Source organism: Prosopis cineraria, unplaced genomic scaffold (assembly GCF_029017545.1).
Source record: "Prosopis cineraria cultivar Desert tree isolate PC_DT_omini unplaced genomic scaffold, ASM2901754v1 PC3, whole genome shotgun sequence".
In the NCBI taxonomy this organism is placed as follows: Eukaryota; Viridiplantae; Streptophyta; class Magnoliopsida; order Fabales; family Fabaceae; genus Prosopis; species Prosopis cineraria.
The window spans coordinates 4,591,174-4,735,352 of NW_026555334.1; the positions used below are offsets into that span (position 1 = coordinate 4,591,174).

General features: G+C 31.3%; 8 protein-coding genes, 1 non-coding gene and 2 pseudogenes across 10 annotated transcripts; 5 read left to right on the forward strand and 6 right to left on the reverse strand.

The window, feature by feature from the left end:
- Positions 1-14,924: 14,924 nt before the first annotated feature.
- Positions 14,925-20,287, forward strand: LOC129306757 (serine/threonine-protein kinase D6PKL2-like; annotated as a pseudogene).
- Positions 20,288-49,781: 29,494 nt separating this feature from the next.
- Positions 49,782-55,600, forward strand: LOC129304580 (phosphatidylinositol/phosphatidylcholine transfer protein SFH2-like). 2 transcript variants are annotated; one of them, XM_054944287.1, is made up of 11 exons: positions 49,783-50,110; positions 50,227-50,255; positions 51,185-51,268; positions 52,391-52,444; positions 53,102-53,179; positions 53,362-53,415; positions 53,530-53,589; positions 53,682-53,777; positions 54,114-54,215; positions 54,312-54,392; positions 55,040-55,600. In XM_054944287.1, the coding sequence occupies exons 1-11, from the start codon at positions 50,056-50,058 to the stop codon at positions 55,355-55,357; spliced, it is 1,011 nt and encodes a 336-aa protein (XP_054800262.1). In that variant the 5' UTR covers positions 49,783-50,055; the 3' UTR covers positions 55,358-55,600. The 2 variants fall into 2 exon arrangements, with proteins under 2 accessions (XP_054800263.1, XP_054800262.1); XM_054944288.1 differs by lacking the exon at positions 52,391-52,444 and having other exon boundaries at positions 49,782-50,110.
- A 4,492-nt stretch (positions 55,601-60,092) lies between these two features.
- On the reverse strand, positions 60,093-65,331 carry LOC129307496 (acetyl-CoA acetyltransferase, cytosolic 1-like). The gene is made up of 14 exons (XM_054948476.1): positions 65,174-65,331; positions 64,807-64,905; positions 64,206-64,379; positions 64,000-64,105; positions 63,497-63,635; positions 63,031-63,108; positions 62,868-62,933; positions 62,274-62,359; positions 61,912-62,011; positions 61,713-61,823; positions 61,601-61,642; positions 61,363-61,449; positions 61,012-61,097; positions 60,093-60,271 (listed from the first exon to the last, which is right to left on the reverse strand). The coding sequence occupies exons 1-14, from the start codon at positions 65,205-65,207 to the stop codon at positions 60,238-60,240; spliced, it is 1,242 nt and encodes a 413-aa protein (XP_054804451.1). The 5' UTR covers positions 65,208-65,331; the 3' UTR covers positions 60,093-60,237.
- A 3,904-nt stretch (positions 65,332-69,235) lies between these two features.
- On the reverse strand, positions 69,236-73,175 carry LOC129304892 (protein C2-DOMAIN ABA-RELATED 11-like). The gene is made up of 4 exons (XM_054944728.1): positions 73,040-73,175; positions 72,136-72,255; positions 71,933-72,028; positions 69,236-69,897 (listed from the first exon to the last, which is right to left on the reverse strand). The coding sequence occupies exons 1-4, from the start codon at positions 73,082-73,084 to the stop codon at positions 69,604-69,606; spliced, it is 555 nt and encodes a 184-aa protein (XP_054800703.1). The 5' UTR covers positions 73,085-73,175; the 3' UTR covers positions 69,236-69,603.
- A 10,825-nt stretch (positions 73,176-84,000) lies between these two features.
- Positions 84,001-87,207, forward strand: LOC129307167 (uncharacterized). The gene is made up of 3 exons (XM_054948049.1): positions 84,001-84,467; positions 85,744-86,103; positions 86,562-87,207. The coding sequence occupies exons 1-3, from the start codon at positions 84,012-84,014 to the stop codon at positions 86,697-86,699; spliced, it is 954 nt and encodes a 317-aa protein (XP_054804024.1). The 5' UTR covers positions 84,001-84,011; the 3' UTR covers positions 86,700-87,207.
- A 1,827-nt stretch (positions 87,208-89,034) lies between these two features.
- On the forward strand, positions 89,035-89,106 carry TRNAT-CGU (transfer RNA threonine (anticodon CGU)). Its single transcript has one exon. It is a non-coding gene; the product is annotated as a tRNA-Thr (tRNA).
- Positions 89,107-89,494: 388 nt separating this feature from the next.
- LOC129304594 (nuclear transcription factor Y subunit B-6-like) lies at positions 89,495-92,414 on the reverse strand (annotated as a pseudogene).
- A 20,066-nt stretch (positions 92,415-112,480) lies between these two features.
- On the reverse strand, positions 112,481-112,921 carry LOC129304430 (14 kDa proline-rich protein DC2.15-like). Its single transcript, XM_054944079.1, has one exon. It carries the CDS (start codon positions 112,919-112,921, stop codon positions 112,481-112,483), a length of 441 nt encoding a protein of 146 aa, XP_054800054.1.
- A 9,370-nt stretch (positions 112,922-122,291) lies between these two features.
- LOC129306933 (14 kDa proline-rich protein DC2.15-like) lies at positions 122,292-122,974 on the reverse strand. The gene has a single exon (XM_054947755.1). It carries the CDS (start codon positions 122,887-122,889, stop codon positions 122,506-122,508), a length of 384 nt encoding a protein of 127 aa, XP_054803730.1. The 5' UTR covers positions 122,890-122,974; the 3' UTR covers positions 122,292-122,505.
- A 2,332-nt stretch (positions 122,975-125,306) lies between these two features.
- Positions 125,307-125,965, forward strand: LOC129307031 (14 kDa proline-rich protein DC2.15-like). Its single transcript, XM_054947885.1, has one exon. The coding sequence runs from the start codon at positions 125,390-125,392 to the stop codon at positions 125,771-125,773; it is 384 nt and encodes a 127-aa protein (XP_054803860.1). The 5' UTR covers positions 125,307-125,389; the 3' UTR covers positions 125,774-125,965.
- Positions 125,966-137,122: 11,157 nt separating this feature from the next.
- On the reverse strand, positions 137,123-141,611 carry LOC129304883 (coatomer subunit epsilon-1-like). Its single transcript, XM_054944719.1, has 7 exons — positions 141,343-141,611; positions 141,161-141,250; positions 140,894-141,045; positions 139,682-139,817; positions 139,397-139,552; positions 138,983-139,062; positions 137,123-137,438 (listed from the first exon to the last, which is right to left on the reverse strand). Exons 1-7 carry the CDS (start codon positions 141,502-141,504, stop codon positions 137,345-137,347), a joined length of 870 nt encoding a protein of 289 aa, XP_054800694.1. The 5' UTR covers positions 141,505-141,611; the 3' UTR covers positions 137,123-137,344.
- Between the last annotated feature and the right edge of the window lie 2,568 nt (positions 141,612-144,179).

Below are 144,179 nucleotides of genomic sequence, written 5' to 3' on the forward strand. Positions count from 1 at the left end.
GTTAATACTAAATTTTACTTATTTAACCTTATTAAATCTCCTTAAACCAAGGATTAAAATCCAAAATTTTACACAGTACTTGGAATACATAACCAAAAGGGTAGTGAAAGTCTAAGATAGACTAGAGAGAGAGAGAGAGAGAGATTACAACTGTGTGAACATATACTACAAAGAGTTGTTCCATGCATTGTGGGTCTGTTTATACTTAAAATTCAATAGTGAGTTTTGACGAAAGCTATCTCATCTTCACCAACTAGTCTTAGTATAAAGCCACCACCTAAGTGTTATGTTGTGATGCCACATTATTAATTATGTTGTTAGCAAGGATGAGGACTTGTTTGTTTGAGGGAGATGGAGCTGGGGCTATCGACCAACCACTTCCAAGAAGAATTTGTTCAGGTCAACTCCATCCCTCAATTGTAATGCATCCATCATTAGTTGGAGATGAGAGATGTAGAGAGAAAGGGGAAGGAGAGGGCTATTATAACATCCTAAACTTTTAATCTGAAAGCTAATTACTAATTAAAGGTAAATTAATAAATTAGTGAATTAATTGAATAATTGTTGTTTTGGAGCGTGAATTGACTTTTTGAGTTGATGATTAATTAGATAAATAGGATTGAGTGAGAGAATGACACTTTAGAGCAAAGCATATAGGTTGTAGTGAGATCTTGCTTATTATGCCACGTGTTGCGGCATATGGTGCACAATTTTGAATCTAAATACATGATTAAACATGAAATATCAAAAGGAAGGAAGGGTTGGAACACCAAAGAGAAGGAGAAGGAGAAAGGCTCTGTTAGGGCAGGAAGTTTTGAAGTCTTAAGAGTTAGTTTCAACCTATCGCTTACCAGATAAGTTTCATACTGCCCTACTCTCCTTTTTTATCCTAATTTCTCTTAATTTGGGATAAGTGAAACTAGATTAAGGAATTTTAAGGGGATGTCTTCTTAACCTATAGTAATAAAAAGATTCTTTAAAGTTAAACTAAAGTTTTGTAACTAGTTTGGAGATTAACGACTAAGCTTTGAATCTTTATGCTCAATTTAGCCTAAATTGTGAAGTTTAAAAGGGTGAAAATGCTTGTTTGGATTGTATAAAGATTAATGAAAGTGGTAAAAGGCTTAGGGGAATGGTTATGACCTAAGATGGTTAACTGAAAGTGATTAATTGTGATTAATTATATTAATTAATACTTGTGGTCAATTTGGTAATTGACAAATAGTGCTAAATTTTGTAGATTAATGTGTTTGCATGTTTGACTTGAGCAAGTGGAAGGTAATATGTTGAAAAGTACCATGGATAACCCTTTCTAGAAATAGTAGGATTAAAATAACCAGATAATTTATTTTATCTTTTAGCTAGTTTAACCATTTATAAGTAAATCTGTTAATACGATACATGATTTTTATGCATTGGCATGCTTTGAAACTTGCATGATTTTGATTTGAAAAGAGATTGGATTTATAAAGTAAATTGTCATAAGACGTTGTTTTAAAAGCAAAGTGAACTATGTTATATACATATATGAATGTATAATTATATAATGTGCGAAAAGACATGATCATAATAGGGGGTAGGAATAGGTAGAATAGTATTAAAAATCATGTGGCATTTATTTTTCTTAGTGCCTGATGTTACGACTGGGGTAGACAAGTAAGATTACCCTTATTGATCCACCCCAATCTCCTAAATCCACGATAACTACCAAGTTTGTAAAAATATCCCAAGTGGAGATCTCAAATTTTAATAATGTAAACTACTCCCATAAACTTTCAACATTTGCAAATCAAATATTAGAAAATGTTTAGAAGCATGAGAATCCAATGAGGATCAAAGCATTTGGCAAAGAAATAAAAAAACCTTAATTTTCCCAAAACAGTATGATATGCTGCAGCTCACTGTAAATGCACCGTGGCTTATCATCCTTTGTGCCATGTGTCACGATACATTGCATAAATTTGATAGCAATTTTACTGTCAAATGACAGTACTTGGGATGAATTTTCAATGCATCCCATTTCTCTATTTGATATCTAATTGAGGTGATCTACGTGTTTATAGAAAGCTTTCTCCTAACTCTAGATAATGATACAAATTATTTTTCTATCAAAAGTTGGACACGCTTTATAAAATTCACTCTTTTTTCATATTAGCTCATAACTAGGGTGCCTAAACCACGACAAATGTGCTAAAAGCTTACACCAATCTTTTGACCACATTCAATGGACCATTTAGAACTCGTGCAATACACCACATCCAATCTAACACACATATATCATAAATTCAACACTCAACCCTTCGATTTACAAAAATAAAAAAGGAAGATAACTTTGCATAAAATCATTAATATTTATCCAATGACAATCAAATACACTTTACCTTACTTATACTAGTGTTTTGGCCTATATAAAGTTTTACAATCACATACAGCTAGTTTAGGGCACAAAATACACAAGATATTCTCAACTATAATATAAGTATCAACAAAAATGAGTTGTTTGATGTCCTACTTAGCAAATAACTTCAAAATACACATAAATGCATTTAAGAGGCCTACAAGTAGGATTTACTCATAATCCTATACCTTTAATCATTTTCCCCGATTTTGATCCGATAAGCTAGGCCTTAAAATATTGAATGAGAGGTGAATATGATCACTCAGTAATGAAGGTCAACCTAGCCTAGACAATTACATATCAATTAATTATTGATGCAAATGGCATATAGCAATAATTATATGCACATATATCAAAATATAGTCTTGGCCACAAAAATAACAACCATATAACTGGGCGTATAACATATGTCATCAAACATATCTCAATTATACACATCATGGGGTCATAAAATAATAACCATATACCCCTAATTAAAATGCCAGACCACAATAATAACAAGTATAAGGCTAGAAATAAAATGCATGATTAATGTCAATATTATACCTTCCTGTTACCTCTGACATGAAACCAGTGGCTATCCTGTGACTACATTCATAACTCAGACTAACTCAGCCTTTCACTTGTGAGGAGCTACCAAGCCAGGGTTAACTTACTCATTTATGTACCATGATTTTCTCCAACACTAACAACCTTGGGGTGTTATATTCCCAATCTAGCTTCCTTATAAACTATTGGAAGCTAATTAAGCTCAAGTTGAGGACAGTTCCAAATCAATTATAGGATAATGGCTACCTTCTAATTCCAACTGTCGATGCCAAAGCAAGCTTTCGATTCCAATGGTAAACCGCCAACACCATGTGGATTTACATATCTACTTCTCTCCCTAAGTGAAACTCACGCCAATGATCATGTTATGCACATATTAATACTTAATATGTCATTTTTAATATAATTCATCACGTCATACCAATTCATACAATTTTTTCTTCATACTAATCTATATATCAAAAATCATGTATTCATCACACTCCACGTGCCAAATACCACACATTTATTATTTTCATAATAACATGCTGTTAATCATCATTACTAATCACACACACACACACACATATAACATGCATATGGTTCTCCATAATCCAAGACAATTCCACACACATAATTCATCACATTTCCAAAATTTGCATAAATGGTTTTCAAACACCAAACAAGTTCCAAATCATTAAATTTAACAAATAATTATTTAATAAACAACTATACAAACTAGATTTTTCTTTCGGTTACTTCAAACCTTTGAAAGGTAAAATGTTTAACCCTCAAAACACAAACTTTCAAAGCTTCCCAAATAGCTTGAATAGTGCCAAAACTGTTAGTCTACAATGAAATCACAAAGATATTCATTATTTCCTTATATTTGGGCAATTTCCAACATTCTAACTCCACATTCTCCCTTTTGTCAAAATCATAAACTCACTCTCAATCATACCCAATAAACTTACTAGGTTCCAATACCCACATTATCGTTAATGAGTCAACAATCACTATTAATAGGCATTAAACACTCCTAACAACCCTCGTAAATACACATTTGGGATATTAATGTCCCTCAACAACCAACAACTCAAAACTATTAATGTAGGGTTTAAATACTTTAAACAACTCCCATTATATCTATTTTAGCTAATGGGTTTGGACCCATAACTCATATAGATCAAAAATCACTTTTCTAACTTAAAATCTAACTTTAATTTTCATGAAAATGGAAGGAAAAGGGAGAAGAAAGCACATTGATCTTACCTTAAGAGTAAGATCACTTAGAATTGCTCCGAAACCTTCAATAAAGCCAGCCTTAGTAGAGGTTTTTGCTCTCACTTCATTTTCTAATACTCCCTCTTCTAATTTTCAATTCTGAACACGATTTTTATTGTAGATTTTTACTACACGCTGTGACAGAGGCATCACATGTCACGACATATGGCACAGAGAAGTCGATCCTTCGTTGGTTGCCTCCATGTGCTGCTGTAGATAAGCTAAATGTTGTGATATGTGGTACAAAAGCTCCTTCCTTAGCCCTTCTCACATTTTGATGCTTGAATGGCCCGATTTCACTTCAAACCCAAATTTAAAGTTGAAATCACAATCAAACACACTTATTAGACTCATCTGGCTACACATCACATCAACAAACTTATTTACCCTCATTAAGCTTAGTTAATCGAATTTAAATTTCTAAGATGTTACACCCAACATTTTACGATGTTAGATAATTTCTCTCCTTAGTGCTCAGACGAGTGTAGTGTTAGAGATTACGCTCCTTAGCATCTTAGGATGCAGTGTTAGAGTGATAACACCTTGATTGAGTGTATGATAAGGAGAATCTATAGTATAAAAGTGGGATATAACACCTATAACAGTGTTGGCCACCCATCTAGCCACGACCAGCATTGGAACCAACCATATCACTATAACAGAAGCTAGTTTTTCCCAAGATAGTACTCAACTTTGTTAAGGTGGGAGAGATCGCAGATTGAGTCTCAAAAGGTTTCAAAAGACTCTCATAAGGGTGGGGTAAGGGATAGCCCAAGTACTACCTTGGGAAAAGCTAGTTTGGGCTCTGTGAGGAGTATAAGCCCAATACTGGTCATGGCCTACTAGACGGGTGGCCAGTAATATTACAGTCATCCTCCTTAAGATAAGAAAGGAAAAAGAGAAAGTTAAGGTTATGCAATAAATCATAAAGAAGATGAGAAACTAACTTATAATCAACTAAAGGAGCAAATTTATCAAATCTAAAGGCTCATTCATATCTATAGACTATGAACAACCTCATTGAGTAAGCATTACCACTGGTTTAATTGCCACCAAATCAGATATGATTTCAGTTGCTTTACCTTTTATTCAACATTTAAATCAGTGGATAGTGGATTCAGGTGCAACAAACCATATGACTGGGGATCGATCATTATTTAAAGAACTTAAACCCTGTATAGAAAGATGGATAGTAAAAATTGTTGATGATTCATGTGTAGATGTTACACATATTAGCACTATTGTATTGTCAAACAATGCTGTGCTAAAAAATGTCTTATTTGTCCTTAAATTGGCATGTAATTTTGATTTTTATTGGAAGGCTTACTACACACAGCAAGTGTGAGGTTAACTTTCAATCAAGTGATTGTATTTTTTAGGATGTGAGGCTCGGGAGGATTCTTGGTTGGTATGAAATACTTGGATATCTTTACTACTTTCAGAAGCCAGTTGTTGCAAAGGTGTGTATGGCTAGTATTTCATTTTTCCATAATTCTATTGCCTTAGTTTTAGAGTCTAGTTTGCTTGAAATAAAATTGTTACATGAATGTTTTGGGCATCCTAGCATTGAGTACTTCTAAAAATTGTATCCTCAATTTTCAAATAAAAGGTTATCTTTCTTTCATTATGAGACTCATTCTTTGGCTAAACATATGCATAACAATTATCCTTCCTACTCTTACAAGCCTACCCAACCTTTCAACCTTATTCATAGTGATACTAAGGACCCTCATGAGTTATTAGCACTAATAGGGCACGATGGTTTGTCACATTTATTAATGATCACACACATTTGACTTGGGTTTATCTCTTGAAAGAAAAGCATAAAGTTCCACTTGTTTTTCAAAAAATTCCATCCCATGATTAAAAATCAATTTCAAACCAAAATCAAAATTCTCTAAATTTGCATGGTATACATCACCAAAGCTTCTATCCCAACACACCACAACAAAATGGCAATTCTGAGAGGAAAAATAGACAGATCCTTAACATAACTTGTTCTATTGTTATTGCTTTTAATGCACCTAATTGATGTTGGGGGGATGCTATTTTAACATCTACATACCTTCTTAATTGATCACCTTTTAAACCCCTTGGTTTTTACACACCTCATCAAATTTTTCTTAAACATATCCTTTATCCAAGTTGATGCAGTCATTTTTACTCAAAATTTTTAGTTGCATAGCTTTTGTTCATGCTTTCCAAGGGTTCAAATTCAATGCCCAAGCTACTAGATGCATGTTTGATGGGTATTCTCACATACAAAAAAGTTACAAATGCTATCACCCACTTACCCAAAGGTACATTATTTCTAATGATGTTACTTTTCTTGAAACTCAACCTTATCACCCCCAAAATGTCCATTTAAGGGGAGAGTAGTAGTTAGAATTGGCCATTTTTAGATTCTTAAAATAATTGTCCAATTATGACACCAAACTTTAGTTAACCCTCCTAATTTTAACCCTTAACTAAACCTAAAACTACCTATAACCAACCCCAACAAGAATATGATATTGTGCACAAATAGCAAAATCTAAATTTTAGGATAATGAATTTGTCCAAAATAATGATAGTGCTGAACAATAGCAAATGCAGGCTTCAATACAACAATCTCATATAGATAGTCATAATATATCATACTCAACATCTCTTCCATCCTCAAACCCATAATCAGATGATCTTGGTTGGCCTATTGCTCTACAAAATGGGGTAAGATCTTGTACTACTAAGTATCCAATTAGTAATTTTGTCTCATACGAGAGGTTGTCTCCTTCTATGAAAGCTTTTACAGCTAGTGTATCATCAAAAACTATACCAAAAGATGTGTATGAGGCATTACAGATTCCTGCTTAGAGAAATGCTATTTATGAAGAGATGGAGGCTTTAAAGAAAAATAAGACTTGGGAGTTGACAAAGCTACCTAAAAGTAAAACTACAATTGGTTGTAGGTGGGTTCTCACAAATAAATATAATCCAGATAGGAGTTTAAACAAGCATAAGGTTCAACTGGTGGCTAGGAGTTTTACTTAGACCTATGGCATTGATTATTAAGAAACCTTTACTCTAGTAAAAATGTTCAATACTATCAAGGTACTTCTTTCTTTAGCTGCAAATCTTGATCGGCCTCTAAGTCAATTAGATGTACAAATGCCTTTTTAAATGGCAACTTAAAAAAAGAAGTTCACATGAAGATTTTAGAAAAAGAAGTTCACATGGAGATTCCTCCTAGTTTCAAGACTAATAGAAATAGAGGAAAAGTGTGAAAGTTGAAAAATTCATTATATGGCTTGAAACAATCTCCACGAGCATAGTTTGAATGCTTTACTAAAGCCGTTAAAAAGAGTGGACAACCTCAGTGTCAATCAAATCATATACTATTTATAAAGCTTAGAGATGGAAAGAAAGCTATTCTTATTGTCTATGTGGATGATATTATCCTTACTGGTGACAACACATATGAGATAGAAAGTCTTAAGAAAATGTTGGCAATAGAATTTGAAGTGAAGTACCTAGGGGGAGACATTGAGATATTCACTAGGCATAGAAGTACCCAAATCAAAAAATGGAATTGTAGTTTCACAAAGAAAGTATACTCTTGATTTCTTAAAAGAAACAAGTATGCTTAGATGTAAACCATGTGCCATACCTATAGAATTAAACCATAAACTTGGTTTAAATGTTAAGTGTCCTTTAGTTGATCAAGGGAGATATCAATGATTAGTTGGCAAACTTATATATATTTCCCATATAAGACTTGATATAGCTTGGGTAGTGAGTATGGTGAGTCAATTCTTTATCCAACGTAATAAAGAACATATGATAGCTATGTTCAGAATTTTAAGATATTTGAAGTTCGCACCAAGGAAAAGGCTTTATTTCAAAAGGGGGTCCATAAGGGAATTGAAATCTATACAGACGTTGACTAGGCTAGTTCTATCACTAATAGAAGGTCCACAATAGGTTATTGCACATGCATTTGGGGAAATTTGGTGACTTAGAGGAGCAAAAAACAATCGATATCTCTTGAAGTAGTGCAAAAGTAGAACTTAAAGCTTTAGCTCTTAGTTTGTGTGAAGGGTTATGGTTTGATAAGCTCTTTAAGGAGCTAAGGATGTGTTACGATGAAGGATGTGTTACGATGGTCCAATGAAGGTTTTGTGTAATAATATGGCAATGATCAAGATTGTCAAAAATCCTATTCACCATAATAGAACCAAGCATGTACAGATTGATCGTCATTTTATTAATGAAAAATAGAAGGCAAGATAGTAAAAGTGAGTTATACTCCTACAAGACAACAAGTGGCAGATATACTCACTAAATCAATTGCCTAGCCTAAGTTTGAAGAATTAGCTGGCAAGCTAGGAATGAAGAATATCCATTCTCTAGCTTGAGGAGGAGTGTTAAAGGGCTTTGGGCCTAGGCCTAACATATAAGCTTATTAATTGAGCATTATCTATTTAATATCTATTTTTATGCTCTTTCAATTGTATTATTTATTCTCTTGATTTTTAGTATCAGAAACTGATTTTGAATATCAAATCAGATTTTATTCTATTTTTCATTTATGGTTGTAACCTTAATCTGCCCTGTATGTACCTCGTGATCTAATTAATCAAAGTATGGGCTGAGATAACATTTTTCCTCAGCAAACTTCATGGACATTTAATTCATAATTAACAGCAAGGACAAAATTGCCCAAATTTAATTGTTCAGGATTTAAAATATACCAATTACAAGTGTATGGTTTAAATCGTCTTTGGACCTACAGTTCAGAGTTCAAATTACTTATTAACCCTTATATGTATTTATTTGTGTAGTATTTCTATAAGTTTTGCATTACACATGTGCATATATTGGTCCTTGCGCACACCCACATATGTACATACATATATACATACATTTATATAATTTGTAATTTGGATGAGGTTTAAAATATCCAAACATAAAAAAAAATAATATAGCCAATCCCAACCTTAACACAGGTTTTCTATTTTTGTTTTATTTTTTTGGCCAATTTTAATTTTTATCTTAAAAAATTAAGATTTTAAATTTTTGTTAATAATAAAAAAATTTTGAGTATTCATGCTAAGTTAGTTCAAGTTTGACTTGGCTCAAATTTTTTTGAACTTATTTAAGTGGCTTGAATAAACTTGAAGTAATAAAATTTTTAAAACTCTCAAACCTAGTCATATTTTTCAAGCTTATTTGAATTTATCCCAAGTTACCGTCTCTATATATTATATCGGTAAATGATAATAAGTAAATTTTTTTTAATGTTTGAAAGTAATAAATAGATTGTAAAACTTATGAAAAAACTAGATTGTGAAATGTCTTTTTTCTTTTTTTGCACCCACATCAATTATACGTCTTAATATTTCAAATCTATAATATAGTATTATGACATAAACATATTTTTTTAATCTTTTGATTTTATGTTTAGTAATTTAATTGGAGGTGGGATTTGGCTAATTGTTTAGAATATTGATTAGAGTTGAATTTTGTGATTTGGCTAAGTTGGGTTGTTAATATTGAAGAAGAGAATAGTAACAACAAGATGATGAAAACTTTGCATTAATACACCCAACTAGGTTGATATACAAACCCCAACTTTGAAGTGAAACAATGTGATGAGGTTTTTTGTTAACCTCCTTGAGATAGGATACAACTCCCTAACCTCTAATGAAATGTGATGTACAAATAAGTCATTAACGCTAATTATTCTAACCAATCCTAACATTTCAACAGTTGTGAATTGGGGATCTTAGGAAAATGAAGGATGGAAGCACAATTTTATGATTTTGGTAGGGTAATGTGGCCATGAATTGATAGGAATTGATACATAAGAAGTTAGTTAAACTAACCTTAGAGCTTGGTTGGAGGAAATTGAGAATCAAGAATAGCTTTTGATTTAAATGAATTGCTTGAGAACTTGTATTAATATGAATCGCTATTATGTCTTGTGACATGACTTGACTTTATTATATTTTAGTATCTAAACTCTGATTTTTATGATTTAAACTATAAATGGATTTTGAGAACGTTAATGATACTATGGATTTGAAATGGGCTGAGCCCTATAATTTGTAGGACCATGGTATTTTATATTAGGTTAATATTCATTTTCACCCTCTAACGTTTGGGGGTAGTGTTTGCAGATGTTTTAAACTTGATTTTAGACATTTTTATCCTTAAACATTTAAAATCCAAAACCTCATTGTTCCGACATAAGATAGAAAAATTGGATTAAATTATCTTTGTAATTAATGAAATAAATTTGTCTAGTGAAAATAAATATTAACTTTATGAGTGATAGTTTGGAAAAAATATAATAAATATTTTTTGAAATTTGTAATTTTATTTATAAATAAAAATGAAGAAAAAGTTTATCTTTATATTCAAAAATAGAGTAGTATGTGGCATTCAATAAAAGTTAATAATAATTTTATAAATTTTTATCCATTTATTATTATTATTATTATTATTTATATCAAATGCCATGTAAATTTTTATGTGTCTTTTCTCATCATGACATGACAATTTTTGTTAATCAGATAACTAAAAAATAATAATAGGAGAGTCTATGATAAAATTAAAATAAAAAGTTTGACAAATTAGGTTTAAATTTTTAATAATTGAGAGAGTTATGTGCAACTGTTTCAAAGTTAATGAGAGTTTTATATATTTTAACTTAATATTATTAACAAATTTGAATGGTTTGATAGTTTATCTTAAACCTCTACCACCATTCCATCCTATTCTTACTGTTTGAAATAATATTAGACTCAGTTAACTTAAAAAAAAAGAAAAAAAATATTTAGAGGAGTTCCAATTTTCAAAAATATGTGAACTTGAATACATTGGCCAGTGGAAACTGTTCTGGTTATAATAAATAAAAATCTAAAGAACTATATATTGTTTTTGGGTGTATCTAATGACCTATCTTTTTTTGGGTAAAATCTAAAGAACTATATTATTTGTATATTGAGATATACAATAATTAAATAATTAGTATATAATCTGATCAAAATTATATTGTTTACAATAACTAAAAAAAACTATTTCATTTCTAATATTGATATGAAAGTATTCGTGCTGGTTTTAGTACCTCAATTACTCATTTTTTAGTACCTCAATTACTCATTTTTTTTAAATCAATAAAGCATGAAACTTTATTCAAAAATATGGTATCCAAAAAAAATTATTATTAACCCTGAAAAGTTACTTTGACCCCTCATGTTTCAAATTTTATATTCTCTTTATTAAAAAATGTAAAATATTTTTTGTGAGTTTAGATGTTAAAAAATATAAAAATTTTTAATATTTTAATGTGTAATCATTATATTTTTTTAAAAGTTCTCCTATTAAATTATCACTTTATATTTATTTTAGAGTGAAACACCATATTATATAAAAGTAAATATAGAAAGATATATTAGTTTGAAATAAATAACTATTTTATTAAAGTGAGATTCCGATTAAAAATACTTTAGATTTTTTTTAATACCGGGATTATAATTCTTTTTTCTCAGAGTTGAAGCCACACATAACCTAGAATATATTTGAAAAATAATTAAAAAATGAGATGCTCATGAAAAGAAAATAAATTTTTGCATAAATCAAATTCATTTATACTCCATTCTTCAAAAATATAAGGCATTTTTTAAAAAGTTAGATGTTTAAAAATGTAAGGCATTTTAAATTTTTTGAGGTGTAATCATATCCTTTTTTTAAAAAAAATGCCCCTATTGATAATGACTTTATATTTATTGTAGAGTGTTTAATAGGTAGGGAAAATATGAAAAGATAGAGTTAGTTAGAAAGTAGGTAACTACTTTATTGGAATAAAATTTAATTAAAAATATCTTATCTTTTTTAATGGAGGAAGTATTCTTTTTACTCTCTCCATTCAAAATGTAAGGTATTTTTTAGTCTTTTATGTGTACTATTGCCTTTTTTTTTAAAAAGTGTCCCTATTAATAGTGACTTTATATTTATTATAGGGTATTTAATATAGATAAATATGAAAAGATATGATTAATTTAAAAGTAGATAAATTATTTTTATTGAGAGATGAGTTTGATTAAAAATGATTTACATAATGAAAGAATATCAATTAAGGTCGTTAATATTTTTTTAATAATAAATATTACATTATTTATAGTGGTTTTATTCTCGTCACCCATTTTAGGCAACAAAAATCTTGATGTCGGGAGCATGATTAAAGCAACATAATCATAGCCACAATTGGTCTTTTTCTCTATACCCGAAACCATTCATTTTTCATTTTTTTGAAAAATATTTTACATCTTTCTTCTCTACAAAACTTTTAATTGTCCTGTATTCTGCACACATATAATAAGTGAATTATATGTAATAAGTGAATTTTTATTTGAAAAAATATGTCAAAAAATATATCCCACATTCTCTACTAAAGTTTGACTCGAATTTTGATGAGTTTGTAGAGAATTGCCGTTACGTGCTCATTACAGCAATCCTTTTGGGTGATCATGGCCCTTAATTTTATCTTTAAATAATTTATACTGTTCATTTAAATTAATTTTTTAATATTTTTAATATTATATTTGTGAAAATAAAATTTATAAAAGTTATAAAAAATTAATATTAAATCTAAACTATTCAAAATATATCTAGATAGTCCATTTCTAAAAATTATAAAAATATAAAATTAAATTATTTTGTCCCAAATTATATTCTACAGTCCAAAGTACAATTGGATAGTTAATTTCTAAATTATAAAAAATATATTAAATTAGATTATTTAGATTAAATCTATATTAGATAGATTGAAAATGAATAGATTTATTAAACAATTTATACTTTTTTATTTTTTTGATAAATATAAAATAAAAATAAAAATTTAAATATGGACTATATAAATCTGCTAGGATGATAAGTATCATGGTGCTCATCCTTTAATTAGCATCGAAAATAGTCTAAATTTAATATTAATTTTTTATATTTTTATTTACACAAATATAATATTAAAAATATTAAAAAATCAATTTAAATTGAACGGTAGGGCTCCTTTGAAGATAAAATGAAGGGTTATGATCACCTAAAGGGTGATGAACACGAAATGCGCACCCGAGTTTGTAGTTAAGGATACCAACGGCTTGTTAAGAAAAAATCCTTCATTTTTTTTTTGCCAACTAAAAAAATTCCTTTAGTAGCTGTAGATATAAGTTTAGAGGCGGGTGGAGGGATACTTATACCAACAAGCAACAACGTTCTTTTGACTTATTATATATAATTCAAAGGCAATTTAAATTTTAAATAATAAAATTAGAGTAATTTTACTCTCACCGTTAAATCTAAACAAACGTTTATCAACATGAAGTTAATGTGAGATTTTCATCAAATGAAGGTAAGAAAGAGAGGAAGAGTGTAATTTGGGTAAAAATCACACGTTAAGTTTCAATTTTTAAAAAAAACTAAAGGACGTTAGTTGAAATTTAATGATGAAGGTGAAATCACTCCAACTTTAATTGTTTAGAATTTAAATATATTTTTTAAAAATTTAAAATTTAAATTGCATATTAACCCTAAAATATTTTAAAGGATTTATATTATATTTTCGTTTTAAGTAAAAATATTTTTCTTTGTATCATCAATTTGTAAGAAATAAATATGCAACATGATTTTTTCAAATAAAATTTTAATTAATCAAATCAAATATGAATAATTCAAATACATGCATTATAAATTTAACTAAACTCGAAACAAGTGGAAAAAAACGAAAGATTAAAAGCATTTTCTAGGAAGCATGCATGGTGAGATCAAGGATTTCTCTTTTTAACTAACTTCCTATTTCTCTCCTTTTTCCATTTACCCGTGAAATTAGAACTTTTCGGTGATTCTGATTTAATTTTTGATAAAATATTTTGACATAAAAATATATACTAGATTCAAGATCTCGGAATTGTTTGGTGATTTGGTTCTCGGACACCACCCTCTCTCCTATTTTTTTAAATAATTTTTGTAATATTTTATATTTATCTTATTTCATAATAATATTTTAAATTTTTATTATCTTTTTAGCAGGAACACATTTTTTTCACATCTGGATCTTAATGATTTAATAATTAATTGTAAACATATTTATTTAAAGTATAAAACATATTTCAACCTAAGCAAAAATTAGTATAGACAAAAAGTATTAATTTTGTGCCAAAAAGGTATTAAATATAAAATATTCCTGATAGAAATTATTATGGTGAATCTGATTTTTCAAACAGTAAAATTTGCCCAGTTTAAATAACTAATTAATTGCTAATTAACTATAATTTATGCAATAAATTGAAAAATATGAATTTAAATGTTAATATAATATAATTAATATCAATTAACATGAATAATAATATATATTATAGTGAATCTGATTTTTTTCGAAACAGTCAAATTTGCCCAGTTATAACAATTAATTGATAGTTTGGGCCAAATAAAAAACCATTAATTGATAGTTAACTATAATTTATGAGATAAAATTGCTGACAAGAAAGGTAAATTTAAATGTTAATATAAATATCATTAGTATCGATTACATGAATAATAATGTATCATGTATATTTTTTTACGGTGCAATTACCATTTGTCCACTTTAATTAAGTATATTTCATATTAAAATTATGACAAAAAAATAAAGAGAATTTCCTTTTATGCTTTGGTTGGCCCCTCCCTCGCCTTCTCTCTCTTTGTCTGCCTAATTGTCCACCAGAGGAGAGGGGCGCTCGCAGTCTAATCGATTTATCATCTTCCCTTTCATCTCTCTCTCCAGACTGGACGTCGAGGAGCTTTCTCTCTCCTTTGTGTTTTCTGACTTTTCTCTTTTTTTCTCCCACCGGCTAAAGCAACATCTTCTGAGTTTTGAGTCTTGAAATTAGGTACTCTTTTGGGGTTTCCTCACTTCCCCTTTTTTTTATCTTTCGTTTCTACCCCTTCTTCTAGTTTTGCTTTCTTAGCATCTTCCCCTCTATTTTGCTCCGGATCTACTTCAGATTTGACTCTAATTCATGTTCCTCGATCAAGATCGAGGTTTGTTTAATCCCCCCATCTTCATTTTTCTGTACTCGGTTTGCTAATTTTAGTCCCATCTGTCCAAAAATAATGCTTCATCTGCTCGATTGACTAATTTGACCGGCTACCTTACTTTTTTGATCCACCAAGCCCTATCCTGTTGTATTTTTAATCTATTGGAATGGTTTGGATTTCGGATTGTTATTACTTAACATTTAAGGGTAAGGGTGTTTGGGAAATGGGAAGGAATTGCATGGTTTTGTTGGTTTATTTATTGCTGTTAATCTTTACTGATTTCATCACAGCATACATGCAGCTTCGCATCTTAAGTTTTTGGTTGTTACGAATTAATTCACTTCATTTACTAATTGGGTTTTATGTTTTCTTACTTTTTCCCAAAGAATACTACCATATATTCATCCAGCAGGAGTGTGAGGTTCCCGTAGGCTAATTTCTTTTATACTTAATTTCTGATCGGATTTTTTTGTGATATATTCGGCTAGCAGAACTATTTTACTGATCAAAGGACCCATTTTGTTTATATTAAATGTAGGCTAATTAAGTTATGATTCCTTAATTTCTGAAATTTTGTTTGTTCATATATTAGTGTAAATTTAGTATGATTTCTGATACTTACCGCGGCAAACTGACTGACAAATTCCTAATGCTTTCTTGGACAGTTCTTTCTTTCTTATTATTGAAGAAATTACCTGTTAAGTTACACTCGTGTTCTGAACAAAGACAAGATGCTATTAAATATGAGTTCTAAGTTATGTATTCGGTCGATTGATATCAATTCAATCGGTTATCATTTCTGATGGACACAAAAACTAGTGCAAGAGCTCCCTCCGGACAGCATCAGAAGATAGCTGCTGAACAAACCGTAGAGGCAAAGACATCCAACCTTCTCCATCTCTGGTTTCAAAATCAGGTAAACTTGAACTGCCTACTCCTGAAAGTTCATCAAAATCTGTGCAAAGCACATCAAAGAAGAATACGGTAGTAACTTCTGAAAGCAAGAAGACAGGAATTTTAAACCAAAAGGGGCTTGCTGATTCCTCGAATAATAAAAGCGGTCTTGTTGCTTCCTCGTCTGTTCCTGAGCAGGCATGTGGAGGACCTGACCATGTTATTAATGAAAATAGGGGTTCGCAGGATAGTTCTATTGATCAAGAAAAGAAAACATCAGAGTATGGAAGTGTGAAGAACAGTTCAGTTTCAGCTAAAGTTAGTGAATGGGCAAGCAGTTTTGGAAAAACCAGTGTTAGTGCCAAAGTCAGTGATCGAGCTGATTATGTTGGGAGTGGTAAGAGCAGTATCTGCAGAGGAAGCACAAGTAGTGATGTCAGTGATGAGAGTACTTGTAGCAGCTTTAGTAGTGGCATAAACAAACCTCACAAGGCAAATGACATGAGATGGGAAGCCATCCAAGCTGTTCGAGCTAGAGATGGGGTACTGGGCTTAGGTCACTTTAGACACTGAAGAGGTTGGGTTGTGGGATATTGGGAGTGTGTACCTCTCAGAGTTGAGTGGAACTAAATGCTATTTTGCAATGAAGGTAAGGGACAAAGCATTACTAGCTAGTCGTAAGAAGTTGCTTCGTGCTCAGACTGAAAGGGAAATACTGCAGTCGCTGGACCATCCTTTTTCTTCCAACATTGTATACCCATTTTGAGACAGAGAAGTTCTCCGTGCTTGGTAATGGAATTCTGCCCTGGTGGAGACTTGCATACACCTGAGGCAGAAACAATCAGGGAAGCATTTCACTGAGCAAGCAGTAAAGTACGTATAAGTTTGGAATCAAATTTTGTTTGATCTTTGTATAAAACATCAGGTTCTTGTTTTGCCCTGTGATTGCTTGTATGTGGTTTAGTTCTCTGTCATACTATAGTGCTTGGTTGCTGCTTTTTTTTATCTTAAATCCATACGTTTTCTCTGTTTAAGCATGCAGTATGCTGAAATTGGAAAGATTTATAATTCAAAATAATAAAAATGAAATAGCTAGAGAATATCCAAGTTCTCCCATCTGAAGGCTTTATCCCGCTTCAACAGTTGTTTCAGGAATAGCACCAACTACCTTCAATTATTCCATAGAAGGAGGGATGTTGTCTCTCTTCTTTTTTAACAAGATGAGATTACAACGGGAATCAGACGTTATTTTGCATGGTAGCTTATTCATTATAGGTGGTTTGTTTTCATCTGCAAAGTTATAATAGATTGAGGTATTATTGTTTCCCATCATAATTGAGAAAAGGGCTTTGTCCCAAAGTATATGGTCATTTTTGTGTGTGGGTGTGCGCACATTTGCTGGCCACGTGTGTGTATGTACATGTGTGCATTTGTGTGCTGTGCACCTGTGTGTGTGTTTTTTTGCATGCATGTTCCTCTCGTGGTGTTGTGATGTGGTAGCATATGCCAACGATATGCTTGTTAAAAGGACCAAGGGCCTGTGTTGTCTGAGAGTAAAAATAAGTGATTTTAGTTGTTTAGAGATTTTATAAAAAGCAGTATTGTTTTATGATTGGTTACAATAATACAAAGAGACTATTATTTAATTATTTTTTGATTTTATGATATTTCTATGATTCTTATATATATATATATAATGATTTATTATTTAATTATTTTAAATTTTATTATATCTTCATGTATCTCTGCATTTTTATGGCATTCTCTCTCATCTACTATATTAAATTATTTTCATAAGGTATTTAAAATAATCAAAAAATCTGTTTTCATTTTTGTTTTTTCCAGATTCTGAATGTTTTGAGAAGTTTAAAACAACATCATAAATCTCATAGCAGATTTTTTTTTTTTTCATGAAAATAGCTTAAACAAACAGGCCCCAAGTTTTGGATACGGAAGCACTTAGCTTTAGAAGCTGTCTAGTATTCAAGTTGAAGTTAGATTTTGAGTGGCTAGATGTCTTGGCTTGAAACAGGATTGATGCATTATTGAAGGATGGGTAACTTAAATAGGGAAATTCAATTCACTATCATATGATGCATTTCTCTCTTTGTCCTTGGTAGATTCTTGTATTCTAATGCATGCACTTGCTGGTGCTGCGCTCTGTCCTTTCTTGTATTGCGGTTTGGTTATGTCATAGAGGAAACCAAGACTAATTAAAGAACATTTTACTTTAATTTACTCCTTCAGGTCATATTGAGAATATAGAGAGGTTGTGATCTTATTTTTGAGTCCTAAAATTTGTATGCATGTTACTGATTTTACTTTTTATAGCACATGGCTGCTTTTATGTTAGTCTATATAAAGTTTGGTCATGTAATCCAGAATATTTTGGATACCAGATTTGTGGATGATTTTACCTTCTTTTATGTGATGTTTCCAACAAATAAGTAAGCTTGGACTATGCTGGGAACTTGAGTGTGGTTTGGTTGCTTTATAGAGTATTCAAGTGTGTAATGTGTTGGTTGTCCCACCTCAATAGGTAGTTTTGGGGGAAGATCCCCAGTCCACCCGTGGAAGTAAAAGACAGCATTCAACTTTAAAGTCTTGGATGATTCCTATAATTGCAGGAGTGGACTAAATATCTGACAGCCAGGATTACAAGATTGGATTGGAACATAAAAAGCCATTATTGCATCCAAAATTTTCACATAACCACTTGTACCATGTAGAATATTTTTATGTATTGATTAGTGATCAATCAAATTGATATATTTATGTATCTATGTTAATAGCTCATTACTATTCAGTGATTGTTCTGCTTCATTTACGTTGATAATATACTCTAACTTTGACTTGGGAGTGTACTCTGATTTCTTGATGTCTTTTTTGGAGTGTAACAACATTTGCTCACTAGAAATCAGACGATGATACTCTTAAAGCCTGGTTTGGGTTGATGTTGAGGGGTAAATAAATTGCCTGATCTAGCCACGTGCGTTAGAGTTGATAGTAACATTTTTTTTTTTTTTTGGGGTAAAAGATGATAGTAACATTTAGTTTCTTGTCAACTTGCAGATTTTATGTAGCTGAAGTCTTGCTTGCTTTGGAATACCCTCCACATGCTTGGCATTGTCTATCGTGACCTCAAGCCAGAAAATGTCCTTGTGAGAGATGATGGACATATTATGCTCTCTGACTTTGATCTTTCTCTCCGCTGTGCTGTCAGTCCAACTCTTGTTAAAACCTCTTCAACGGAATTGGAGCCTTTAAGAAAGAATCCTGTTATTGTGTCCAGCCGGCTTGTATTGAGCCACCTTCCTGCATCCAGCCATCTTGTGTTGCTCCTACAACATGCTTTTCACCCCGGCTCTTCTCTAGCAAATCAAAGAAGGATAGGAAACCTAAGACTGAAATTGGAAACCAAGTGACTCCATTACCTGAGCTCATTGCAGAGCCTACCGATGCTCGTTCTATGTCATTTGTTGGGACCCATGAGTATTTGGCACCTGAGATTATCAAGGGTGAAGGTCATGGGAGTGCAGTTGATTGGTGGACTTTTGGAATCTTCTATTCGAACTGTTGTTTGGTAAAACTCCTTTTAGGGATCTGGGAACCGAGCTACATTGTTTAATGTTGTAGGCCAGCCTCTCCGATTTCCGGACTCACCTGTTGTGAGTTTGGAGCCAGGGATCTTATAAGGGGTTTGCTTGTAAAAGAACCACAGCACAGACTGGCATATAAGCGCGGGGCCACCGAGATAAAGCAACATCCCTTTTCGAGGGTGTGAACTGGGCATTGATCCGATGTGCTACCCACCAGAGATACCCAAGCTGTAGAGTATGAGAAGATACCTTCCCCAGCATCTTCAGGCAGTGAAAAGGTGGTCCCCACATGTCGATTCCTGATAAAGGTTCTGATAAATATCTTGAATTTGATTTCTTCTAGTTAATAGATGGTATTTTTTCCCCCCTTTGATACCCTGAAAACTAGGCGGTGTTGATTGCAAATGGGTTCTGATGAAAGGGAGGGACTGTTTTTCCAGTGTTTTAGGAACAGATGGTCAGGAATTATGTTTTCTGTTAGCTATAACAGTTCAAACTTGTATGGCATAATTAATGCATTGTTTCTCTCTCACCGTTAGAAGCCTCAAGGGCGTATTGAAAGTTTGGTTGGCTCATGCTGGTATGATGCTCCTCCCGAGGAATTTGTTGGAAGTATATTATTTTATTATCTGGAATCAGCAATATATAGTGCTTTTAAAAAAATAATAAAAAAGATCAAATGTTAATGTTAATAATTAGAAGGCCTACAAATGTAAATATAGCGAGATGTTGTTAGCAGTGACTGACTCTAGATGGAATATGAGCACTGCGATGATGAAAGATACGAAGATCTTCAAGCTGATAACCTGATTGTTGAGAAATATCCATGAAATTTTAGATCCAGAAAAGGATCAAACGCAGATATGGAAGACTGAAGTGTTGAGGGTCTCTCCTTGAATGGAATTTCGTATCAGAATTTTACACAACTTTTCACCGTTGAGGGCGATGGAAGCTCCACCGTTGGTTGTCATCGTTTTTTATTTTTGGTTATTTGAATTTTTCACTGTTTATGTGCAACGGATTTTTTGAGAAGATGATTTGATACTTGCTCAATATAAGTAAGAGGTGAAAAATGCTAAGGTTGGATGTTCTTGTTTGCTACCCTTGTATTGCTGTCAATTATAAATTCCAATTGCAAGCATTCTTGAGAGAACAAAAATACATTGAGAATTTTTTGATAATTTGGGATGGGGATTTATTGAGAGTACTATGTAGAGCTAAATTCGCGCTTTAGCCAAATAAAATGTAGAAGGAAAAAAAAAATCCCTTCTAGAATATCAAGTCTACCTTTTCAGAGTAGATTTTAAATAGATAGAATCCAATTGATTAAACTAATCTATGAGATACTAGTGGAGTGAATAGATAAATAGCTAAACCAAATGACTTAAGAAAAAGGATAATTACAGAAAATATAGTGCTCAATTGCAATGGGAAAAGAACTTTTAGTCAGGAGTTCTTGGTTCGGTTTCTTTTCTCTGGAGCATTATGTACTTAGATATAATACAAATGAGGAATGCTGATAAGAAACGAGGTGTTCATTTTCCAAAATAAAAGTTCATCATAAATTTAGTTCTTTTCTTCTGCTTCTCTTCCAAATCCAAACGTATCCTTACGATAAGCATAAAATATCAATATAAAATTAGGAAACATAATACTACAGTTCTTATATTTTCACCTCATTTTTAATCAGGTCCTTAAAGTTATTTTCTTTTTATTGGATCCTTGTTGTTTATTGAGGACTAACAGCTTGAACCAGCGTTTATGATAACTTGATGAGTGAGGTGGCTGACAGCTCAGCATACGCATACACATGGATAAGTGAGTCATATTCAATTGAAGGCCTGGCTTGGTACAGTGAAATGCTTTTTGATAGAATGGAAATGGGAGTAATTATAATGTTCTCATGTGAAAAAGACTCAACAACGGAAAGCATAGAAATCTGGAAGGATTAACGTACAAGCATAGTATTGAAAGTCAAATCAATCCACCTTATTAAATTAGTAAACAATTAAACTCATATTCTAACTGGTTTAATAAAATGCTCTGTTTATGATCAGTTTGATTATAGTTCAACGATAGTTTTAATCATTAATCATAAATTTAGTGTTTTAATTACTTCAATTGACTGGTCCACAAGAACAGGCCTAGAAAACAACTCCATGGGGGAATAGTTGGGGGTACAAAAGTTAGTTTAAGCATTTCTTAACAAATAAAGATAAAGCATCGTTTTAAAAAATTCTGCACCATTGCTTCCCCCCAAATCGTCACCGAGTCTCAGTACTTTGAGCATAAACACATGAAATGTAAAAAAAAACATGGATGAAGAAACAAGAATTGGATTTAACTTGAGAACAAGACGAAGTTAGCTAGCAACCAAAATGAAATCAGCAACAGAATTGTCAAAGATGAGTGGCTAACAAAAACGAGAAGGGAAAAAACGAAAGCACAAATAATGGACAAAAAAAAAACCAAGAAAGAAACAGTCACATAAATCCATTAAAGATTTTTAATTAAAGCCCTTAAGAACCGTCCACTTAGAAAAACAAAAACTCTTGATTTAACCACACATACAAGCTCTGTTCCTCTGAGCTCACTCGCCGACTGTGACATAATAAGTTTCATGACCATCCAAGGGTCTCACAGGAAGTGAAAGAGAATAGGTTGCCGGAAACGGTAACATTCTCCTCGATTCCGGCAGCGATATCTTCCAGAATGGGACCGCCGCGAGAACCACCGCTGCTGATAGGGGGGGGGGGTGGTGTTAAACTGTTAAGGGGGGTGGAGGCAAGGAACAGCACGGCCCAAACTTTTTAAAAATAAAAAAAAATAAAAAAAATACGAGAGTTATATATTTTAATTCTTTAAATGATACGTTACAAAAACCTTCAAGTATTAGAGAAAACTTTTATTTTAATTTTATATTAGTAAAATATTGATATCATTTAATTTTATTTTTATTATATTTAATTAAAAAATTATGAAAATATTACTAACAAACATTTTCAAATACTACGCCAAAAATCTTAAGATATATTTTAATGCTATGTGCTTGATATTTTTTACAAAATTACTTATCCAAAAATTGAAAGTTTATGATTAAGATTTGTTCTTCTAGAAAAAAGTTAGCTTTTATGTAATAATCAAGCTATTGAAATTTATTATGTGAATGATTTTTTCAAGGGAGAATTGCCCAAAAAAGACCTCACCAGCAATTTATTTGTTAATAAGGACTTGGGAAATTCCTAAAACTTCCTCCTTCTCTGGCATTATTCCCATGTGCGTAATGATCATTTTGTCATTATAACATTTGAAAAAAAAAACACACACACACACAAGAAGCTCCTCCAGGCACGCGATCCTCAGCAACCAATGTTCAATTCTGTCTGAAGAAGCTCTGCGCTCAACGACAAAGTTGACAACTTTGTTAGGTAGGTTCGCTGCATTTGACTTTGTTAGGTTAGTAATGACAATTAAATTCATGTTGAGTTTTAAATTTTACTCAAAGAGTTCAAAAGAGGTTAAATGAAGTATTGCTCTACAACTTGCTCCTCCCATAAATATGTTTTCTCACATTGTAGAGGTTAGTGACACCTAATGTAGAATTTAATAGGATGATGTTTTAATTTTTCATTGACGAGTGTTTTCTTTCCTTTGACGTTTGGAAGATTATGGATTTATATAATATCCTTATGAGCCTTAAGAGTAAGGAACAAAAAGAAATATTCCATTACTTTATATAGGGGAAGGATATTATTAATAAAAAGGAAGGTGCAATATGTTGGTGGCAGAGCAATGGAAGGATAGTAAGCACTTTAATGTCAATTGATGAGTTAAAAAGTAAAATGTGTTCATGTTTTGGGTGGAACTTAAAGGATTGGAATTGAAGTGCACACTGTAAGAATTAGGTAAAATCACCTTAGTAGACTTGAAAGATGATGGAAGAGTTCAATAACTAGTTGAACTTAATGAAAAATATGCACATGTTTATATAGTTGAATGTGTAAATGAGTGCAAAAAAGAAGTTGAACCTATGTTAATTTGTCAAGGGTTAGATCATATAAAAATGTCATTTGGCTTATCTGATGTTAGATCTATATCAAGTAAGGGAAGTGAAGAGCTTCCAAAGTGCACCTACTCCTGTTCCTAAACATGGTGCAGCCAAGTGGAAGAACTTATTTTTGAGCGTATTCAAGGAATCATTATACAAGTATAGTTTGGCACATAAGTTTGCATACAAATATATGAAGAATAATGTAAGAAGTATGATAATGAAGTGCATAATTGATAGGTGTCCATGAAAGATGACTATTTATGCAATGAGCCGTGATTCAAAGTTCTTATATATGCACAATAGAACTATATAAAAGACTATAGATTGATACTCATGACATGCGCTCTACCTCATTAGGCCTGCCTGTCACAAATGGTGAAAGTAGCGCAAATTTTATCACCCTTTAAGCCTTTCTCAACTTAACCTTATCTTTACTATTTTCATCAGAATAAGTAGCTTCTGGAATTGTAATGTTGTAAAAAACATAGGGAATTGTTTCCTTACAATCAACAGGTGGTTTCGAGTCTATATTAATTGTTTCATTAACATAGCCCAATGGTTCTAAGTCACATTAGTTGCTTCAGTCCTTTCCCCAATTTCTTGCTCAGACTTACCCCTTTCTCTTATATCCATATCCATATCCATATTCTCCTAATATTTTTCTCCCTTATATCCAACAATACTCCTTCAACCACAGACCTCATAATTTTCCCTTCTCTTTCAGTTTCTCTTTCACACCTTATGTTGCCCCTAATGGATCTACTTCACCTAATTTCCCCTATTGTTCCATTTTCAAAAGCTCTCTGTTACAAGATTATGACCAAGCATTCCCATTAACGTGTGCATAAATTCCTCTACTCACAGGTTAGAGGAATCATTGGTTCACACACATTGTCTTTTACTTTTGGATCTGTATCAATGAAGATAACAATAGCCCTTGCATACTGGACTTCTTCAACTAAATAATGTCATTGACTTTCTCATCATCTCAACATATTAGAGCTCATTTTGTAATAGTGTGGTGCAACATCAACTAATGAAAAATTCTCAAACAACAATATCTGCATTAAAATATATGAGTTAGCAAGGCTAACCAACTAAATGAAAAAAAAATTTAAATTAATATTTAAGGTTTACATTCTTACCATCAAAAGATAAAAGCATCCACCAAAATATTTCCCTATTTTCCTTCTTCTCAATACATCCTAATAATCTCCAACCTTCTTCATCAACTCTTTCATCATAAGATTAGACCAATTGTATGAACATAATGTGCTTTTATCACAAACATATCTTCATTAGCCATTACGTGACAAGTTTAGATGCAAGAGGGCATGACAATGTCCCATGCATGAGTGAAAAGTATAAACAATGACTCGAACTTTTGATCATACTCCCTTGGTATGAGCATGCTCTTAAGGTCACTAAATCTTTTTCTATCATACTTCCTCTTAAACTCTAAATATGTAGAGCTGGGAAAACAGGTGTTTAGGCCCAACCCATGTTTAGGGCCGAGGTCGAGCCGAAAGCCCTAATCTAAAAAATTAATTAAAATATTCTGAAATTAAAAAAAATTAAAGTCCTCACAATCTTTTAAAAATTAAACAACATATTTAAAAAGCCAAACAACATATCCATCTATCAAAACATAAATCCTCCTCATCCTCATCATCTACAAATAAAATATTAGAACTCTCAAAAGTAGGTCTACTTATTGAAGGTGGAAGGGCTTCAATATCAATATACTCTTCAACCACTTCTTCCTCACCTACAATAAAAATGAACAAAATTGTGTTATTATTAAACATACACAATCATATATATCACAAGACAACATTTCACAAAACAAAAATTACCAGATAATGGTGAAACAAAACCATGTAACCAATTTCGGGTACAAATCAATGCTTGCACATTATCTGAAAGGAGGCTAGAACGATACTTTGTTAGAACACGAGAACCAATACTAAAAGCCGATTCACTAGCTACCGTAGTGATTGGAATACTTAAAATATCACATGCCATCTTTGAAAGATTGGAAAATTCTTGTTGATTAGTCTTCCACCAATGCAATACATCCAACTCTGGAAATTAGTGACCATCAAGAGAAGCTTCTTCCAAATAATAATCCAGTTCAGATTTCCCAACGGAAGAAACATCCTCACTCTTGAAATTAAGAAAATCTTATGTTTAAAAAATAAAACAAAAAGTATTAAATAAGGGATTATAAACCAATAGTAATGAGATAATGTGCATTAGATAAATAAGAACTTACACCATAAAGTTGAATCCAAGACATGGTTGCTTCCTTTTTCTTCTCTACCATCTTTCCACTTGTGCTTGAGCTTGGTTGACTTCGTATTGGAGTTGAATTTAATGTGATATTAATGGAAGATCCACCCATCTCTTTGTATTGATCAAAGATATAATACAACTTTTATTTGATATTATTAACTTTCATGTAGTAATCCACAGGATCAATCAAAGAGAAAGAATACTTGATTGCTTCAAGCTTTGCTCGTGGATCAAAAACACTTTCAATTGAAAGAATCACACTATAATCACTCCAATACTTGTCAAATTTATCCTTCATTATAGTTGCCATACTAGAAATCGCAGGATCACGATTGCTAATGGCATCATTCAATAAAATCTCAACTTCTGCTATTTGTCCAAAATACATATTGGAGGTTGGATAGGATGTGCCAGAAATCAAAGTAGTAATCATTGCAAATGGTTGTAAAAAAATGCACATTTCCTCTACTCTCCTCTACTCTTCATTTGATAAGGAATGCTTAAAATTAGTGTCACGACAAGACATGCAAACAAAGGCTTTTTTATATCTAATTCCACTTTCAAGTATGTCATAAGTAGAATTCCATCTAGTAAGCACATCTAATCGCAATCCCATTGAGGTGTCAATATCACTAACTTGCTCAACACATTGCTTGAAAATTTTCATCCTGGACTCAAACATCTTAACATATTTAATGCTGTCTCGGATTTTATTTATTGCAACATTTGTCACCTTCAAACCTTCTTGAACTATCAAGTTCAAGATATGTGCACAACACCTCACATGAAAGAATTCCCCATCATAAATCAAATTATTTTGCAAAATCAACCTCTCTTTCAAGATTTCAGCCATACAATCAATTGCAGATGCATTATCCAAAGTAATTGTAAAAATTTTCTTTTCAATCCCCCAATCACTTAAGCTCTCAAAGACTTTACTGGTTAATTCATTTCCAGAATGTGGAGGATCTATTGTACAAAAAGAAAGTATCCTACTATTAAGCTTTCAAATTTCATCCATAAAATATGCTGTTAAGCAAATATAACCCTCATATATTATAGAAGTCCAACAATCAGAGGTCAAACATATTCTACTAGGACACTTTGATAACGTCACTTTTAACTTCTTTTTGTACCTCATACAATCTTCTAACATTTGACACAACAGTCTTTCTACTCATAAGCTTAACATTAGGATTACATTCCTTAAGCAACTCCCTAAGAAGAGGAAATTAAATAAAAGAATATGGCAAATCATGTGCAACAATCAACATCCTCAACAACTCTCTTATACGTGGATTATTGATTTGTCTAGATCTTACGTTGCCTTGATTATCTAACATCATCAAGCCTATATTGTGAAACTTTGGAAGAGCTACACATTACTTAATATGATGACTCAAATGTGAAGTGCCATAATTTCCACCACATGCTAATAAAGTACCACAACTATTGCACTTGGCCTTTGCTACCCCCTTGTCATTAACTACTCTAGAAAAAGATTTCCAAACATCTGAAGTCAAACCTTTTGCTTTCTTAGGTGGTTTTAGACTACATGTAGTAAATTGGGTGGAAGTTGATTCTCTTTTACCATCCCCTTCAACTAATTTCTTACTAGTTTCATTACTCTTGGCACTAGAGGATGACATGCTGTGCAAAGAAGCATAAACCACATTATCAAAATTAAAAATCACGCATCAAAACTCAAAGTCTCAGACCAACAGCATCATATCACCATTTTACAAAAAATTAGGACACAACATCAAAACAAAGATAGACAGCATTGCTATTTAAATAGGTGAATAAATTATTTTCTATGATATAATCCAAGTCAAAAAGTTAAACAAAGTTAATCAGGTGGGTGATTAACTGATTAAGTCACGGTTATGTGTAATTAAAAAAAACTATGATATGTTGGAAATTGACTAACCTGTGAAAGTCAAGAGGAGCGAGAGGGAGAGACAAGATTCAAGAAGCAGAGACATGAGGCATGAAGGTCTGAAGGAGAGCAGAGTATGGACGAGAAAAAGGAGACAAGCAAGATGGAAAAGAAAGAGTCAGAGATTTAGACAATCAAGGAAGCTGTGATGGCTGACGAGCTACGACGAAGAAGAAGGAGAGAAGGAAATTCGAGTAGATTCAGGCGAACGAGAATAAGAGGTGTGACTGTGTGAGACTGTGACTCTATGAGGCAAAGGAGCGAGGGTGAGGATGAGGGATCCGGCATCGACATAAGGCAAGGAGCGATGGCGATAGCGTGAGGCTGAGGGAAAAGCTCCGAGCTGAGAGCTATGTGAGGCGACAGCATGAGGAGTCTTAGGGTTCACTGTGTGAGAGGCTGAGACCGAGTGAGACTGTGACAGCTGTGTCTGTGTCACTGTGTAAGGACTGACCAACTGAGGCTGTGAGGCACACGGCTGAGATGTAATTCAGTTTGGACTTTAGACTGACCAAGTGAGACATGCTTTACTGGCAAGTTTAGACTGGACAAAAAAAATTCACATTTTACTTTTATATTATTATTTTATATTACTTAAAAAAATTAATCGGGCTTGGAGGGCTTGTCCGGGCTCGAGCCCTTTTTACAGGGCTTATTAGGGCCAAGCCCGATTACTTTAAAAAATATTTTAAAGCTCGAACCCTTATTTAAACAGGGCCTCTGGGTCCGACCCTTATTTCCGGCTCTAAATATATGTCATTGTTACTACTGGCCACTTCCTCAACAATATCCCCCCCTCAGGAGGCAATACCATTAACATTCCAACTAATATCTCATTTATTATTAACCTTACACTTCTAATGAATATTGATGAAGTTGCTGAGTCAATCGCTTTAATAATTTTAGCATATAAAGCATAGTGTAATTTCATACAACTAATATCTAGAATCTTACTAAACCCAATTATATTTATCATACTCTTCAAATGTTGATTATTTCTCACAAAAACTGCCACTTTCATAAATTGTTTTGGGAAGACTGTGTCGATAATTTTGCTTCTTTGGTTGAGGAGATACCTACCCTTTCTCTTTCTTCTTTTGCACTCCTACCTTACTCACTCCTCTCTTCCTCAAACAAATTCTTCTAGGCTTCCCTTACATATTTGTTTATCTCTACTATTTCCTTAAACATCCCTTTGCCTTTCTTGTTCGCCCAAAATTCCTACTTAAACTTGTGCAAATCGATCACTACCTTAGACTTCCTTTTCTCTACTTCTTTCCCCTTAATCATTTTTTACTTCAATAGAATATTACAGAGGGAGAACAAATGGAAGAATTCAAATAGAAATAGAATTATTTGAATAAATAGGGAAAATTTACCAAAGTCAAACTTCCAACGCAACACCCTAAGATGGTTCTCCAATGCCACCATTTATGCACCATGACACTCGCCTGAATACTCTTTAACTTCACTGGCAACCACCATCCCTAACGTTGTCGCCTTCGCTGTCTTCTGCCTAGATGCAATGACCTTCCATGGATATGCAGTTGATTGTGGGTATTAGGTTCTTCGTGAGCGTGTGGATTTATTTTTCCAAATGCTACAAGGGAAAAAGTGTGCGGAAATTAATGCCAAAGAAGGACCAAGTTTTAAAAAATTTTCAAAGTCCTTATTAACAAATAAATTGCTAGTGAGGTCTTTTTGGCAATTCTCCCTTTTTACTATGATATACTTAAATCTCATTAACATAAAGAATTTGTGATAATTGAGCATCATTATCATGTTGCTATATTTATTTACTACAATTATTAAATGAAAGAAAATAGTAAATTTAGTAAGTAAGTAATAGAGTTTTTTTTTTATATTGAACAGAACTTTAGATCCCAAAAATGCTTTTAAACTATTCAATGTTCATGGAGAAGATAAAATATTTACCAATTTAATGATAGTTTATATTGAGAAGAAAATTTCTAAAAATTTTATTATAAACATGATAATTAATTATTCTTATGCCAAGAAAAAATATGAGCAAAACTTAAAAAATAAAGGTATATATTTATTTTATTATACATATGTAAAATTGAATATAAATATGTACATTGAAATATTTATATTATGTTGGTGATATATATATATATATATATATAGATTTAGTTTTCTTTCAATTATCATATATGCTTTATTATCTCAGCCCCTTAATAAAATTTTCTACCTCAATCCCTATATATTTACATCAGCAGTCAATATTCTAAGCCTCCCTCACTCATATTGTTAAGCGACTACATCTCTATTTTTTAACATTCAAACTTTAGACCTTTAGTTAAGTTATAAAAATTCTCACCGTTGATACAAAAGCTTGTAATTCAGTCATGCCTCAATCGAATCCACCTGTGTGCCACATCATGCTGTTCAACGGTGTTAAGTCATTAGGCTAATCATCTCAACCCATAAGCGGCCTGTTTTAAGATGGGCCAAATATAGCTTAACCCACTTACCAGCTAAGTGGGCTAGGTCAGCCCACATGTGTCATGAGTAGTCCTGTTTTAATTTGTTTTAATTCTTTTGAAATTACAACCCTATTATACTCATCACATTTCCCCTTCCCTTTTAATTTTTTTAATACTGATTATTATTTGTCAAAGATTGAGATGATGATAAATTAATGTTTGCCGAACAAATCTAAACTTCATTGTGGATAATGAAAATGAAATGAATGAAACATTTTTTTTTAAAAGAAAATTGCTGTGAAATTCCCATTTAAAAAAAAATTGTTGTCTTAAAGGACATGAATTCATTTCAAGGACTCAGGTCCTTAAGGGTACATAAATTTGATAATGAAAGGACTAAAATGTCCACAATCTTCCCACAAATTGGCTTCAGACAAGTTTTAAGAGCCAATTTGTGACACTGCGACACTTGTAGTCGCGTTGAAGCAAACATGTATAGTAACGATCGGTTGAAGAGGTAAAGTTGCTTGCTCCTCAATCCCTTTCTTCAATGGCTTAGACTCCAGCGGTGATGATGCACACGAATTTCTGGGTTTCTTTCTTTGTCATTTCTTCTGTTAGGTTTTCAAAGGCAATGAGGAAGTGTTTGTGTGTCTGATGAATAGAATATGTCATTGTTTGATTTTTCTAAAAGTTTTAGAATATGTCTTTGTTTTTTCTTTATCTTTTACTCACCCAAAGGTTTAGATTCTGTAACAACATTGGCCCCAAAAAAAAAAAAAAAGATAATGTAAGATTAGAACCCCATAAAGTGCCTATTCCTCATGTATGCATTTGTCCTTGGAAAATAGAATCACCAAAAAGAAACTGAACCAAGTCTAATATATCCTAATTATTTTATTATATTTTCTACAATTTTTTTTTTTTTTTAACGCACCAAGCATGCTTAACAAGGCAGGTAAAGTCATTGTCTTTCTTTTTTGTATTTTATTCCTCGATGACAAGCAGCAGTGATGTAAGAGTTCTAAGATTCTTTAATCATGATTATAAGTCAATCAAAAAGTCAATTTCTTCCCATCAAATTACCAGAAGAATTATTTTAAATAGTTGTTATATATAGAAACTTTAAAAGTCTAATATTGTCATGGACCTAAAATCAAGTTATTAAAATATGGATTAATTATGTATTAAATTAGTCACTAATACAAGAACTCTACCATGATGCTCTAAAAGCACCTCATGCCTGAATATTTCCTTATGTATGACAACGCTTTAAAAGCACTCCAAATGATAAGACTTACAAGAGTGCTTCTATAGGTAGAAGCTCCTGTAACAAGCTCCTATTGATTGGCTATGGGAGCATTTCAATTTATAAATGCTTCCATAACTTGATTATTTTTTGGGGAAAAAAAATTGTTTCTTTTTTTATAAATGCTTGTGTCTTTCAAGCGTAATAACCAATCTAGCAACAATATGTCATTATAAAGACTTTCATAGTAAAATTTATACACAAAACTTATAATACATCATTGTCAACAAAAGTAACTTGTCATTGGATTCAAAGAAAAATTTTATCTAGGGTCATTAGAAAGAAGATATTGACAGACAGGTTTAAATAATTCTAATATTCCTCTACAAGCTTAAGGATCTCATTTGCAGTTATATTCCTTACTGATTAACCAAATTAGCCCTCATCAGTGAAACAAAACCACTATGTGAAAATACTCTTTGACTCTGCCTCTTCTTCATTGCTTTTCTTTTTTTTTTTTTCTCTTCCTCTTCCTCTTCCAACATAGATGCCTTTCTAGAGGAGTGAGGGCCCATGGCTGTAAAATTTAGAAAAACATTTGTATATCTAAAAAATATAAGAGAACTTTGTAAAATTTACAAAACATTTATTTATAAATTTTGAAAATAGAAAAACAAGTTAATGTAATAAGATTCAAGAACACACATACATTCTAGTCTATGTTTAATTTAAGTTATACCTTACATTTAAGTTAATTATATAATATTTTGAAGAGATAATGAAACTTTTAGGCCCTCTCTCAACTATTAATATCGTCATTCAAATTTAATTTTAATCGATTTGGTTCCTAACATTTTTTTAAATTATTATATAAATTGACTTTCAAATTAATCTAATATGTAAGTATGTTGATGATTTGACATGGATATATAACTAAATAAGAAGAAATTAGCTTTCAAATTAATTTATTTTTTCATCAATCTAATTTTTTATGTTACATTTTGTTCTTTATTTTTTATAAAATTATGAGTCTACTGTTTTTTCCTAGTTAAATATAATTTAGATGGCTACCATCAATATTTCATTATTCATGTCAATGAATTTTAATAATATTACTTTCTATTTGAATATTAAGACCAAATTAATAATTAAAACAAATATACAAAACTAAATTGATAAAAATTAAACTTAAAAACTGAATTAATAATTGAGATAAACTTAAAGGGATAAAAGTTTCATTATTGCTATTTTAAAATATAATAATATATCATGGCATCATGTTTAGGAAGAATCCACGCCATAGTATAGATCTATTTCATTTTTGGCATAACTCACAATCACAAATATTGTTGTTGACATTTGTTCAAATGCATTTAAAACTAGTTTTTACTATTCATGTGGTGTACAGAAATTAAAAAAAATATTAATTCATTACTACAACTTTATGAAATCAACAATAAAGAAAATGTTAATATATTACTATAACTTCATGAAATTAAGCATAACTCACAATCACAAATATTGTTGTTGACATTTGTTCAAATGTATTGAAAACTAGTTTTTACTATTCATGTAGTGTACAGAAATTAAAAAAGATATTAATTCATTACTACAACTTTAGAAAATCAATAATAAAAAAATGTTAATATATTACTATAACTTTATGAAATTAAGCATAAAATAATAAATTGAAAAGTAATTAATATTTTGCATGAGTGACATTGGATCAAGAGTACGTGGATGACTTTTATGACAAACCCAACTGCGGAGGAACACCGGAATAGTGAATTGAAAAGTAATTTAACATTGGGGAAAAGAAAAGGAAATGAAAGTGGGGATGACAAGTGGGAACAACACGTCATTTGACTGTGCTTCAAATTTTAAAAGCATGGAAGTGAACGACACGTACGTTTACTTTCTTTTCTTTTGCTTTCAAGGACATAGGCTTTCCCATGAGGATCCTTCCAGGAACACGCGAAAGATTCTGCTCTACATAAATAAACATGTTGTACACGCAGACGTACTTTTTTGTTTTGTTTTGTTTTTTGTTTTTTTGTTTTTGGGTCACAGGCGTATAAGGCAACATATTTAAGTTTTCTTTTGAAGCTCATTATAACATCACAAATTTGCGCATCAATCTTTAAATAATAATTTAAATATCAGGATTTTTTATTTTCTAACCAATGGGTGTTACACTTTTTTACACCTTAGCATGACTTAATTTGATATCATCATTTTACACGAATTTTTTTATGACCTCATATTAAAAAAAATAAAAATTTTTAATGTCATTTTAGGAAAAATTAATTATGTATATTTTTTAAAGGTTAAATGAAAAATTGGCCTGAGCTCTTAAACTATAAGTTTAAAAATGTTTAGGATTTTAAATTTATCTTTTATATAGTATTCTTTTTCATCTTTTGAAAACAATACAATCTGACCTTTATCATTAATACAAGTTAACTTTGATCAGTAATTGATCAGAAAATGATAGAAAATAGTCTTAAAAATTATAAAAAAATAAAAAGTTGTAGTAAAATATCCAAAAATTACAAACAAAGAATCAAAAAATATAAAAAAATTAAAAAAATTTGTTGATCATTTTTTGTGATTTTTGAGGTCTTTTCTACAATCTTCTAGTCAATGAACAGTAGTAGGGGTCAAATTGCACCATTTCTAAAAATTGAAGGAAAACATTACACTAAAAATAAATTTAAAATCTCAAATGCACTTGAACCTATAGTTTCTGTAACATCTTAATTTTTATTTAAGAAATTAATTGAGGGAATTTAGGATTTAAGATTAGGATTTAAAAATTATTTTGGGGTGTGATTAAGGGATGAATTTGTATGAGCGGTTTGTTGAGCTTAATAAATGACTAGGAATATAAATGTGTTGGTTATTAGGTATTTAGCATGGTTAAGTTGAGGTTTAGAGATGAATTAGGAAGTATGTGACTAATTACACCTGGTTGTGGTTAAATCCAATAAGTGGCACAACCATTTGCAATCGTAAATAGAGAGGATAGACTAGTTTAAGTGGCTTCAACCATTTGTGATTGAACACATAAGTAAAAGTTCCTGTTCCAAAATTAAATGAAAATTTAAGAGAGGGCGAGGAAAACACAAAGGGGCGATTTTGCCCTACTAGGGCTTAATTTTTTTGTGCCTCAAAGCTAGATTTGAGCCTTACAACCCCTTGAGGTAAGTTTCTTGCCTTACCCTCTACCATTCTACCTATTCTTCTTAGAGTTTGAGAATGATTTTTAAATTAGGGTTTTTCTATGGGATAGGTAATCTAGGATGATTTATTATAGTTGTTGAGGTTGTTAGGAGTGTAATAAATGTATGAAACTTTTCTTTAAAGTTGAATTTCGAATTTGAGAATTTTTAGTTAAACCCTAGCCTTATAGGGTTGAGTTGTTGTTGAATCTAAATTGTTAGGTTGAATTTATGGCTATTATATGCTTATTTGAATATGGATAAATGTTTTTAAGACTTTAGAATGATGATTTAAGGCTTGGGGATAATTTTTGAAATTTCAACATATTTTTGGACGAATTTTGAAATATGGATTGATGAAAATGGGATGTTAGGACTGAATTGAGGTTTAATTATAGTTTATTAGTGCGTGAAAATTTTAGAAAGGAGTTTGGAAATGTGACTTGGGCCACTAACCTTAAATTAGTGTTAATATGGGCTTTTAGGCTTAAATTTTCTAAGTTTAAAATTTAAGTTATTTATTGATTTCATTGTGAAATCAATATTTAGTATTACAAAATAATGGTGTAGATTGTATTAACAAAGATAGCAATGAAAAAAGAGCTGTAAAGGAAAACTTGTTATCCAAGTCACAAGATAATTATTATTATTATATGATTATATATTTGTTGTAATAGATTATGTGTACATTTATCTTGTTTGGAAAATTATATTGTGTTTGGAAAACATATTTAGCGTTTGGAAAAAAACTATCAAGTAGGATGAATCATATATGAGTATTATGTTGATATAAATATTGTTTAAAAGTATAAAAACTGTTTGATTATGTTTTTGTCCAGTTATTGTAAAAATATGTGTGACATCTTGAATTTCTTAATCCTAAGTTTAGAGGTTAATCAAGGGAGAAATGAAAGTTAGTGTGGGATTAAAGATTCGGATGATTAATTGATATTTTAACTTATTTGTGTGTTATATGAACAGATATGGGTGATAGAAGTGTGTTTTGGGTCAAAGTAAGTGCGCATAGTAAGAATAAATCTCATTGTGCCACACGCCACAGCTTGTACTGCATGCGCCGCAGTACATAGGCTAGAAATTCACTTCATAAGTCGTGAAATTTCAAAAAATTTAGAGGAGTAAAATTGAGAAACACACGAAATAGAGAGAAGAGAAGGGCTAAGGAGCTAAGTCAAGCTATTTTGGAGTGATAGAAGGTGATTCGGATCGGTAACTTGTCAGGTAAGCTATGTATAACTCTTACCTTCCATTCTACACAAATTTTTTATGAAAATAAGTTATAGGAAAATTGAATCAGTAGAATCTGAGGGGTTTGATTCTTGCCTAATAGTAATAAAAAAATTTTTGAAAGTTAAATTAGAGCTTTGTGACTAGTTTAGAGTTGAACAGTAAAGCTTTGAACCTGTAGGCTCAATTTTAGCCTTTAGAGAGAGAAAGTTAGGGCAAAAATTTAATTTGAGTGAAATAAGACCAATTGAGGTGATGTAAAGTAGTAAGTGGGTAGTCATGGACTTAGAATGTATAAATAAAAAAGAGTTTAGGATGAATATAGCCCTAAGTGATAAAAATAAATTTTTGGTCAAAATGGACCAAATAACTAAAATGTGCCAAATGTGTTCAGATTGGCATATTGGATGCGTGAATAGAGAAAGGAAGCTTGAGATAAGCTTGTGTGATAGTTGAAAATCATGGGTAACCTTTCTAGTGACAGAAAGGTTGAGATAACCGAATAACTTCATTTATTTGACTGTTTATTGTAACTATATGTTAGTATTATGTGGTGTATGAAATGATTTCAAACTAAGCATGTTTTATAACATTGAGTGATTGTTGTGTGTGAAAAGACTTTTAGTTGAAATAAGCATTGAAATGTGTGTTTTGTAATGAAAAGTATTATATGTATATGTTATGTGTAAGAAAATGTGGTATGGTAAATGGGAACCTTAAATGGCTCGGAAAAGCATGATCACAGGGGTAGGAGTTCACCCAAGTGTAGAAGATGATAAAGACCATATGGTAAAATTTTCTTAGTACCCTGTTAGGGTGCGGTGTTGGAAACAATTCTCCTTAGTACCTTAAAAGGTGCGGTGTTGGAGAAAACTTCCTTAGTGCCTATTGAGGTATGGTGTTGGAGATGAGAGACTCCTTAGCATCTTTACGATATGGTGTTGGAATCAACGACATCCCATTGTGTGTATTGGGGGAAACCATAGTCTATATTGTGCGTTAGAACATCTTTGGCTGAGTGATTCTACCACTACAGGTAAGCTCAAGACTAATGAGAGTGTACATTGGTTTAAGATGAGCCTATGGTTTTATATCGAGGTGATTCAGAGGTTCGGTTGATAGAGATCATGTTAGTATATTATGCGATATAATGAAATATCTTGAGATAACATGAAATTTTTTGTGATTAAGGAAAAACTGAGAATGAAATGAGATATGTGATATAAATGACACTTTATGAGGTTTTAATGATATACTATATTTACTTTCATATTGTTGCATATGATAATCAATAGAAGTGAGTTATTATGTTACTGAAATTTTTATCTCACCCCATGGTTACTTGTTTATAGGACCGGGAAGTGACTAGGGTAAGGGAAGAGAGTCTAAACTGAATTGAGTTGTGAAGCCATGTACTTTAAGGTTGTGTAATGAATTGAATTAAGATTGCATATATAAGTGTATATGAGTTGCTATAAGGTCTCATGAATGTATGGAATTGAAATTTTGTGAAGTCTTGCCCGATTGATTGTGTATGTGTTGAAATGAAACAAAAGGGGCTATGACTTGGAGTATATGTGTGAAATGGTTGTTTATGTTGGTGAATCTTAAGTCAAAGGTTAAATTATGATGAAATGAGTAATTTGGAGGCTAAGATTATATTATAAATATGATTGTATATGTATAAGTTGAGAAATAGCCAAGTAGGCTAAGTTATGTCAAGAAATGGCAAAGTGTTTAAAATTAGTAAATTGTGAAAATTGACCGTAGAAGGGTCAAATTTCAATATATGAGTATGATTGTGATTAATTATGGTCAATCAGGTGTATTAGATCCTTTTAAACTTGGTTCAAGGCCTAGTGTGGTCTAATGAGAGAAAGGGATCGATTTGAGCACTTGGGTGCGCAATTTTTTTTAAAAAAGTGATTTTCTGCACTCGAGTGTGCAAATTTTGATCGAACCATTAAATCGTGGCTAAACCTATCTCATTAGTTAGTATATGAGCTAAGCTTCACGTAGGTATTTGAATTACTCCAATTGGATGTCGGATATGAAAGTGGCATACGCCGAAAGTTCGTCATTTTTGTTGTCAAAATAATAGCAGAAATTCGAACAAGCATACCGCGATGCATGATGACACATGCCGCAGTGCATAGACCAAATTTTAGTTTTTATTTTGTGTTGAAATGCATGCAATTGGAATAAGAATATTGATAGGTTATGTCTACTATGTATTGAGTATATGATTTACTTCCGCTGTGTTTTTCTCTAATTTTATTGTAAATTGATTGATTTTACAAAATAAGTCTTCGACCGAAGCTTTTGAAATGAAATTTGATTGTTGTGATTGATGCGAGGTAATAGTAACACTATAATCTTCTCTTATATTGAGTGGCTATAGGAGAAGGTTACAATATGTATGATTTGTCAAGTTGTTTTGAAATATTGTTGATGTTAATATTTTGTCTAAAAAATTAATTACCACATGGTAAGTTCTCATTAGACCCAATAAATGACTTATAACTTAGTTTAATTCACCTTTAGTTGGGTGATTTGGCTTCTGAATATGGTGTACAGAGGGATATAAGGTATAGTCAAACAATTAAATATTTGTTTGGATTATTTGGATAATATATGTTAGGAAAAATATTTTGTATATCCCACTCAGCAATCGCATAATTAGTTGCATCGCATACATTATTACATATTCATTTTGGGTACTATGATCTTTATGTCTCATTCCACATGATTTAACATTTTTATAGGAAAGAGTCCAACTGTAGAAGCACTGAAGGAGTAATTTGGTGTGTATTGTCACATAGGGGCCTATTTTGCCTATTTGTGCTAAGTTATATGTATATGTGCCAACCTAGGAATCTTTTGGAATTATGTGAGCATGTAAACTCATTATTTTGATTAACTTCTCATTATTGGCTATGAGACTTTTATCTGCCCCTCACGGTAAGTTTAAACTTTATATCTTGAAGGAACATTTCATCTACTGGCCATGAGACTTATGTCTTCCCCTCATGGCCTTAGTTGATTAGACTGAATATTTATATATAGGATTTAGATTAGTTTCAGTCCCAACTTCCATGCCTTGCTAAAACTAGACGTCATATTTAATTTAATTGATATTACAAATAAACTTTATTCAATTATAGTAATGGGAGAATTTTATTTAAGGATATGAAAAGAAATATATTTTCTAGTGGGTCCTAAAAGATTTTAAAACTTCAGTTCAGTCTTCAGGGATTAAATTGAAAATAAGTTGAATGTAAAAAAGATGAAAATACTCTCAGTTCAAATATTAAAAAAAAACCACTAGCCACAGTTGTCGGAGCACCACTGCCAGTGACTGGAGTCTCGTTGGAGACGGCAGTCACTAGACCTTTATCGCTAGAGCTCCGGCTTTCGATTGGCTGAAGAATTATGGAGAATTAAATTCTCCAAAAGTGGCTAAGGTGGGTATAGAATCCTTGACCCCTTGGCCCAACAAAAAATTTTGATCCACCAAGCCACTTGATCTATTCAATCACATAATGCATGTAATTATATATATAATAAACATTATTTCCAAACCACTTGATTATTACGTTACTTGTTAATTGCGTAACTTTACTTGTTAATACTTTAATGGGACTTGTTAATTACCTAACTTTCTTTGTTAACCCCATGACTCCCGCAATAGAACTAAATTACTTATTAATCACATAACTATATTTGTTAATACCTTAACAGAATTTATCAATTACTTAACTTTCCTTTTTAAATCTGTAACTTCCATAATAGAACTACATTATTTGTTAATCGTGTAACTGTACTTGTTAATACCTTAACAGAACTTGTTAATGACTTCAATTTACTTGTCAAATCCATGACTCTCTCAATTGAACTACATTATTTGTTAATGATGTAACTTTACTTGTTAATTATACAACAATACTTGTTAATTTTGTGACTTGACTTATTAATTATGCAACAATACTTTTCAATCCTTAAATGAAATTCTCTCTATAGTAATCATGAGTTGTCATCACATAAGAACATATCTAAAGTCCACACCTAATTTTCATGACTCTAAGTTTATTGGACCCCGCTAGATTAATATTGGCCCCCCTCAGTCTGTATATATCAAAGAGACATGTGCTTATCATGTTACTTTTGTTTTTGTGTCAAGGCTTATTATGTTAATTTATTACTATATATAAATAACTAAGCAAAATATTTCATCTTCTTTTAGAAGAAATTTAAATTTGAATTAGATAATTTTTATTGAAAAAATTAATCTTTTAATCTTTCAATTTTTAATTTACTTCTAATTCAGTCTCTCAGCTATGACTTTTTTGTGACTTAATCTCTCAGTTTTTGACTCACTTATAATTCAATCTCTCAACTTTTGTTAGTTCTCTTTTTTTTTATATTAGCTTAGATTTTACATCAAATAGCAAGAGGAGAGTATTTTGGAGCAATATATGAGAATTTTTTTAGGGAGAACTACATCTAGGTTTCACACAAGAAAATTAATTACTACAAGGTCCATTGACAATTGAACTAAAGATTGTCAATCTCTTTAGTTCAATTATCAATGGACCTTGTAGTAATTAATTTTTTTGTGTAAAACTTCAATATAATTCTCCCGTTCTTTTATCACTCTTATTTGATAAGGATAATTTTTTTAAAAAAATTAAAAAATAAGAAGTAAGTTATAAGTGAGTCAAAAGTTGAGAGATTGAGTTGTAATAAGTTATAATTAAAGAATTGAGTCACAACAAGTTATAGTTGAGGGATTGAGTTATAAGTGAGTTAAAGTTGAAAGATTAAAAGATTAATTTTCTCACTTTTATTTTATATGATTTTTTATCAAATGTAAACAAATAATTACACTTGAATGTTTATTTTCAAATTAATAATTATTTGTATAAAGTGTCACTTATGTCTCTTTATACGTACACATATGTGTGTTTGATCAAATAAAAAAAAATAATCAAATCACTTGATTGATTGTAACAACAGGCCGAAATCATTATATAAGAAAATATCTTCCTTAAGGCCTAAAAAAAACAGAAAAAAGGAAGAAAATTTTAGGGAGAGTGATAAATAAGGACCTTTGAAAGGTACGAAGAATAATTGAAATTTCAAGAATTTACAATTTAAATTTTAAGAATTTACCATTTAATGATCTTTATTTTACATTAATTTCTTGATAGGATCTTCGTTTGTCTTTTTCCTAAATAATTTAATGAAACATTGATAACAAAGTATTTAAAAGATACATATTAATTGAATATTTCAATATAATTTCAATTAACTTAAAAATTGCAATTGACACACTTAACAATTGTTTTAAATATAATATTATTCATGATTAAAACATATTTATGACAAAAAAAATTGTACCATAGAGAATAACATTAAAATTAAATATGTAAAATATCAATTTGATGAGAATGTTAGTATTCAAGATTTTTTATGTTATTTTTTTGGCCAACTATCATATCTTTGTTTACAGTTTACACATTGGGATATATAAACTTTTGTTGTTTACAAAATTGTAAATCAAACTCCATTTTAAAAAGGAAAAATAGGGGAAAATAGATATAATACTACTAAAATTTATTATAAAAGGCCACAAAAATTAAAATCAAGATGAAGGATCAAGATAAGTATAATTGACTATTATAACACTAATATAAAATCTATCAACTTTAAAATTAAAATGGGGTACTCCCCATGTTACAAAAATAATCTTGTATAAATAAAGTTATGCAGTTTCCAATTTTACACATAAAAAACAAAAAGTAGCATTAATTTAATTAAAATACTATAATTTAAAAAAATTTACTTTTAAATAATTGAATCAATATATACAATTTAAATTATACACACACATACATATCTAATAATACTTTATTTAAATATATAAATAAATAAATATTTGAATATATTTTCGAAACATTGTATGTGGACCATGAAGATCTCATTCGAAAGAATCTGAAAATGAAGAATTTCTTTTGAGGGATGAGTGCACTAAATTGATAAGTATATTCCCTTTTTCCAACAAAAATGAAATAAATAAAGCCAAATCTGACGGTGTAAAATAGATAAAAAATGTGAGACCCACGTTGAGTCGTGCTTTCAGTCATGATAACGATTAGCGACCCACCCTTAAATTGTTTTGGGGGAATTGCATTACATGCCCCAAAATTAACATATTTGTATTAAAGGATCATTTGCAGGGTCAAAGGTCTCTCTTGCAAATAATTTTTGATGAAAAGATGGAATTGCTCGTATGTGTAAGTAGGATAATTAGAATTGATTAGGCTGCCATTATTCAATTAGTTCTGTTTAGTCCTATGTTTTTCTAGATAAGAGATATCCTTACACCTGACTCTCGTGTATGAAATGATCTTTAGAGTACTACTCATTAAACTCTCTCCTTTGCCCTCAATTTCTCTCACCTATTTTCTATTCTTCTCTATTCTCCTATGTTGTATATAACAGTGGTATCAGATGTAACATTTCGGTTTTTAATTCTTAAATTTATTAAACTTAATTAGGACAATTTAGTAAGTTGATGTGGTATGTGGTCAGAGGAGAATAATAAGTGTTTTTAATTGAAATTTTAAGTATAATTTAGATTCAAAGTAAAATTGGGTCATTTGGAGACCAAAAAGTAGAGAAAAGTAAGTTAAAAAGCTTTTGTACCGCATGCTGCAGAACGTGCGCGGTGCATGGTGGCGCATAGGACCATCAGGCAAAAGCTGTCTTCTTTATACCACATGCCGTGGCGTGTGGGGACAGGCATCGCGGTGCACGGTGTGAATTCTGCAGAAATAAGTTGCAAACTAATGAAGAATTTGAGTTAGGGTTTGGAGAAAACTCACATTTGCTCTGCTAGGGCATGATCTAGGGGAGGATTTGAGAAGGTTTGAAACTTTAAATCATCAAAGATGAGATTCTTAAACCCTTTTTCTCATTTTCTTTTTCATTTTCTCAAGGATTTGAGTTAGGGTTAGATGGGGATGATGATTTTAGTCCATATAGGTTATGGGTCCGAACCTATTAACTCAAATGAAGTTAATGGAAGTTGTTTAGAGCATTTAAATCTAGTATTAATGATTTTGATAGTTGTTGGATGATAAGTTCCATTAATGTCCAAAAATAGACATTAAATCTGTCATTATTGTGACTGTTGAGGTATTAATGAGAATGTAGGTATTCAATAAAGCTATATAATGTTAAAGATAGATAATAAACCTAATAGGTATGCCCAACTGTAAACATGTGGGCATTGGGCAATTTAGAAAGGAAAGATTAGAGTTGAAATATATGAGATGGGTAATGTTAATGAAAGTTAACTTAGTAAATTATAGATTGAGCTCTTGGACACCTATTTAGCTTAAAAATTTAAGCTTGAAAGCTATAACATTAAAGGATAAACTTTTAACCTTTCAAAGACTTGAGGTAACTAAGGAAACCCTGTTTTGGGTAGTTATGTGTTAATTGTAATGTGGTGTTAATTATGTGTTTAATATGCAAACTTCGACTTGTGAATGAGTACATGATGCAATGGAATCTTATGTTTATCTAATCATTTTGATATGCATTAAACATGCTAATGAGATTTGCAAATTAGTTTTAAGTTGCACAAGTGATATTCAAGATGAATTGCATGTTTATAATGTATTTTGAATAAGTAGTTATAATGATAAAGAGAATGTGTTATTGTGATATAAGTGAAAATAAGGATTGATGCTCACTTGGGTAGCGTTTGGCCGTGAGCCCAATGTATTGACTCTGATAATGAATAAATGAAAATGTGAAAATGAGTGAACATTGTTTATGGCATGATTAATGGGTGAGAGTTTGCCTAAGGATTGAGAGTAGAGGAAAAATCTATATGGTACTTAGGCTGCCCTTCGGTACATTACAAATATAGCCTTATCTCATAATTTATCGGGGGATTGTCTTATAATTTGTTAAGGGACTAAAACCTAGCTTTCTCTACTAATTCAACAAGGAGAATAGCTTAAGGTATGAAACACCTTAAAGATTTGAGAGTGGGGAAGCCATGATTCGAGAGTGATTCATGTGATCTTTGGCCGGGTCACACCTTATGATTGATGAGCTTGGGCAGTCCAGTCACATTAACAGAGTCCTATTCATTGTTATAGCCTAAGGTTTCAATTTGAGAAAATAAGGAGGGTATAAGATTAGTTGATCATTGCCTATGTAAGTGTATGATATGTCACATATTTTGAGTTGTGGCAAGTCATGTGTTATGGCGAGTCATGATCACATGTGTGAGTGTCTTGTGATTATATACCTAGCATGTGTGAGATAAGAAAGTGTTAAATAGATTAATGAATTATGATATGTTTAAAACATGTTTTGATTACTTGGTTTCATATGCATAGGTTTGACTTATAATTGATATATAATTGCATAGGGTAGGTTTACCTTAGTTATTGAGTGGCTAGACTCACCTTTTTTATTTAACATTTTATAGGCTCTAGCTTTGGTTTACCTTAGTTAAAGGCTAGTAATTCCTAGCTGTTAGGAATTTAGTAGTATTCCTACTGTATGCTTTAGTCTATATTTATTTTGTATAATAGAATATGATTATCAATTCTAGGTTGCAAGCCATCACACTTGCACTATTTTGTTATCGTTATATCTGAGTTGTATTTTAGGCCCTAAGTAATTATGTATGATGATATATAGTTGATAAGACCAAAATACTAGTGCAAGTGTAAGAATAATATTTTACACATGTTAAAATGGTTTTTGATGCAATGTAATGGAAATTGCCTCCCCCTTTGTTTTTGGTGAAAAGGAATTGAGGAGTGATTTTATGCTATACTGGTGTTTAAGTGTATATGATGTGTTATATTGATAGTTCTAAGCTCAATGGACATGGTTTAGGTGTTAGGAAAAGCTTTTAGCACTTGTTGTAGGTTTTGGACACCCTTTTTTGGGTGAAAGCTGTGAAAAAGTGATCAAAATATGTTTAGGTGTCTAACTTCTTAGTGTGACTTGTTTTGAAAGTGAAACCTATGCAATTAGTTAGTTTATGAGAAGAGCTTTTCGTAGACACCTAAATCATATCATTTGAACACTGGATGGAGAATTGGGATGTATAAGAAGTTTCCTGATTCTACTATCAAATGACAACAGAATCTGCTGATACTTCGTACAACATGCCGCGGCGTATAGCACCTGCGCCGCAGCGCATGGCATAAAGCAACATGTCACGGCACATTGCCCTGTTTCACAACAAATGAATTGTTCTTCACTATTTTTAATTGTTTTCAATTTTTTACACTCCTTAGAGATATCCCATGCTTCTATAACCTATTTTTTACTCTGATATTAAGAGGTTATGATTGATTTAAACCCATTTTGATTATGAAAATTTGGTATCCCTTGATTTTGAAATTAAAACTCAATGGTCGCTTTAAAAGGTTAATCCTTTAATTACCATAAGTTTTATTGATTAATGATGTTTAGTAGAGTAAGATTTAACATCAGAGCTATCGATGCTCAGCTTGTATGCCAGAAATCAAATTCCAAAAACAACATGCCATAGTAGAAAATAGTGACGATCGACTTTGTGCCTTAGAAGATGCCTTCTCCAAGTTGGCTAATCTTCTTAATGATGTGCAAGCCCTCACCAATCAAGTGGTCTAGATCATACGTGATTGTAATGACTCTCTTGATAAGGGTCCTGCAAGCAACAGTCATTGCAGAGAGCATCCACGACCAGAAAACCAATAAGTATCAACCTCGTACATGTTTTACAAAGATGGAGTTTCCTAAATTTCAAAGAAATGATATCTTGGGATAGATCTTTAAGTGTGAATTTTATTTTCAAATAGACAACACACCAAAGGATTGGAAGGTTCTCATGGCCAGTTTGTATCTCGATGAAAAGGCTTGGCAATAGCATCAAGCCCTTACTACTTTAAATAAAGGTAGTAGGTGGACTTGGCAAGAATCATGGAAGAATTGAAGTATAGGTTTGGACCCACCCATAAAGCTCTAATAGAAGATCTCATAAAGCTTCATCAAATAGGCTCACTCAAAGAATGTAATAATGAATTCAATGCAATTGCTTGCAAGATCATACTTTTTGAAGATTACCTTGTGTAGACTTACATGGTAAGCCTTGATAAAGAATTTGCTGCACATATTCACATGTTTAAGCCATAGTCTTTGCAAGAAGCATGAGCCACATGCATGTATGAGGTGAACAGCTAAAAGGCACGTGACCAGACTCATAACAATGACTCACAACCTCACTTTGTTTAGTAGATGTGGAATGATGATACACACACTATAGGGAGTCCCTTTGAGTTTATCCAAGTAAATATAGAGGGTCGAATAGGTGGAAGAGTGCAAAATCTCCATCTAGCAATACTAGGTCTTATTTTAGAAAGGATAAAATGGTTCAATCTTCTAATTCTTTTTCTTTTGCATTCAAGATAGCCTCTTTTGCCTTTGTTTCTTCTCATGTAGGTACTAGGTCTTCAATAAATAATGCCAGATAAAGTAAAAGAATTAAGAGCCAAGAATTTGTTTTTATTGTTAATAACCTTTTTCCAAGGACCATATATGACCTCAAACATAAAAGATTGCAATTGCAACTCATTTCAATAGAAGATGAAGTACTCAAAGAAGTTAAAGAGGACACAGGTCAAGAGTTTGAAGTCCCAGAAGAGTCTAAATGCATACCAAAAAATTCAGAGTGTTTGCAAATTTCACTCCATGTAATTCGAGAGAGTGTAGGACCTTCGGCTATGAGGATTTAAGGTTATGTTGGAAGATGATAGATCCAAATACTCATTGCTAATGAGGCTTTTCATACTTACATTGATTATGCCCTAGTTAAGAAGTTGGGTTAAAGGGCGAATTCTCATCTTGTTGTAGAAGTTGAAGTTGTGGGAGGTAGGAAATTGAAAGTCTTTAGTGTGTTAAAAGGAGTTAAGTGGAGAATGCAAGGTGAAGAGTTTGAAGGAGATTTTCAAATTTTAGAAGTTAGAACTTATTATATAGTTTTGGATTTATCTTGGCTTAAAACTATCTATCCGGCTTATTGGGATTATGATAAATTGTCCATGACTTTCTGGTATATTGGAAAAATGTGTAGATTGTAACCCTAAGAATCAATAGGTTGTAAAATTGCTCATTTTCAGAAGATTGAAAATGATTTATAAGCTAGAGGGCATGTGTTTATGCTACAATTATTGGAAAATTGTGATGAAGGGCAGCATTGCTTTTGATTATAGGGGGAGAATGGTTTTGCAAAAGTTGTTCATGTGTTTATGCTATAATTATTAGAAAATCTCTTCCTTCCTTGAGAGAGGATCACAACCATTCTATTATTTTACAAGAAGGTTCTGATCAAGTCAATTTAAGGCCTTATAGGTACCTAACAGCTCAAAAGAATGTTATTAAAGACATGGTGAAGGTGCTACTGCAATCACAAGTCATTCGAGAAAGAAGTTTGCCATTTGCTTCACCAATTATGTTAGTGAAAAAGAAAGATGCGTTATGGCGCATGTGCATCGATTATCGAGAATTTAATAAGAGGATGGTTAAGAATAAATACCTTATTCCTCTTGTAGAAGAACTTTGGATGAATTAAAAGAGGCTAAATGATTTACTAAGTTAGATCTAAGGGTTGATTACCATTAGATCCAAATGGAGCACACAAACATCTATAAACAGCTTTTCACACTCATTTGGACCACTATGAGTGGTTAGTGATTTTGGGCTCATTAATGCATCTGCAACCTTTCAAGATGCCATGAATAATATATTTAAGGAGTATTTAAGGAAATTTATCTTAGTTTTCTTTGATGACATTCTAATTTATAGTCTTTGTTTAAAATCTCACACATGACATTTGCATTTGGTTTTGAAAATTTTGAAAAAAAAAATTATTTTTGTGTGAAGGGAAGCAAGTATACCTTTACTGCAACACAAGTAGAGATTTTGGGACACGTTATTAGTGGAGGAGTAGTCTCAACTAATCCAAAAAAGATTAAGGTACTAATGGAATAGCCATAACTAATTACACTAAAGCAAGTAAGGTCATTCTTGGGACTTGCAAGCTACTATAGGAGGTTTGTTTCAAGAATAAGTCTCATTTATTCGCAAGCCATGATTAATAACAAGTCTCATTTAAGAAAAATAAATTCATGTTTTCATTTTAACAACAATCCATTATATATTGTTTATTGTCTGTAAATAAGTTTTTTGAGTAGTTCTTGTGTGTGATTCTTCTTTTTATTTTTGAGCTATATTATTAAATCTCTGTTGAGTAACATTTCTTAAAGCAAAATAGCCCTCAATAACATGAATATTTTTCAAAAATCATTTAGGTTATAAAACTAATTTAAATGTATATATTTTTTAAACTTCTCATCACATTTTCAATTTTGTATATATTATTGGTGTGTGGAAGGAGCTTGAGTGTCATCATGCACATTAGGTGTGTGAGAGGAGTAAATCCTCAATTAGAGCATTGTGAGTTTTCAAGATCATTTACCTTAATTTCTTTAAATCACCAAGACTGTTCCACATGATTAGCTTAGTTTCTAGAAGGAACAAAGTGTATTAAAGGAAAATAAGCATGAGTACAAGGTTCGGAGAACATTGAAGTTCCTAAACACTATTGCTAATCCTAGATAGATGCTAAAATGCCCAAGTCACAAAGCCACGCTGGATGAGACTGTATAAGTTGATAGAGTATCCCAATGTTTAAATTTAAATTATGTCTCCCCAACCACTCCACTGCTTCTAGCTGACAAGGCTCTCTTTGTGGTTGAGGACGCGCTGTGAGTTTTTAGACAGCATGAAGTGATGGCTCTTCTTGACCAATGGAGTTGAGATGCACCGTTTCATTAATCCTTGATTAATGGGCAGGGCTGTTATTTTGTTCCAAATCCAATCCTATTTGGCGGACCCAAGAACACTTTAGGCCTAACAAATATGTATATTATTCATTTAATATTTTTTCAAAAAATTTGAACATTTGATAATATATGTTATTTAAAATTATATTTTAAATATTTATTTACAAAAAAATAATAATGAATCAGGAGTTTGATATAACGAGAATAAATTAGTTAATATATTTTATATTTATTTTACTTTCAATTTTGTTGATTTTAATTTACTATAATATTTTTAAAACATTTATTTAACTATTATCTTACTTTTTTTTTAAATTCTTTAAATTGAATAGAGAGTATACAGTTAAATTATGATGATAGATTAATAATTTTAAATATTTTAATTTAATTTCAGTTAATAAAATTAAGTATTTTTAAAACCTTTAATAATATTAAAAATTAGATTAAAGCATAAAAAAAAGAAAGGGAAGTCTTCATAATTTTAACAAACCTAAAGATAAACGGTCTTATTGATGAAATATGGATGGACAATACGTTAGATTTTTATAATGATGAAATTTTGACATGTCGCCGATTTAAATATATTATAGAAAAATAATTTGAACAGGAGGAAGGCAGGAGATTTATAAGGGCTGATTGCTCGTATTTCAAGGTGGGAAATGAAGGTTGGATTTGTGTGCGTATGTCCGCCTTTCTTGAATCTTGACCCCTCCTCTCTCTCTCTCTCTCTCAGAGGACTTCACATAGTCTTAACTAGTCTCTCCTTTTGCTGTGGCATGTCTTTACCAAATTTTCCTTTTGAGTAATACTGACGGAAAACATTGTCGATACAGAAACTGAAGCTAAAGAGAGAAAAAGTACTCGAATTCGGTGGTTTTGCGTTATAATTTACATCCCCAGAAATTCTGAATTTTCAGGGGCTCGAACAAAATGGGAGTCGCTTTCCAGGATGCCATCGACCAGCTGCAAGCATTGATGGATCAAGGTCGTCTTCCACTTAATTGCTTGGATCTATCTAATGCTCGCTGATTTTCTCTTCTGCGTTTCTGATTAGTACTCTTTTCATGTTTTGCTTTTTGGTTCAATTTTGAATATTGCTAGGTAGTGAGCCATTGCAGGCGACATTTCAGGTTCGGGCTGTTTTTCCTTCTCATTACTCAATCTGATCTGGTTTTAGCACCAGCTAGACAAATTTCAGCTGTAATTATCTGGTTTGCTTTGTTTATGATCTTGCTTGTTCTTGAGTTAGTCACTCTTAAGTTTATTCCTCAATACTTATGGTCGATCTGTGTCTTCTGTAAGTGGTGTCCGGTGGATTCCTCGTGATTGGTGTGTCAAGTTGTTTTATTTGACTAATTGGTGCTCTCCTAGATGGCTCTTGGTGTCCTGGATATTTGGCACGTGATGTGGTGATGATTCTCTAGGGTCCATAAATAAGATCTGTTTTGAAGCGCCGAGTTTAATAGGGAAAATTTTTAAGTGTATCTTCTACTCAACTAAAATGGTTTTAGTATATAATCTTTTCTTATGTTCCTCAATTTATCTTTAGTCTTAAGTATGCTCTGTCTTCAGACTCATGTAAGAAAATCCGGGGATATGGGATCTCATGAAATTTGGGGATCTCTTTATCATTAATCAACACTTGATAAGTAGCTAAGAACAAGTAACTTGTCTAGGAAAAAAAAAATATATATATATATATATATGTATGTATATATATATGTGTTTGCTAGAAATTTAACGGGGAACTTTTTCTCCTTTCTGATCTGATGAGGGCGTTTATATTAAAATGTAAAAATTGAATAGACATATATTTGGAGAACTTTAATATCAGTTTAAAGTTGCCGGGGTTCATTTTTAATGATTTGTGGGATGAAGTATAAAGTTTCATGTCTATTGTTCAGTGCTGGTCATTGAAAGTTTTTTGTACTTGTTTCTTGATACATATTTTTCGTGATCTCCATCCTTATGGATCATGCCTGATTTCTTTATAACATTCTAAACAAGAATTATCGTTCTTCTCACTCTTTCTCTCATTTTTAACCGCTGTAATTTGCAGAATGTTCATCAAGGGTATATCACTGAAACATTGGTGCGGTTTCTAAAAGCAAGGGACTGGAATGTTTCAAAGGCCCATAAAATGGTATGTTTGTGTGTATCAGGTTTTCTTTTATTGCTTGTTCTGGAAATATATTATTCACTTACGATAATGTGTGTCTGTGCAGTCCAGCCTTACTGAGTTAAGAATATGGTAAACTAGGCATTACACAGGGCTAGTGCCTCTTGCACCATGAGAACCACTCCCTTCAACCAGGCGCTCGGAAAGCGTTTTTGGTGCTCTTTCCTTTTTACCATACAAGCGTCTGTTTTTCCTGTTTTCTAGGCAAGTGCCTTAGGTGCTTTTGTCGTTTTCAAAGTAATAAGGGAAGAGTTAGCTTACAAAATCTAGCCCAAAAATTAACAAGAAAAAAAGTAATAGAAAAAGCCTCGGACTAGGTGAGGAAAATAGAAATGAAAGTAGATTGTGGTCAAGCGGATGGCTATTGTAAGATAGAATGAGAAAAATTGAATTTAATTAATTCAATTTATATTCTATTTTGGAACAATTAGAAACTTACAATAATGCCATTAGTGAAGGAAATTATTTTATCTAATGCATGATAGGTGAAAAACTGGAGTATCTCAAAATCGTGTGCCTATTGTCATAGTCATAAATATCTGTGTTTTGAGAACCTTAACAATTAATGGTTAACGATGGTTCTGATTGATAAATAGAAAGTAGGAATAGTAAGAAGGCCAATATCAGAAGTCCAACCTGTCCTTAGAAAAAGAAAGAATATGATAAAAGAGGTATTCTTATTTTAAAATGGTTATTTATGCTATTAGATTTTTGGGATTATTTAAACAACCACAATTTAAAAAAGAAATCCACCCACATGAGACCGCAACCACAAACATTTTTTTAGTGTTAAGGTTAATTTGTTAACCTTATACTTTGACATGTGACTTAAATAGTGACTTTACAAGGCACATAATGTTTCCATGAGTTATGATAATGATTATCATGCCTTATAACAATTATTCCAAATTTACATAATTTTTACTACATTAGTGCCTTAACTCAGCTGTTCGTCTTTCTAGTTCCTTTTGGCTATGGTGTTTTGGAGGTCTAACCCCTTGAGAGCACCTTTTGCCTTTCACCACCTCATGCATGTTGTGAATTGGTTAAGATTCAATTTATAACACATGTTACGTTATCTTTCAGCTGGTTGATTGTTTGAACTGGAGAGTACAAAATGAGATTGACAACATATTAACTGTAAGGCTGAATTCTGCTATTCCTTATCTTGTCCAGTTCTTTCAGCAAATATTATATATATATATATATATATATATCAAGATAAGTGCATGTTCATTGAAAGACCGTCCTTATTGTGGTTCATTTTATCAACGTTTTTATTTTTCATTTTAAAGCATTATGGCAACTTTAGTTTACAGATGTGTAAGTGAGAAACTTGAGATATTACGTGAATCAGGCAATTTGGCATCTGGCATAAGTCTGCAAGATTTGTAGATTTTAATAAGTAGACACCACTCTGAGTAAACTTGACTAGGAAGTTTCTTCTTCTGTAAATATTATGCTCATTTATTTTTGTAATGCCATCCATTGCTTATATCTTTCTTGTGCCTGAAACTTGTGATTCTGTGTTTGTTGTGTGTGTGTAGCTTGTAGGTGTCGATGTGTATATTGAAGGAACAGAAAAAAAGGGTTTATCATAATTGTGGTGATGTGGTCCTGGCCAGTAGCTAGGCATACTTGCATTTGACATTGTGATTTGTTGTTCCAGGCCTTGATTCTATTCTACCTGCTATATATATATATATATATATTTAGTGGCTAAATCATGTTGACATTTATATCTATTGTAAAGGCTAATTAGTACGTGCTTATGCTGGTTGGTCTTTCTTTTTTCAGAAACCCATAATCCCTCCTGATTTGTACAGAGCTGTGCGGGATTCACAACTAATTGGATTGTCTGGATACTCAAGAGAGGTGATTTTAATTTTAATTTTTCAAATATATCAGCTGTTCTCTTGTGTGTTTGGCCTTGCTTTCAAAGATTGAAACTTACGTCACAACTACGCATATTTTATTATCAACATCAATAAAAAATATGACTTTTGTGGCATTTTGTTTTCAAACTCTATTTCTTATCAGCCTTCCATCCTTTCCAGGGGCTTCCTGTCTTTGCTATTGGAGTTGGTCTTAGTACATTTGACAAAGCATCTGTAAGTTTAATTAAGAAAAAAGAAAGGAACCCTGCTTTGTTCGGTACAGTATTAGTTTTGTAATAATCCTAGCACTCTAATGTCTTGTATTGTTTTATGTTTTTGTTATTGCAGGTCCATTATTATGTGCAGTCTCACATTCAAGTTAATGAATATCGTGATCGTGTAATATTGGTGAGCATGTGTTTTGAGCCTTCTTCAATAACAAGTAATAAATATAAGTTGAGCCTTTGTCCTTATGTTTCGATCCTCACATGTGGCTGCAGCCTACTACATCAAAGAAGCATGGTCGACCTATTACCACATGTGTGAAGGTCTTAGATATGACTGGACTGAAGCTGTCAGCCCTGAATCAGATTAAGGTACCTTTTAGTTCACCCGGGAACTTGGACCAGCCAGACCGGCATTGACTCATCCAAGATATTGTGTATTGAATATGTTGGTCTTTAGAATGAAGTCAACTTGGACCTAAAATTATAAAAATTGCCACTGTCTCTACTTGATATATATAGTGTTACCTCCCCCCCCACCCTCCTTACTATTATGTTACCTTCTGTTCTGGGTTAGGTTGAAACAACTACTGTTATTGCCTGACTAAAAGAGATATAAAACAGAGAATCATACCAAATTAATTTTTTTCCCCTTCCATTTGTTTTTAGTATTTCCTACGCACTTAGTTGTCTTTCATGTATTTGCAGTTGTTAACAATTATATCATCCATTGATGATCTCAACTATCCTGAGAAGACAAATACTTATTACATTGTGAATGTCCCATACATATTTTCAGCTTGCTGGAAGGTAAAATTATGTTTTGGTCTTTATGATATAGTTTCTGATGCGAATACCTATTGGGAGTTGGGCCTCAGCTTTATGCTAATCACTTGGCATCAGCAGGTTGTGAAGCCACTTCTACAAGAGAGAACAAGGAAAAAAGTGCAGGTCTTGCCGGGTAGTGGGCGAGATGAACTGTTGAAGGTAAGGTGGCATTTTTCTTTTGAAGTTGTCCTAATGGAATAAATTCTAGTGGAGAATAAGAACGAAATCAAAGGTAAGAAGATACAAAAAGAAAAAAGAAAAGAAAAATCTAACAAGCTACCTTATAGGGAAAGCAAGACCAGTCATGTGATAAGTTTCACGCCAGTGTTTATTGGTTTACCCCCCCCCCCCTTTCTCTATTTGTTTATCTTTCTATGTGTGGGCGGGCTTGCATGCGTGAGTGTATAGGCCTACGCATGCCAGTGTGGAATTGACTAATATCCCTCTGAAATTTATTATTTAAACAAACCATAAAAATGCAAATTGTAAGGCTTTTTAATTGAATCATCAATCATTCAAAAAGTGATGCGTCCTTGCAAGCCAATAGGACCTGTCAACGGATATGCAGAGGCTTTTGTTTTTTGCATTCAACTCTTGGCTGGGATAGTGAAGCTCTTGTCTACGAGGTTAAATAAAAACTTGCCAATTATTGACCTCACTTCTAAGGAAGTGGTGCTTTGTGGTAAATTGGTGTGCATAGAAGTCATTCTTTTCGAAGTGAATGTATTGATTATGAGATTGTCTTTATATTTTTATCTTCTGTTCCCTTGTTTAGTTGAATTTAACCATCAAAATTTCGTGTGTAGATCATGGATTACTCTAGCTTGCCACATTTCTGTAGACAAGAAGGGTCTGGATCATCTAGACATTCAGATAGTGGAAGTCAAAACTGCTATTCCTTGGATCATCCGTTCCATCAAGAGCTCTACAATTTCATCAGGCAGCAATCCAGACTCCATGAATCTGCTGAACCCATCAAGCAGGGATCTTTTCATGTGGATTTTCCCGAGCCTAAAGCCGAAGAATCTGAAATTGCTCAGACTATACAATCCGAGTTAAACAAGTTTGGGAATGGAAATGTGGTTTCTAACTCACTAAATAACCTCAAAATCAACGGTGATTGAAACCCTTGTGGGGTTGAGGATTTGAACTGATGATGAGTTAGCAGCTCATGGTGTATTTGCCCATCTAAAATGATCTGTGCTAATGTTGTAGGTTTTTGTGCTGTTTCTACGAGTATTGTGAAGAATTAGTCAGTCTTGTTTATGGAAGTCTGAGAAATTCAGGGCGTAGTCAGCATAATACAGTTCCCATCTTCAAATTATGCTGCGAATGCAGTAGAGAAATGTCAAATATAATATTTTATACCTGCTTTTCTTCCTAGTAATCAAAGACCTTATTCTTTTTAACGTTATAGCTCTTCTGATGAATAGACGTCTTCCTCATTCCACCATAAATAAGCATATCCAAACTCACGTGTCTTTTCTGCAGTTTCATATTCGAATATAGTTCACAGTCAACATTTATTTTGACTTAATGTCAAATCATCCCTTTGTTAATACTATCAATGAGATTAGAGATCTTGTCATGAGAGACTGAATATTTTTAAAGAAGCTAATAAATCCTTTGATTGGGTTGTTTGTCAAGTTTCAAATGCCAACTTTGTATCAAGATTTTTGACAATCTATTCTGAATGCTGAAATTGTATATTTTTTAAAGGATTTGAACATTTTTCTCTGCATGGTTTTTTGTGAATTTGTATTAAAAAAAAATTGATTATAATTGTCACATTATCTAGTTTGCTCTCACTCTTGTGCACATTAGAGTTTGCTATGGCTTGGTTCTACATGCTTTGAATTGTTTAGATGGCGAATTATTTGGATTTCATCGTATAATTTTGCATCTGAGTGCTAATTATTTGGATTTCATTGTATAATATTGCATTTGAGTGCTGTGTAATTCATCTTCGATGTCTTTTTTTTTTGTCTTGTTTCTTTTTCGTGGCTCCCCACATTAGTAAGATTTGAACTAGAGTTTTGCTGAGGGTTATCCCTTTATAATCATTTGTGATTTGTATAATCATGCGTGTATACATTCCTTTCCTGTAGGAAGGTTTACCCACAACTTTAGCCCCAAAAAAAACAAAAACACAAAAGAAACGGAAGGACTTTACTCACACACTCCCTCTAGCTCAAAAATATAAATATTTTTTTCTAGCTAATTTTGATTCAAAATATAAATAACTTAATATTTGTAAAAAAAAATTTTTACCCCTTATATTTTTTACCTTAAATTCTTGTGCGGTAAATTTGTAAATTTTTTCTCACTATCATAAATTATAACTAAGGATAAAAAATGAAAATTAACATATATTTTTATAAGAATAAATTTTTTATTGATATACAAATTATAATTATTGTTAAAAATTTCTTCTATTTTGAATAAAAGGAGCACATGGCCAACGAGGGGCACGAACCTGCGGTGTTCTCTTAGGCCTTGTTTAGTAGTACAGAATTCTGAATATAAAAATGGAATTTGGGTGGGAATCCAAATAGAGTAGTGTTTGGTACACATTAATCAAGATTTTTAGAAATCCTGATTCAATAAAAAACGGCAAAATTAGATTCCATCATTCTATCTATAGAATCGAACAAACTCCCTGAAATTCAATCTTTTCTCTTTTCTACCCTTCAACTCATCCGCCGTCGAACTCTGCCTGAACACCATCGCTTCGCAACTCGCAACCACCGCCTCTGCCTTTGCCGCTTGCCATCGCCATCGCTTCCAACTTTTTTGTGCCATCGACATGCCATTTCAGGAGTGTAAGAGGTTTGTTTTCTTGATTTACAGCTCCCTCTCCTCTGTCTTCTTCCCCTTCTATTTTTTCTATCGCGGGTTGCTGGAATCAAAGCCAGGCAATGACTTGTTCATTGTCAATGAACAACATTGTCAATGAACAACCAGATGAGCTTCTTTGATCTCCACTGTCATTCTCCCTTAGCTACCACTCCTTCAGTATTCATTGTGCATAGCAGGCATCGATCTTCACTTGATTTTTGTATATAATGATTGCTGCAAATTTTGTGCGATGGTGGAAGAAGGTTCAGGTGGGTTTAGTGGCAGCCATCACTGGTTTTGCGCATCAGATGGGGAGAGGGAAAGATGAAATCATGAAAGGCATAAGGAAGCCTTTTTTATTTGAAAAAAATTATTTTAAAGTTTTATCTTTATATCAAACATCCTTTTAAATTTTAATTCTATTTAAATTTTAATTTTAATTTTAATTTTAATTTTATCAAAAAAAATTTTAAGATACCAAACGAGCCTTAATTGAGAGACATTCTTGCCACTGTGCTAAAGACGTTTGGGCTTTCGGCTAGCCTACATTTTTGTGGGAGGTGACGTTGAGATTGCTTGAAGTTATATAATTCGAGAACATATTAATTTTTTTTCAAAAAAATTGATATACTCTTCTTCCTTTAATCCTATTTATATAATAAAATAAAGAGAGAAGATTAATTTTAATTCTATTTATATGATACTTTATTATTTTTTATATTTATCTTTACCTTCTTACCTTTACTAACTAGAAAAAATTATTAAAAGTAACTCTCTTTGTTGTTATTAGAAAATAGATGTGAAAATTTATTAAATTTTAAAATATAATTAATAAAATTTAAATTTTTGTTGATACTAGTAAAACGTGTGTTAGAAGTTATTTATAATTATATATAGAATAAAACCAAAGGGAGCATTATTTATGTTTCTTAATTTATGCATTAAAGTCAATTGAAATCAGGAGTTTACTTTCACGCTCTCCTCCCTCCCCTAAAAAAAAGAGAGTTCCAACAAAAACATATAATTTCAATAAAATATAGAACATTTTTAGTAATTTTTGTTAACTTTTTTGCAATAAATTACTTATGACATATGAATATAGCTATAAATTTATTTTAAAAAATAAAATTTTTAAATAATTTATCTGTATTAAGTTTCATCGAATTTGGGGAGTTTTAACAACCAAATATGTATTATCAACTTATTAAACCCGAAAATGAAAGTACTCCAATCCTATTTTTAAGACAGAGAGAGAATTTTTTTTGTCCTATTTATAAGTTACCTAATTAAATTTTCATTGAAAATTTTTTTATTTGACTTCCATTAAATGTTAGAGAGAGAAAATACATTGTCAAAGTATGTATATTTAATAAGAATAAAATTAAAAAATTATTAAATTTCTAGACATAGTTAATGAGTTTTAAAATTTTCTTTAGTTATGATAAAAATATGATAGAAGTATCTTATAAATAAGATTAGAATAGTAGTCATGATTAAGTTGAACACTCCTTATTTGTTTAGGTAACATTTAACTTGATGGATTTAAATTTAAATTTTAAATTTATAATCTCAAATTTAAAATCCTTTGTTTGTATTGTATAGATGATTTTAAAGATGAATTTAAGATTTAAAGTAAAAATAAAAAATAAAAAATTATAATTTTACCTTTATTCTTCAATTAATGAGAAGATAATAAAAAATGAGAGTTGAAATAGATAAAATTTTAAATAACTAAAATTTAAAGAAAATTTAACATTATAAAAAAGTTAAAATATGAATTTAGATTTAAATTAAATTTAAATAACAAAGGCTTTTATATATTTAAACGGAGGATTTTGTTTAAATTTAAGTTCTCATGGATCTATTCTAAACACATCCTGAGGGATAAAGGGCAGCGTCCTCAACCATACTCACGTAACAATAAAAAAATAAAAAAAACATTGTATTGCTCCATGTATAGACACCCCCGCCCTTTTTTAGTTTTTTAAAACAGAATAAGTAGTTTGGTCAAAAAAAAAAAAAAACAGAATAAGTAGAAATTAGATTTTATACCCGTGCAAGAAACATTAATCTACATTGTTTAATAAAATGAAAAAGAAGAGTGAAAGTTAAATTTTATTAATTTTTTTAAAAAGGACACAAAACAATCATAGTTCGTGATTTCTTTAATAACTTCTATTAATTATATTTTTTATTCCTAATATAATATTAAAAAAATTAGTTATTAGAATATATAAATATAAATATAAATAATAATTTATTTTATTTTCACATAATACACAAAATATATTACTAACATTTTATTTTAAAAATATAGGGTATTTTTGAACTAAATTTTGCCCCTAAATAAAATAGTCCATTATTTTCAAACTAATATTATCTTTTCATATTTATCCTCATTTAATAAGTTATTTTATTTTAAAATAAATATAAAATAATTTATTTATTATGAGCATTTTAAAAAAAAACACATTAATTACACCTTAAAACAATAAAAAAAAATCTTATATTTTTTAACATTCAAAATTCAACATCCAACTTTCAACTCTTCAAAAACTGCTTTATATTTTTTAAATAAGTGAGTACAATTTAAATTTTAAAAAGCTAAAACATAAAATATAATTTAAATTTAAATTTATGTTATTAAAAATTAATTTTTTAAACAATTTTAATTTATAAAAAAATAAAAGAAAAACATTTGCGTCCGATGCGAAATATGTAGAAGGGAGATATTATAATATCCGAATCTCTAACATGATATTATAATATTATAATAGACAGAAGATTCATAATTTTATTGAGACTTGTCGTTAATTGGAGAACTGTTCATCTACTGGAGAGCTGGCCATCCCACATTAATAAAGGTAATAAATTTGCCTTATGATTTTTAATCATTATAAAAATATAAAATTTCATAACAAACAGAGCATCAAATTTTATCACACGTAACGTGATAGTCCCTAGAATTTTGTCCCAAATCAGAGCCTCTAACGTCAAACAAAGACATAAGAAAGCACCAAAGAGATCAAGCTGGATGTCCACTATTTAATGGTTTATCACATCATTATTTTGTCTCATATATTGCTACAACATTAACAAGAAAAGCCATACTTCTTTTTTTTTTTTAATAATTATTGGAGTGTACAACAGTACAAAGAGATGATCCTCATAATGAAGAACGCCTCACCCTGGCATCTGGCCTGCAAAATCAAAATCCTCAATAGCCTTTTGTGCTTGAAGATATGCAGAGAAACTAAAGTATATCATTTCTTTTAGGACATTTGCTCAGTGGAAATAGAAATATCAGAAGAACCTTTTACCAAAAACAAAAAAAAAACAAAATGAAAAGAAAGCAAGAAATGTCAAAAACAGATTCATTTAGTCTATCCTTCTATATCAGTTAAGTGTTAAGAGACTTACCAGGATCTTCCATGTCGTAAAAGAAAACATAGGACCTGATCTCTCATTGTTCAAAAAGGGTTCATTACATTTGAAGTATTTCAATTATATTGTTCCATAGAAGTGAGTTTGGATCGAGGTCAATTAAGAAGAAGGAAGAAAAGGTATATTTGAAGATTTAATAAACAACAAAATGTCCAATCAAAATTGATTGGGAAAACGTAGGCTTTAGTCCTTGAATTTATGGTCACCCTGTGTACCAGTCCCCAGAATTGTAGTCAATTTTGGCCTTTCTATTACCAAATATTATTTCCACATTAACGACACATCATTTCGAGGGGCCTCAACCAAAGTTGACCATGATTTTAAGGATTGATTTCTCAATAAGAAAACTACAAAGACATTGGCCATAATTGACTACAACTCTAGGAACCAAAATCTGTATTTTCCCAAATTTATTTATTCTACCATTTCTTTCCGTTCCCCTCAACCCCAACATGCCCTGACAAATAAACAAGGAAAAAAATAGAGAAAGGCTTACATTAGCTCAAGTACAAGGGCAGACGCTCCTCCACCTCCATTGCAGACTCCAGCAACACCATATTTCCCACCCTTCTGTCTTAATACCTGCAACACATGAATTTTGTAAAATACCCACAGAAAGCAACAAAAATAAGTATTCACAATCTAGTCAATATATTTCCAAGAGATCTAGTATAAAATAGCCTGACATTGATCATTAAGTTCTAAGAATAGAATTTAATGAATTAAGAAAGGTTGATCTCTTTCATAAAGTTAATAGGTATTTATGTATCATTGTTGACTAAATGATACTAGAAGCTTCTAAAGAAGAGGTTTCTAGATAAATCAATATATCAAGGTCACATATTACCCCCAATAATGTAACCAAGATTCGAGCTCCGCTGCAACCAATAGGGTGGCCCAATGATACCGCTCCACCATGCACATTAACTCTCTCCTGTATATGATAAGACAGACATGAATAGGCTATGCTTCATGCTAGGAAAGAATGGAGGAAAAACAATATGCATATGCAGAAGGAACAAGCAGAAAGATGAGTTTGCATGACAGAAATATCCAGCCAAAAATTGTGTCATATCAATACTCACAGGATTAAGACCAAGAAGCTTTTGATTTGCAAGAACTACAACCTGCATAGACAATGTTATACAAGTAACATAAAATCCTGAATGGTATAAGATGATCTGTGTCTATTCATACCGAGAAGGCTTCATTAATTTCATAATAATCAATTTGAGAAGCCTTCAAACCAGCGTTTGATATTGCTTTAGGTACTGCAAGGGCAGGAGCAGTTGGAAATAATTCAGGTGCCTGCACAGACAATCTTCTATCAGCTCTAAAGTTGCTTATATCATATAATAACTAACACCAAACAGGTTACATTAACCTCTCAATGTACCTGAGCTGCATCAGCATATCCTTTGATCTTAGCTATCACTTGCAATCCAAGCTTTAGTGCCTTCTCTCCACTCACTAGCACCAAGGCAGCAGCACCATCACTGGTCAAGTTGATGTTCCCGCTCATCATCAATAAAAGAGAATACACTTTTGGAACAAGTGAAAATTATATTAAATGGACTGATTAATCTGACCAACCAACCAGCTAATAATTTTTAAGAATCACAACCAATCAGTTAATTTAAAATTTTAATAAATAAACAAAAGCCAATTTATGTCACCAAACTTCAAAAAATAATTTATATTAGCTAATTAAATTCATTATTATAAAGAAAAACCCATGTAAGGGGAGAAAGAAAGGACCTTATGATAGAAGCATTGCCAGCAGTAACAGAACCCCCATTCTGCTTGAAGCTTGGTCTAAGCTTCCTTAATTTTACTGGATCAAACTAACACATGTAAGAAAGATATTAGCAAAAGCAAAAATTTCCACAGAACAACCATAGCAAATCAAGTCAAAGAACATGGAGAAAGTAAATTCTATATAAGAAATTAAACATCCAGGAAAAGCAGTTATGGATTAAAATTAGCTGACAGAAGCATATCAATGCATGAACGTTGATAGTTGTTTGAATGCCTTAGTCTTTGATCCTTCATATTCAAAATAACATGGATATAGTAGTCACGGGAAGCATAGATGCACACTCAAGACAATTCATTCCTCTGATGTGCAAAAGAGCAAAAGTTAAAGAAATTTGCAGAAATGGGGTCAACAACTAACATATACAAAAAAAATTCTTTACTTCAATTGGTGAAGCTATTGCTAAGAGTCAAGGGTCAAACGGTTCAGATTTCTTAATTATCTAACAAAAAAATTTTTAATAATGTAAAATTAAAAACCTACAGGAGTGACTCTTCCTTTCTAGAGTAGTTACTGTGTCTGTCGAATCTATTTACCTTTCCCAAACCTTCATCTTTATCAACAAGCGTGGAAGGCTTTCCTCTTACGCCAGAAACTTTGACCTGCATGAGTGAAATTGAAACCACAAACAACTTGTTCCCATAAATCATCAATAATTTTATATCCACAGTTTTCATGGGCAAGAATTGAAAATCAAACCGGAACTATCTCCCAAGCAAAGTGACCAGCATTTTGTGCAGAAATTCCTCTCTCAAAGCTTTGAATAGCATAAGAATCCTGTGAGGTAACAGATGTAGCATGGAACAAACATATAAACCTTAGGTTCCAAATGACTGCAGTTTGGGAGGAGATGGACACACAAAGAGGGGGCAGGGGGAGAGATGAGTAATGTCATAAAAAATGGTTATACAAATTTCAATGAGCTTAGCTATATTGATCTATAGTTATATCCCTACAAATACTTTCAATCAAAAGCATTCTAGGCCATTCTCAAGATCAATGACAGTGCCAATGATGAATCAGAACACAGCATAAGAAACTAAACAGCAAGGCGTATTGATTCATGAATATTTATATGCTTAAATGAACACTAATTAAGGTTATGTTTGACAAAGAGTAATATAAATTACAAACTTTGAACAGACAGTTTACCAAGAGCCAATACCTGCTCATCTCTTGTTATGGCATGTTGATCAGCACATATTTCACCACACATTCCCATAGCAAAATCATTATAAACATCCCAAAGGCCATCTTTGAGCATTCCATCGATGATAGTATCATGTCCTAACCGGGACCCTTTCCTGGTTTAGATACAATAATTATAAACTTAATAATGTAATAATAACATCAATCACTCAGTAAATGAAATGATGGCCTATGAAATTCAGACGTCAACAAATTCTAAATAAATTCATTAGGTTAATACAGTAGACAATGCAACTATATGGTACAAAGTCCATATTGCCAAACACAGAACAGTTAGACTTCAGCAGCAAGATCAGCAAACTATATTTGGTCTTCAAGAAGAAAATGTAACTAGGGGATTTAAAGAATAAAATATAAAGTTCCCCTATTGTCCTCATGATTTCTGCAGATATCAAGACAACCATGCTTTTCCAAGAGAACATTTATTAAGGTGTCAGTGACTCATGAAATAAATGAAACCTTGCTTCAGCAATGTACTTAGGAGCATTAGACATGCTTTCCATACCACCAGCCACAACCACATCATTGATACCCATTTGTATGGTCAGTGCTGCAAGCATGGTAGCTGCAATGAAAATAATGGAGCATGGAGTCACAACTGACCAAATAAAATTTCAGTTTTTTGAGGCGAAGAATCTTCTTTCATATCAACAAAAAGAACTTACCTTTCATCCCAGATGCACAAACTTTGTTAACAGTGGTGCAGACTACGGAATTGGGTATGCCAGCACCTAATGCAGCCTGTCTAGCAGGAGCTTGCCCTAAATTTGCGCTCAGAACATTCCCAAAAATTACCTCTTGCACAAGAGATGGATCAACTTTTGCTCTCTTGAGAGCAGCTGCAGATTTAGTGATTTATTCAATAGCTTAAAACAGAAAAGATACAGATATTTATAGATGCATTGCTTGACTTAGATTTTGAATATAACCAAGTTCATAGCTCATCGCAAAGAGGATTAACTGTAACCTCATTAGATAGAGCAAATAATTTCAAAGGGGTCAAAATCCTTTAAATTATATCCTTTAGCATTTATCAAAAACAAAGTGACACGAGAGATTAATATTGTCTATGGGACTCAGTTTTCCTCTTTAAACCTGTTTTTTCCTCTCTCCCCTTTCCCTCCCCCTTCATCTCGCCTTGTCCCCTGGATTCCATTATAGGCCATCAATTTTTCCAGATTCCCAAATTCTCAGTTTAGTCAAGAAATAATGTATAAGACATGAGTAATGAGCTGAAGTTTTTATTATGAGAAGTAAGAACATTACCCTCAATAGCAATAGAGCCAAGCTTCGTCGCTGAAAGAGACGAAAGGATGCCAAGGTGGCCACCCATCGGCGTCCGGGCAACGCCAACAATACAAACATCTGTAATTAACAAAGCGGCGCCGTGAAAAGCAGATTAGAAACAATTAATACAAAGTTTTGATTTCCTTCCAGGCCCGAAAATTCTAAATTTCCATGATTATGATGAAGGAAAACAAACCCTAATATATGAATCTGTAGGGATAAAATTACCGAGTTAAATAAAGTACCAGAAGCATGAATTTATGATTAGAAGATCATCTGAACTTGTAATATTAATGATAAACTATGCTACAGAGAGATTCAGAACTTCTAACAGATAAAAGCACACCTCGAGGTTTTATGGAATCGGCAAGTGAAGACATTAGAGTCCGAATATATCTGCCAATGAAACTAGTAATAATAATACAGAATGATGATCACGGAGATACTGAGTTAACGAGCTGGAGCAAGAGGCGTCATGTATCATGTATGTATCATGTATCCATGAATATGGTTTGGAAGCAACTGCTCCGTTGAATATTATAATTCAATATTTACTCAAACTTAGTTAATTTATTTTAAAATAATAAATTATATTTTTTTTAATATTTACTATTGTTCAATAGAGTTTAATTAAATTTTTTAAAAAAATTATTAATTTTTTATTAATTAGAGTTTAATTAAGGATTTTTTTAAAAAAAATTATTAATTGTATCTTAAAAAATACAAAATGTCATATATTTTTTAGTAGAGTAGTTATTTTTTAGGAAAAACTAATCTTTTAATCCTTCAACTTTTAACTTACTTGTAACTCAGTCCCTCAACTATGACTCGCCGCAATTCAATTCCTTAACTATAACTCACTGCAACTCAATCTCTCAACTTTTGATTCACCTATAATTTGGTCCTTATTTTTTAATTTTTTTAAAAAAATTTTATTAAATAAGAGGGATAAAAAAATGCTCATATATTATTCTAAAATACCCTCTTCTTGCTCATTGATGTGAGATATAAGCTTACATAAAAAAAATTAACAAAAGTTGAGGGACTAATTTGTAAGTGATTCAAAAGTTGAGAGATTGAGTCATAGGCAAGTCATAATTGAGAGATTAATTCACAGTGAGTCATAGTTGAGGAACTGAGTTACAAGTAAATTAAAAATTGAAGGATTAAAAAATTAATTTTTTTTATTTTTTATTATAAATAAATTTGATATTTTTTTAAAAAATATATCATAAAACCATACCTGATAAGGCAGACTTCGAGTTTGATACCTAAATCACATAGCAAGAATATTTTTAAATAATTGTAAGAATAAATTGTAAATTGTACCATATCTAATCACCCACAAATTAAATGCCAGAATATTATCATAATTTAATATTGCAATGACATACATTTTAAGTGCATTGTATAGATGTTAAAAAATAGGATAAAATAGCAAATTTAATCATATATTATTTTTTGAGAAACATTTGATAGTCTAAACTATTAGATGATACAAAACAAATTATAAACTTTTAAAAATGGAGCATCTAGTAGCCCGCTGTCAACTTCAATTGACAAACTTTATGCGGGGCCCATAATAATATATGACATGACATAGACATGACATATCAATATGATAAAGGTGCAAATTTAGTCACAAACTATTTTTTAAGGAGCAGTGGGTAAATTTGACTTTAAAAAAATGGATCATCCAACATCTTTCTCTCAATTTTGATCAAATACCATTTATTTTTATACTTAGAAGCCAATAAAGCATCAATCTCTTTAATTTTCTTGCTTTTGTTCTCAGTACTGCTCGAGAAGAAGTTCAAAGAGTTCTTATATGAAAACATTTACAAGGATGATATTAATAAAGTAACAGCTTGATTTTATTAAGCATGAAAGAAGTTTGATTCTAACTTAATTTAATTACGAATTATTCTTCTACTTTGTTAGTGTTATCTTCGTAAATATTTTCAAATAAGAACCCCTTGAATCTTTTTTCTCGAGCTAAGATCAAGAATGAAAGTAAGAAAATTAGAGAGATTGATACTTTATGAGCGTTATAAGTATAAAATAAATGATATTTAGTCAAAATTGAGAGAAAGATGTTGAATAGTCCATTTTTTTTATAGTAGCAGTTATCTAGTACTTTTTAAAAAATAATTTGTAACTAAATTAACGTGTCGTGCTCGTGTAGTGCCATGTGTTATTGTGAGCTTCACATAATGTCTATCAACTAAAGTTAACGGTAGGTCGCTAGATATTTCATTTTTGAAACTTCATGATTTATTTTACAATATTTAATAGTTTAAACTATAAAATATTTCTTAAAAAATAATATATGATTAAATTTATACCTTTATCTTAAAAAATAAGTCACACTTTTCAGGATTTTGGATAGTGTAATAACTTGTTATTTATTTTATAATTTATGTCAATGTTATAATTTACTAAAATGTTAAATCGAAACTTTTTTCTAAACTAGGACATGACTGTAGTAGACATTAAAAAAGTTGAGAAAGGCATTAGATGAGTTTTATTTATTTTATTGTCATTTTCGCTTTTCATATCACCCTTCCTCGTTGGAAAGCTAAATGCGCATGGATAAGAAGAAAAAGCAACGGACCCACCGGCCACCAGGTCCTAATCTAGCGTCTGCTGCGTTCCGTGCGCTCCGAGTGCTCATCCATCCTCCTTACCCTCTATTTCAACTTAAAATGACTTCTGTCATTTTTTAAATTGATTTTTAAATATTTTAATATTATATTTATTAAAATAAAAAATTTTAACATTAAACCTGAACTATTTAAAATACATTTAAATATTTTATTTATAAAATTTATATTTTTAATATTATATTTATTAAAATAAAAAATTTAAATTTAAATAATTAATTTTTAAAATTTATAAATTTTTTAATATTAAGTTAGATTATTTAGATTATATCTGAATTGTCTAGAGTCTATTAGATAATTAAATTATAAAATTATAAAATTTTTTAATATTAAATTAAACTTTTAAATTAAATATGTATTGGCAATATATATAATGAATAGATTTATTAAAATTTTAAATTTTTTATATTTTTATATTAATAAATATAATATTAAAAATTTTTAAAAATTAATTTAAATAAACGGAAGAGATTAATTTAAATTAAAATGAAGGGGCCAAGTTTGCTTTGGCCCTGATCAACACCGAATACAAATCCCCTAATTCATTGGGAGATTTACATTGCACTATTAAATTAAATTAAAGGCCCCCTGCGACAAAATAAGATACATTCTCCTCGAATGAAAATACAAGTTATTTTTCATGAAATTATATCTCCAATATATTAACTATTTATTAATTTGTTTAATTATTCTAAACTAAATTACACTCCCAATGAATTAATTAATTATTTTTCAAATAATACAATCTTTCTATATTTAGCTTTATTTAATTGAATGTTTTAATTAAAAAACTTTATTAATTACACTCCTTAAATGTATTTTTTAAAAAAGATAAATGAATAAATTATTTTTTAAATTTTAGGTCTAATGATACAATAAATCCTAAATTTATTTATTATATAAATTGTTCCTTTAATTTTTAAATACAGTGCAACTTAACCTCTACTTTTAATAAAAGTTAACTTTAACAGTTAGTTGATAAAAAAAAATAACCTCAAAATTTTTTAAAAATGATAAAAAAAAATTTTTTTAATATTTTTTGGGGCCCTTGTTTATAATTTTTAGGTCATTTATTGTAATTTTTATTATTTTCTATAATTTATAAGGTCTTTTGTTATTTTTTATTAATCATTAATTTTTATTAACAGTACAAATCAAATTGTATTATTTCAAAAGTTAAAGGAATAATTTGTACAATAAATAAATTCAGGACCTATAATACTATTAAACCTAAAATTTAAAAAATAATTTGCTCATTTATCCTTTAAAAAAATCAATTATTATATCTTAAAATATCTAAAATGCATTACATTTTTTTAATATATTATCTCAAAAAATGTCCCATTTTTTTTTTAACAAAACAAGCTCAATGTCTTGTATTTTTTTGCCAAAATACCTTTATATTAATATAATATTTTCATATTTGAAAGAATCTCACTTAAAAATAGGAGTTAAATATTTTATTTATCAAGGATTTTTTAAAAAAATTCTTTAATTACACATTAAATATTAAAAATATCCTATATTTTTTTAAGGTCCAATCTCAGGAAATGTGAGAGAGAGAGAGAGGGAGGGAGGGAGAGGGAGGGAGAGAGGGGGCGGTTAGCTGTTATTTTCTTACTTACTTTTGACCTCATTATCCTTAGAGTCGATAGCTTCTTTTCAAGTCCCCAAGTTATCGTGTTGCTTCAAGCAATGAAAATAACAAACAATATCTGAATTCATATATAAAGACGCACCGAAACTAATGCAATCATCAAATAAATTTTCATTTCAAAACAAAAGCGAAACTTCTACAAGTGTTATAAAGTAATGCAAGAGGAAAAAATGACAACATAGAGACTAAAGAAGCCATAGAGAAACCACTCGCTCATTTGGATTTGTAGCTTGAAGTGGATTTTAATCTAACTAGCTGCTAAAATACATTGAACGATATATCTAATAAGGTAATCAGAAGAAAGAGGGAAACTACACACACAAAGTTACAATTATGATCATGTGAAGAGATTTACCACAAGAAGAACACTCACAATATCTGCCCTATTATACAGGGGAAGCAACCTTGGAGAACTCGTTTGTCAATTCTAGCTCCCCTGATTCATCGTCTAATGTCTCACGCCGAGGGCGTGACAGGAGTGATGAACTTGATTGTCAGCTCTAGCTCGCCGGACTCGACTCCCCGAAGCCGTAACCAAACATTTTGCACCAGCTCACCATTAACACTATTGATACTGCTTTCGCGAACAAGGCAGTTTTCATTGTCAGGTACAAGCTTCCTTATTGTCGTTTCGCCGGAGGAAACCCGTAAAATGTCTCGTATTCTGGCTGCAGAGACTAAGGGTTGAAGGTTGAGGAAGGCGTTTCCCATCTTGTCGTCACTCTTTAAAAGATCCTTATCAAATACTTCCTATATGAAAAACAAGTTAGCCTTGCACAACTTGGTAAACCAATCAATGATAATTGATGTTGAACTCAGTACTTGCCCACAAAAATGATCAATTCACTATCAATATACTCTATCCGATCTCTCTATTATAAGACACCACTAACTACCTCATTGGAACTAAGAAAAGTTAGTTAAGCCATCAACTTTTTCTAAAAATAGAATAGACTTCCAATTTTGCTCTTATTTAAATGAAATTTTTCAAATTCTCATCACTTTTTCTCTCATAGGTAATGAATTTAAATAGGGATAATATTAAAAACAATGTAATCAATACTCCTATAAATAGGGGTAATATTAAAAACAATGTAATCAATACTCCTATCAAATATCTTAATTTAAGGACTAAAAAAATCTTTCTAAAAAGTGCCCATAAAAGAGACCAGAGCGAGTATAGTAAAATACATATATGCATCTTCAAAACAAAACTACAACGAGAAATTATATTTTACCCCCAACATAATTACAACATTAAAAATGCAACAAAGCCCCTCTAGATCGTTGGATTGACATGAAAACACTGAATTTAACTGCAAGATGTCACTTCCTCACTTTAACAATCTTCATGAAATGGTATTAGGTTGGGATGAAAATACAGATAAAAGAGAACGTGCGAGAATCATGGAACCTCTTGCAGTTTCTTTTAACTAGGAATTGGTATAATCATTTTAGACATAAGTTCAAGGAGATGTTTAGTTACCTATTAAAATTTATTATAACAAGATGTAGATCCCGGTCCCTCTTACTTTTCATAGAGTTTGTGGAATAATGCAGGTTGCTATAGATTTTATATTGTATTATTGGTACTGATTTTTGTACCAAAATTTTCACTAGGTCTTAGTTCATGGTGTTAAAATACAGCATATTCCCAACTATTAAAGCATAGAAAAAACTCCTGCAAAAGGGGATAATTAAAGATAGGGGTGGAATCTATGTATTAAGTTCATGTTAACATGTGTAAAGCCCATGAAGGTAACTAGCATCAAATCTCCAGATCTCAGATGAACCTCAACAATCTTTTTGACTTTGAGAGAAGGGGTGGGGTGGGAAAGCCACTCTGTCCAGATTTCTTAGATAGTTTGCAAACATGAGAAATAACTATGTTGACATTTGCAGTTGCAGTAATATACTTATTTGAAAACAATTCTAGAGTTCTAAAGAGACAGATAGTGCTGGTCGATGGTGGTTTATAATGACAGCCTATAATAGTGATTGGTCATAGCTTAAGGTAATTTACAACGGTCAAACGTCATGTGATCTAAAAATAAGAAATGAAAATGAAAACAGTTCTGAAAATGTTTGAATCCAAAACACTTAACCAAACGAATTTTTGTACTTATTTATTTTTAAAAATGGAAAATAGTCTTTGAAAACAAAAAACAGCAGGACCTTATTGGAACAGTATTATTATTTATAGTCCCCCATCAATTGAAAATATGTTCCAATAGATTATGTCCTCATCCAAGGTCATAAACATCACTTCTTTAATCTTAAAACACAAACTCTATTCTCAATTTTCTGTACGTCTCTCCATTCAATGTGGGACTTGGAAAAAAGGTATAAACATGTCATTACCAGAATATTGATGTGAAATGAACCCAAAAAATGGCTAAAAAAGTTTATGGTGACCTAGGAGATTTGATAACCCAACAATAAAGGCTTTGCAAAACAAAAGTTTGGTTTTGCCAAACTATCAAATTATGACCATTATATTTGCCAACAGCCAGAGAATCTACGAAAGCTGCAGAACTACCACATGAGAATCAAAAGATTTATTAATTCATGATGTTGAGATTATTATCTGAGAAAACAGACCTAATGTAACCAGACATCCAATGTTGACTCTTGGAAGATTGTAGTTATAAGTTATTAGTAAACACATTGATGATTTTTCATGCTATAAAGATGAAGGAAAAGGGCAAAAAAAGACATTTTAAGTTCTGATTAGCATCTATTAATTCAAGAAGCATTATAAACATAGATCTGACAGGAAACTCACCAAATTTAGAACTCCCACGGGTTCTGTCAGAGTGAAACTGAGCTCTTCGTTCCAAACAGGATTCAAGCAACTGTTGATCACCTTAGTCTTTGCTGTCTGATACAGTTTAATGAGTGTCAACAACACTTGAGATTATTGTATGCCACACAATGCTAATAATGTCAAGTGAAACAAGTCAAGAATGAAAAATACACCCTTGGTACCTGATTTCCTAGCTTGACCACGACATAAGGATCGCTACTCTTGAAATCCCGAATCACTAATCGTTTTCCTTGCACAACTATGACTTTCAAAATCCCCAAGTGTTCCCCCATTATACAATGCTAAAACCATGTCAGATTTATTTATCAGCAATACAATTTTACCTTGAAAATGAATTATACTTATGAGAATGATAATAACCCAAAACAAATCTTGAACCGAGAACATCAACAAATTATCATAACAAACAATTGATTCCAACAATGGCCATCAAGCAACATGTAAGAAAAAGTCTAACGGTCTGGAAGAATTACATAGGAGAATCTAAATTTTTTTAACAAGAAGTACGGACTCAAGTTTATTTGAAGTAAGAAAGTTAAGTGATTCATATGATGGTATTAATGAACATAGATCCCAAAAATAAGATCACAGTACACAGAAGTAACCATGTTTTTTCCTCCTTTATCCTTATCTGTCTTAATTTGTCATGAGCACCTTGATCCTTGGAAAAGGTAAATAAGCTTAAGTAAAGGGAATAAAAATGAATTCTCTGCAGAGAAATACCATTAAAGAAGCAAGATTAGCAAACTCACCAGGAGAACTAGTTTTCAAATTTCAACTAAATTGTAAACACACTCAAAACAAAATCTGAGCAGGACAAGAAAGAAAAGCAACAACCCAGAGAATGAAATCTAGCATCAACAGAAGCTACAGAAAACTGAACTAAAATGAGGAACTGGAGAGAGCATATTCCTAGTATCCTCAGTTATTCGACAGACGAAGAAAAATTACAATTGGTGGTATGAAAGTGAAGTAGAAAGAACTAAAAACGAGATCTTCTTTTCAATTTTTTAAGCGAAAAGCGAAAAAGCGAAGAACGAAAGAAAGCAGGGAGGGAGAGCTAACCGACGGAGCAGGAAGGAGATGGCGTGGCAATGTTGGTGGAAGCATTCAATGGGGCGTGGTGTGGGATTTAATGGGGGCGGGACAACCTCGTAGGAACCGGCAACTACCGGTGGAGGAGGGGATTTCAGTTTCAGAGTGACGGGCACGTGGCGGTCTGAGGCATCTGAGGGGGTGGTCGGTGGTTTGACTGGACCTTGTCATGGCCAGTTCAAGCGCGTTCGCGTGACACGGTGACAGTATTTTACTGCTGACTCCGACAACGCTCGGTTAATTTTACCAAGTTCCATAAAATCAAACCAGTCTTGGTTCATAAGTTAGTAATTCAATTAAGGTTGAATTGAGGGTTGAATTGATGACAAATCAGTCATAATTAAAATAATATAATTTAAATAAAAAGATATTAATTATAAAAATATTTAACCAAATCTAACCACTCAAAAGTCTAACAGTAATAAAATACAACACTTTAAATATCTATCTTTACAATTACAACCCTTCAATCTCAAAAATCTAGAGAAGAGATGGAGACAGAGCTGGAGAAGAGACAGAAATTGAGTCAGAGAAGAGACGGAAAGTCAGAGACTAAGTTGGAAAAGATATGGAGATAGTAAAGATGGAGATAGAGTTGGAGAAGAGACGGAGACAGCAGAGACGGAGATAGAGTTAGAGCCTAGAGAAGAGACAGAGACTGAGCTAGAGAAGAGACGCCGATTAGGTGAGGATGAGAGAGGAGAGACACAGACAAAAAGCCGAACTGAGTGCTATTTGAAAATCTGGATTGGACTTAGCGTGCTCTGCCTCTAATTTTTTATTTTTTGACTTCAGTTTTACTTTTTTTTTTGTTATCTTATTTCTAAATTTAGCGCTTTGGAAAATCAAAAATGAAAAAAAAATCTCCCAAAACGACATTGTTTGAGGGGTTTTGTCTGAAAAAAATAATAACCCGGTTAACCCAATCAACCCACCGGTTATACCAGGTTGAACTCGAGTTGACCAAGTTACACCGGTTCATTCCCTCACTGGTTTAGGAGTAAACCCAAACTGGAGAAGGGACCCGGTCACCAGTTTTCAGGTTGACCCGCCCGGTCCGGTCTAAGTTTCAATATCATGAATTTTACTAGTCTAGTCCTTTCGAAATTTTTTATTCAAAACATAGCCTCTCGCCTATTTATAAAGCATATTTTAAAAAATTTATTTAATTTTATTTATAAGTCATAGTATAATTTTTTAAATTATATTTAAAAAATATTTTTAAAATTTCTTTTCATAAAAGAAAAAAAAGTAACATGATATTAATTTTTATATTTATTATATAGGGACATATTTATAAACTTTTTATTTTTTATACTTTTTTTATATTGATATTAATGAAGTTGGTAGAATTAATTTATAAAGAGAACCGGAGGAGTACATTGTAATATTTAAATTACTTTTTCAATTTTATTTGTTTTTTATTAATGTGAAGATATTTAATATAATTATATCATTATTTAAAATTAAAGGTAAAAATAAACGTATATCTCATTTTTCATGATATTAGGAAAAAAATAATTTTTTTAAAATATATAACATAATTAAAAGTATTTTATAATTAGAATCATGAGGAGTATTTATAAAAAAACAAAAAAAAATTGTTAATCTAAAATTTGTTATATATTCACTTAAAAAATTGATGGTGTAAAATGGGAGTGTTATACCTTTAGACGTGTCAAACATATCAGAAGAGCAAATCCTGAATATAAGTGATTGTGATTGGGAGTTCTCAAGTCCATTATTCCGATTGTCTTAGGTTGCCTAAACTAAGCAGGCGAGGGTTGTGATTGCTTGATAGAAAGGCAAACTGTATCAACTGAAATGGTGGAGAGGAATAGTGAGGTTCTGATGATCATTGAATCTTAATAACTATTATAGTAATGTGAGGATTGTGTGAAAAGGAAAGGTCCCAAATTCTCAACTTAAGGAAAGTTTCAAAAGTAAAAGTATTAAAAAGTGAAAATAAGCTAGTAAATAGATATAAAAAAAAGTGGGTTGGCATGCACAATGACAAGTCAATATAAAACAATCATAATAACTTCGCTCAAGACTGATTTGTGCCTCCTATCATCATCCCTTTCCCAGGACCGCAGCACTTCTCCAAAGATTGTGTTGGCTGCCTGCGAAAATCATTACAGATATGCCTTCAAAAAATCTTTCAAGATTGAACCGTGGTTAAGAGATATGATATAAATATGTAACCTGTTCCTCTTTAAAAAAAAAAAAAAAAATTGGAGGGTGGAGGTTGGGGAGGTCCCTCCACATATAACTTAGGTCCGCTTTTGATTATTTTCTTTTCAATTATATTTTTGAAAAAAATATAAATTTAGGTTCTTACAATTTATTTGAGTTTTTTCATAAGTTGTTGTATTTTTTTTTGTGCTTTAAATCTTTGCATTTTTTTTTATATTTTATGTTCTTATATTTTTATTTTTTAGTGTTCTAAGTTACTTGGAACACAAAATATATATATATATATATATAAAGACCTATAATAAAATTTAAATAAAGTGTAAGTATTTAATATTATATTTTTCTTATTTTTTATAAAGATTCAACATTCATATAAAGTATTTTACAAATTATATTTTTTGGTTTCATAAATGGCACGCACGCAATGGTAGGTTGTCTCACTTTTAGCGCTAGGTCCACCATTCAAAGCCCATGTGTTATATACTTCTTCCTTTAAAAATATAAAATATTTTTAATTAAATTTTATTATTAATAAAATTATTATTTATCTTTAAACTAACTTTATATTTTTATATTTATCTTTATTTAATAAGATATTTCATCTTAAAAAATATAAAATGATATATTTAATAGAGACAATTTAAAAAAAAGATAATGATTACACCTTAAAAAATTAAAAATGTTTTACATTTTTTGACATCAAATTCTTTTAAAAATGCCTTACATTTTTAATAGAGGAAGTATATACATATACACACAATTGATTACTTAAAAACAGTTATTTTTTCTCTAGCCACACAATTTCAAATAGGCAGTGCAAAAAATAAAATAAAATTAAGCAATATTTTATATTTAGAAATTAAAATAAAGATAAAGTTAGATATCGAAATAAGTGAAGGAAGAAAGAATATTTTTAGGGGAATGACACTTATATAAATAAAAAATTAATTTATTGATATTTTTGTTTAAAAATGTTAAAAATAATTTACAAATATTTATTTACAAATTTTCTGAATTTAGAGTATCTGAATCTATATTTACAATTCATTTGTCATTGAAATTTTTATAGACCTAATTGTTTATAAATTGGTTTCCAAATATCTATGACACCCACAATTATATAAGTAGAGTTCGGCTAGAATGACATGAAGGAACACAACTGTTATACCTCTTGTTTTGATGCTAATAAATCCATGAGAAAATGTGTTTTGCAGAATTTAAAGAATACCCAATAACAAAACAATCAAGCTATTAGAGAGACTTTTTTTTTCTTAAAAAAAAAAAGAAAGTCGTCACAAGTATCAAGCTGGAGTGATTCAAGAGAAAAAAACTTAGACCTTAGATTTTATTGTTTAATTCTTTGAATTTCTTGTAAAAGAGTGTAGAGAGCTTGATTTTAAAATGAAAAATATTTTTGAAAAAGTAAAGAGCGAAATAATTATGAGGAGAGTTTTGAGATTCGTGATTACGAAAAGTTATAAGCGCGAGCTGTACTTCAAAAGTTCTAAAAACTTCCACCGATTGCGGAAGAAAAAGACGGGGATAATTAAATTGAAGGGTGACCTGGGATTATAATAGACATCAAATCAACCTTCAATTCCATATCTAAAACTTAGAAAACCAGCTATAGTATTTAATTAGTGTATCAAATAAGATTGAGTAGAGTAATAAGTGCGTATTTGAAGAATTTATTATTACTTGAGATACCTCGATTACTTCAAGCATAAACAGATATACAACTTACTAGACCAGTTCAGAGATAATGAAGAAAATGAAAGCTATGGTGTGTCTTGTGGCTATTAACTGATCAGTATATATGGACTAGATCAGTAACCGTTATATTAAATAAATTAATTAATTATATTTTATTATTTCTGATTAAGTCAGTTAAGAAATAGAAAATAACTGAAGGTTATAATATTATAAGTTGAGCCTCTATCTATTGGACTTATCTATCACGATTTACATAAAATTATAAAGATTAATTTATTTAAACTTACTAATTAATATAAATTTATAAATAAATATTCCAACAAGGGTCCGATGGTAATGCTATTGGTTTCGATCCTGTGTCTGATGTTTTTATTAATAGCAATAGGATGAGGAAAATTTTCAAATTAGGAATTGGTAACAGTTTCTCTGAAGTTGGCCAAGTGAATCACATTTTCATGATGAAAATAGCAATTGTTCCGCCGACAAGAGAAGCCGGAGTTTGCTAATGAGGCAAGTTGCACGTGACAAGTTATTTAGTTATTGAAGTTTTTCAGTAACTAGAGACAAAGTAAGTCAATATTTTGGAGTCTCTGCAGAAAGCTTGATGTATAGAACAGGAAAAGGGATAGAACATGAGATATTGTATCTTTCAGATCCACACCCACATTTTCTTGGGCATTTCAAACAATCTGCACACCATTTTCTTTAGAATGAGTTTAATCCTTATCATATGCAATCTGCTTCATGTTAGAACCAGTTAAAATTATTATATACTAAAAAGAGAAGAGAACAAATGTGTTTAATTTGAAGATTGTGTTTGTCTATAGTTCTGTTTTAATTGTTATTAAGTAATCAATCGAAAAACAAACAAGTGGGAGATTATGATCTTGAAATATAAACTGAAGATTAGACAAAGCTATATCTGTATCTTTTTGGCCGTTGAATTGTTGTCAAAGTGCCTTTTTGCTTACGAAGAGTTGCAAAGAATATTACTTTTGGAACTTTCACTTTAACTGATGCATTAAAGAAGGGAGTTAGAAATTCTCAGTATCAAATCTATCGAAGTTTTTTTAAAAGCTGTGGAATTGTAAATCTTTATTTTCAACCTTAAGACTCTTAGCTTACGCATTCTTCACTTCTTAACGATGCTTGATGAAAGCCCTTTAGAATTACCTAAAATAAAATTTGATTTCTGGGTTTGACCAGAGCTTGTGAGTTGTTTATGTGCACATTGGAATTGGTTTACGGCATTGAACCGCAGCATTTTTGGCTATCCATAAATACTGTTAGTTGGGTCTACTCTGCATTTTAATTGAAAACATTCTACTCAATTTTGTGACTGGTTAATAGCATTCCTATCTCACATATTTGATATTAATGGTATTCATATTACATATTGCTCTATACATTATACCATCTGAAAATTTTTCCTATTGTGGACAAGAAAAGAAAAATTAGGGGGATAGAGTCTTTTCCTGCACAAACTTATTTGCCCTTAGGTTTGGGATCAATGTTCATAATCTATTAAAATATTGTCTTCTTGCACACATTATCTCCATTACCTAATTTAATTATTTCTTTTTTTTTAAAAAAGAAAATCGATACAAGCAGCAAAAAAGAGCCAAATTTTATAAGTTGGTGTAAGAAGAATCGCATGGGCAAGGTTCATCTGTCACAAAGGAATGTGCGAATCATCAACATTTATAGGATATAGCTAATATAAAGTAATAATTCAACTGTGTTGGTGTTTCGTTGCCTGTTCTTCGTCATACCTTTTTTATTGGCATCTTCCGTGTGATATTTGGCCTTTCCTTTATTTATCTTTAAATAATTACATTTTTTGCCCAACGCAAAGAGGGATCAACTTGGGTATTGGGAATTGATAATTATAATTTTGTCATTTTCTAATTTGTGATTATAGGGGCCACAATGATTAAGGAAATTTCATTTTCCCTTAGGGATTTGGCTTGGATTGTTACTCAATTTACTCCCTTAGCTTTCTTATACCTATTGAAGTAGAACTTGGCTTGTGTGATAACTCTGTTAGAGGAGTGAATGAATATGCATCTTTTTTGTTGCTGCTTGGGTAAACTCTAACCTTGACTAAAAAGATAGTGCTACGATATAATTTTGTGCTGTCTGCTACTAATATTCCAAGAAAACTGATGAGGGCAATATTTTTTCCAGTTCAATATCTAGATCATATTTTATAAAATATTCTCCATATGTTATATCTTTTTTAGAAAACCTAATAGCAAACACCAAAGGAGTTTTACTTAAACCATAGTAGTAAAAGTCATACAAGCATTAGTGCCTGGGGTTGCCTAACCTTTGCTTTGGGCAAGTAAATAATTTAAGCAAAGATCGATTTTGGAAGGATTCATTTTGTGTAAGGGAGTTTGGGTATAATTAATTATAAAAATAATTAATTAAATGTTTGATTTTAATTATAATTGATTATATTATAACGTAATATGTTTGAATACTATTTTTTTAAAATTAATTTAAACATAATTAAAAATATTTAGATAATTTAATCAAAATTAATTTTAATTGTATAAATTACTATAAAAGACATTTTTTAAAATTAATTTATTAATATATTTGTATCTAATATTATTAAATTTGTTAAATTTTATTTAAAAGGTAAAATATATTATTTAAATTACATGTTTGATTAATTATAAAAATTTAAATTATATTAATATTAATAATTTAATTTATACAAATAAATAACTTAAAATATCTTAGTTCAAATAAATTTAATAAAAGAAGAAGATTAATAATTCCTAAATACTAAACATTAATTTTAAAATAACTAATGAAAATGATAATATATAAATTAATCTCAAATGATATCATGAATTTGAGCCATATCTGTCAAAGAAGTTAATTATTGTAATAAAATTTTAGCAACATAAAAAATGTAGCAATGTGACAAATTTCTTAAAATCTCTCTCTCTAAATCTTTGCAATAATATTTATAATGATTCTAAATTTTAAATTGAATTAAATTAATTTTTCTCTACTAATTAATATTTTATTTGAATTAGTTTTATTGCAAGTGCTAAGTTGAGAGTAGTGATTAATAGGAACTTATATCAATAACTTTTGAGAGGATTCAAAGTTTACATTTTACTAAAAAAAAAAAAGAGAAGAGAAGAGAATTTTATTTTATTTTTATTAAATTTTATATTTATAATTTTTTTCTTGAGCTTTTTTTTATAATTTTTCCCCGTGCTTTTAATCATCTTTTTTTGCAAAAGCTTGTCAGATAGATTATGAGAAAACACGTGTTTTGGCTGATGAATCATTGTCGGCTTTATTTACTGTTTGGATAACTGGCCCAAAAAATTGATTTTGGGCTAATTAATTGATTATGGGCCTTATCCAAACACGCACTAAGTTGGTTTTATTCTTGGGAATGTTTTCTTAAAACTATTGTGTTGTTTTGTTTGGGTATTTTCAGGGTTTTTTCATAAAGAAAGTCACTTTTTATTGTCAACTTATGTAAAGGGTTATTAGATTATAGATGTGATGTCCTATCTTGTCCTGACTATAAAATAAATACTATGGTTAATAGGTAGAATTTTGCTTCCTTGATAATAGAATTATTTTGGCGAAAAAGAAATTCACTTCTTGCCTGATTCTACCATATTCAATATCCACAAGAAGTATTCTAACAGTTTAAATTTGTAACCAAATCTTTTTATTCATTATGGGTGTGTTGAAAGCATATCCAATCACATGCCATTTTTGGATGTCATATTCTAACAGTTTAAATTTCTTCAGCAACTGCCATGATAAAGATAAGGGATTGAAGAGGTTATGATCTACGAGGATGTGCAACCTGATGATGATGAATGAGGCAGTGATTAATGATATGTATCTTTTGTCTCATTCTTATATGCGGAGAATAAGGATGGAAGAATCGAAGCTGATGCAACTTGGATTTGAGGATGCCTCGATATCTAATTCAAAATCCGAAAAGATAAAACCAAAATTGAAGACAGAGAATTTGATGTATAGTACAAGCCAATGAAGGTGCTACTTAGGTATGAAAATGGGGTGATGAATGATCTTGGCCATCCTTCGATGCTGCTTCAGGTTCCATTGTCTCCTCTGTGGTACATCTCTTTTATTCCTGTTGTCATTCCAAATTTTATGGATTCAGAATGGTATAATGGCTTGCACTCTATTTCTTATGTATCGGTGGCTTTACTCACTATTTTAGAACCTGTGCCGTTGGATGTAATCATGTAATTGAGGATTTGGATAAAGCATAGCTATTTGCTTGGGATTTTTGTGTGCTGCCTTTTGCCATTGATCTTATAATTTGGAATTATGTTGGATTTGGACAGGCCTCTGATAGTAATAGGATTACAAACGATGATGTTGAACAGTGCACTTCCACTATGGAAGGCAACGGTTGTTTTTATTTTGTGGCTACTATCGAAGGAGCAATGCACTTCCACTTTTGAAAAATTAAGGGGATAATTGTTAGGATGACTATTGAAAATAAAGCAAAGGATATCATGGCTCAAATGCTTCTGTTGTCACTTGTATAAGTTTTCCCTTTACTATGTTAACTCCTTATACATTCTCGAATTTAGCTTTCCCTTTGTTGAAGCTTACTGTTGTAGCTATCTAAGCTCTTTGTTTTGCCATAGTTTGTAATACTAAAAAGAAAACGTCAACATGTAAAGCTGATAAAGAATAGAGGGGGAGGGTCTACCTAGTTTAATAGTTCAGCCATCGCCCATCAGACCACTGCCTACAACTAAAGGACAGAAAATTAACAGTAAGACGGAGATTGAATTGTATGCCTCATTTCTGTTGTTGCCTATAGGCCTTTATATAGGATGCACAATTGCAATGCAACCCATATTCTTAGATCATTATCATGTTTTCTAAAATTCTTGATGCATAGCCTGCAAAACTTCAGAGATTGTGAATTGCGATGATATACCAACTGCAATTAGTATACTAATATTTGCCAAGTGCTCATATTGTATCACATTCATGCTTTATGTTTTTGCATAACCTTTTCTTTGTATGCTTGCAGCAAGTCTAAATTTGTCATGTATAAGCTTAAGGAGATGGGGAAGATAGCTGAGAATGACATTTAATAAATAAGAAAACTATTTGACTCATTGGACAATAGTCAATGTGGCAAAATTACTCTTGTCGACCTGATGGAAACTGCCTAATACAGAAGTCAATTCTATAAAGAGAAATATTTTCCCAATCTTCCTTGCCTTGGCAACTGCTACTTGCTTTGGTCTTTATTTTTCAGATAAGATGGTCCAGCATTGCCACCAGTTATTGTCCACAAACTTGATCAAGCAAAGGACTTGTAGAGGTTAGAATTAAGACCATAAGAGACTGCGTGATCCATACCTCATATGGAGTCCGCTGGACATTTCAAGTCAAGTGCAAAGGAAATCTGGGACATGATTGATTTTATCACATTTAACAAGAAGTCTAGAACAATTTGGAAAATTTTAAGTGGCAAATCCACTTTCAATAATAATTCAAGCATATAACTCATAAGTTTAGGAGTACAACATATACATTACCACTTTTTTCCCCCTGCAGCCAACATTCATTGCCATTACAGTGGAATTAGATGTTCAATTAGGGAAATACAGTGTTACCAGAACTAGCACATTATTGTTTCATCACAAGATGGTCAAGAAATATGGTAACTATTTGTTAACTATACTCATGACAATGTGTTGCTAGAATCAACAATGTACAAGAATTGATAATTAGATTTTTATCAATATTTTCAGAATCTCCCACTACAATAAGTAGGAAGAGCCACATAAACAAATGAAATGAACATTTGCATATTGTGTTACTAAGTGAGCTAGAGCAAGATATATTGCAAGCTAGACCACATAGGACAAAAAAAGTGCTTATCGCATTAATGTTTTCAAAAACATATTACGTAGAAACAACCATGCTCCATGAAATAGCCTATCTTATAAGCTAAGAAGTTAACTTTGAGAACATACATGAACTAATCTAATTAGATAATATCTTGCTCATGTATTGCATGGGGCAAGACACTAGTTCATTTTTAAAAATATCTAGTGTCCTAGTTCAAATTTTGATACCTTCTTCCCCTCACATTCCCAACAATTATTTCTCATTTATTTTAAATTATAAGATATTTTTAAATAAAATTTTATATACTAATAAATTTTATTAAATACCTTCAGCAACTTTATTTTTTAAAATAAAAATATAAACTTTAAAAAATATGTTTTATTTAATATATTAAAAAGAGAGGAATGAAAATTAGAAAAAGAAAAAGAGTAATATTAGAATAAGCTTGTTTAATAAAATTTTAATTTTTTTTAAAGTGTTTTATATTTAGGATGGGGGAGTATATAAAATTTGAGCAAATTTCTTAATAATTACACATAAAATTTATTTTTAAATAAATAATTCGAAACTCCATAGTAGTTTATGTATTGCATAGGATCATGTGATAGTTAGAAGGGAATATAATAATAAAATTCCTTTAAATTAAGTAAATAATATTTTAATCTTTTAAAATGTCATAATTTTTTTAAAATCTCTAGAAATTTTTTTTGTTATTAAAAAATTAATATAAATGATTAAATTGCTTTTAATTCAAATATCAATTATCATTCTCACGTTTGGTTTTAAAATTCATAACTTTTTTTATTAAAATACAAGAATTTAATATTAATTCACAAATTTACATTTTAAATCATGATATTTCTTATGTGTTGCAAATATCAACTGTTATTCATAAGTTTTGTTTTAAAATTCATAATTTTTTTCTTAAAAACACAAGAATTCAACAACAATTTATAAGTTTAAATTAAAAATAATTTAATTATTTATATTATTTTTTAATAATAGTAAAGTAAAATTATGATCAAAATATTATTTATATAATTAAAAAAAATTTCATACGAGGTTTTTATTGTGTTTTTCCCAATCAAATATAGTAGTTATGGGGTTTGGCGGTTCCCCGCCACCAAACAAAGCCTTAATGCTTGAAGCGGGCAGCGATTGCGACGGAGCTCCTCTTACAACGATGCAGGCGGCAGAAAACGACCAGTACGACGCTGAGAATCCTACGAATCCCGAGGGCGGATCCCAGCAGCCACTCTCCAAGAATGCCCAGAAGAAGCTGCTGAAACAACAGAGGTACGAAGCGAAGAAGGCGGAGAAGAAAGCCCTAACAAAGGAGCTGAAGAAGAGAGAGGCAGAGAGGAAGCGGAAGGAGTGGGAGGAAAATCTCGAAAATGTCACTGAAGAGGAGAGACTGAAGCTGATTGAGTCGCGAAAGAGTCTTAGGAAAGAGAGAATGGAAAAGAGGTCGGAGGAGAAAGAGATGAAGAAGGAAAGGCTAACGAAGGCCAAAGAGTGCGGGCAAAATGTCGTCATTGATCTTGAGTTCTCGCATCTCATGACTCCTACTGAAATCAACAGCCTTGTTCAGCAGGTCTTTTTTTCCTTAATAACTTAGCCGCATTTCTTTCCTTTTTTTTTTATTTTCCTTCATCATTGGATTTTGTTATAGTGAACTTTTACTGATTTAATTTCTTTTATCTTCTCATTTTGGTACATCCGTATAAGTTTCTCTTCATGTTGCTTCTCTTATTTCATTCAAGTTTGATATCTCGAATTTTTTATTATGTTAGGCCTTTGAAATTCTAGTATTCTTTACAGATTGTGTAGGATTATTTTTTAGGTTGTTTCAAATTCTGTTGTTCTGAATGGATCAAGTAGGATTGCTTTGTTGTGAAATCAATAAAGTACGGAACAGTTAATTTAGTGTTCATTAGTATCCTAATCGAGTTCAATTGGGTGGATAATACATTTTCATCCAAAGGATAGCGTGCGTGGGAGGGCATGTGTGCCATGTGGACGAAAAGTAGTGATTGGGATTGAGAAAAGATGGGCGTGGTAATGTCTGCTGGGAGAAATGGAAAGTGAGGAACTGTGCCAGTGGTGGGCAGTGTAGATTTCATCCTTGAAAGATGAGGTTAGGCCTGCCTAATCACTGTAATACTGAGAAAAACCGCATTGGGAAGGAAATAGTCAATTAGTTTCGATGATGAGATGGATAGACCTTGGTCATCTGTTGCTGATGAGCATAAAACTTAAGGCAGTCTTTGAGATCTGTTGGGTTAGTTTCGATTTAATTAGTCAAGTCAAGACTCAAGTGATTGATTACTGTAGCTGAGTGCAGAGATAGATGTAAGGTTATGATATGCAGGGTGATATAGACAATTTTGATTTCTAATATTGTTTGTTAAGGTGATGAGTTGAAGACAAGGAAATTGCGCCTGATTGTTTGTCCAGAGATTTTTGTTGTTTTTGGTTTAAAGATCAAACCATTTCAATACTCTGGCTTTGGAATTTGTTTGAATGGGAGAATGAGTTAAGTTGTGCGTTCTGCATTAATCATTTGACTTTAGAAAATCATGGGTCTTAGCAAAAGCAGCTTGATGTCATCTCATGATTATAATATTATTTTCTCCATTATTCAATTTTGGACTTCATATGCATATTTCCTCCTTGATCTCCTTCCAATTCTTGGTTATTTTACACCTTTGGTGTATCTAGCCTCCTTGTGCTGCCGTCTTAACTCGAAGAAAAAGTATTGAACCTTATGAATCCCATTTATTTCTTTTGATTTTTGGTACGGGGGCAATCTTAGTAATCATGTCCTTACTAACTCTCAGATCTGTTTTTGATTTTCATTGAATCTGCAGATTATGTATTGTTACGCAGTGAATGCAAGATGTACTTCTCCCGCTCATCTCTGGCTGACGGGGTGCAATGGGGAAATGGAGAAACAACTTAGAAGGCTTCCGGGGTTTGATAAATGGATTATTGAGACAGAAAGTAAATCCTATATTGAAGGTTTACAAGAACACAAGGAAAATTTGGTGTATCTCACAGCAGATTCAGAAAATGTTCTTGAAGAACTTGATTTAAAGAAATTTTATATTATTGGTGGTTTGGTGGATCGGAATAGGTGGAAAGGCATAACTATGAAGAAAGCCGAAGAGCAAGGAATCCAGACAGCTAAACTCCCAATTGGAAACTACTTGAAGATGTCTAGTTCTCAGGTATTACTTGTCTAAACTCATTTTCACTCCACATTTGGTATACAAAAATTGAGTTAATATTCAAATTTTTCTTTATACGCCCACATATAGCATAGAAAGAGCGACTGATAGAGCAGAACATGTCAAATTTGGTGCGCATTATAACATTTCTGCGTTGATCCACCCTTCGTGAATTGCTTCTGTTGCCCACCGGTGAATATTTTGTGCGCATTGCCTTTTGAACATTGGATTGATTTCACTGTTGAATTGGTTGCAACAAAATGTGTACATAAAAAATCAATGGATGTGTTTTAAGATCTCAACCTGAGTAGCTGCATGCTTACATACAGTGATCTTCTTCTGAGACTGCTCTTAGCTGGCAGAGAGTATTATTTTTGTTCATAACTGGCAGAGTGATGGCATTTGTTCTCCTTTCATCTTAATTCTTAGCCCAAATCTTTTCTCACTTGACCTGACAGGTTCTCACGGTAAATCAAGTTTTAGAAATACTACTCAAGTTCTTGGAGACAAAGGATTGGAAAACTTCTTTCTTCCAAGTTATCCCGCAAAGGAAAAGATGTCTAGGCGATTTAGAAGACGGTGAGAAGATAAGGTAGAGGAGGAAAATGAATCAAAAAATGATCAATTGGCGAGTAAAAGGGAAAATATTGAAGTCCTCTGAAACAGTTAGAGATTCTGCCTCGAATTTTTCCCGTAAAAAATCAAGACGCGTCAATGTGAGTTTGAATTCCATGCGCATCCTCTTCAGCAGGCTCGCAGAATGAGCTTCGTTCTTCTTCTTCTTCTTTTTATACAAAAAGGTTTAGGCAAATCAGGTTCCGGTTATTTATCAAGGTTAAGACATACTTTCAAGCGTTTACAGATTGCACATGAGCAAGGTTTTCACATTAGCAGTGAACTTTAAAATCACAACCTTGTGGGTTAATGAGCTTTGTTCTTGTTTGCATTAAATGTCGTGCCCTCTTGATTTGGATGTGAAATGAAAAATATCTTTTTCGGAAAATGATTCTCGGCATTTGTTTTTGTTTTTTGTTTTTATCTTTTCGGGTGAGATTGAGTTATGTATGAGGGCTTGCCTTAAATATAAAATGGTCAGATTGAAAATTGGCAAATGTCCTACATTCTTTGGCACTCATATGTCAATCACCCCTTTCCCCCCATTCCTTTGATGCTTGGTTAATTTGCTCATATAAAATCCTTGAATTGGGCATTAAATTTTGGATAATTAGATATTTATTACTAAATTAAAGCTTAACTATAACTTTAGTGCGCTAATAATCTCAAATTGTAAAAATTCTTTTGTTTAATATTATTAATCGATATCACTATATCAATATTTCTTATATATATATATATATAATCTATAAAAAAATTATTTATAAGTTATAAAAAATGTACTTGAATTCAAAATTTATGTAATGGTTGAGGTCATATATGATTTGAATTTTATTTACGTTTTACCAAAAAAAAATTGTAAAGATTTGATTTATTGGATTTGGAGGAGAGGGGAATGAAAGATTTTCCTCCTTTCCCCTCATTTGGTTTTAAAAAATGTTGAGGGCCTGGAAGGAAAAATCTTTTCAATTTCTTTCCTTCAAGAGATTAGAATGGAGGGGCATAGCTAAATTTTGTCATGATTAAAATATGTTTATAAAATTTTAAGGAATGGATTTTCCAAAATTAAGAATATGTGAATTTGATGAATTTTTTTAAGAAAGAGAATATTTTTTATTTTATAAAAAATAAAAAATGAGAAAAAATATTAAAGGATGAAAGCTTCAACAAATTTATAAATATCAACTGTAGAAAATTTAAGTCCTAATTTTTAATATTCCTAGAAATACACTTAAAAAAATCTCACAACCTTGTCACTCATGTTTTGCTTTTGCTTCTGCTTCAAGCTTCCATCCAGCCATGAGTTATTAATGTGTTAGAAATTTTAAAATTAATACACGATTAAAGTTATTGAAAAATGCTTGATATTCGTCGAATTGTATATATAAATAGTTACAGGGATTTGATTGCTTAATTTAGGATGCCATTAAAACAAGATTTTATTCAGGAAAAATTAAATCTAGGACTCATTAGAAAATTTATTATCAAGAGGTCTTTTGAAATTTATAAAATACTCTTAAGTTCTATATCTTGTGCATTTACAATTTAATTAAGAGTATTGATAATTGGGTAACAGCCATTCACCATTTGTACATGAATGACCTTTGCCCAATTATTAATGCTTTTAGTTAAGTTGCAAATACATAGAATATGAGATTTAAAATATTTTATGAATTTTGTGAGACTTATTGACAATAAGTTTCTTTGTGTAAAACCTAGATTTAATTTTTTTCTTGTGTTTTATGTCCCATCCCAGTAAAATAAGGGTGTGGGTGTGTTGCATGCATGTTTATGATTGCTACAATTTTTTCTCAGCATTTATGATTTATGATTATTGCAATTATAACCATAGGAGTTGGATTAAGAATATTGATATGATTAACTACTTCAAAAAGCATCATAAAATTATTCAGAACATAAAAATAAATAAATATTCACAGTACAAAAAAAAATTTATTCTATGCAAGGAAATATGGTTAATACTTAGTAATGAAAGTGTGTAAAATGATTATTAAATTGTTAATGACTTCATAGTTTAATGATATGAGAACTTTTTTATAAATGAAAGGTCGTGATTTCGATCTCCTTTATAATCTCAAATTATTAATGCTTGCTCTTTTAATTTTTTTAAAAAATGATTATTGGATCTAAAGGAAGGAAGTGGTACATACGTATATAATTGACTTCAACAACCACGAATTATCTCTCAACGTTGAATATTAGCAAAATATTTCTTATGATTGATTTGCATGGCAACTTGAGTTTAAATTCGTACAAACATTTAAATAAATTGTTATTGAAAAGAAATGCCGATTAGCTTCCATAGCATAGTGGTAGTGCGTTCGCTTCGTAAGCGAAAGGTCGCGAGTTCGATCCTCGCTGGGAGCTTTTGTATACATTTTTGCTGCACATTCTGAATGTACGAAGTTCGAATAGGTGATTATCATCTGCTTTCATTTTTATCACCACCGCATGATGATTATGAAAACAAATATCTTATCCAATTTGTAAACTTAATCAATATCTCTTTAGATCAGAAAATCCAAACACAAGCTGAAAAAAGCTTAGAAAAAAAGAAAGAGGCAAAAAACCAAAAAGAAAAAAAAAAAGAAGACAAAAAAAAAACAAAAAGAAAACCCGGCAAGCCCCTCTTCCTTAACACATGCATAATCACAATCATCATTCTTCCTAGATTTCCCTCATCATTTCAACCAACTATAATCGCCAGAATCGCCGCCGGCTAGCGTCGTCATTATTAGACGATCTCCTTCAAGGTTCACTTGTATTGTCCATTTGGTTCAGCTTGTGATGAAGACCCTCCATTATTATTCTGTGCATGCTCCCTCATATACCCTCCCATGGCTCCAAAGTACCCATTGGGATGTCCAACGTGAAACGGCGGCACAAAACCTCCCAAGGCCGCTGTGGCCCCATACGGTGGCTCCACTGTGCGCTTGCCGAGTGGCTCGCCACGCATGGAGGCCCGGTCACCCTCCATCTCGCGGTACCGATGAAGGTACATGGTGAGGGGCTCGATGTAGTCGTCGAACCCAAGCTTACTCATGGCCCACAGCACGTCTCGGCGGTGATCGTCTTTCGCTGCTCCCTCTGGCACCGCTCGTTGGCCTCACCGGTGATGAAGCTAATGTACTCCGACACGCACTCTTGTATGGTCTCCTTGGCGTCGTCGGAGATCTTTGCGTGCGGAGGGAGGATCTTGCGCATGATTCTGATGACGTTGGCGATCGGCATAAACCTGTCTTGCTCCCTCACGATGCATTCGTTGTCGTCAGCCGCAGTGGACGAGGACGACGAGTGGTTGTGATTGTTCATGGTCTCTGATGCTGATACTGAAGAAGATAGCTTCAACACTGTCATGACGTTAATAACTATATGAAACCACCATATGCTTCAACATAGAAGCTTCTTTATTTTTAGTTATATTAAAAAAATAAAAAATGAAAATAATATAAAATTTGAATTCTTTTAATCTATATAAAGAATTTAATTATGCATGATAATAATAAATTAATAATCAAACCACATTCCACCCCCAATAATATTACCTTTATACATATCATAGGTTGCCGGAAAATCCTTTCTTCTCCCTCTTAACATATTATATAGAGTTAATCTATAGCTATAGAAAATCCGAACATGATTATATATAACTCAATATTGTAAGATTTCATCCATAAGACAATTTTATTCATATTCAACATTTATATAAACTAACAAGACTTGAATTTGTGTATGAGTAGAAAAAAGAACGAATTAATTTGTACATTTGTGTGCATTGCTTCTTGTGGATCTTAAATGAGAAAAATAAAGTTCGAGGGTAGACACATATACATAGAGATAAGAATGAGAATCAGTATAAATAATCTTGTGAATAATGATGAAAACGACCCGGGGGGGGGGGGAGGATCAGAGACCAGACCATGTATTTGTAAATAGGATATGACGAAAAAACTGAAGAAAACGACAGGAAGGCAGCGATAATAGAACCCCGCGTTTTGAAAGTGATTAAACGAATGAAAACTGCTTTTCATTTTCATGTCGTCTTGCTTCATCTACTGATCAGTCTGAGACTGAAACGCATTTCAAAAATGGGGTGGGTGACTGTCGTAATGAACCTATAAACTTAATATGGTCCTAACTACTTTTTTTTACCCAAAAATATTATTTTAGTTGTAGTAGTAGAATAAAAATATAAACATAAATATTATTGTGTACATAAATTTTGTCAAATGAAATCTCAAACTTGGAGGCAAAAATTTATTTAAAATGCACATAAAATAAATTCTCAGTATTTCTTAAGCTTTCAAGATACTTTTAAAAGGCTGCCGCATCCTGTGGTAATTGGTAAAAGTGAATAACAAAACAGAGGTGAAATATTTTAATCCTCTTAATATAACAAAAAATAATAAAAATAAATAATGAAAAATATTTGTAATTAATATGATAAACACACACACGCACACATCGTTTCTCAAATTTTATGTAATGAAATCTGTGTTGGTTATGTTTGAATACTAGTATTTTTTTTTTTTCAATAAACTCTTCATGACTCAACAAATCGAACGAACTATTAAAAAAGACTCCACCTTATTCATGAATTGAATGAGAATTCTTTTTGACCAGAATTAAATGAGACTCACATCACGTTCAAACACAACTCATTTGATAATGAGACGACTTTGAACGAAACAAAATTTATTAAATAAAAATACACAAGAAGAAACAGTGAAACCGCCCCAACCCCCCAAAAAACACACACAAAGGCAAATAGAGAAATTGCAATTGGAGGTTTTGAAAAAAAAAAACGAAGAGGAAGAAAGTGCAGTGAGAGGATAGTGTCCAGAAATTCTTAGAAACACGTTAAAAGAGTCAACAAAAACTCAAAATGTGTCAGTCAACTTTATCTCTTAATTGTAACCAATTTTTTTCCTTTCTGTTGACTTATTAGTAATTCGTAATTTAACAAATAACTTGCCCAGCAATAAGTTATCATTACAGATCGAATAACTTGTCTTTCTATATTATATTTAACAAAAAATCTCTCAAGTAGAGACACATATAAATACATTGATCACAATGCATGAACGCCACTTGTTTGTTATTCTCAAGTCTCAAGTCTCAAGTCTTGAGTCTTGAGTCATAAGCTTACATGCATGCATGCGTGCCACTTGTTCATTTCTACACTACACAGCCAATTTATGTCTTCTTCTTCTCCATTTACTTTACTGTTCTTGGACAATGCAGAAAAACATTGCTAGAGACAAACACACACACACACACACACAAACACACAAAAACAAACAAACAAACACTTATTGATTAATTCATAAGAGGAAAACAAAGATCAGACGGATGATCAGATCAGGAAAGAACAATGTGTGTGTGTGTGTGTGAACTGAAGGTGGAAACTTAAATGAATTTCCTTGCATGAGCAAGAAAAACTATGAGATCATACAGACTCTGTGTCTGTCTCTGTTTATGTCATGAGATATCGTGCATGCAAGAGACGATGAAATCCAGAGGCGACACCTTGATGTGAGAATAATTATAACTTCATTGGAACAGACTTGGCCATGGAAGCAAATTAATCCAATGACGACTCACACGTTCGACATTTTACCTGGAGAAGTGTTATTAGTGATCTTGCGGTATCCATGAAAGCCTCCAGATTCCATTGGAGCTACGCCAAGGAGACGAGGAAGGAATGAGCGAAGAAGAAGAGGAGAGGGGCTTCTGGGGAACTGAAGAGAGAGAGAAAATGAGAGAAACTATTAGACGTTGGAGGTACTTGGCAAGTGTCTGTTATTTATAGTGCTCAAAGTTGCAGATAACGCGTGTCGATGTGGGCGACGTGAACGAGGAAACTGCCAAACTGGCAATAGCCGGTGAAAGTGGTCAAGAGAATGACAGAAAGAATTAATTGATTTAAGTTAAATCATAAATGTTAAATTTTAAAAATTTACAACCTAATCTCTTAATTTTATAATTTTATTATAATAAATTTACAATTTGCATTCAAATTTTAACATAAAAATAATTTTTTTATTCTTCAATCATGGTAAAATTTAAAAAATAAATTGCAAACCATATTAAAATTTAAAAAATACATTATAAATTCATCATAATCTAATTATAAAATTGAGAATTTGAGTTATAAATTTATAAAATTTAATATTTAAGACCTAATTTAAATTAATTGATCATTTTAAGGCTCTTTTTGTCATTTTCCCTTCAAGTCTTTCGCTAAGTTGGGCTAGTTCAAATAAGCTTAAAAATTTTAAAATTAGGATAAAAATTTATAATTTTTTTACAAGAAGTTCGGGAGAAGGCTGAATGACTAAATTTTTTTATTATTAATAAAATAAAAATTTAATTTTTTAGAATAAAAATTAAAATTAATGAAGAATAATTTTTAATATTTCGGTTATTTAGATCCACTCAAGTAATTAAATCAAAAGCCCAATATTAGAGCAAAACTTGAGTCTATATGAGTTTTGGCAGAATTACCTGGCGTGTTGGGGAAGCTGACTTGACCGACAGGCCTGGGTTGGAAAGACTGTCACGTGAGGTGTCAGTCATTGGTGGCAAGTTTCTTGCTTTTCCAAGCCGAAACTTCATCGAGAAAGAGCCCAAAACAAAATGCAAACTGAAATAAGAGTGGAAGCGTGAAAAAACACTCTCAAATAAAAACCTAGGTGAGCTGGTCATTAAAGAAAACAAGCAACCTTGGCGCCACATGTGGGGCTTGTTTGATTACTTTTCCTGATATTTTTGTATTTTAGAACAAAAATAAAAAATGTTTATTTGATAAGATGTTTTTGGTAGAATATTCTAAAGAAAAAAAAATTCTTGTGTGTTATGTGAAGTAAAAAATAACATCTTCTAGATGTTCTTTTATTCAGGAGAAAAATAAAGGAATCTTAATTTGTTCTACAAGCCCAAAGGAGTAGTGTGCAAATATATTTTAAGATCAAATGATAAAAATGCCCCTACTTTGGAGAAGAAAAATGGGCATGCACAAAAACACTCCATCACACAAAAACGAGCGACTATAGTTAACTTCCTCTTCACCTTGGTAGCGTCATCTAAAGGAATAAACAAATTTGAAGAAGAAGAGGAGAAGGAAGAAAATAGTTAAGAGAAGAAGAAGGGAAGGAGAAGACGATTAAAATGGAAAAAGAGGAGCAGGAATAGCATAAAAGAAGAAGATCATGATGATGAGAAATTTGCTAAAGAAGAAGAAGAGAACAAATCGGAAGAAGAAAGTTACTTTATGTACAGTAGTTGTGTTCAATTTCATTGACAAGTGAAAGTTCACGTGTAAAAGTTTGGTATACCATGTTCTGATAGGTTGTATAAAATAACCTTACATATGCAAGCCATTGTTCTATATTTAACAATTAGGCATTCAAATATTGGAAAGTACGTGTCTGGATTTTTACAAACAAATATTTGGTTGTCACATGTGATATTGAATTATCTTTTTTCAAGTTACCCATAGAAATCAAGTAAAAGTTGTTGAATTGACAACTAGACATTCAAATTTTTATAACGTTCTCCAGTTGTCACATGTTGCATTCAATTCTAATTATTTCAAGTAAACCATTAAAATATCAAGTAAAAGTTCATATATTGACAAGTGTGTGTTCGAATTTTGACAAGTAATATATAGTTGTCACATGAATGTATTTAATCTTTAAATAACTTCAAAGTTACCATTTAAAAATGAAAAGTAAAATTTTCATAATTGTCAAGTATGTGTATGGATCGGATTTTGTCAAATTCCATATAAGTTCCACAAATGGTGAAAGAAATTCTCTCTTCTTATTATATTAACGGTGTGCTATTGCATTTAATGTGGTATTTAGTATGGGGTTTGCATGTGGTACTTCGATGCAGATGAAATGGATTTTGTGTTGTGTAAAACACAATTCAATGGTGTTGACATTTGAATTGCAGTTGTAAATATACACATAGTTTAATACTTCCTTGCTAACTGTTTGGATCTGGAATTGCAACATGAGTAGAATTGGATTTTGTGACGTGAAATGTTGTAGATATTCAGATTGTAATGGTAAATTCAGAAACTTATGAAAGGCTTAGTGATTATTATAAAAGACGGAGGCTAGAGGTGAAGAAGAAATTGGTTTCTCTTGAAATTAAAACATTTGATGAGATGTGCCTAAAAATTTAAATAATCTCCTGAAGGAAGAGGGAGTTTGAGAAAGAGAAGAGGGATTCTCATTGTAGACCCTCCGCCTACAAGGGTTTTATTGGGGGAGTTGGAAAGAGGAGCTTTGGAAAGAGAAAGGGCTCATATCAAAGCGGCTAAGGTTAGAGAAGCTGTGATAGTGAAATTATGGATCTCAAAGGGGCCCAACACCTATTTGTGCTAGCAATCTCGCTTGTGATAAATGTGGGAGGTTCGACATTGGAAAATGCTATTCCAAAATTTTGAGGAGAATAGAAGAAGGCATTGATCAGAGATCTACCTTTCTTGATAAAGTTTTTACTCTCTTTCAGCAGAAAATAGTCAATAATCCTAAGATGATTGCAAGACTACCATATATCTTATTGTTTTGTCACTAAATAGCATGGATGTAATTGTAAGGATGAATTGGCTTTTGTGATGACTACCAAGGCCTGTTTGAATGTAGAAGTAAGGTTTGAGAATCACACGACTATCATAGATCTTATTGTTGTCATTGAATGGACATGGATGTAATTGTGGCGATGAATTACCTATGTAAATGTGAATGGGGCCATCCTAGATTGTCATATGAAGAGTACATGTCTCCCACAATTTTAAGTTTGCTACAGTTAATGTTGTACCAAACAAGTTCATTGTAATCATCATTGTATAGCATTCCAATCTAAGCCATCACATTCTATTAGAGGGTTTGTTTGCTTCACTGAAATTTTGATTTTAGAAAAGGAAAGAGACTGTGATTTTACATTTTTCTAGGTTTGTTGGGCATTAAATTGGATTCTTGAAAAATGATTTTCAAGGAAGAGAGTGGAAATTAATTTTCTGAATTTGACCGATGAAAAATGTAATTTTCTTGGGAAATTATTTTTACGGACCTAAATGGCCTTAACTTTTTCTTAAATTTTCCTGTGAACTCAACACCATTTCTTTAAAGCCTCGCAGTTCTAAAAGCTCCCATCATCTCCCTCTTCGATTTTTCTTCTTGTTCAAGATCTCTTGCCTTTCGATGATCAAGACCAAAATTTGCCTTCTTGCTTTTTGATGGAGAAAACCCATGCGCGGTTGCCACACGATTCACAATTTATGACAGCATCTTACGGTGAGCTCGACCAAGCGATGGCGTGAGATGATAAGTTTTGTTGATTGTGGTGTTCTGACTATGGTGTGTCTTCATCTAAGGGCATTCTTGTCTTTTAATATATTATGTTTCTTTTCTATACTTGATTCTGTTCAAATTTTCAGTCATAGCAAACGTATTTTTGAGCTGAACTCCAATTCTTTTTTCTATTCTAATTCCAAATGCTTTTCCAGTTTCATTTCTTTGAAAATGCTTCCAGCGAAGCAACGGGTTACAAACATATATATGGGCATATGGGCACTGTGTGTTTGCTTTTGATATCAATGAGTTAGTGGATTTAGTTGGGCCTGATATACGTTGCTTGTTTTACCTGAACCAAACTATGATATTCATGTGTTGTTGTAATTATTTGTGTCTTTTATGTACCAAAAAAAAATTGTATGTATCGTTTTTGATTCAATGTTATTGAATTTATTTGATGCATTTTTTTAGAAAGCCAAATCATCTGGAGATTACGTTTTCAAAACCAACGTGGCGTTTTTCAACATATATTATTTTAACATTAAAATTTACAAACATTCGTTATAAAATTAGAAAAGAATTTTTTTTAAAGAAGTCATTCAATGCATTCAATGAATTTTATATGACAATACATGGTATTTGTATGAGAGAGAAAGATCATATGAATGGGTATTCACTTTCTCCCTTTCTTAATTAATTTTAATTTGTTGTTATTTGGATAGATAAAAAGAGAGTTTGGATGTTTTTCCGTTGTATCAAAAAAAAAAAAACAGGGAGAGAGAGAGAGAGAGTTTGGATGAGATTAGGAGAGGAGATCTTCTCTTTAAAGTGAGTGTATTTAGGCAATTTTTGATCTCTATCTCTCTAATTACAAGATATGCATTCACCTATTAAATGTTAATAAAATCCGAATAGGAGATACATAGAATCAAAGGTTTAAATGTCAATTCAAAACTTGCTGGATAAATATAATTAATTAATTAAAATTTGAATTTAGACCCTCAAATTTAATGGACAAGAACCATTTTTCAGTATTCACCAGCCTATTTATAAAACCATGTGGATGCATGCAGTTATACGGTGAGTCGCGCAGAAAATAGAAATCTCTACTCTGAAAAGAAAATGGACAACTCAGGCCAAAACAAAGAAAAGAAAATGGACAATCATTGTTGCGCCAACAACAAACTTGTAGCATCAATGCTTATGGTCTTGCTTCTTGTTTCTGCTATCATTGGTTTTCCTAACTTCATGAGTCCAGAACCTTCATTGTATTGGCTTCTCTGGTTTTGTTCTTTGCCTATCATCACCTTCTTGTATGCCTTTTACCTTTTCAATTTTGTTTGGTGAAGCTTTAATTTCTCTTGCATAAAGTTGAGCCAGCCATTATGCGGCCGAGTTGGTGATTATATTATCTCCAAATGGTTAAATGTGATCTCTATATTGAGGAGAATTGAAGCAATGATTTTGATGTTTTATTTCCATTAGATTTATGTGTCATATTTTCCTTCCTTGATGTATGTTCGAATGGCCAGAAAATAAGAAAGATGAATATAAGAGAAAGAATGTGTACGTGAGATTAAAATTCAAATAAATGAAAGTGATCGATGAAGATTACAATTTTTCTTCCATGTATTTCTTTTTCCCTCATTCTCGTCGAGGACGATCCAAACATAGCTCTAGTAACTTTGTTGTTGGTCAACTGTCAATAAATAGAAAATTGAGCACAATTAAGTGAAACAGAAATGATCCACTGAAAACAACAGATTGTAATATATATATATCGCGCGCGCGCACGTTTTGACAAGATTGTAATTCTCTACGTTTTGTTCTTGGTGTTTGTGCAATTCTCAGCTTTTTCCGATCTTCATTACGATTCATCAATATTTGTTATATCTTTCATGGTGCAGGTAATTTTTTATTTTTGAGATCATATTGAATGAATAATTCCCCTGTAAAGATCATCATATGTGTAGGTCATGCTATCTTTTTGTTGCAACGAGTTGTGTCAAAAGGACTACTTGATTGTTATGAAAAAAAAAGGGTTAATAGGAAAAAAAAAGGGTTAATAGGTCTAAGAGTTTATATGACCCTAAATTTATATTTAGCATAATATTAACTTTTAACATTTAAAAATGATACAATGTTGCCCCTACATAGTTAACAACTTGATTGTTATTTAATTAGAAATTATAAAAGAGATATCAAAAAATTATAGAAAAAGATCCAAAATTACAAATATGTACTATATATGAAAACTTATACCTTTTTACTTATTTTTTTTGTAATTTTCTAGTTAAGTAATTGTTAAAGTTAATATTTATTAATATTAGTAGCAAAATTTAGAATTCTAGACTAATAATTTAAGGATAGAAATGCTATTTAACCTAAAGAAAAAGGGGACTCCTTGATGCTATGGTTACTAGTAAATAAATATTAAATTCAAGGTCAAAATTTTGCAACTAAATAAAATCAGAATAGAAATGGGTTCTCACTTTTGATCTTTCACCGTGTTTTCCTGTATTGGAATTTTGGAAACTATTTAATGTATTTAAAGAACAAGAAATATGGGGACATTTATCTTAGGAGACCAATTATAAAAAAACGTGCATATAGTTTTTTTAAATGTGAACAAAAACACATGATCATGTCATATAATTTAAAATTAAGGGATAAAAATATTTTAAAAGTTTTTTGAAAGGAGCATTAAGTGTTTTTATTTTTAGTTGGAGCAATATCATATCAAAACTGTCAAAAAGAGTACAATATTTTTTAACTAATAAGTCCAAAAATATTGATCATTAAAAATAAAGTTTGACTAAGGATGTTTTTTACTTCCCCCCTTTCTCCTCCTCCTTCTCCTCTGCCCTTCTTCCTTGGCAAAAAAAATGGCTTTCCTCCAAATCTTTCCTCACCATACATGTATTCTCACCCCCCCACCCCCCAAAAAAAAAATCAACACATCCACCTTGGAAAGTCCACTCAACTTCGGCCATGGCTCTGCTATCAAGAGATAAGCGAGCTGACGACGACAATTTTCTTCCTTTCTAGTTCCTAGGCATTCCAAAGGTGAAAGCAAAAGTTGTCTGGGCATTCAATTCAGATTATATTTGGTGCATTTTTCGCATTCTTCTAGAGAATCCCGAACTGTGATTTCTTTGACTTGTCGCAGATCATTGAAGATCCTCCTCTGATCATATCTTGGAGCTTGAACACCACTTGCTAATCCAGATCAAATCACCAGGAAGTTCTCTATAATTGCGAAGTCGTGCGTCATTGTAGGGATTGGCAAATAAATTTCCATGTCTCGTGATTTCTTTCCATTTGGTGAGAACCTCATATAGCTGTGGTATAGCTTCGACATGACGCTGGAACTCAAGGCAAATAATTCATTGGTGTTTGGGTCGAACTTCAGGTGAGCAATCATGTTCGATTTGAGCTGGTCATGGAAACTTTATTTCCCTACGGTTTCGAGGTCACCGGAAGGAGTGATTCATTTTGGTTGAAGCAGAGGAGAGGGAAGCTTCCAGGGTTGGGATCCATGGTTGATGGCAGTGGCTAGCTTTGTGACTGCGAGGAGTGAGTGATGGACAATGATGGTTGTTAAGTGTTGTGAATGTATCAGCTCTACATTGTTTCTTTGGGAATATCAGCTTCTAATAAGTCTTTGTTAAGCTTCAGCAATATTAGAATGTCTAGAAAGGGATTTTTCTGCAGAGAAGCAAAAGAAGGAGGAGGAGGAGGAGGAGGAGGAGAAAGGAGGAAAGTAAAAAAACACCCTTGGTCAAACTTCAATTTTAATGGTCAACCATTTCTAGATTTGACATGGGTAACATTGCACCTTTTTTTTTAATTTCGGAGCAACTTTATTTCAATTAAAAGGTAACGGTACTTAGTGTTTTTTTTTTTAAAAAAACTTTCAAGCATTTTTGCCCTTAACCCTATAATCTACGAAGGATTTGAATTCTTTTGGTATGCACAAAATAGAATTAGAAATGGATGACTTTAATATAATACTTTGCATTTGTCACACTATTTTTTTTTTTTTTTACAAAAAAGCTCTTGAAAATGAAAGAAAAGTTGAGGCTAAAAAGTCCACTTTTGATGGCGATAAAATCATCATCAAAAGTGAACTTTTGGAGATAACATGAAGTCACAATTAAAAGTAGACTTTTGATGATAATTTTTATTTTTTACCATTAATTAAAGTAAACTTTTAGCGATAACATTAAATAGTCACCACCAAAAATAACTTTTGGTAGCAATATTTGTCATTATCAAAAATATTTTGATGAAAAGTATTTTTGGACTAATAGAAGTTAGGTCTAATAAAAAGGGGCTATTCTTTCATAACACGATGAATCAAGATTTGAATCTTTGATGGTAGATGTACTCACATTAATTTCTTGACAATACTTCAAACATCATTGCCTTTAATATGAGGATACCTATGAAAAATAAAAAAAGTATTTTTGTAAAAAATTAAATACAATTCTAAAATTTATTAAATAATTTTATAAAATCATTCATTTAATTGATTAAGCATGATATTTCTTATAAATTATTTTCTTAAAAATAATTTGAGGTCAAGAGTTTAAATCATGGCATTGGCATAAATGTAACGAATATGTAACATGGTAGTGACAATCAACATGGCATGAGGTAGTACATGTATGGTGGGTGATATGGCATGAAGGGGTGCACACGTGGCTTAAAAATAGGTTGATGTGACTCTGGTATAGAGAGTTCTTCCTTTAGATTGTGATAAGACAGGTTTGAAAGTTGCTCTTGTCGCACCGTTATCTAGACCCAAGGTGAACAAGTCTCACGAGGCATATCAAAAAGAGATTGTTAGTGTAAAATGGAAGCATTGCGCCCCTTACATGTACTAGGCATGCCAAAGGAGTATATCCTCAATGCGTTCAAGTGTTAGCAATTATGAGTTGCCAACGTCTCTTACCACAATTCCCTTGAAGTACCTGAGCTAGTATAAGTTTAGGTCACGAAAGTGTTTGCAAGGAAATAACCTTTCATCACTTGGAAAGAAAATATAAGTCTACAGAATCCTAGGGTTTTGTGATGTGACCAGAGTCAAAAAGTAACAAGATGAATCTAGTTGGCCCAAATTGGAAAAGGATCTCATAAGGTGAGGTTTTTATTGTTTGGGAGTCTGTTGAGTTTGATTGATTGAGTGATGATTCCCTCATTATGTGAATCTTACTCCTTTGTATCTGATTAGATTGTTACCCCTTCATTGAATTCAAATTTTTCTTGCAAGGGAGCAATAAGTATTTGTGCCATCTTAAAGAGTTGGGTGCGTTGCACGTAGAGACAGTGCCTTTTGAGTTGCTTTGAGTTTCTCAAGAATGCGGGGAATTAATGGCTTGGACCTGGTCATCACTCTTGTGAAATGTAGTGTTTCATTTATAAACTTCAAGGCCAAATTCTCCAGACTTCTTAGATTGGGCTTCTTATCCTCTCACTACTATAGAAAGTGCATTTTATGTCGCCTTTTTTTATGTCAAATTGCATAAATAACCGTCATTTAAAAAAAGGTGATGGTGAAATCATAATTCAATGGAACATTTTTAACATAAGTTTTCTTTAAAACCGATGTCAAAACTTGATTCCACACACACACAAGGCCAAGCAAGTGATAATTTCTTAAGTAGTTTGCACACACACACACATGCATGGCAAAGGAGAGATGCCACAATCCCAACTCAGGCAGTGTATATGTTAGTGAGATAATTTGAGTGGGTATCACCTTCTTAACTTGACATGTTAGGAGAGACTATCAGTCCAATCTATAATACATAGGAAAGTACACTAATGAAGAGGTACACATCTCAATCCACAATAAATATCGTCTCAGTTGGAGAAACCATCTCAATCCCTTTGAAAACATAGCACGAGAGGAGAGATTCAATACCTCAATACAAAGCCATACAATCTTGCGCATAGAACGCACAGTGACTGAAGTTGCACTATTTCATCCACCTTATTCTCCCTCTTATCTCCTCAAACAAAGAACTATTACCAACTAATTGAGTGCCCAGCCAAGGCTACTCAACTCTTTATGGACCACGGTCTTCCTCTACTTTCTAGATGGAAAAGCAAAACCATCTTATCCTCGCCAACAAATCCCTTTTTAGTGTACATGTTCACCTTCCTATTCTCCACACAATCTGGTTCTTTGTTCACATCACAACATACCACATACACATATAATATCCAACACAATCCATATATTTACATCAACTTTCCAAAACATATTCCACATACATATTTTCCAAAACATAGGAATGTAAAATATCCTTAATGTACAATAAGCATGTCATTTCAGTGCACAATTCATCCCACAAAGCCTATCCTTTTAAGGAAAAATTTACCACATAACATGTTGTTTCAAGACACAAGAAAAACAAAATGACATCCCTTTTTCAAAACATGTGCCTCAAGTCATGCAAAAGATCTCAAAGGACCAAAAAATCCTTAGGCATAGAAAATAAACTCCACTAAACAAAAACCCTACTTTTGGATTCTGTGCGTCTTGCTACTTTTATACAACCAGGCGAGGCGTGACATTTTGCCGCAATGAAATATTTCTTTGCCATGGCGAAGGCTTCTTTGCCCCTGAATGTCAAATATCTTAGAAATAACCATAATAATGGAGATTCCGACTCTTAATCATTTGTTAAAGATACGATATGTTAGACATGAAAATTTGCTTTTATATATTCTTTTGTTTTTAACATATTCCAATAGCATTTAAATAGATAGTGAATCCAGTTTAATTTCACAAAAAAATTATTTTATAACTTATTATCTCTTCCATATTTCTCATGGCAAAAAGAAAGGGGAAAAACAACTTGATTGGTGTGAAAAATACAAGGCATGGAAGAAGAATTATAAGTTCAGGTGGTAAAAGTGTAGGGGATTGATTCTGTTTGATTTTAAAGGTTGCAGTATTACTTATGAGTGACGATACAAACTTTTTGCATTTTTGTTCAGTGTTCTCCCTTTCAATGTCTTTGTTTTTGGGGGAGGGGAGCAAAGGAAGAAGACATTAGTTAGATTAACTTACATAACACACACAAAACCCATACTACATATAACCTCTAAATTATGTTTTATTTTTTTAATTCATTCATTTACATATTCTTAGAGAAATACAAAAACATATGCTATATATCTGATGAAGCTATAACTCAAATGGCAAGGGTATGTAGTTTGGTGTTCAAATTCATTAAATCGATTGTTATCCTACTTATCCATTTTTTTTAAAATTGAACTTTTTTTTTTTTATGATGATAAAGTAAGGCATCGGATCGAGATGGCCACCTGAATTAAGTAAAAGAATACAATCAGATAAAAAGGGCGAGGAACGATGTACAGTAGGAGTCAAGATTCATTTTTTAATTAATTTGTTTTGTGAAGGCGTCAATGTATATAATTTTCTTTTTTCTCAACTGAATCAATGGATTTTAATCCTTTTGAAGGCTTTCCAAAATAAACCAAAGTCCAAAGATACAAGATAAATATGAACATGAATGAAATGGGTAGATTCAAATACAATAACCCAGCATTTGTGGAAATCATTTAACGCCTCCAAATCGTGACCCCTCACCAAAAGGCACTATTCACTTTACATATCAAGCTCTATATATAATCAGAATACATGTCTATTTGCTTCCCTCACCATTTTGATCATCACATTGTTTTATTTCCTTCACAGTTCAGAGAAGAGAAATTAATGGAGGAACCAAAACTTTGGGGACCTGGCTCTAAAATAGCGTTTTTGATCATCGTTGCCATTCAATTTCTTGGGCCTTTTTTCATGGGTCCTCTTTCACCACCAACTTGGCCATTGATAATGGTGTTCCCAATCGTTCTTGCTGCAATGCTCATCTTCCTCATCACCGCTTCTAATTGATGGCTTCACCACCATCATGCTTGCATGTGTGTGTGTGTGTCTGTATATATATATATATATATATATACCGTGTCTCATGCCGTGGATCAATCAGATAAACGTGTATTATTGTTTTCTCGGGCAGATTTTTCAACATGAAGACTATGTCTTCCATGTGAGAAATATTGCTTCTGCAAGAGTTATCTGTTTAGTTACTAGAATGTTCTGTACTGTCAAATTAAGTACTGTTTTCTGCTTTAACTTTGGTATGAGATTTTGGGACAGCTAATCAGATCTTGGGAGCCCGCATGTTTTACATGAATAAAAGTTCTCAGCCTCGTAAAATATTGTTCCGTTAGATTTATTCATCTGTAATTCAGTATTTTCTTTCTGATATTTTATGATTTATTGGAAACGTTATTCACTTTTGTTACGATTAATTTAACCATCTAGCAAGACAATTTGTCAAATAAAAAAAGAAAAGAAAAGAAAATCAACTGGACAAGATGAAGCAAGTTATTCCCCGTGACTCCAGGAGTTTTTGGATTGTTAGCACTCTATTTTTATAAGAATTGGTTCATTGATGGTTAACACCTTTTGCATATGCGTGAATTGAAAAAAAAAAAAAGAATATGAAAGACATTAAAATAAAAAGGATACTTGTATTTTTTGGTAAAAGAAAAAAGATATTTTAATTTGGGAATATACTCGAAGTGCTTGTTTTAAATTAAATTAAAACATTTAGATTACCTTTATATATAATTTATTTTATAATAAACACTTGTTTTTAATGTTATCAATACATTAAAATCCATTTGTTTTAATTTTTTTTCCTGATCATTTGTTTGAATTTGAATGGATAAAAATATATTAAATATATAAAATTAAGTGTCTAAGTCTTGTCCTTTTAATTTTTATTTAGGAAGAATGATAACTAAGTCCTAAGTGACCAATTAATTTAAATTAAGTTTCAATCAATTTCAAAATATTAACAAAGTCCCATGCGTTTTTTTTTCGACAAATCTAACTTAACTAAAATATCATTAAGTTAAAATAAGTTATTAAAATTTAGAAAATAAATTATAAATTTATCAATTTGAAGTTGTAAAATTAGGATTCAAACTTGCAAATTCATAAAGTTATTAGAATAATAGCTTTATTTTCAACTTTAAATATTAACATATGTGTTTTCTCTTAAAATTTAAAACATAAGTTACAGATTCATTCATTTAAAATTATAAAATTGAGAGTCAAATTTATAAATTTATGGAGTTATTAGAATAATAACATTATTGCTTGGGAGAAGACAATTGAATACCGTGTAAGAAAATTAATACAAAACAAAGACTCTGTAGATATTTTAATTAGTTGTAAATTCTTGATTTTTCATTGGTAAAAGACCTTTGATATTTTTCAATTGTCATTCTCTTTTATTACTTTTCAAATTTAAACATTAACATTTATGCTCCCTCTTAAAATTTGAAAAATAATTTATAAATTCATCAGTTTAAAATTGCAACATTGGAAGCCAACTTGCAAATTATGTTTCTTGTTAAAATTATAAAAATTATCACAATGAAATTGCAAAATTAAAATACAAAGTTGCATGTCCATATATCTTTTAGAATAATGACAAAACATAACTTACTCTCCTTGGAATTTAGTTGCCATTCTCCCTTTTATTTAAGTCAAATATTTTTAAAATATAATTTATCAATTATAAAAATAAAAATCTAGATACTACTAATTCAACAAAAGTTGAAGAGTTTATTTTTCTTTTTTTATCTAGCTAGCAGCGTTTTTCATCAAGCACCACAAAAGCCAGTGTTATCTAATATAAAGATAATGTTCAGGAAACCCCTACAATAAAATAGCATCATTCCAAGTTTTATTTTTGGGGGGCGTGTATAAAAAAATATTTTTTAAAAGAGAATAACTCTTTAAATTACGCTTAAATTTCATAAAAAACTACTCTCATAATCGTTCGACTGTGAGGATATATTACAGATAACCTACAAAAATAGCAAAGCGTGGTAGCCTTCCAAAACAATGCAAAAATATTTTTATTTTTCAGAAGAAAGATCGTGCAGTAATGTGCAGTTTTTTTTTTAAAAAAATCAAAATAACATGTTGTAGCCCCCTACAATTTTTGCAACAAATATATATAAAATAAAACGAGAGAAATTAGAGAGTTATTTCCTCCCATGCCATTTATAAAGCATGTTTTAAAAAATATATTTAATTTTTATAAATTATAATATGACTTTTTATATAATATTTAAAAAATATTTTTAAAATTATTTTTTATAAAAAATATAACATCATATTTTAAATTTGTTTTACATAAATATATTTAAAATTTTATATATTTTTATTTTTTATATATTTTTATATTAATATTAATGAAGTTGGTAGAAAAAATTTATAAAAAAAATTAGAAGAGAATAGTTGAAAAAGGAAAAGAGTACTAAATATTTAAAAAGTCAGCTACATATTCACTTGGCCTGCATCTGAATTCTGACATGACGCTTGAACTGCTGAAAATCTGCATCAAAGAAACAATATCATCTACGGTAGGGTTTTTCTGGTGATGTCGAAGAACCGATTCCCTCCAATTTCTACTACTGCGCCGTGATGATAGTAGGGCGGGAATATATATCGGGTTATATAAGTTGATCTGAATAATTGATCATAGAGGTCGGGTTGGATTAAAAAAATTAACTTAAATAAAAATAAAATTTTGTTACCCGAACCATATAACACGTAAATCATATGGGTTAATTATGATGGGTTAGGATTGATCTGTTTAACCTATATTACTGTTAAAAAAATAAAAAAAGAAAAAAATTTTATAAATTTAAACCATATTAGGCATACTTTATTTAGTTATATTAATTTATATATTTTGTACAGACATTATAAAATAGTATTTTAGTACATTTAGAATGAATTATAAAAAAATCAAATTAAAACTTATTATTTAAGTACATTTTTTAAAAAAATCATAAAAATAAATTTAAAAAAATAAAAAAATGGGTTGGTGAGTTGACCCATTTAGCCTGTCAACCCTTAACTGTTGGTTTGGGTTAACATTATTTTAATTTATATGAAAATGGGTTGAACTCAACCTAATTCATATTTCTCTCAACCCACATGGGCTAACCCATATAAATCGAGTTGGCACATATTCTCACCTCTAGATAATACAACAAAAAAAAAAAAATCATATTTTATTATGTGAAGTGGACTGTGTGAATTACATGATATTATTATATTTTATTATTGATCAATCTTTTAAGAATATTATTAATTAGGAGATTTTGTTCAATAATTTTTGCAAATATTTTTTTTTTGTCTTTTTCAATCCCTCTTTATAAGGTTTAATATTCTTCATTTCATTCTTCTCACTAGTATCTTCCAACAATCTTTTTTATATATGTCTAAATCATTTTAAATAATTTTTTATCATATTATCCTTAATAGATACCACGCTATGATGATTTGCCCAGAAATTTGTAATCCAATGCATGATTCAAGAAAGAAGTTACACTTCCACGAGGGAGATCTACAAATAATAAAAAGCATTGTACATCCTCATTATCAAGAAGTATCTTGGTAGTACAATAAGGCTCGTTTGCTTGTTGGAAAGGAAATGAATAAAATAGATTAAAAAATAAACATAAAAAAGAATGATTAAGATGTGAAGCAGAGATAAGACAATTGTATCCATGAGAAGTGAATGGTAATTTAATTTATGAAATTGAGAATCATGTTTTATAAGATATGTGGTGAGTGTAGTGATTCTCTCATTTGTGACATATAATTGAGTTTCATCATGCTTTTTATGAAAAATTAAATAGTTTAATTCATTTTTATTCTTAGTTTTTTAATCTATTTTATTCCTATAATTTCGAGAAACCAAATCTCTCTTAAAATTGTAGAGCTTACATGATGGAAATGCATGTGTATTGTATTTTTTTTCATTAACATGTAGTAGTGCTTACCTAATGAAATTGCTACAACAAGTTTCTTTTTTTTTTTTTTTTTAAAGTAGCTCTTTATAGAGGAAGTGCTACTCAAATTCTCTATTTTTAAAGCAAAAATTCTATATACTCCTTTGGCCCTATTGACAGGATAGAGAGATAATGTTTATCTTGATTCTATTTATAAGGCATCTCATTAATTATTATATTCATTTTTATCATTTTAGCTCCATTAAATGTAACAAAATTTATTAAATGCTAGAATATTTTAGGGAGAATTACATTGAAATCTCATATAAGGAAATTAATTATTGTAAGGCCTATTAACAACTGAACTAAACTGCATTTATAACACAACTACATGTTATCAATGCAATTTAGTTCAGTTGTTAATGGATCTTACAATAATTAATTTTTTTATGTGGGACCTAATTATGATTCTTCCAATATTTTATTTTAAAGTAGATATATTTGATAGGCTTAAAGTTGAAAACTTGTTGAATTTTTAAACAGGGTTAATAAAATTTAAGATTTTTTTTAATTCCAATAAAAATATTAAAAATGATTTTTAAATAGACTAAAAGGAAGTAAACTTCATTCATGACACACATAATCTGCAAAGATTGAGACTCACAACACAAATTCCATTCACCTCACACCAAAAAAAGTCACTCTTCAACACAGCAGAAGAGGAGAGAAGGATGAAGTTGTTCCCACACATGACCTCTAGTAGCAGCAAATGGAAGCACACCGTCAACAAAAGGAGAACGAAGAATGAAAGCCACTAGCACCAACCCGCACCAGAGTCATATAGATTGTACGGCAACCATTCGTCAATGTTGTCTCTGATTTTGATTTCCTTAAGCTTCTTCCCCTCCTCTTCTTCACGCTATACCTAAAAGGAGAAACAAAAATTTCTATCCTATGGCACTATCTGGAGTCGAACTCAAGGCCCAAATGTACATGTGGTAAAGAAAGAAATAATTATATTTTGTTTTATTTTCTGGACCATTGCAATTTTCAATATCCCCGATATTGCATTTAATTTTTAATTTGGTCTTTACTGGTTCAAAGTTTATGGTTGAGTTCTTATAAACATTTCTTCAGATCAATTCCTTTTATTATCTGATTGATATAATACACTATAATAATAAGCAAATGGTTTATATATGAAATATAAATTATAAGTCATATTTTTCAAGACTTATGGTTATTGATATATGTAATGAATAATTAAATTTTGTATAGCGAGAAAATTGATTACAAATTTTCTTTTTCTTTAAGTTTTGTCAACTTTTATCAATTCCAAATTATTATTGTTGTATTAACTGATTCAAAAATCAACTAAAGTTGACATGCCTGGTAGTGATTCTCATCATTTAACTAATTGGTTAGAAGTTTAAATTTCAGTCATTGTACATGTAGTAATTTAATGAGAATAAACCTGCTCCTTGTGCTATTAAAAAAAAAAAAACCTTACCCAAAAGCCTTCATGGCGAATAAATGGTTTGATCATATTTAAAATTGTTAAAATAATAATTCCAACAGAAGCGAAAATGTTTGCGCTTCATCACTTTCTTCTTCCAAGCATCTTATATAAAAGAACGTAAACGAAATTGATAGTTTGCAAGTACACCAAATTAGTCATGAAAAACAGAGCGAACCTGAAGGCCATGCACCAAATAAATTTAACTGGCAAGAATGTTATTCTCTTTATTTCAATTTGTAAGACACTTTTTTTAATAAAATTATGTATACTAATAAAATTCATTAAATATACTTTATAATTTTATATTTTTAAAATACAAATATAAATTTCCTTACATTAAATGGAGGGAGACAAATAATAAAGAGTAATATTGGAATAAGTATAATTAATTAATAAAACTTCATTTCAGTAAAGGTGTTTCATATTTCAAATTACCTCCAAAATATTTTACAAACTGGGACAGAGGATTTTATTAAACTGATGGAGAGCTCTTGCATAAACAATTCACGCAATACGTAGGATCCCAGGATCTGATAACTAATCAGAAAAGGATCAGTTGAAAATGAAGACGAAAATAAATTAAACAGTCAACTGTTGGTCGAAATAATTCACGTCCACAAGTAAGACGACACTGTGAAGTCTTGAAGAAGAAAAATCTGCAAAATACGACGTAAATACATGCATGCAATATGACAGTGATGAAGCTGCCTTCACTTGGAAGCGATGATGAGGGAGATAAGAAGTGCAGATAAAACTATTGGGAACACAATCAACAGTGCAAAACTTGGTGGTGCAATTGGACCCATCAAATGTGGCCCAATCAAGAGTATCGCAACTATAATCAAAAACACAATCATAGACCCATTTCCCCAAACTGCTGCTTGCGCCATTATTTTTCTCTGAATCATATACAAAAATGTATGAAGCAAGTATAGGAATATGATTTGTGAATATTTATAGGACGTCAAGATTATTACCTCATGCAGAAGGGTCGCGACCGGCCTGTGGTAATAACGATTTTCACAACCGCGAAATCGTATTTGAATCGATCCGAGTCTATAATGTCTCTTAAGACTTGGTTTATTTGGAAGGTCTTCCAAGGCAATAAAATCGATTCATTATGTTGAGGTAAAATGAAATTGTGTTCATTGGCTTTCACAAATGAAAACAAAGCAAATCTTTACTCCCCTAATAAATATATTTATAGTCTCCCCTTTAATTCGTCATCTTTGTTCTCCGCTTTATTTATATTCTCCAAATGTATTGTCAATCGAGGATTCTCCTATCCATATTGTTTGACCGAAATTACACTATGGGCCGACGACCAAGAACATTCCAACTGGAGAAGCCTATGCCTTAAGAGGTTGGACCTTTCGGAACGTAATAAACCGCTGTTTTCAGGTCGAGCAGTGACCAAGTTCTAAGGCCATAACTCTTTACCCGAGAAACGCAGAGCACCTACTTTGGCACGTTCCGTGGATAGGCGCGAACAGTTATCACTCCATTAGGTGGGCAAAACTTTAATTTGAATTAGAGCATTGTTGTCTGCCTATATACTCCCTCCGTCTTTATGTTTTCTAAAAACATTATTTTGTCCCTAAATATAAGGAATGTCAATGATATTTTTAAGTAATTAGACAATTTTATTCTTGTCTTGAAAAATAAAATAGATTATTAATATATGTTTTTCCTACCATCATCATGATATTAATTATGATATGATTAAAGGTAAAACTGAAAAATTATTATATTTTTATGTGAGTTCAACTAAATAATAAATATTTTTTAATATATAAAATTTAATTAAAAATACTTATATATAGAGACGGAGGGAATAAAAGGTAATGAACGCACCGCTAGAAGTCTCTCCAGGCACTCTCAACAAACCAGACTGCATCAAGCAATTCGACTGACTCTATGTCAAGCCCAAATTCACCCAGCATGGCCCCTTTCTTCCGATTTAAGTTATCTAGGTCCATTACTTTGCTTTTTCCTTCAATCATCGAGAGTGCTCTCTTGATACTCACTTTTCAAGAAATGTACTATCATTTCCTTGTGTACACTTGCGGCCTCTAAACTCTGATTTGCTTTGGCACTCCAAGAAAATTTGCGTCAAAGGATTTTGGAAACTTGTAGTTGTTGGAACATTAACTCATTCAAGGACTTAGCTCGTCTTGCATGCTTAGCAAACCTTAAGCGGCATGACAAAGTAATAATTAAATTGGTAAGGTCTCCATAGTTAAGATAATATAGAAAGGAAGCTAGCCAAAGTATTTTTACTCTTTTAATATAAATTCGAATCAATTCTTTCCACACGATAATTAAGTAAATTGCATATTAAGGAACCACATTTTAATTTCTTTCATAAAATATAAATTCGGATAATGGAAAATGGTAAAATTTTTATTTCAAGTGACATTTTAAACATAAACATTAGAGATTATAATTATACTGTGAATACGAGTGAATATGCAAAGACGATAATGAATCATGAGTGAAGTCAATTCTAACTGAAGATAATCAACATATAGATCATGATAAGTATAATTATAACTAATTCCATTCAAAAGCTATGAATGGTTATTGGCATTTTATTAAAAGGCAAGCTACGATTACTTATATGAACTCAAAACACACAACGAAATAAGAGCAAGCAAATTAAACTTGGTGAAACAAACAACACGATTCTATAAAACAAGATTAAAATCATAAAGGGTAAAATAATAATTTTATTCTTAAACTATAGAACTAGGAGTGTCTAGAAACTTAAACTTATTATTTTTTATGCATTTTTACCTCTAAACATTTTAAATTGTTGCAATATCTCCTTGCCATTAACTTTGATAGTTAGTTAATTAGAAAATTAATTAAATAGACATCAAAAATTATATATTGAGGCCCTTTACTTTATTTTTCTTTAGTTAACTAACTATCAATGTTAATGACATGGAGAAATTGCCATGATGAGGTAAAAACGTATTAAAAATAAATTTAAGATTTCAAAAGCTTCTGAATCTATAGTTTAAATGTTAAATTTTTTACCCTCAAACTAATTACACTGGAAGCCAGAGTTGTTCATTCCACAATTGTTAAGAATGATACTCAAGGAAATTGGAATGTTGAGATTGATCCCAAGAACATTAGCTCTAAGCGCAGTGCAAAGGCATGCAGCAACTTCAAGATCAACGAGGCCCATAATGAGGCTGCAGCATGGGACAGTTGGTGGAGAACCTATTGTAAAGTTCACCAAATTCAGAACGTTGGCGCACACACCAAACTTGAGGACATCTATAGGACAATGGACCTGGGACGAGGAAGAAGGAGGGGATGGAGAATTAGGGTTTGGAACATAAGGGGTAGTTGGTGTAGTCGGAGGTTTTGGTGTCGGCGATGACGGCGGCGTGCAATATGGAGCGCATGAGTTAACCATGGTGAAGAAGAGAAAGCTGAGAGTGAGAAGAAGAGAGGTTGCAAGGGCCTTTGAAGCCATCTTCACAAAGATCACACTGAAAATGCTTTTTTATGAATATTGGCTTGAGGGTGATCGACGGAGTTTCAGAAAGCAATGGAGGGTATTTATAATTGAGGATTTTGAGGGTTTGTTCTGTATTATATTTTAGCTTCAATGGTGCATGAGGATTGAGACTACGTGGAAATGTTAGCTTTGAAAATGTAGTGCCAACGGCAGAGTGGATATATGATAATTGTCCAAATTGTCGTCTGATTTTATTGTTTATTTATTGTTTAGATAATAAAACTTTTAGTCCTTTAAATTTTTCTCAGTTATCAATTTAATTTCTCAAATTTAATTATTATTGATTTGATTACTTGTATTTTCTTAAATTATCATATTAATCCTTTATGTTTTAAAAATAAGTTTACTATCAAATTAATCTACTGTGTAAGATGCATATATAGTGAATGAGAACAAATTAGTCCTCCAATCAGTTTAATTTTTATTAATCAAGTTCCTCACATTGTATTTTGTTCTTTAATTTTGTTTTTTAAAAATTCTAATCTTGTTTTTTTTTTACCTAAGCACCCTTTGTTTCATTAATTTACATGGATGTCATCATTATTCTGTTATCTATATCAGATAATCTTAACAGTATTACCTCATATTTAAATAATAAATACTAAATTGATAATTTAGTCAAATTTAAGAGTTCAAATCAATAAAAATTAGACTTAAAGGATCAAGTTGATAATTAAAAAAATTTGAAGAATTAGAAATTTCATTAACTATATATAAAAGATGCCAACGTTCCCCCAATATATTAAAATAGCTTGACCTCTTTCATAAAGTTAATGTAAGACCTATGTACCATTGTTAACTTACGATACCATAAGCACATGAACCAAAAAAAAAAAAAAGGTTTTTAAGTATTTTTATCTTAAGCCTACTTTCAAGCATGGGTGAGTCCTTTTCCTTCAAAATGCCGCTCATGATTTCATCCACCGATTCTCTCAACAAATAAAAGTATGATATGATTTGAATCCATCCAAGAACCTGCTTCTTCTTCTCACAGTTTATGTACCACCGCTTCAAAGTCAACCTTGCACCAAGAAAACCATCATGGTGATTAAGTACTTGATGAATAATATAATTTCTTCTTTCATTTTCGGTCAACAATATGTATTAACTCATATCCTCATTTAATAACATAGGAAGTTGCACAATATGCTACATGTCAAGAGAAGGAGTAATAAGGGCAATGACTAGGCTTGTTATGCCCTAATACGTGGCTTTGGACCAAGTGATCAATTTTATGACATGCTTGTAAGCTAAGCATGGTGCTCTTGCAACGCATAGTATTTTGGGCAAATGAAGTTCTTCCATTAATTTCACCTCCTCACTTCATGAAGGATTTTGGGAGGTTAGAATAATGCCTTACTTCTACTGTTCAAGCCTCTGTAAAAACTCTCCCTCACTTTTCCGTCGGTAAAACTTGGAATCACGTTGGAGACTGAATTACACTTAGAGCTCAATCTTAGGCTCGCAACAAAATCACACAGGATTGAGAAAAAAGAGAGAACTTGAGGCGGAGAGAGAACTTGTTTCTTATGTGTTTTAATCTTGAAATTGAAACTGACACCCACACACACAATTTTCATTGTGCATGACATTAGGAAAATAACCGTTCCCTCCAATTCTAAGAAGAATATTTCCTCTAAACTACAATATAAGTTATTATTAATTAATTTACATTTATAAAAAAGTGTTAGTTAAAATCTTGAATTTCTAAAAAATTTTACATCATTCCAATTGTACTTTTCAATGGATAACAGATGTAATATTTGATTTATTGAAAATAGTTTTATTAATTATTTCAGTGGAATATAATCAAATAAAAATATAATTTAAAATATATATATATATATATATATATAAAAGCTGCCCAATATCTTGCGTTTGGACCAAATGAGGTTTTTAGTGTGGATAGTGAAATTATTAGGCTTCAAGGCCGCAGTTCTTGTCCATACGGATAGACCCCAAACAGAAAATGGGCTTTGCCCAAATCCACCAATGGTGGACTAAATCCAACACTTCACCCACAGACAAAGGTCGAAGTCCTTCTTTGGATGCGAGACATTTTGGCCTATCAGGGAGTAAAAGGTGCCAAGAATATAGAGTACAAGAATAATAAGCCATAATTACTATACTCAATTACGTATGTCACTAAAATTAGTAAGGATTAAAGATCTTTTTCTTCCTAAACTTATTTTGCAATAGCGTTGGGTACTCTATAATAAAGAATGAGATAATATTTCCCATAAGCAATTTTTTTCAAAAGCAAAACTATACTTTCATCAAAGACCCATCATCTTTTTTATTATTTGTTGGTGTAAAATAATTATAGGGTCTACTCACAATGATAGTAAGGCATCTTGATATATTTTGACCATCTGACATGGGTCAAAGAAGCTAGAAGTGGTAAATGCAATTGTAGGAACCAAGCTTCATTTTAACAACAAAAAAAAATGGCAAAATGGATCAATACTATCATGGTGAGTGGATTTCAGAACTATTTTACATCAACAAATAATAGAAAAAGAAAATAGGTCTCTAATAGAAAGGAAATTATGCTCTTGTAAAAATTGTTTAAGGAGAATGTTGTTTCGCTTGTTAGTATAGGATGTCCAACCCAATTAGTATAAGAGTAATGGGCAATTTCACCCTTAAACTTTTTGTCCATGAGTGTCTGAAACCTTAAATGTCCTTAGTTTTTTTAAATATGGGGGCATAATGTGTAATTTTCATTAAATTCAAGTCTTCCTCTCACATTAGGTCTCATTTATTAAAAAGCTAATGGACATTTGTTTAAATTTTATGGTAAGAGAAAAATTGTCTCAACTTTAATTATTTAGGGTTTATAATATACAAAATAAAAGTTTAATGTTCAGATTGTTCCTAAATCTATAGTTTAGAGTTCAAATTACATATTAACTCTTTAATTAATCCCAATTAAGACCTTCCAAAATAAATCAAAATGAAGGTCACTGCGTTTTAGCTTAATTTATGAAAATATCACCTGTTAAAAAAAATTACCTTGTGAATTTTTATGATATTTATTTAATTTTTTGAAAATAATCAAAATTTGAAAAGAAAATTAATTATTTTAAGAAGTTAAGTAATTTCTGAAAATAAAATCTGATGCAATAGGTAAGAGGTGGAAATTCTTTCCACTTCCTTTTCCATCCTCTCCTCCTCCTCTTCCTTTTCTAACCATTAAGATTGACATTTTGGATGGTTTAAATGTGATCTTTTATAAAATATATCTTTTTACTTCATTTTTACTGTAGTTTTAAAATATTCAAATTAAACTTTAGTAATTTGAATTAGATTATTTATCTTTTAGTACAATTTAATATTTAAATAATAATTTTATAAGAGATCAAATTTGAGCCATTCATGCTTTGCTTTGGTCTAATGATCGATGAAGGAAAAAAATAGAAGAGAATGGAAAAGGAAGAGGAGAAAATCATCCCCCGTGAATGAGAGAATATCTTAAAAATGCTTGATACACAAACATATAATAAAATTTTAAAATAATTAAATAATAAATTATTTTAATAAAATAGAAATCAAGGAAGGTATTATAAAATTTAAAAATAATTAGTTAATAAGTGCTTTTTTTATATTATAACTATGTATAAAATAATGTCAATATTTTACTCTTTCCATCAAAAAACGTAAACCATTTTTTGAAAGTTTAGATGTTAAAAAAATATAAAATATTTTTATTATTTTAAAGTATAATTAACGTGCTTTTACCAAAAATGCCTCTAATAAATAAATTATTTTTTATTTTAAAGTAAAACATCTTATTAAATAGGAGTAAAGATAAAAAAATGATGTTAGTTGTGAGACAACTAACTATTTTATTGGATAGAGTATAACATATTTACAAAATTTCTTTTTATAAAATCTCTACATTATCTAAAAGTTAAAATACATAAAACTCCCTGAACATTGAAATAGTTGCATATAATTCTCGTCACCTTTAAAAATTTAAAACTAGCCCCTAACATTTAATTTTATTTTTTAAAACCCCTTATTGTTAATTATATTATTTTTTCATGAGAGTTAAAATTTTATTCAACTAAAAAATCTTATTAAAAGAATATTATATTGTATAACTATTTATAATAAATGTTTTATATTTTTTGGATAGTTAAAGCATTGATAATAGTCAGAACAAATGTTATTATCACCATATAAAATTTTAAATATTTACTTTTGTGTTATTTTTTTATTTTTTTGTTATCAATGATGCATATTTTTCTATTATTAAAAGATAAATTAATATAATATAATAATATTTAAAATTTTAAATATTTTAGCCATGTGCATTACATTAATCTAGCATAAAAATATAAAAAAAATATCTTTTAAAATAATAAAATTATGCACCATTGATAGAAAAAAAGAATAAAACTAATATAAATATAAATATTTAAAATTTTATACAGTGATAATAACATTTTTTTTTGTTATTAATGCCTCAACTATCCAAAAAATATAATAAATTTATTATAAATAGTTATACAATATAATATTTTTATTTACTAATATTTTTTACTTAAATGACATTGAAAAAAATAACATAATAAACAATAGGGTGTTTTGAAAATAAAATTAAAGATTAGTGGGTTAATGTTAAATTTTTTAAAATAATGGAGATTATATGCAATTGTTTTAAAATTCAGGTGGGTTTTATACATTTTAACCTTGTATAAAAATCTTTTTTTTAATCTTAAACAAACAACAATAAATCAACACGATATTTCTACCAACAAAAAAAAAAAAAGGAACACGATATTACTGCTCACTTGAAATTCTAATTCGAATGAAAGCGGTTGCAGAAGTGGTTTAGTGCCGCCAATCGCAACCCTTCTTCTTTAAAACGTTCCATTATATATATATATATATATATATATATATGTCAAAATTAACCAAATGCTTCTTCCTGTGTTTCCCGCACGCCTTTCAGAGAAAAATAAGACAATGGCGGAATCAGACGTTTGGGGACATGGCTCTGCAATGGCGTTTTTGTTTGTCGTTGCGATACTCTTTCTTGCGCCACCTTTCATGGGTACAGTTTCACCCCCAACTTTTCCACTGTTAATCGTCTTCCCTGCAGTTCTTGTCGCAGTCGTCATCTTCCTCGTCGTCGCTTCGGATTGACGGCCTCATTTCACTTTCAAGCATATATATATGCACTGCGTCTTCGTTTTTATTCAGATATGTCGTATTTATTTTGTATCTCATCATATCGTTATCAGTATTGTGGATCATTCTGGAAGATATGAGAGTATTACTGTTTTAATTTCTAAGTGAATATTTTTCTTTAGATCATGAGGACTGTCTTACATCGGTTAGCATTGTTTCGGTCTGATTTATTAGGATTAGTATGTTTGTCAGACCGTCGGAGACTCTTTTTTCTGATATTGTTTGTGCAAGAGTTCTCATCAATTTAATAAAATATTATTAACTTTAGCGCCATTCATGTTCCCTTTGAATTTCTCTGTTAATTTTAAGGTACTGAAATGAATCATTAAATTTGTTAAGGCACTGCTTTAAAAGTTAATAATTATAAAACTGTAAAGCATTTTATTAAACTAGTCAAGACACTAATTTATCGGTGTACTGATTTAATTGTACAATTTAACAGGATTTCGATACTATGATAAATTCTGTCCAATTTCATTTGTTGACTCATTATTTATTCATCTTCATTCCAAGAATTTTGAATTGGTTGATGCAGTGATATACTCCATGCATCCGTTTCAAAACACCTGGTGAGTGGTTTAAATTTACTTACACAATGAGTGTGTCCCATGATACTAAAATAATAGTTTGATTGCTATTAGAGATTTTGCCATATAATACTCAAAAAATCTTAAATCTTACTCCCTCTCTTAAAAAATATAAAGTATTTTTAAGGAGGTCGATATTAAAAAATATAAGGCATTTTTAATTTTTTGATGTGTAATCATTATCTTTTTTTCAAAAGTGCACCCATTAATAATGATTTTATATTTATGATAGAGTGTTTAATAGGGGTAAATATAAAAAGATAGGGTTAGTTTGAAAGTAGGTAACTACTTTATTGAGATGTGAGATTCGATTAAAAATACTTTATATTTTTTAATGGAAGAAGTATATTTTGAGAGAGAACAACAAATGTGAATAGTGTTTTTGATAATGAAAATTGTTTTGAATTTTAAAAGAAAAATGTATCTTATTAATTTTAAGTATTGATAAAATTTAATAACTATAATTGAAACACTTAAATGAATGTGATTCATCTAATTCAAATCCTTGTCAAACTGTATGGGAGACTTTTTTTCCCTGATATTGTTTGTTTAAGAGTTCTCAATTAATAGAATATTATTAAATTTAGCGCCATTCGTGTTCTTTGAATTTTTCTGATTAATTCTGTCCGTTTTCGTTGACTTATTTATTTATTCACCCTAATTCCAAGAGCTTTGGATTGGTTAATGCCATGATATATACCCTTTAGAAATAATGTCTGGCAATAATTAAATATATACCCCATGCAACCGTTTCAAAATATATCTAGAATCTTTTTAAAGCACAAAATTGTTTTGTATTATTCGTTTTTAGATTTTCAAAGCACTATTTAATAACTTTTCCTATTTTAAATTTAGAATAATTAAAATATTTTTAATAGTACATTGATGGGATAAATAAAAATAAATGAGTGACAAATTTAGTAAAGTATATCATTTTTTTTTAATATGTTAATTGCACTTCTCAATCTGTGCGCATGCGCTAACCATAAAGAACAAATAGTGTGAAATAGAGGGAGTAATATAATAACTTAGTTCTTTATACAATATAATTATTTAATATAATAAAAAAATTTAAAGTAATTATTTTTAAATATTTTTCAATCTTATTATAATTTTCTCAGTAGCGTTTTTATTGGGAAAGTGAATTTTTAATTTTAAGGTTGGATTTTTTTTTGGAAAATATTTGAATGTAAAAAGTGGATGTTATTATTAAATTTAAATTTAGCTAGAAATCGCTAAATTAAAATTTTGTTCATCTTTCACAAAAAACAAAAACTATGTACCGACAGTGATTTTTCAATTGCGCTTTCAAAAAATGTTGTTGGTCGTGATATTGTTAGTGCTTTTGCTAAACACCAAGAAGGCCCATAATGTCTAAAAATCACTATTACAAAAAAAAAAAGAAGCTTACAAAGTGTGTTTATTTTTGACCTACGGAAATACTTTGAAGGTATAATAACAAAGATATTTCAAAAAGATCAATCAATTCACGTTAAGTTTTAAGTGTTAAACTTTAAAAATTTACAATTCAATCTTTCAATTTTGCAATTGTGTTATGATGAATTTAAAATTTATTTTTAAAATTTTAATATAGTTGAAGAATAACAAAATTATTTTCTTTGCCAAAATTTAGAATACAAGTTACAAATACATGATAACAAAGTTGTAAAATTGAAAGATTGAGTTATAAATTTCTAAAATTTAACAATTGAGACCTAACTTAAATTAATTAATCCTTTTGAAACCTCTTTGTTATTCTTCATACTTTAAAAATACTCTCATATCCATATAAGAGAGCTTTAAAAGCACTTTTGTAGGGCTCCCCAGTCCCTTCCCTGTAGGAGCGCTCCCATATCTCCTCCTTTAGCTCATTTATAAATTGACCAGTATAATCCATCGTCAATTCAACATCATCACATGGAAAACTTGTATACATGTATATTTTAACATCCTAAAATTTTAAATAAGGGTATAGAATAAAATGGGTGTTAATTAGGAATAATATAAGATTTGTTTTGGGCTAGAAATTGGGAATTAATGTAAATTGGAAGGAGAAAATCAAGTTTTGTGGATGACTGCTCGCGGACGTGCCAAAAGGCAGTGTCTCCGATCACAGATAGGGCTTATAGGAGAGGGCTGAACTCTTTGTTCATGTCCGTCCACGAACGAGGCCGATTTGTGTTGTGGATGCACAATAAGGGCGCCCCACTTTAAATGGCTTTGTCCGTTCGCAGACATAAATAAGAAAGACATGACCGCCCGCAGACATCCACGCTATATCAGATTTTGATTTTTGAAAATTAGATCAAATGCAAAAAGGAGTAGAGAAAAACAGAGAGAGTGATATTTGCTCTACTAATAAGGCAAAGGATTTTCAAGCCTTGGAAGAGTTTTGAAGCTGGAGATCACTTGGGATAAGTTTCAGGCCTCTTTCTCTTCCTTCCTAGCTAATTTTCAGTTAGGTTTTTGGACTTTCTTCTTGAATTTTCAAATTTCTGTGTTGTCTATAATTATGGGGAGGTTTTGATTGTAATCGATGGATGAAATGGTGTTGTTGGGACTGTTTTTGTTACTAGGATAGTGGATGAAAATTATTTGGGCACTATATATGTTCAATTTTTTTTGTTTATTTGAGTAAACCTTAGGTTGGAGAGTAAATAAGTAGATAATGGGTTTAGTTAAATTCATTGGAGCGTAATGAAATTAATGGAACACCGAACAATTAAATAGCAATGTTATTTGATAATATAAAATGAGTTTTGGAATTTTTGAGTTAAATGGGCAGTTAGGAAAATTTGTGATTATAATAGAGAATTGATGATTGTGAGTTGTTGAAATTATAGACTAATTCTCTTGAGCTCTCAAAGCAAGTGGGTGCTTGGATTTGATTTGTGCCTACAGGCGCCCTTTTTATTAACTCAAAAGGTGGAAATAATTGAAAATTTAAGTATTTTTGGCATTAATGAAATTGTAAAATTGCCTGATAGTGATGTTGTCAGCAATTAACAGTGGGGGCTTAAGATAATAATTGGTCAAAATGACTATAATTTTCAATAATCAAATAGAGTATATTTTGAACATAAGAAAATAAAACAAAAATACAGTTTTAAAAAATAGTTATAAGGTGTTTCTATTTTTTTAAAAAATAAAAATAAAATAATTAAAAAAATTAAATTCAAAACATTTATTTAAATTATTTTTATAGCTTTTAAAAACAAAAAAACAACTAATGTTTGAACTTGAAAACAGAAACGAAACAAGCCTAAGTGTGAAGATCACTTTTAGTACAAGCGATAATTTTTTATATATAAATTAAGAGTATAGGATTTTGATATATGAGGCTTCCTCGATTCTTATTAATTTTCACCCCTTCCTCCCTCACTGTCCTAAGGAATTTAATTACACCAACTTTGTCATGTCTTTTTTAAATGAACAAAACTACACTAAATAATTTAATCATCCGAAGGCGAAGCAAAGCTACGAATTACTCAGACACAATTAATCAATTCAAAAATACTTGTAAGAATTTGTGGAGATAATAAATCACAAAGCAATTAAAATGAACATTAATTAAGAAAAAAGTACAATTCAAAACTTGTAGAATAAACAAGTAATGACAACCAACCAAACACTGCCATCTTAATGAATGACAAGCAACAACGTGCCTTTGAACCAAAAGGCAAAAACAAATAAGAAAAACAAATTAAACTCATCAAAACAAACATCGTGGAAAATATAAAAAACAAGATGGACTTAAGGACACTGGAAACCAGAGTTGTTCATTCCACAGTTGTTGAGAATGAGACTCAAAGAAATTGGAATGTTGAGGTTGATGCCGAGAACATTAGCCTTAAGGGCAGTGCAAAGGCAGGCAGCAACTTCAAGATCAACCAAACCCTTAAGGAGACTGCAGCATGGCAGTGTTGGTGGTGATCCAACCTTCACATTCACCAAATTCAACACATTGGCACATACACCCAACTTCAGGGCATCCAGCGGACAACGCCCATTGGACGAGGAAGGCGATGACGGAGAAGAAGGTGTCGTCGGCGTGCACGGAGCAGCAGAGCTGACCATGGTGAAGAAAAGAAGGTTGAGAGTGAGGAGAAGAGGGACTGCGAGACCCTTGGAAGCCATATTCTTCACAAACACTATAATTAAGTGATGTTTACTATTATGAAGATTATTGGCTTTGAGAGTGAGTGATTTTTGGATGAAGATTGAGGAGGCATTGGAAGGGGATTTATAGTTGGGGATTTTGGGTTTTTCTTGTATTTTAGCTTGAAATAATTTGGTGGACCACGTGGTCTCGCTGGGATTAAAATTGTCGTGTAACATCAAAAGGCTGGCTAGGGAATAATTAAGTTTCACGGGTTAATTAAGCTTCATGCTTGTTGATTTTTTTTTTGAATACAAGAGAAAATAAAATACTATAAAAAATAACCTACTTTTTATAATCTTGGAAGATCTCAACACAACTCACACCATGTAGGTCGATGTGGGTTCTCGTGTGAAGTGTTCTATTGTTAAAGTAATGAAAGTACGCCTTGCGGCCATGTGCATAATGGTAACTAGCTATCAGAACGCGTTTGCATGGACAATATTAAGAATATACATTTACCCTTAATTATTTTAGAAAATAGAGTTTATATTAAATCATTAACCGATATAATTTTTATTGGTTTGATCTTAGAGCCAAATAATAAGACAAGGCTAAAAATTGTGACCACAGTGTCATGAAGTACATGAAAAATATATTTGAACATAACCCCAACAGGATTATGCTTGAAAAAATATATATGCATGTCTTTTATCTCCTCTTTATTAATTTTAATAATTTACATTACACACATATACTTAAGTAAGCTTGATTTATATTATAATGGTTTTGCGTACAATACTGCCAGGATGCATATTACGACACATACTAGAGGTCCTTGAAAAGTTTGCTCAATTTATCTTCAAGCAGTGGGTAAAAGCCAAACAAGATGATTGATCAATGCTCTTGTACATGAAATTTAATAGTTTAGGATTAATATTCTAGCTTTTTAACTTGAGAAAATTTCTTTGCATGGCCAATTTAGGTTATTGGTTCATTTTGGCCAACTTAATTAGTTGCAATAAGTCTAGCTTGACCAATTTTTCTTGTAAATAGTTTATGATATATGCATTTTTAATTTGGAAAATTTGAAGTAGAGCTAGTTGCAATTCACTTTGGTAGCGGTGATTGTTATGGATTTCAAAATTGGTTATGAATATACATGCAAATTTTGATGGTTTTAGAATTCTATTGCTTGATTTGCTACTAAAATATCAGTTTCTATATTATAATTGCAAGGAACTGTTAAAAATGTAACCCTCTATTTAAAAAAAAACTCAAATATATATAATAGTTATTTGAAATTAAATAACCACTATATAATTAGAACTATATAGCAGTTAGCTCAAATACTATTCAAATTGACCAAAACTTGGGCTAAACTATATATAATGGGTTTGTAAAATAGCCGTTAAATAGTTAGACAAGCTATACTGGCTATTTGTAAAAAAAAATTATTATGTAGTTTGTTGAAAAGTTACTAGAGACAAAAATTGAAACAAACTATATAATAGTTATTTTAAAATAATTTTATATATATCCCAAATATATAATGGTTAAACACCATAATAGTGGTTAAAAGTTGTTTTAGAAGTGCTCCCTTTGTAGCTTCTTTGGTAGCATTTTTGGGACGTAAAAACTCTCTCATACGTCAATTCAACAAGAGAATAGACCCATTTTCTTTTTAATAATTTCACTTATGTTCAAAAATAAAAATTCAAGCAACATAAAACTTAACCCGTGATAGTCGATCATATCAAAATTTCATTTTTCCATGTCTAATCATACAATTTCCATTAAGGAAGAAATGCATTTAAATAATGAAGCTTCTGTGCTTTGGCCAACAAGTCAAGATGAATCTGGCAGCAAATATATTAATAAAAAAGAACTAATTCTAAAGTCCAAATGCCTTTCCACAATAGAATCTTCTCTTGATAAAGCGTTTTATAATTCCTTAAAATTTTAATTGAATCATCACCAGAAAAGGACTGTTAGGGAATCTAATCACTATTAATTTTTTTACATGGTACTTAATTATTTATAATTTTATGTAATTTTTTGATTCTTTATTGTAATTTTTTATATAATTTTTCTTATTAACTAACAATCAAAATTAGCGATAGGGAGAAGATTGCTGTGATATTAAATGTTAAGAGGTGAAAATGAATTAAAAATTCGTTTAGGATCCTGCATGCACACTCTTAAGTCTTATAGTTTAATATAAGCCAAATTGCCATTCTACCACCAAAAAAAAAAAAAATCATTGAAACGACCAGATGTATAATTTCATTACACGACAATTGGACAACTAGCGTATATTCCTAGCCAGCCTTTTGATTTTACACGATAATTTTAATCCCAACATTGCCACATGGTACATCAAATTATTTCAAATTAAAATACAACAGAAACCTGCAAATCCCCAACTATAAATCCCCATCCAATGCCTCCTCAATCTTCATCCAAAAATCACTCACTCTCAAAGCCAATAATCTTCATAATAGTAAACATCACTTAATTATAGTGTTTGTGAAGAATATGGCTTCCAAGGGTCTCGCAGTCCCTCTTCTCCTCACTCTCAACCTTCTTTTCTTCACCATGGTCAGCTCTGCTGCTCCGTGCACGCCGACGACGCCTTCTTCTCCGTCATCGCCTTCCTCGTCCAATCGGCGTTGTCCGCTGGATGCCCTGAAGTTGGGTGTATGTGCCAATGTGTTGAATTTGGTGAATGTGAAGGTTGGATCACCACCAACACTGCCATGCTGCAGTCTCCTTAAGGGTTTGGTTGATCTTGAAGTTGCTGCCTGCCTTTGCACTGCCCTTAAGGCTAATGTTCTCGGCATCAACCTCAACATTCCAATTTCTTTGAGTCTCATTCTTAACAACTGTGGAATGAACAACTCTGGTTTCCAGTGTCCTTAGGTCAATCTTATTTTTTTCTTCTTGTTTTTTTTTTTTATATTCCATTGATGTAATATGTTTCAATAAGTTTGTTTTTCTTGTTTCTCTGTGTGTTTTGGTTCAAAGGCACTTGCATGCCATTCATTAAGATGGAAATTTGTCATTCATAGCTTGTGAATGGAATTGATTAATTGTCTGAGTATTATTTATTTATTTATTCTGCAAGTTTTGAGTTGTACTGTTTTTTAATTAGTATTCGTTTTACTTTCAATTTATCGTCTCCACATATTCTTCCGCATTTAACTTTGGACACATATATTTTATTGTCATTATTGTATTAACAAGTTGCTTGCTTGGCCTTCTGTTGATTAAATTAATTAGTGTAATTATGTTCATTTAAAAAGACATCAAAGATGGTGCAAATTTCTGAGGACAATGAGGGAGGAAGTGGTGACACGGGCCTCGATCCTCTGCTGCTTTTACAATTATATGACAGAAATTCAAAAGGATTTGAAATTCTTTATATACAATATTTGCGAAAAATAATTATTTTAAAATTTATAAGAAATATTGTAACAAAGCTATAATTGTGAGTTTCAACAAGGGAGAATCCATGTTTGACACGTGATACTAGTTGTCGAAATTTATAATTAAGCAAGAAATTAAGTTTTAACTTAATTCTTTTTTTTTACCATAAACTTTTAACTTAATTCTAGTTCCCTCAAAATCACTACTGAAAAAAAAAATTATATACAATGCCTTATAAACAGTTTGAATATATTTTATGTTTTGTTCTTAATTAGTTTCGAAATTTATTCTTGGATTGGGAACTACATGTGTTAAAGTTGCAATCACGCAATGAAACTGAGCAGTATTATCATCGCTAATGATGATTTATGTGTTCTGTTTAAACAGAACCACCAAATGTAGTATTCCTTTTATTATTTTGGTGTCTTTTATATATCTTAGTTGAGTTTATGATGTCTTGGTTTCGTTCTCATATTTCCATGTTCATTTATGCACATTTGTTGAGTGAATGTAGCATATCAAAAGTCATTTTTGTGGTATTCTATGGGGTTTTTTTTTTTATTGGAGCTAAATGCCCCTATTTTTTTCGGTTAAAGAACAAATTTGTTCTTGTACTATAAGTTTTGAAGTGTTTGAGACTTTGAATTCATTTTTGTGTAATGTTTCCCTTCATCATTTCAAAACAATGTAGCATTGCCCTAACTTTTAACAAATGTTAGTGTTGATCGTTAGTTGACCAAAAAAATTATAAAAAACCTAAAAATTATAAAAAATGATCAAGAAAATTGCAGAAAGGATCCTATAGTAAGAAAATTCATACCATCATTTTCCTATGTAAATATAATAGTTTAGCTGAAAAGCATTTATCTATAAATCTCATATATGCCAGTTGAGTTGTTAATTTTAAAAGAAGAATTATAAATTTTGGGAGAATATTTATAAATAATAATAATAATAATAATAATAATAATAATAATAAACACAATATTTTTAGTTACTTACTAGTATTGTTGTTAGTAATAGTATCACCTAACAGTTGGCTAGAATGGATGGTTAAAATGGTATTTTGGTCTCTACATAGAAAAAAATAACGTGTCTTTTGATATTTGTTGTAATTTAAAGAACTTAACCGGTATTAATCTTCTTATAGTATCTTTTCTATAATTTCCTTGGTCCTTTCCATAATTTTTGAGGTTTTCTTGTAATTTTTTTGCCAACTAACGGTCAAAGTAACATTTATGGTAGGGACAATGTTTCACCATTTTGAAAAATTTAAAAAACAAAATATTACACCAAAGAGGAGTACAGAGGTCCCAAATATTCCAGAACTTGTAATTTAAGGGCAAAGCATATTTGGGATTATGAGTTCATTCTTAAAACCTTAAATAAAAGTCATATTACCTTAATCTTGAAGGGTGGTCAAATTAAGAGTTTCAAGGATCTTTGCCCAATTGTCTTTGCAACACTACCTACAAAATTGTCTCAAAGCCTCTCTACAATCATCTTAAAGGTATTCTTAATTTTCTAATCCTTCAAAATTAGAGTGCTTTCTTGAAGGATAGATTGATTATTGATAACATTCTCTTGGCTTCAAATATTATGTATCAAATTCATCATGCATATTCAAGACTAAATTGGGTGCTATTAAAATAGACTCCTCTAAGGCCTTTGATAAAGTCTCATGGTCTTTCCCTTCTACAATCTTGATCAGAATGAATTTTCCACAAAAATGGATTAACCTAATTCATCAATGCATATCCAGTGTCAAATAGTAGCTCCTCTTCAATGGAAACCTATCAAGGACTATACGGCCTTCTAGACGGATTAGATAAGGGGATCCTTTATCTCCTTATCTCTTCATTTTAACTGCTATTGTTTTATCATGTATGATTCAGAATCAAAAAGAGAGACGTCTTTGTAAAGGAATTAAGGTTTGTCATTTTGCAAAACCAATTTCTCACCTCTTGTATGCATATGATTCTCTACTATTCTTCAAGTGTACAAGAAGAAATTTAGAATCCCTTAAAGCTACCTTGGAGGAATTTTGTAGAACTTCAAGTCAGAAAATTGACTTTGCTAAGTCTTCTTTTATTATGAGTGCTAACACTTGTCATTTTCTCAAGGAAGAATGGGCAGATTACCTAGGTTTTCCCCTAGATGACAAGATTGAAAAATATCTTAAAACTTGGGTTGATCTAGGTAAAGATAAGTTTGACTTACACTCCCAAATAAAGGAAGCTATTGACAAAATATTGACTTATTTGAAGATATCTACTCTTTCTCAAGCTTTTAGATTAATTTTGATCAACTCAGTACTTTCTGTTACAAATATTTACTTACTCACCCATGCTAAACTACCTTTTGACTATTTATAACAAGATTGATTCAAAATTGGGTATTCAAGATGGTAAAAAAAGGATGAATCTAGAAAATAAGAATCTCCTCTTCTCTCATAAACAATCAAAAGGAATGGGTCTTAAGCCTATTCATTTAGTTAACAAAAGTCTTCTAACAAAACATATTTGAAGGTTAATTCAATCTCCTGATAATTCACTTGTCGGATTTTCTTTGAAGAGGAAATATTTGGATTTTAGATTACTTTTTCTTTTCAAAATTCCTCATAATACTTCTTGGATGTGGAAAGGCATTTTCAGTTGTTTAGACATCATAATCAGGCATCTTGAATGAAATATTAAAAACAAGGAGAATATCAGAGTCATTGATAAGTTTTGGGAAGATTCTCTTTCATATAACCTAACTTTTGGGCAACTTAAAGTATCTAATCTCATCATTCATTCCAACTCCTCTTGGCTCCATTTCAAAGGGAATGTTGATGCCTTGAACTTAATTTATTCGAGTCAGATTGTTAAGAAGATCTTCTTTGCCCCTATTTCTTTCTCAAGGCAACATGACAAGTTCATATGGCAAGGATGTGCCTCTAGTTTGTACAATGCTAAGGATGGATTTAAATGAATTTTAAGGGAATGGAGAAACTTTCACGACAATAATTTCCTATAGCTGCTTTTTTTGGAAGATTAAACTTCCTTCTAAAATACTGGTCTTTTTTTTTGGAAGCTTCTTTATGAAGCTTTGCCTACCAATGACATTCTCTAATGGCATTATTTGTTTTTTAACAATAAATGTTCATTTGGATGTCAAGGTGAGGAATCAATTTGCCACCTTTTTTTTCGAATGCCCTCTCCTAAGGCTATCTAATTTGGCTCTCTTTCAATCAAGATAGATTTCTTGAATTGTTTAGGTTTTTTGCAGCCTCATAAGGGTTTCGTTAGAAGACTACTTTTGGATAAAGAAATGGATTTACTTGAGAAATTCATATTTTTAGCCCATAGTATTTAAAAGATCCCAAATTCTATCATTTATAATGGTTACAAGCTTAATTTGAGCAGAGCTATATAAGAATTTCATCACTCATATCATTTCTTGAAGCATATTTCTACCTAGGATGAAAGAGATTTTCATGCATATGATATATTAATAGCCTTTGCAACCCATCAAGCAAGCATATTCTAACTAATTCCCTTAATAAGAGCTTTTATCTATTCTATGAATTAGAATGGTACTTCATCTGCATAAAAAAAGGAGTGTTTTCACAATAATTGGCATTCTTGTTCTTTATCAAAGGCAATAGGTTGTCAGGTTCTCCTAGTCAAAATGCAAGTCTTCTACCTTGAGCAACTTTGAAATTCTATGCCTTTAATCTACTCTGCCATGGGTTATATCCATCACTCTTGATCTTATAAATACTTGTTTGTATGATCTCATCTAGCTATGTTGGCCGAATTGTTTTATGAATGAACTCTCAACTAGAGGGTTTCAGCTTGGTGATAGTAAGGGACATTCATTTTCTACTCACAAACTTCAACATCATTTGTGTAGAAAGCTTAAAATCAACCCCCATTCAAGCAAACATTTATCTTCTATCTTTTTTCTTCTTTCTTTAGTTTCTTTCTTTTATATTTCTTTTTCATCTTTTTAACTGTATTTCAACTATTTGTCATTTTATATAAAAAAAAAGGTAAATGTTCCCCATAACCATTCTTTAAAAAAAAAAACTTTCTACACCTTTTATCATTAAAGCCATTGTAGAAAGTTGACTTTTTATACATGTTATGTTAATATAATGTATACCAGTAATGTAGACATTCTGAACAACATGTTTTTACACTTATGTAAAATGTCCTTTTATAATAGTGTTCTCTCACCATTACCCCATTTGGTGCCTTAACCTCTGGAGATGTGGTTGTTCTTCTATCCTACTTGATCCATTAGTCGGTGCAAGTAGCCGCTGATGCAGAAAATTGGTAACCCTCTCTCACTTAAGAAGTCTTGTGCCTATAATTATATTCTTATGCTAGTCTTTTTGATGTTACATGACAATTTTAATCCTAACGTGACCCATGTGATACATCTAATTATTTGAAGCTAAAATATAAAAGAAACCCACAGATCCCTAATTATATAAATCCCCTTTCAGTACCTTATCAATCTTCATCCAAAAATCACTCATCCTCAAGCCAATAATCTTTATAATAGTAATCACTAATAGTGTTTGTAAACAACGTGTCTTGTTTCAAGGGTCTCATAATCCCTTTTCTTCTTAATCTCATTAACCTTCTTTTCTTCAACATGGTCAACTCTTCTACTTCATGTACACCGCCATAATCAATACTAGCACCTTCTTCTCCATATAAAACCATAGATGCAGTGCAAAGGCAAGTAGTAGCTTCAAGATCAATAAAACCTTTAAGGAGATCACTATAACATAGTAGTATTGCCCACCTTAACATTTCAATTTACATGAGTCTTATTCTAGACAACTATGGAATGAACAATTCTAGCTTATCCATTATCCTTATTAATTCTATATCCATTAATGATTGTTTTGATAATAAGTTTGTTCTTTAATTCAAAAGCACATTGCTTGCCTTTCATTAATAAGATGGCAATATATCATTCATATATAGCTTGTAAATGGAATTAACTATATGAGTTATTATTTATTTACGGGTTAAGGTGTATTTTACCTCTAAACTATTCTCATAGAATTAATATTGACTTTAAACTATTCATCATAGTAGTATCCCTCTAAACTAATTAAATCAGAGCAATGTTGCCTTTATTATTTAAAAATTGTAAGTTTCTATTAACTAAAGCTAATAGAACCTACTTTTCATTATCTCTCTCTACTTTCCTACTTGATTGTTCAATTAAAGTCCCTATTGGTAATAGAAAAATAGAGCCACCTTGAAGCTTGTCTATAGGATGACTTAAATAATAATGGCATTAACAAGGAAGATGCTTTGGATGCTAGTTATGCCTCTGCCAATGAACATGGTTTTATGTTCAATTAGCAATAAGGAAGATGCTCTAACTATGAACTCCTTCCACTTCTTGAATTCAGCCACTGTCTTTAAGATCATGATTTGGTGTTAGGTCAGAATCACCTTTGATCCTTTGCTCATGACAACTAACCCAATCTCATTCTTGTATGACAACATCTTCTACACTTCCTTATTCATGTTATTGTCCATCATCCCTACCACAAGGTGTGTTACACATTTTCCTTTTCTAAGTTATCTCCACTATGTCCCAATCCAAGGTCTATTATATAGCCTTATTAGTCCTTTTCAATCTACTAGTACATACGCCACCACCAATCCATCCTACACCACCCTATAAAAAGTTAGAAGAACAAAATTCAAGGAGATGAGGTGCCTCATGTACAAGGACATTCAATGAAGAAATATTAACAAATAGGTCTGTGAAGTGAACTAACCTAACAAGTCTCTCATATGGTTACCCCACTCTTGAAATGGTTGCTACTACCTACAAAGTTGCTGTCCTCTCTCTCAGAGAATCTTTTACCCTTTTCAACTTCCCTAATTTTACTACTCTTCTTCTTTTCACCCCCTCTTCTTCTCCTTCTAACATTCGCCGCCATGAAAGCTACTAATTTTAGCAAGACAAACATGAATATTATGAAAAGTGAAGAGAGATAGACAATGTTAATGGACATGGAAGTGCTCTATCATATGCTTGCACTATTAGACAAAATAGCTAAGGGTTTACTTCTTACCCTGCATTCTATGATCATTGTAAAGGATACCATTGTCTTGTGCACCTTGGTCATGAACATGCTTTCTATGCTACTCTAAAAGCTATTAAAGAGGTTCTTGTTTTCCTTCTCCATGTGGAACAAATCAATCAAGTAAGAGAGAGAAGAGAAAGCAGAGAGTAGAGAGAGATAATGAAAAGTGGATCCTACTGGCTTCAGCTAACAGACGTTTTTGATTTTTAAACAATGAGGGCAACATTGCTCTGATTTAATTAATTTAGGGACGACATTGCTACGATGAATAGTTTTAGGGGCAATATTGCTCTTCTGAAAATAGTTTATTTGCAAAATTATACCTTAACCCTTTATTTATTCTACAAGTTTTTTGTGAGGAATACTTTTTTTTCTTAATTAGTATCCATTTCACTTGATGATTTATTATCTCCACAAATTCTTCCATATTTAACTTTGGACATATTTTACACTTTCATTTATTGTATTAACAATATAATCAATAAGTTTTCTAATTGAGCCACCCTATCAAATAAGGATAAACATGAAACAATTAATTAATTAATTCATTGGAGGTGTAATTTGGGTCAAAGTGCCTTATAATATTGAATGGAAGGAGTAAATAAAATTATCCCTTGTTCTAGAACTTTTGACACTTAGAACCTGTTTGGTTTTGTGCTATATTTTTTTAAAAAAATAAACTAATTTTTAAAAAATGTTTTTGAAAACAAAACAGAATAAAAATTCATTTCATTATGTCAATTTGAAAGTAATTTTAGAGTTAAAAAAATTGATAATGGTGGTGAATAATAGTTAATGATGATGGCCTATAATAATAGTTGACCATATTTGAAGATAATTTACAATAGTCAAATATATTATACTTTAAAAATAAAAAAGAAAACAAAAAAAATTCCAAGTTATTTCCATTTTTATTTTTTTAAAGATAAAAAATGAGAATGGTTTTGGAAATACTTAAATCCAAAACACTTAACCAAACAATTTTTTATTTTTTTGCTTTTGAAAACGAAAAAAAATTGATTCAATTTTTCTCAATTTTTGATATTGTTTTTATTGTTTAAAGATGAGGTAAGGTAACTTTACATGTGTCCTTCTCTCTATTAGCCTCACCATTCCATTGTTGCAATCTCATTCCTCTCCGTTTCAATTTGTTATTGACTGCCCAGAGTCAACATAAAAACTATGTAGATAAAAAGCATAGACCACTAGAGTTCATGGTTGGGGACCATGTCTTCCTAAGAGTGACACTAATGACTTGAATTGGATAGTCCATTTATGCAAAGAAGATGACCTTGAGGTTTATCAGCCCATTTGAGATTTTAGACAAGTATAGGCTAGTTGAAGGATCGCTCACCACCTCACCTATCGAGTATGCATGATGTGTTTCACATCTCTCTATTGAAGAAGTATCATCCTAATCTATTGCACATCATTAAGCTAGAAGACATAGAGCTTCATGAGAATCTCATATATTGGATTGAGCCAGGGTAAATTATGGGCACTAAGGAGAAGAGACTGAGGAATAAGATAATTTAATTAGTGAAAGTGGTGTGAAAAGACATGAGATGACCTAAAGATGCCACTTGGGAAACCAAGAAGAAGATACATTAGCAATATTCACATTTGTTTGCATAGGTATGATTAAGTGATTGATTGATATGTTGTTCTGTTTGATTGAGTGTTTATTGCTTGAATAATTGATTAGTGGCTATTTTGATTGATTTATCTAATACTTGTGATTTATTAATTATTGAGTTTGTCCAATTTTTGGGACAAAATTCTTATAAGAGCAGAGAGTTGTAACATCTCAAAATTTAATTCAAAAAGTGATTAAATTAAGTGAGAAGCTTAATTAATTAATAATGAAAATTGAGAATTGAATTAATTAGAAAGTTTAATTGGATGGCTATTTAGGTCTATTAAACCCTATATGGTCCATGGAATAGGGCTTGGGAAGCTATTCGGCCTCTTTGAGTCCAAATTATTGGGCTTTAGTAGGGTTTCTATTTTAGGCAATTTGCTATGGTAGATTGCTCTATGCACTGCGACAGATACATTAAATTTTAAATCACCAAAAATGTGTAACAAACATAACAGAAGGGAAAGTTGAGTGAGTAACTATGAGAGGAGCACCTCCTCTTTGCTAGGGCTTGCATTTCCATTCAAGAGAAGCTTATTGGAGCAATCAACCCTTAGGTAAGGTTCTTTTTCCCTTCTCCTCCATTCTTCTTGCATTTTCATGGGGGTTTTGGGTATGGAAGCTGCTGTCCAAAAATGGCAGCCAAGTTACTCCACTCTAATGACTCTAATGGAGGCTAAAGGTGTTGTTTTATGTTTCTAATATTAGGTTTATGCTAATAGCGGTGGTTATGGGTGTTAATGACAAGTTTAGAGTTAACCCTAGTATTAAATAAGCTAGACTAAGCTAATGAAATGGTTTAACAATGTTAGTTAAACTTAATGAAGGTTAAATACGTTAATGGAAGCTAAAAATGGGGTTGTTTATAGCTAATATCATTAATGGAAGGTATTAGGTGTTAATCATGATTAAGGGCTAATTAATGATAATTAATCATTAATGATATTTGTTAATCCAATATGTAGATTGACTACTCTTGGAGCATTTGAAGTTGTTGGAAAGCTCCCTTGGAAATCTAAATTCATACTTTGGGGTGGTAGTCAAAGAGGTGGGTAATCAGGAGTTTAATTTTAATATATGATTGTATTTGCGATTATGAACTTTTATGTTTATGATATGAAATTGGTGCTTTCTTGAAAATTCAAACAGTTTTTGTGCTAGAATAATCAAAAAGGGAAATACTGTAGGGAAGCAAATTGGCTTCAGTATGCAATTAGCAAGAATTGGGACTCTAATTTGCGGAAGAGTGAGGAGGATTTGTGGCTGAAAGTTGTGTGTCATATTGGCAAAGATATTCGTGATGGTTATATTACTTTTTTCTAGAAAGACAAGCGGCTACATAGTGAAGGGCTGAAGGCTCTCTTCCAGTTGAGCTAGCCATTGTGAAAGAAAGTGAGATGGTAAACTCTAATGGCCAATGGAATCTTGATAACCTCAATAATTATCTGTCTCATTCTGTGGTTCAACAAATCAGAGCTTTCCCTGCAATTTCGAATTATTAGATGCATAATAATCTTACATCGAGTGATTAGAGAATTAGTCACAATTATAAAGACGTGTGGTGAGTTCTTGTAAAATAAATTATTTTGGTGTAAGTGATAATCCTTACTTCGTAATTAGTATAATATGATAATATGGTATAAGAACCGGGCCTATTTGGGACTTGAAGAAGGCTGGAAAAAAAAGTTTACATTGACATTGAAAAAGGAACAAAAGGAAAAGTTAGTAAGAGAAATATTAGAGAATTAATCACAATCATAGACAAATCTATAGGAGGCAAGGAGGGGTTCATCCCGCCTAGATCACACAACCTTTAGTAAAAATTTTATTTTTTTGTAAAATGGTTTAAACTAGATCCCCGCTCCCCACAATTTCTTATTTTATTTTTAGTTTGGCCTCCAACCATGAAACTTTAGATTCGTCCCTAAACGCAACTATATTAAGTGTGTGGTGAGTTCTTCAATTCTTCCAAAATATTATTTTGGTGTAACTGATAAATCTTAATTTTTTATTAATATAAAACTCTAATACAAGCAAGGATGTTAATGATAATGGTATTAGATGGTTACTTAATACGAGTGATCATATTTGGGTGGCTCCCAGGTATAAAATTCTTAATCCTATTTCCACAAGTGTTACAGACAGTTATTTTTTTATTTTTTATTTTTTGGGTGGGGGCACATGCATTTGATCCGAAAAAATTACAAGCACAGGAATATAGATTTTCATATTTTACACTATTCTTTTTATATTTTGCACCTTCTTACTTTAATATTTTACATTTTAAATCCATTTCATGTTACTTTTTAATCTAAATTCAAACTTAAAATTTGGAAACTTAAAGTTCAGTAAATTTTAGTACACGATTTCGTCACACCCAAATACATATATTATTTTATAAAACAATTATCATTTATAAAATAATTCTTTATTATTGTTTTTTCAATTATTAATATGCGAATGAATTTTCTCCCACCCAGATCCGGCTCGGCCACTGGTACGGATCAGGTTTGGAAGCAAGCCTGAAGATGGAAAGGATCTCAAAGAATACAAATCTTCATGTGGCCAGTGCTTTTTGAGAAGAAACAGAATTTTTAGAACAAATCTTACGTTGCTAAGTCGGTTTGTAAAACAGAATTTCGTTAGTTACATATCTTAAAATAATTTTAAACCTTCAAAAAATATTTTATAATTTTTAAAATATACCGACCATAAGGTTAGATCTTCAAAACATTTTTTATTTTTAATATTTTTTAACATAAATTGTCATTTGACATGCACCACTAGCTGATTTTTTTTTTTTTCTTTTGGCCAAGTCAACCTCTATAATATCGAATAATGCTTGTTGGCCACTAAAATGAAAAATAAAAATAAACAAGGCTTGATCTATTAATCTAATTCTCTATGTATCCCATCCATGTGCAGATCATATGTCCGAAGAGAATTTCAAAGAAAAATTATAAATGCTAAGAGAAATGTTTTGACATTAAATTTAATTAAAAGAGCCTCTTCGTCTCATGAGGTCATGATCTCGCTGAGACCCAAACTATGGCGTGTTTCTGTATAAATGGAATTTCTTACATTTCAGGTCAAATTAAAATCCAAAATAAAGAAACTTCTTGTATATTAATATGAGAAGTAGTTGTTACAACATCAAGCTTAAAGTAAAACCAATCAATGCCATGAAATTTGGTTGATACAGGGCACCAAACCCATTGTGCTCTAACTAGTGCATTTAACAGCCACAATTAAGACTGCATGAGCAGAACATAACAACATTGAAATGCTAAAAGAAACTAAATCATCAACTCACTAATTAAGTAAATGATTGCAGTGCTCTATCAAAGCTCTCTTCTGCTGCTGATACCCGTTTAACAAGCACATGGTCCGGGTGCGAAAGTTTCAATTGGCTGCAACACAATAATAAAGGCCATTTACTATTCATTAACAAAATTCTAATATGAATTATAATTTCATTTTTTGGCTAACAGTCGGAGATTAAAGTATTGAATCCCAATACAGGCTAAAATAATTTACTAAGATTCCTTTATTTGTTTATTTACCAATTCTCTCAAAAACACAAGCAGCATGGAGTAAAGGTTCAAGACACGAAAAGAATTCAGAATGCTATTATATCACTACTTGTAGAAGACTTTAAAAAAAGTAAAAATCGCAAAATTTAAACAGTTCTGCATAAATTAAATCATTTTATGAGTGCTAGCTACATTACAAATAGGGTGCCGCAAGATGGCACCATACTGATGCAGGAGCATTAACCAATAAATAAGCCATAACAGAGAAACAAGCTAACTAAACAGGATGAAGTGAATGCCTCAACGTCTCAAAGCACACAGGTAAACCGTCAACGGTAAGTATTTCAAGAAAGACTTTGGCGAATGAACCCAGTAAATAGACCATCCAAGTTCTAACTTATTTAAAACCGACATAAGATGTGACAAGAACTATATTCTTGATGTCAATAAAGGTATAGGGCCGCTATGCTAACCCTCGGGCCCCCTTACTTGAAGGATCCAACTCAACTGCGTGGAGATATAACAGATAACAATACCAGTCAAAACTCAAATACAGCAACAACCTAAAGGCGAATAAAAAATATCTAGCATTATGTTACATGCCACAAGACTTCTGAGAGATGCCTTTAAAAATCATTTAAAGAGTATCAAAATGCCTAAATCTTTTTTATCAGACTGCCATTAATCATAATTGTTAACCCAAGTAAACAGTTAAAAATAACTTAAGAATTCCAATTAGCAAGACCCAACGTCACATGTTTTGGGCGGCCCTGACTCATCCAAACGCACAGGACCTGATTTAGGGTTTCAAAAAAATATATAAAGGAGCTAGGCTTCTTTGGAATAATAACTTGAAATTCCTTGAAGAATGTCAAAAGCTATATAGATCCTTTTATGATTCTCCTCACATTCACCACTCAAAATTGATGACTCGAGTGACCAGTGAAGATAATGAAGTATTTCATTTAGCATGACTATTTCCAATCTCACATTCCTGAGTGGCCACAACTCACATGAAATGCACAAGACCTCATTTAGAATTTCAAAACCAGGTTTGCATGAACAATTAAAAAAAAAAAATCCGGCCACCTTGTTGATGATGCAAGTGCGACATCATGAAAGAAATTCAATCAGAAGTCAAGATATCCAATAAAAAGATATAACATACAAGTGAGAACAGAGGAGGGACACAAAAGGGTCACTGATCGTATAACAAAATACCCCAGTTACTGCTGGCTCTAACAAAATTGGGTCCAATAACATAGAAAGTAGATTTAACCAACGGTTTATCATACATTTTTTATCTGTATGTCTGGAAGTTTAAATGACTTGTTGAAATTTATGAGACCAGGCCAATTACCAGTTCGAGATATAACAATTTAGAGATAAGAAGTTGATGAAAGAAATGCTCCCATATTCACCTGAAAGATTTGGAAGATGGTTTGCCAAGATGAAGACAGCAAACAACCAGATTGGCAAGAGTTTCAGGATCCCTGGCATCCTGCACAAATAAACAAAATCTTTTTCAATACATACAAGATTTAAAATGAAAGTCGTATCATATGCTGATTCAAAATAACTGACATGTTCAATAACTATATCTACAAAAAGAAGGGTGGGAGATTTGAGATTCAGTTAAACCTGAAAGTCCCGTCCAAAATTGATGAGATACTAAAATTCAAAGAAATAATCCAAAATAGAATCAATAAAATGAGTGCATTGTATCAATGCTGTGTTTTGTCAAATCTAGAAATGAATATTAAAAAAAATAGTTTGATATATCAGGACTTCTTCAAAGAGCAACAACATTGAACTATTGATTACTTTAAACATACCTTGTTCAGTGCTTCCACCAATAGGGTTTCAGCTTCGTCAAAGTTCCCCATGTGCATGCAGCAAACAGCCTTACCATTTAAAAGCAAACTGGTTGATTGATACCTCTCTGATAAATCTTGGAAGATAAGATAAGCTTCCTGGATCTTGGAGCCACCCTAATTGAATAGAAATAATATCAGTTTTACTCAGTTCCCTTCTGCCGAAGTAAATATATAAATAGATCAAATTCAAATTACATATTATTGTACAAAAAACCAAGTTACTCATAACAAAATTAGGCATACCACTGCCAAATTTAGCCATGCATTGGCGAGCTGGGTTAGTGTGTGATCCTCATCAATCTGTTGCATGACCCTAAGTTGCCTCTCAGCATAATCGGACCTATGCATCTTGATAAATATTTGGACATTCAGGGCATGCCTGAAAATTCAGATTAAGTACAATCAGCCTGAGAAACTTTCACAATGCACAAGCAAAATCATTCTCTCTTTGATGAAAATCTTGAGACATGCATCATATATTAAGAAGTTATGAGCATAAATAATCAAAATAAAATTTTCTTGGTAAAGAAAAAGCAGAACAAGCAAAATATTACAGTTTGCCTATTTAAATAATAAAGCTTCAGTTCAAGAAACAACAAGAAGAAGGCCAGTGGCAAAGGCATAACTTTTCAAGAGAAATGAATGTTCAAAAGAAGCCTACCACATTATTTCCACAATATAGCTCTTACTTTTGACATCAGAAACAAAAGATTTTAAATTGTATTGTCACCCAAGCATTCCTAATCCCTAGTAGCCACATAGTGACATAGGTAGGTAAAAAAGCACAAGTTGAAGCATTTTTAAGTAAGAAGAAAACATATTAAATGAAGGCAAAAATTGTAGTAATGCTGACTTTTTGGATTATAATTTGATCCCAGAATACTGTAGTTGGAATTTCATTCATAAAAGAAGGTAATCACTACGTAAGAGGTTCTACAAAATCAGTAATTAAATAGATCAGTGGTTCTTTAAAGCCTTTTAGGGTAGATAAGAAAAAGTATCAGGCTTTACAGAAGGTAGGAGAAGAGAATCGGCTCAGGCTGCTACAAAGGAAGGTGATGAGAAATATATAGGCAGGTTGAAAGGTGGGTTCTACCAGGAATTCGCTTCACAACAGGTAAAATGATGTTTGACTACGATGTGGGGAAGAAAAAGCAAGGGACGTCCTTAACTAATATGGCATGACTCATGAATGATAACAGGTTTCACCATAGTAAGTGCCCGAAGTCATTACTTTTGTTAAAGCAACCTAGATCGGAGCATTATTTTAACAACTATCATATCATAAACAGAGCTTGAAAAGTAGAAAGGATACCAATCTCTCAAACGCTCATTAAAAATCAAATGCAACAGGCACATAAATCTCCGGTAGAGAAGAGACTACACATATTCTCTCACAGAGCATAAATTAGATAGTGATGAAGAATAAATAAAAGAAATAAAGATAAAACATACAGTTCCAGTGTGCCCCCAGCATTCGTGTGCTTAAGGGCTTCATTGTAGTCCTGTTCGTGCATGAACACGATCCCAGCAATCAATCTCAAAGTAGAGTTGTTCCCAATAGCAGGATCTGCCAACCACTCCTTCAGACTCGAGATCGTAGATTCCTGCACATGACAACAATCAAAATGAGATCTCCAACGTGAAAGCCAATAATCTCAGGATGGGCATAAAATGAATTAATACTTCAACGAAAAAATAGGCAAGATCCCAAGACCCAACCTTGTTTTCAGGGCTCGAGAAATATTGAGCTAACAATTTCACTGCCTGAAGAGGAGTAGCAGCCGAGGAATCGATCTCGCTGATTACAAACTGAGCGTGAAAACTTGAGATCAGGGATGGAATTGGATAGCAAAATCATGAAAATTCTGCAGAAACAAAGAAATTCAGTGGGAATGGGACACCTGCAATTGACCGAGGGCGATGTAACAGCGATGAACGAGACAGTCTCGCTCGATGGCATCGTCTGGGGAGAGATTGTTGACGTTGCTGCTGTTAATGGCAGCCTGGTAGGCACCCAAGTAGAAGTTGTTGCGAAGATTGAACAAATGGTCAGGTGTTGCCATGGATTCAATCGGATTTGGCCGTAGATCTGAGAAAGAAGATGAATTGGAGAAGGAGAACCCGTTCAAGTCGCACTGGTTGTTGTTACCAAATGAACACAGAAGGTTTTCGAGTGGGAGGAAGGCCAAAATGGGATGGAAAAAGTACAGAAGCGGTTCACTGGACCGGACCGGTCTCGTGGATTTTCTTCTTTTCCTCTTTTTTCTTTTATGAATAAATTTTATGCAATAGTAGTCCTTTTGTTGACTCACAGAGTTAAATCATTTAATTAATACATAGCAATGTTAATTATGTGTATGTTAGTAAAATTATGATGAATTGGATATTATATAAGCAAAATGGCAACTGATTTTTTACCTTCTGTTTATTTGCCCTAATTGTCATGTTTTTTTACCTTCTAAAGATTCATCCTAGCTTGCTTGTTTATTTTGTTTTTGTCTTCTCCTCATATTTTAAACAATTTATCATAATTTTAACATGTTAGCACAAAGAGTAATGGAATTTATCTAAACTTTAGATACCACTAAGCAATGATTTAAAAAATAGACCAAACTAGACGGTTAGACAAGTTGGACTGTCGATCGAAACTATTGACAACTCAATTTGAATCAAAAAATCATTTTCATGATTGAACTAGATTAGACCAAAATTGAGTAGCTATTGAATTGGAAATCGAAATTGAACCAGGAACTGAAGTGGTTTTTAGAAAACTAAACAATTTTAAATATAATATTAAAAAAGCTTAAAAATTTTTAAAAACTAGAAAAATTTACAAATTAGATCATACCAAAAGCCAACTTTTTTTTTTTGAATTATTCACATGTATAAAATATAATTTGAGACTATTTTTCATAAAGATGTTGACAATTATAGATGCAAATATAGATAATTTTGAGTCTACTCATATCTAATTAATCAAGATTTACCTATATTTGACAAATTATATAATATTACTAATTCACAATCATGTTATGTCTTATAATCAACATACTATAGATTTTTTCTTGTATATATTTTATATATACATTTAATATTATTTTTATTTAATTATTATATCATCAGTTCGTCTATTGGTACAACCCGATTAGACCATATGAACTATGAACTGTTAGCTTTTTCAGTTTAATATCCAGTTTGATTTTGAAAGCATTTCCGTTAAGTTTTTATGATCATATTTAAAAATATAAAAACAAACGCTGCAAATAAATGAAACTTAAAGGAGTGGGCAAAGCTAAAAAAAAATAATATAGGAATTAATATCAAAAATATGTTAAATGTACATAGACTAATAATTATACTTTTCCTTTATAAGAAAAACATTTTACGCATTTTATGATGTTGCAACTACATATTCTTTCTCTGTAAACTGCTAATAATAAATAATATTTTTCATGTGATTTATTAATTGCTTTTATTTGTTTTATTCTTTTAGATTTTGAATGCAAATGAAGAACTTAAGGGTTTGTTTGAAGCTTTTTTTTATTGTTATGATAATTGGTATTTTGTAGAATATGTTTTTTTTTTTAAATGAAAACATGCGTTTCTTCACGTTTTTCCATTTTTATATTCTCCATAACAATATTTAGTTTTTTTATTCTTCAAAATAGTTTCTAAAAATACATTACTAAACAAATTTTTTATTTATTTATTTTTTCTGAATAACAAAAAACTATTCTTAAAATAGATTATCAAACAAGCCATAATTGTTTCCCCTCTCTCCATATGCTAATTAATGGAAATATATGAATGCATGAAAGCTTTAAGTTCTTGACATAAAGCTAAAACAATTTTAATGCTAGGTTTGGATGGATAAGAATTGATTTAGATTTGGATCTGGATCAAATTTAGACATTTAAAAGTCTAATCCAAATCTAAATTCATATTTTATTATAACTTTTGTATAATTTCAAATTCTTTCTAATCCCTAATTATTTAAAATTTCAGCTACTCTGACTCTTTTATTTTCTTCATATTTTTTTGTTACTCTCTCATCTTTGCTCATCTCTCATTTTCATTTATCACTGATTGAAAAATAAAGGTAATCTCCTCACTTCCAATCTTTTATTTTTGCTTCAAATTTCAACTTATCTGTCTCTTCTATCTAAACAAAAAAAAATTTAAATACATGAATTTTATGTATGAGATTTTAAACCTAAAATTTAAATTTAAATCCATCAATTAAAACACTAGTTAAGAGAATTTTAACTATAACTATCTATTGTTGAGGATAGTCTTGCAGGTAGAAATTATTTTTGGCTTAGTTAGAAATGAGATTAGAGTTGGTAGGTACTGAATCTTATGCAAGCACAAAGTGAACATCAATTGTGTTAGCAAGAAAACAATCTCAAACAGAGCGACATAGTGAGGGTCAAAGGCTTAATAATAATTCCTTTATATTATGGCATCATTGTTTAGGTCATATCTCTAAAGAAAGATTAAAATGTATGGCCAAGCAAAGTGTCTTGCAAGGCCTTAATTTCTCACTTTTTTAGACTTATGTTGATTGCATAAAAGGTTTGAAAATATTTTAGACCTAATTCATACTGACACCTGTAGACCTATTACACTTGCAACTATGGGTGGTTTCAAATATTTCATTACCTTCACAAATGACTACTCTTGTAATTGATGGATTGAACTCTTGCGTGAAAAGAGCAAGTCTCTTAATGCATTTAAG

Coding starts and splice junctions, on each gene's coding strand:
- LOC129306933 (XM_054947755.1), bottom strand. CDS start 122,889: ATGGCTTCCAAGGGTCTCGCAGTCCCTCTTCTCCTCACTCTCAACCTT.
- LOC129307167 (XM_054948049.1), top strand. CDS start 84,012: ATGCTTGAAGCGGGCAGCGATTGCGACGGAGCTCCTCTTACAACGATG. Junction 84,468..85,743: donor TCAACAGCCTTGTTCAGCAG/GTCTTTTTTTCC, acceptor TTGAATCTGCAG/ATTATGTATTGTTACGCAGT. Junction 86,104..86,561: donor TGAAGATGTCTAGTTCTCAG/GTATTACTTGTC, acceptor TTGACCTGACAG/GTTCTCACGGTAAATCAAGT.
- LOC129307031 (XM_054947885.1), top strand. CDS start 125,390: ATGGCTTCCAAGGGTCTCGCAGTCCCTCTTCTCCTCACTCTCAACCTT.
- LOC129304580 (XM_054944287.1), top strand. CDS start 50,056: ATGGGAGTCGCTTTCCAGGATGCCATCGACCAGCTGCAAGCATTGATG. Junction 50,111..50,226: donor GCAAGCATTGATGGATCAAG/GTCGTCTTCCAC, acceptor GAATATTGCTAG/GTAGTGAGCCATTGCAGGCG. Junction 52,445..53,101: donor AGATTGACAACATATTAACT/GTAAGGCTGAAT, acceptor TTCTTTTTTCAG/AAACCCATAATCCCTCCTGA.
- LOC129307496 (XM_054948476.1), bottom strand. CDS start 65,207: ATGTCTTCACTTGCCGATTCCATAAAACCTCGAG. Junction 64,906..65,173: donor CGATTCCATAAAACCTCGAG/GTGTGCTTTTAT, acceptor TGTTAATTACAG/ATGTTTGTATTGTTGGCGTT. Junction 64,380..64,806: donor TGGCTCTATTGCTATTGAGG/GTAATGTTCTTA, acceptor CTAAATCTGCAG/CTGCTCTCAAGAGAGCAAAA.
- LOC129304883 (XM_054944719.1), bottom strand. CDS start 141,504: ATGGCAACACCTGACCATTTGTTCAATCTTCGCAACAACTTCTACTTG. Junction 141,251..141,342: donor TCGCCCTCGGTCAATTGCAG/GTGTCCCATTCC, acceptor TTTCACGCTCAG/TTTGTAATCAGCGAGATCGA. Junction 137,439..138,982: donor CCATCTTCCAAATCTTTCAG/GTGAATATGGGA, acceptor ATTGTGTTGCAG/CCAATTGAAACTTTCGCACC.
- LOC129304892 (XM_054944728.1), bottom strand. CDS start 73,084: ATGCTTCCACCAACATTGCCACGCCATCTCCTTCCTGCTCCGTCG. Junction 72,256..73,039: donor ATCTCCTTCCTGCTCCGTCG/GTTAGCTCTCCC, acceptor ACATGGTTTTAG/CATTGTATAATGGGGGAACA. Junction 69,898..71,932: donor CCGTGGGAGTTCTAAATTTG/GTGAGTTTCCTG, acceptor TTTTTCATATAG/GAAGTATTTGATAAGGATCT.
- LOC129304430 (XM_054944079.1), bottom strand. CDS start 112,921: ATGGCTTCAAAGGCCCTTGCAACCTCTCTTCTTCTCACTCTCAGCTTT.